The 138,330-nt window shown below is 55.6% G+C and overlaps 5 protein-coding genes and 5 non-coding genes across 21 annotated transcripts; 2 read left to right on the forward strand and 8 right to left on the reverse strand.

The window, feature by feature from the left end:
- The first annotated feature begins 8,387 nt into the window (after nucleotides 1-8,387).
- Nucleotides 8,388-38,373, forward strand: MPP1 (MAGUK p55 scaffold protein 1). Its single transcript, XM_075941244.2, has 12 exons — nucleotides 8,388-8,640; nucleotides 23,388-23,531; nucleotides 23,915-23,993; nucleotides 25,223-25,308; nucleotides 26,539-26,607; nucleotides 31,248-31,444; nucleotides 31,767-31,873; nucleotides 32,966-33,046; nucleotides 34,164-34,244; nucleotides 35,488-35,690; nucleotides 36,524-36,598; nucleotides 37,279-38,373. The coding sequence occupies exons 1-12, from the start codon at nucleotides 8,539-8,541 to the stop codon at nucleotides 37,453-37,455; spliced, it is 1,401 nt and encodes a 466-aa protein (XP_075797359.1). The 5' UTR covers nucleotides 8,388-8,538; the 3' UTR covers nucleotides 37,456-38,373.
- A 454-nt stretch (nucleotides 38,374-38,827) lies between these two features.
- Nucleotides 38,828-54,190, reverse strand: DKC1 (dyskerin pseudouridine synthase 1). The gene is made up of 15 exons (XM_075941242.2): nucleotides 54,057-54,190; nucleotides 53,694-53,752; nucleotides 50,321-50,407; nucleotides 49,397-49,488; nucleotides 47,924-48,108; nucleotides 47,491-47,555; nucleotides 46,428-46,554; nucleotides 45,802-45,932; nucleotides 44,831-44,974; nucleotides 44,099-44,219; nucleotides 42,693-42,811; nucleotides 41,620-41,723; nucleotides 41,018-41,075; nucleotides 40,229-40,384; nucleotides 38,828-39,809 (listed from the first exon to the last, which is right to left on the reverse strand). Exons 1-15 carry the CDS (start codon nucleotides 54,070-54,072, stop codon nucleotides 39,744-39,746), a joined length of 1,530 nt encoding a protein of 509 aa, XP_075797357.1. The 5' UTR covers nucleotides 54,073-54,190; the 3' UTR covers nucleotides 38,828-39,743.
- Nucleotides 41,251-41,384, reverse strand: LOC112545708 (small nucleolar RNA SNORA56). Its single transcript, XR_003089255.1, has one exon. It is a non-coding gene; the product is annotated as a small nucleolar RNA SNORA56 (small nucleolar RNA).
- On the reverse strand, nucleotides 42,247-42,322 carry LOC112545702 (small nucleolar RNA SNORD83). The gene has a single exon (XR_003089249.1). It is a non-coding gene; the product is annotated as a small nucleolar RNA SNORD83 (small nucleolar RNA).
- On the reverse strand, nucleotides 43,368-43,616 carry LOC112545703 (small nucleolar RNA SNORD17). Its single transcript, XR_003089250.3, has one exon. It is a non-coding gene; the product is annotated as a small nucleolar RNA SNORD17 (small nucleolar RNA).
- Nucleotides 45,627-45,759, reverse strand: LOC112545706 (small nucleolar RNA SNORA36 family). Its single transcript, XR_003089254.3, has one exon. It is a non-coding gene; the product is annotated as a small nucleolar RNA SNORA36 family (small nucleolar RNA).
- Nucleotides 46,042-46,117, reverse strand: LOC112545705 (small nucleolar RNA SNORD83). The gene has a single exon (XR_003089252.2). It is a non-coding gene; the product is annotated as a small nucleolar RNA SNORD83 (small nucleolar RNA).
- Nucleotides 54,191-54,767: 577 nt separating the features above from the next.
- LOC106731988 (40-kDa huntingtin-associated protein-like) lies at nucleotides 54,768-58,014 on the reverse strand. The gene has a single exon (XM_075941245.2). It carries the CDS (start codon nucleotides 57,979-57,981, stop codon nucleotides 56,971-56,973), a length of 1,011 nt encoding a protein of 336 aa, XP_075797360.1. The 5' UTR covers nucleotides 57,982-58,014; the 3' UTR covers nucleotides 54,768-56,970.
- A 9,765-nt stretch (nucleotides 58,015-67,779) lies between these two features.
- LOC102453698 (putative G protein-coupled receptor 34) lies at nucleotides 67,780-72,690 on the forward strand. The gene is made up of 2 exons (XM_006111360.4): nucleotides 67,780-67,915; nucleotides 71,561-72,690. Exon 2 carries the CDS (start codon nucleotides 71,578-71,580, stop codon nucleotides 72,592-72,594), a length of 1,017 nt encoding a protein of 338 aa, XP_006111422.1. The 5' UTR covers nucleotides 67,780-67,915; nucleotides 71,561-71,577; the 3' UTR covers nucleotides 72,595-72,690.
- Nucleotides 72,691-79,116: 6,426 nt separating this feature from the next.
- On the reverse strand, nucleotides 79,117-110,658 carry TMLHE (trimethyllysine hydroxylase, epsilon). Of its 12 annotated transcripts, none has more exons than XM_075941236.2 (10): nucleotides 110,171-110,658; nucleotides 108,493-108,597; nucleotides 105,820-105,931; nucleotides 97,522-97,706; nucleotides 94,772-94,948; nucleotides 90,372-90,651; nucleotides 88,935-89,054; nucleotides 85,902-86,138; nucleotides 83,021-83,159; nucleotides 79,117-81,849 (listed from the first exon to the last, which is right to left on the reverse strand). In XM_075941236.2, the coding sequence occupies exons 3-10, from the start codon at nucleotides 105,855-105,857 to the stop codon at nucleotides 81,718-81,720; spliced, it is 1,308 nt and encodes a 435-aa protein (XP_075797351.1). In that variant the 5' UTR covers nucleotides 105,858-105,931; nucleotides 108,493-108,597; nucleotides 110,171-110,658; the 3' UTR covers nucleotides 79,117-81,717. The 12 variants fall into 12 exon arrangements, with proteins under 12 accessions (XP_075797351.1, XP_075797352.1, XP_006111411.2 ...); XM_075941237.2 differs by lacking the exon at nucleotides 110,171-110,658 and adding an exon at nucleotides 109,772-109,920; XM_006111349.4 differs by lacking the exon at nucleotides 108,493-108,597.
- Between the last annotated feature and the right edge of the window lie 27,672 nt (nucleotides 110,659-138,330).

The raw sequence follows: 138,330 nt of genomic DNA on the forward strand, positions 1-138,330 counted from the left end.
TCCTGCACCCCGACAGCCCAGTGTCACAGCTCAGGCCTGGCCACTCACACGGGCAGATCTTTCCTCCTGAGACCCTCTTACTAGCGAGAAATCCGCACGAGCCAGCGACCAGTGAGCCAGGCAGGAGGGAACGAAGGGGCTGCCTACGCACGTCCCAACAGCCGCCCACGTGCCACTGGCGTTACGTGGGGCTGTTCCAAAGGCCACGGGAACCCGTGGAAAGGACCCCCCCCGGGTGCTGGCTCGGGCCCTGTGGACAGTTACCCGCCAGCCCCAGCTTAGGGGAATTTCCCCCCGAGCAGCGGCTGAGTCTTCTCGCAGCAGCAGCAGCCCCAAGCTCTCTCTCTGTCCGTTTTCTTGTGGCCAAGGGATCCCTCCCGGCGGAGACGAGAGCAAGAGCAGGCGCGAGGGGCAGGTGGCCCCAGCGCTGCCGGAGGAAGCCATGGCACCGCTGCGGCACACTGCTGTATTTCCAGTGCTGCTCTGCCTGACTGCCGCTGCCTCCTGCAAGCAGGCCACCGCCAAGCCTCAGCTCATCCCCTGGCCACGCAGGCAGCTCTTCCGGAGCCGGGCGCAGGGAGCCCAGGAACCCGGCCCAGGGAGCCTTCTGGCTCTGCAGGAGGAGGGGAAAGTTCGCCCCTTCGCTGCGGGAGAGAGAGGAGAGCCCGGCCAGGAAAGCCAGCGTGAGTAGTAAAAGCAGCAGCTAAAGCCGCATGAGGCAGAGCAGCAGTTCTCAGACTGGGGCGGCTCCAGGGGGTCCCTGAGCCATGCCCAGGGCTGCCCGCCCACTGATAACCCCCCGCACCCCACAGCGCAACTGTCCAGCGGCACGCAGGAGGAGCAGGGGCAGCTCCCGCCCGGGGAGGGCTAGAGAGGGGCAGCGGAAGCGGTGGAGGGGCGGGTGCGGCCTGGGGCTGAGTGGGGGGTGAGCACCACCAGGGAAAATCAGAAGCCGGCGTGGGGGTCCCCAGGTTGCTGGGGTTTGAGAGACAGGCCCGACCCCCCGCAGAGAATGGCGCCGCGGCGGCCATTGGCCACGCTCCGAGCTGCAGGCTCATTGCTCCCCGGACGGGCAGGATCCCAGCTGAGCTGCCCCCAGTTCTCAGTGTGCCCATGAGAGCAGCTGGCCCTCCCCAGCTTGGGCCCAAGAGGACCCCGCCAGGGGGACGAGAGAGGCGCTCCGGCACCACGTCCCGTCAGCGCTGGGTCACTGTGCCAAAGCCCCTGGCACCAGGGCAGGCGAGTGGCCGTGGGTGGTGGCTGCGGAACTGCCCCAGCCAGTTCCCGGTGCTAGAAGGGGCAGTGGGGTTCTGCACGTTTACCCGGCCACCCAGTGCCCTCCACTCCCACTGGAAGCAGGGCTCAGAGTTCAGGGTTGGCGCTTTGATTGCTCCCGGAGAAGGAAAAGCAATCTGCCTCCAGGGCACTGACTCTCACTTATCTGCGCCTCGGGCTGCTCCTTGCAAGGGCAAAGGGCAGGCAGAGATGAGGCGCCTGCAGAGATAAGGGCACTCTAGCACCAGGGGCCGTGGAGGAGGGTCCACAGCAGCAGGAGGAAGAGAAACTGGATCAGACTCTTCATGTTTCAGCATAAGTGCCAGATATTGGATCTTTTCTAAATCTACTTTTATGAAAAATCTCAACTGCTTGGGTCAGCACCAGCCCCTCCAAGTCGCTGTTCAAAACTCCTCGGAGAAAACCCCAACATGTAACCAGCAGTATTAGGGTCTGTCTACATGGGAATACTCAGGAAAGTGAATCTGAATTAACTAAAGGTGTAGATAAGTGAAACTCATCCAGCTCCTGTGTTGACACTCTCGGTCAGGATTCAGGAGCCCGTCAGTCCATTTCGCTTCACTCACACAATTCAATCCCACCGCAGCAAGGCCGTGTCCATGCTGAACGACAGGCTCTTAATGACGTTTAACTCACCGACTTCAGACGTTAATTTGAATCAACTTTCCTGGGTGTCCCCAGGCAGACGAGTCTCCGGGGCGGTTCCAGGCTTTCTGAAGGCCCGTCAGGCTGTTTCAGCTTCCCCCAGACCTGCCTCTCAGGTCCAAACCCTAGCGAGACGGGACCCCCCGGCTCCTCTTCTCTCGCCAGCCTTGGCGCTTCCCCTCGGCAACGGGGGCCGGGGGTAACCAGCCCCACTCCGGCAGAGTTTGCCTGGCCCCTTCTGTGCTCCCTTGGTTGTGCTGTGGCTGTCAGCCTAGGACGTGATCCTCCAAACAGTCTCAGACAAAAACCCAGAGGTGCCTTTTGCTGCCCCTCCTACTGGGGCACGGTGTCTACCTGGGAGTCTCACCCGTCCCCTCACAGGCGCTCGGGTTTGGCTGTCTCCCCTGCGGGCAGGCACCTGGCCTCCTGCCCTGGAGCGGCAGCTCCGCTGTCAGGCTCCCCAGAAGGGGATGTTTCAAGGCCTCCGCCAGCCCTAATTGGATTCAGACATCCCAACGTGACCTGAGGTAACCCCTTCTCAGCTTAGAGGCGCATGCTCCGGTTAATCCCTGGCCTTCCAGGAGCCTCTTGCAGGCGTCACTGCGCTCAGCCCGGGGTCCCGGTTCATGTGACGCCGGCCCAGCAGCCTGCCAAGAGCAGACACATGCATCAGCATGCCAGGAGGACGTGTCCGCAGGCTCTGCTGTACAGAACCGTCGGGCATGGGCAGGCAAACGGCTGGCAGGCCTCGGGCGGGCACTACCAGCTGGTCTGCACTGAGACTGGTGACCAAGGGATGCAAGGTGCCCTGGGCCTACCCCGAAGTCCCTGAGGCGCAGTCAGGCGCCGTCTTCCCTTGCTCTGGGGCTCGGGAGAGACCAGGTGGGTGAGGAGCCGGCTGGGCCCTGGGGAGGCAGCAGCGACTCACCCCCGGGTGCTCTACGGGCTCTGAGGCAGACAGCAATGGCCCCTACCTTCCCCGGGACACCCTGCAGCCGGTTCGGTTCCACCGCGCCCCTTTCGCTGACGAGAACGTGCCCCTCTGCAGGAGTCCGCAGGTCCTGGCTGGCAGACTACACGGATGACCTCTGGATCCATGTCCGGGAGTCCTTCCCCCGGGTAGCTCTGTACGCCTTCCCCCTGGCCTTGGGGTTCATGCTCCTCCTCTGCTGCATCACGTAAGTGTGCGCCTGCTTCGGAGCACAGGCCGCTGCCCCGCTGCGTCCCCAGCCCAGAGCCCTGCATGGCCACTTCCTTCCTTTGCCAAGGCTGAAGGCCTGGCTCCGAAGGCGGCGTAGCCGCAGCGCAGCGGAGAAGTAAGGGCAGCAAGACTGAATCATGGCGGCTGCGGCTGGGGCTGCCTGCCTGGGGAGGGGCATAAACAACTCCCGACACCCCAAAGGGGAGCCAAGCCAGCACCGCTGAGAACCACTGCCCAGAGCTCATCCCCAAGGGCAGGAGACAGCTTTCAGGGGCCAGTCTGAGACTGGAATGAACCCCAGGGACCGCGGCCGAAGTTCAGCTCCTTGGCCTGCCTCGCTAACGGAAATGCATCGCTCTCCTCCCCCGCCGTAGCAAGACACCCCGGGGAGAGGCTGGGAATAAACCGCAGGGGCCAGGGGCCAGGCACGCAGCTGGATGTGCCACACTAGGCGCTCGGGAAGGAGGGTGAGGTAACTACTCAGAGCATCCATGGCTGATGCGGCCCCGCCCCCGCTCCCTCTCTTCGGAGCCTGTGTCCCGGGAGACGCTTTGACGGGGGTGGGTGGGAACAATTCGTTTCCTTTCTTTGAAAAAGCGTTTGCAGGAGCCCGAGCACTGTGCCCTGCTGTGGGGGAAGCCCTGAGCAGCCTCCTTCCATTGCGGGTGTGTGGCCGGAGGCTGCTCCCCGGGGCCTGGCGCCACCTCTGAGAGGTGTGTGGTTCCAGTAACCCTGGGCAGGCCTTCGCTTCCGGGTCCCACAGCCAGAAGCAGGGTCCCCTCGGGCAGGAGAAGGGTGTAGCCACAGCACGTCGCCCCTTCATCACCGTCATTCCGCCTCCCAACCCCTTCCCCGGTCAGTCCTTCGCTGAGCGACCTGCCGCTCCTCTGCTCTCCCAGGGTTCTTTTGGACTGAGGAGACCAGACGCGCTTCCGCAGACGTGCCCATGTCCTCTCCGGCCTGCGAGGAGACGCCAGCCGGGCCCAGATGCTCACGGCCCAGCCGGAGGAAGCCTCCCCAGGAAGTTCGAGGGCTGCATGTTCCACAGACAGAGCCCTCTGTGCTGTCACTACCACTGCAGGGCTTTATTTGAATGAAGAACTTTCTCCCAACAGCCACATTGAATTCCGTATTTCCAAATAACTCCTAGGGCTTGTCTACCTGGTGTGGCAGACCAAAGGCAGCGGGTGAGGAGTTCGGTCCTAGTGGGGGCCAGGAGGTGGGCGGGCGGGTGTGCAGGAGGAGTTTGGTGGCGGGCAGGCACACGGGTAGTTGGGTGTGTAGGTTCATGTTCCCTCAATAGGCTGCCAGAGACAGCTTCTCAGCCAGGTCAGACAGGCACCTGGGACTCCTTCAGAGACTAGGGTTGCCAGATGGTTTAACCAAAATACCAAACCCCCTCCCCCCCCAAAAAAAAACAGTTGAGGAAAAAAAGGGGGAGAGACCAAAGTTGTTGAGAAAAAAAAAGGCTCCAACAGTTACTAAGCAAAAAAATAAACAAATCAAACCCTCACAAAAAAAGCCAGCATAGCCCCTTTAAGGCTTTTGGGGTTTTTCTTACTCTGTGCAGGAAGAGAGCTCCCCTGTGGAACCAGGTAAGTAGGGAGCAGGAGGGACTTGGGGGGGCTGGGAGGGGCCAGGGGGCTGGGCCCGGTTGCTGAGTGTCACAGGGTTGCCAGGTGTTTGGTATTTTCACCTCCTGGCAGGGGAAAAAAAATCAGAAGATGCTGGACATTTTAGGTGTCTGATTTTTGTACTGTCCCTATGCTGGCGTAGACCCGCCCTACGCTGACAGGAGGGGCTGTCGGTCAGAACGCCACCTCGCCACGCAAAGGCAGCTGAAATGTTCTAGCTGCATCTCCACTGGGACTGAGAACAGCCTGGCTCTGGCAGTCCAGGGGGTGGAGACCTGAGGTGACATCAATGGAACGTGTAAGGCCAGGCCTGAAATAATGTTCAAGTGAATTAGTGAGATCGCATTAAGCCCGTGTGGATGCTTTTCTTCAGAATTAAAGTGACCTGAACAGTTTAATTCTTAACTGACATCAAGTTTCATTAAGTCACTTCAGGGAATTAAACTAAACTGAATTCAGGTCATTCTCATTCTGAGTAAAAGCATCCACACGGGTTTAATGTGACTTGTGTTGCCCAGGGGTCTTTCAGTGCAAAGGTCTCAGTAACTTTGCTCCATGCAAGGATGCGTCAGGAAAGAAATCAGGGAAGTCGTGGGCGTCCGACTGATAGATGGCACGCGCAGGACAGCACGAGTGCTTCCACTTACAGCTACGCTTTACTTAGCACGGGCACGTCTGCAGCAGGTAAGCAGAACACCCCACACTCAAGTGCTGGAGTTGGCTGGTGCTCCATGCCACAGCGGCGGCTTTCCAATGGCAAAGCGTCCATCTGCTGGTGGGACAAGATGTGTCCAGAGGGAGAGGCCCAGAAGTGCCCCCCCCCCACACACACACTTTTCTTCCCTGTTTTCATGAGCAGGCCAATAACAGGTCCTACTTCCGGGTTCTCTTCTGATCCTCCATCAGCAGATGTGTGTGGGCATGGTTTGCAGGCCCTGTCGGACACACCCCTGGGCACAGAGACAAGCTCCTCCCTTCTGACTGCATCTCAGCAATTTCCACGTCAGGAAGGGTGTAGGGTCAGGCTGCCCTTTCTGTGGCACCCAAACCCCCTCCCCTCCTGATCTGGTCATGCTGCAGCCTAGGCCCATGTGCAGCCTGTTAGCTTGGCTACTGTTATGTAATGACTTGTCAGCTCATCTTCCTGTGGGACCCTTACCAGCCCATAGATCTGCAAAGCCTGCCCTGCCATGTCCCATTCCCTGATGGGCGCCTCTGGCTTCTCTCCAGCTCGACGTGGCTCTGCCCTGTAAGAAAGAGGGTTTCTTGCCACCCGTGGCTCACAGGCACTGCTCAGGAGCCCCACAAAAGAGCTTACAGAATCTTTGCTCCATTCGTTTACAAGGTGCCTTTGTAATGGGATAAGCCCTTCCCGGCTGCAGTTCTGAGTCGTGGTACGGGTCCCTCCCGAGCAGGCTGCGCTGTGACGTGAGGGACTTGTACCAGCCGGGGTCCCGGCCAACGCCAAGGTCTCCTTGCACTAGACACTGCGCAAACACCGTGAGCTCTCTGGGACATCTGCTGTCTCCTGCTATCTGAGCAGACAAAACAGGACGGGTGGGAGGGGAAGGATTTGCACAAGGTCAGTGGAGGGCTGAGAAGAGAAGCGAGGTCTCTGACTCTCCAGCCAACTCCTGTTCTCCTGGATCAAACGCCTCTCAGCACTGGCAAGGTGGCACCCCCGACGGGAGAGTCAGGAAAGCCCCTGGGCCCGCAGGGGGATGGGGCAAGCAGAGGTTTGCTGACCGGGCCTCTAGAGACGGGTGTGAATCAACCCCCCAGATCCGAACAGCTCGACTTCAGGGAAGCGGGGCTCAGCATGCGGACCTGGCTGGGCTGTGGGGCGGGCAGATCTCAAGTCCTGTCCACGCTGGGTCTCGTGTTGCAGTCTACGGCCCTGTAGCCGTGTGCCCACATGCCTGGCAGGGCGGAGCAGGGGCTTGTTTTGTTGGGCTGCCATGCGGGGACCATTGGGACTCTGTTCAGAGGCTGGCGGCTTTTTCATTTAGTGCTGGGCAAACATTTTCAGACTAAACTTTTTTCATCAAAAAAATGCAGGTTTGGGTCCATGGAAACATTTCACAAATTGGCAGCGAAGTTCCCAGCTGCTCTGGAGGGAACTCCCAAGAAGACTGAAGTGCCCATTCGGACACTTCCCCAGTCCGGACAAATGGCATTTCAACCTCTCCTCCATTTCAAAAAGCTTTTACATTCTCAAAAATGAAATGAAATGTTTAATTTGACCCCCAGGGATTGGGGGGGGGGGGGACTGGGAGAGTGCGGGTGTGGGGGATGGGAGAGTGGGGATGGGGGGGACTGGGAGAGCACGGGAAGGCGGGGGGCGCACGGCTGGCTGGGGGCAGGGAAGAGGAAGGCGGGGGGGGCGCGCGGCTGGCTGGGGGCGGGGAAGAGGAAGGGGGGGGGCGCGCGGCTGGCTGGGGGCGGGGAAGAGGAAGGCGGGGGGGTGCGCGGCTGGCTGGGGGGAGGGAAGAGGAAGGCAGGGGGGCGCACGGCTGGCTGGGGGCAGGGAAGAGGAAGGCGGGGGGGCGCACGGCTGGCTGGGGGCAGGGAAGAGGAAGGCGGGGGGCGCACGGCTGGCTGGGGGCAGGGAAGAGGAAGGCAGGGGGGCGCGCGGCTGGCTGGGGGCAGGGAAGAGGAAGGCGGGGGGGCGCACGGCTGGCTGGGGGCAGGGAAGAGGAAGGCGGGGGGGCGCACGGCTGGCTGGGGGCAGGGAAGAGGAAGGCGGGGGGCGCACGGCTGGCTGGGGGCAGGGAAGAGGAAGGCGGGGGGGTGCACGGCTGGCTGGGGGCAGGGAAGAGGAAGGCGGGGGGGCACACGGCTGGCTGGGGGCGGGGAAGAGGAAGGCGGGGGGGGGCGCGCGGCTGGCTGGGAAGTGGGGGGGCGCACGGCTGGCTGGGGGCGGGGTGGAAGGGGGGGGGGCGCACGGCTGGGGGAGAAGCGGGGGGGCGCACGGCTGGGAGGGAAGGGGGGGGGCGCACGGCTGGCTGGGGGCGGGAATTGGAAGGCGGGGGGGGGGGCGCACGGCTGGGGGAGAAGCGGGGGGGCGCACGGCTGGCTGGGGGCGGGGAAGAGGAAGGCGGGGGGGCGCACGGCTGGGGGAGAAGCGGGGGGGCGCACGGCTGGCTGGGGGCGGGGAAGAGGAAGGCGGGGGGGCGCACGGCTGGGGGAGAAGCGGGGGGGCGCACGGCTGGCTGGGGGCGGGGAAGAGTAAGGCGGGGGGGCGCACGGCTGGGGGAGAAGCGGGGGGGGCGCACGGCTGGGGGAGAAGCGGGGGGGGCGCACGGCTGGCTGGGGGCGGGGAAGAGGAAGGCGGGGGGGGGCGCACGGCTGGGAGGGAAGCGGGGGGGGGCGCACGGCTGGCTGGGGGCGGGGAAGAGGAAGGCGGGGGGGCGCACGGCTGGGGGAGAAGCGGGGGGGGCGCACGGCTGGGGGAGAAGCGGGGGGGGCGCACGGCTGGCTGGGGGCGGGGAAGAGGAAGGCGGGGGGGCGCACGGCTGGGGGAGAAGCGGGGCCTCCCCATCAGCCTCTCTCCGCCCTGCCGGGCTCTCCGGGCCCCGGGGGCGCGGCTCTCCGGCGGGGCGGGGCGGGGGAGTGACCGAGCCCGGCGCCTGCCCCTGCGCTGCCCGGCGCGTCCTTCTTGCGCGGTTCCGCAGCCCGCGCCGGACCGAGCCGCTGCAGCGCCCCCGGCCCGGGGACTGGAGCCGGCCAAGCCCCCGCCCGGCCGGCTGCAGCGAGCCCGACATGACGCTCAAGTCCAGCCGGGGCGCCAGCGTGGGCAGCATGCGGACCGCGCTCTCCGACCTGTACCTGGAGCACCTGCTGCAGAGCCGGCCCAAGGCCGAGGTGAGGGGCGCGGCAGCCGGACTCACGGGGCAGGGCGCTGGGTACAAGGCGACTGGTGCCGGGGGCTCGGGGCCCGCTCACCAGGCCGGGGGGGGTAGAAGTTGCCGTAAAGCGCCCCCCCCGCCCAATGCTGAAGCCCCTGCCCAGGGAAGGGGCAGTTGCAAAGCTTGTTTTGGACACAGACTGGGGGGCACCCCCCACAGCACCTTTGGGCCCCTCCCTGCTGGAGGGCGCATGCTGAGCTCGGCCTCCGGCTCAGGGCAGGCTGTGCCCCCCAGTGCTGGGAGAGGGGCCCAGCAGAGGAGCCCTGTGGCATGTGCCCTGAACAGCACCCGCCAGAGAAGGGGGGGGAGCCAAGAGCAGCAGCAGAACACGAGGTGGGTGCCACGACCCACAGCCTCCTGCAAGCGGCTGCCCTGCCTGCTGCGTGCAGAGCTCGGCCCTTCCCCCAGGCTAAGGTCCCCGGGAGCTTCCTGCCTGCAAAGGTGGCCCCAGGGGGACGCTAACAGCTCCCTGTGGCGCTTCTGGTGCTCGTTAACGCCGCTGGTGCCTGCGGGCTGGGATGCTGGTGCTGCTGGGGGCTGGCTTTGCAATGCACCGAGGCCAACACTGTCAGTGCCTGGCTATTTATCACAGTGCCAGCCCAAGCAGCCCTCAGCGGTGGGCACCTGCCCTTAGATGTCTAGTTCTGAGTCGCTAGCTCCTGCCTTCCCTGGGCGGAACTGACGTGCCGAGCGGTTTGGGGTACAGGTGTGGCATGGCACCGGTCCCCCCCACGGCTGGCGAAGCAGGGCCAACTAGAGCCTGGCCCTGGGGCTCACAGTGGCTCTGCACCACTCCGTTTCTCCATCTGCACCAGGGGGGAAGGGTCCCACTCCTGGTGTGCTCTGAGATCCATGCTGGAAGGTGTTTACTGCAGCATCTCTCGGTTCTTGTTCTCGCCCCGCGCAGCCTTGCAGCCTTTTCTGAGAGCCACACACAAGGGTTGAGGCTGGCTATGGCAGCCACTGCTCTGCACAGCTCCAAAGAGATCAGCTGTTAGCGCTCCACTTTGCTTGGATCCCAGCCCCGGCAGAGCCCAGGGCCCGTCTCTCGTGTGAATCCGGAGCGACTCCCGTGAAGACAGCAGCATTAGAGTGGTGTGAAACTAGAGTGGGTGGCATCAGGGTTAGAGGCAGGGGTGCCGTGGCTGGGAGTGGGGGGGTGGTGCTCTGTGTTACTCCCATGTTACCTGCCTGGCTGATGTGGGGGCAGCGTTGATCAGTTCTGGAGAGGGACAGGTGCCATGGAGGGAGGTGGCATTCACTGGCCCTCGGTCTCGGAGTGGGGTTGGGGGGCAGCTGGCCCCGAATCTGTCGGGAATGGCCCTGTTCTGTTTCTTGCTGAGCGTTTCGTGGGCGGCTCTCCTCTCCTCTCCTCTCCTCTCCTGGAGGGCAGGCAGCGGGAGGGGCATGTCAAGCTGGCTTGGAAGAGGATTTGCCGTTTTGGGGTTGCCGAGCGGGAGGAGGGGGCTGCAGCTCCAGGCAAAGACGAGGCTCTTTCTTGTTTTTGCTGCAAAGTGCAGCTGGTCTGAACTGGAGCTGCCTGTCACATGAGCTGCTGTAGCTGCTGAGCAGCCTCCACACGCAGGTCCCCGCGCCAGGCTGGAGGAGACGTGGCAATGGGCTTCAGCCACGGGAACAGGCCACTGCGTGGCAGTGGGGTGGGGAAGGGAGCCTCTGCAGCGGCCGCATGCCCAGCGGTCAGTCGGGGAAGCCTGTGCACTCCATGGAGCCATGAGTCTATCCCGTGAGGCGCTCGCCTGTTTGGCCCAGCAGTGCCCGGGGAGGGGGGTCACTCGCCAGCTGCACACTTGAGCAATGAGGCTTCTGGTTTTAAACTCACAGAAGCAGGGAGGAAACTGGAGACCAGACTGAAACTTTATCCTTAACCCACCCTGTTGTGCAATAAGCCATCCCCTCCCCCCTGAGTGAGTCAGTGAGCTTTCCGCCAGAGCCCTGGAGTCTCTGGCTGGAGGGTGGGTTTGGTGTGTCACTCTTCACGGTTCCTGCCCCCGGCTCACTGCCCCAGATCCCACAGCCGGCTCCACCGGGGTGCCGTGGCCTCAGACTGCAGTGGCGCTGCGACTGGACCCGCTCGGAGTCTGCGCCCCCGGGTTTCCTCTTGGTGCCCTGCTCTGCATCCGCGGGTCTGTACCCTTAGGAGCCGCAGATGCCATATGGGGATGCAGGGAGCGAGGCATAAGCAGTGGGGCTGGTGGGGAGCTGGGGGGCACGGGGCTGCTCTGTTTTCCTAAAGGTCTCCTGGTGCGTCAAGGCATTTGGGACAGGCCTTGGCCCAGAGCCTGCAAGGAGCCAGCTGTTTCTGAGTCCAGGAGGGACGTTGAAATACGCGTATTCCTGTGAACCGGAATTCTGAAAATCCGTTGGAGCTGAGCAGGACGCTTTGCTTGAGGAAATCCAAGCTCCCAAGTGGCGTTTTGAACCCGGTTTGGGCCTTTCTGGGTAGGAGCAAATTGCAATGAAAAGCCATTTTGAAACGGGAGATGAAATGTTCTGCTCTCACAAATTCATAATGGGCAGGTTCAGCCTCCTTATGATGCTTTTTGTGTGGAACGTGCGCTGAATAGTCGCCGCGGGCTCCGTGCTGTGTCCCAGCCCTCCGGACGGGTGGCGAAGGAGGAGGGTCCCCGGCCCCTGGCCCTGCTGCTTAACCCTTTACTGTGCTGGGCACATGGGTGGGGTCTCCAGGGCTTCCCTGGCTCCTTGCTGCCTCCTTTTCTCTCTCCAGCTGTGGGTGGGCACTGCAGCCGGGTGCTCTTCCCTCCTCTCGGCCCATTGAGACACAGAGCCTCTCCCAGTCCGTCAAAGCCCCCTGGCTGCAGGTACCACATTGGAAGGGGCCTGTGCCCCCAAGGAGCCCTGGTGATCAGTAACCAGCTGGGGAGCTTGAGCTGTCTCTGTGCACAGCTAGCAGGCCCAGGGGAGAGTAGCTGGGTTGTGCTGTTGTGAATGGCTTGCTTACGGCTTGGGAGGGGGAAGACAGCCTGTGCCCTTAACTGAGCTAGTGAGGCTGGGCGGGTCCCCGGGCCCTCTTGGGGCTGGCACTGGGGCTCTGGCCTTGCCCTCCCTCCCGGGTGGTGGATGGATTCTGGGAGGAGCGGCTGTGATGGAGCCAGGCGGTCGCTCGCTGTTCCTTGGGTCGCTGTACCAGCCCGAGAGCCCCGGGGAGCTAGGCAGCCTGGGTTTCCCATGGGAGTCCTGGCTTCCAGCCAAAGCTGACCACGCGGAGGCAGGTGGCTCCATCCCCTTTCGGGCATGCAGGGAGCAGAGCGGCTCCAGCTGATCTTTGGACAAGGTGAATGATCGAAGTGCTGGGAAGTTCATGGTTGATAGCCTAGCGGTGGGGGCCTCCTTTGCTATGCTGGGGCTGCTTGTGCCTCTCCTCCCCCAGGACTCGTGTGCCCTGGGGGGGAGGGTGGCTGGGCCTTTCCAAGGAGTCTCCTCTCGCCAGCCCATTTTACAGATGGGGGCTGGATTCAGACACTCCAGAGCTTGATCATCTGACTGCTCTGCCTTGCTCCCAGTGGGGTGCTGGGCAGTGTTCCATGTGCAGAGGAAACTTTATTGTGTGTGCCAATGTGCACCACCAACAGGAACACACGTTAGCAGCGGCGCTCTTCTAATCAGCTGGATGGCATTGGAATCTCTTAGTGGCTGCCCGGGTGCCCAGCTGGCAGGGAACCCTGGTGCTGGGGCTGGGTTGGTACCTTGGGGGTGGAATGGATACAATTAGAGAACACTAGGGCTGGAAGGGCCCTCGAGAGGTCGAGTCCAGTCCCTGCCCTCATGGCAGGACCCTGCACCATTTACCATTCCTGACAGATGTTTATCTAACCTGCTCTTAAATATCCCCAGAGATGGGGATTCCACAACCTCCCCGGGCAATTGATTCCAGTGTTTCACCAGCCTGACTGGCAGGAAGTTTTTCCTGATGCCCAACCTCAACCTCCCTTGCTGCAGTTTAAGCCCCTTGCGTCTTGTCCTCCTTAGCTTCTGAGGACAGACCAATTTTTCTCCCTCTTTCTTGTGACACCCTTTTAGATGCCTGAAAACCGCTCTCCTGTCCCCTCTGTCTTCTCCTTTCCAAACTAAACGAGCCCAATTCCTTCAGCCTCCCCTCCTAGCTCCTGTTCTCTAGACCTTGAATCATTCTCGTTGCTCTTCTCTGCACCCTCTCCAGTTTCTCCACATCTTTCCTGGAATGCGGGGCCCAGAACTGGACACAGTCCTCCAACTGAGACCTGCCCAGCGCAGAGCAGAGCGGAAGGACGACTCCTCGTGTCTTGCTCCTGTGAATGCTGCCCAGAATCACATTTGCTTTTTTTTGCAACAGCATCACACTGTGGCTGGTATTTAGCTTGTGGTCCTCTAGGACCCCTAGACCCCTTTCTGCAGGACCCCCCTACCCAGCCGCTGCCCATTCTGGATGTGCTGCACCCTCCATCCCTTGGCACGTGTGGCCCTCGCAGGCCTGTCTGCAAAGCCCCACGAAGGCCGGGTGTGCAGAGCAGCAGCACTGTGCCCGAGAACTGAGCCTGGATCTTCAAAGCGGCACCAGGTGCCCTGGGCTCTGGCCTGAGCTGGGTCCCAGTGCACCAAGTGCAGCACCACCCCTTGCCATGGCTGCCCGGGTTCTGCTGGGCCAGCATTCGGGCTGTACTTTTGCTGCCACTGGCCCCTCGCAGGGCGCCCGGCCAGCACCCTCCGAGGCAGTGGAGAGCCCTGCATGAGCAGCCGGCTCTGCCAGACCCTCGTGGCCCCGGCTCTGAGGATCAACAGGCCACACAAGGCCCTGCTGTGGAGCTCTGGCTTTGCAGGAGGTTTGCTCTGACCAGGCTGTGGCACATCCCCTTAGCCAGGCCTGGCCCAGCCCCGCTGCCTGGCCCCTTTGTCCAAGCCAGCTCGGAATGGAGGCTTTTCGGTCTTGTTCTTGGGAAGCTCACGGTCGCCCGTTGCCTTGCTGCGGCCTGGAGATGCTGCTTGGCGGGATGGAAATGCTGCGTTTACCCACCCGCGTGGAAACGAAGCCAGCACGGGATCGGGTTCCTGACTGCACCAGCCCTTTCAAACTTCCCCTTTTCTGGTGTACGCGGAGCGCAGCCCTGGACCCGCTTTGCTGCTGTGGTCGCTGCTGCCGCCTGACTGCGTCCGGCCAGCCCCAACTGAGGTCCCTTTTCCAACCCTTTCTCCAGGAGCCAGGGCTAGCAGTGTACTTGGCTGCCACTGTCATGTAGTCCTGGGGCTCCGGTAGCTGGGGCCTCGCTGAGTCCTGCCAGACTCAGACAGCTGAGAGCTTTGCGTTGCCAGTCCCTGTAACCCTCCGCGCCTCGTGCTTTCCCCTCTGCTGCGGCGTCTGCTGGGGACCCGCCTTGATTGAACCCAGGTAGAACACCAAGGCCGGCGCCTGTTTAACCCCAAGGGGCTGGCCCTGGCTGTGTGTGGGGCTGTTAGCCCAGCTGCCCGCAGCAGAGCAGCTGGCTCTCCTGTCCCTCTTTCTTCTCCCCTGCGCTTTGCTTTTCCCAGAGTCGTTTCAGCAGGGCGGGTGGGGGGACGGAGGAGAGGTTGGGAGCAGGTGTGCGGAGCTCCTCCTCCATGAGCTGCCTCTGCCCCCGGCTGCCCACTCCTGCCTGGGCTCGTGCTGGTCCTGTCGTGCCGCCCCCAGGGGCGATGGTGCGAGTACAGTCTGCCTGCCTGCTCGTGCGAGACTCCCTCTAACTTCTAGGGCCGTCCTTTGGGGGAAGAGCCAGTCTTGCGTGAGCAGCGGCTGCTGCTGGGGAGTCCAGGCAGCCTCAGCAAACTGGCCCCGTGGCTAATTACCCTCGTCGTTAAAGATGTTCCCATATTTCCAGCCTGCTTTGCCTCACGTCCTGCCACTGGGCCCTGCTTGCGAGACGGGTGAGCCCATGTTCAAACGTCTGTGCCCGGGCCGGGATCCAGCCCTGTCACCTTCTCGTAAGCTAAATCGATTGAGCCCCTCGACTCGCTGTCTCCTCCTTTGCTTGTTCTCTGACCCTGGCAACCGCTCAGTCTCCTTGGCCCCAGATCCAGATGTGGGTGTCCCAGGGCCGAGGACCGAGATAAAAGAGCCTCCCCCCTCCTGCTCAGGATTCCCCTGGGGATGCTTCCAGGCTGGCATCTGCCCTTCTGGCCACCCTGTCACAGCAATAGTCCCCCTGGCCCCCCATCTCTGTCGCTGCTTCCTGGGAGAGTCCCTGCCCCGTCCCAGGATTGCCTGCTTTGTGCAGCTGCAGCCGTTGGCACTGAGCCGTGTCCAGGGCCGCGTTGGTGGCTTGGGCTGACGGACTGCCTGGGCAAAAGGCTGTGTAGCGCGGCAGCCAGTGAGCGCCCCAGCTGCTAGGCTGCTGAGCAGCTACTGGGCAGGGCATGTCGCCCATTACGCAGCTGGAAGCAAAGGTCGGAGCGGGGGGAGGGGAGTCCTAGGCTGCCCCCAGCCGGATCCGCTGACGGGAATGTGCTGAGCCGGGTGCTGGAATCCTGCTGAGTCAGTCGCCCCGCGATAAAGGGGAAGCCCTGCTGACTCGGCTCCCTGGAGACACTTTGAACTCTGGCTGGGCGCAGGGAGCCTGCTGGAGACCGGGAGCCGCCTGCCTCAGAACAGCTCCCTTCCCTGCCCAGAGCTTCCTCATGGGTCCTCCTGCTCTCCCGCCCTGTCTGCTCCCTGGGCCCAGGCGCATCTCGGTGTGTTCTGTCTCCCCGGCCTGCGTTGCGGACCTGGCCCCTCATCCGCCTGGGGCTTGTCGCTCAGCCACGTGCTGCACCTGGCTGGGGTGGCAGCCGCATCTCTGGCCAGACGGATTTAACACGTCGGGCAGGAGCAACCCGCCCGGCTCTTGAATTTCTAGGCAAAGGTTTTGGGGCTTTCTGAGCTGTCCCTGCCCAGCTCTGCTGCTGCCCTGCACCCCTGGCTGCTGCTCTACCACCGCACCCTCGTGATTTACAGCACCGCCTGCTATTGCAGTGACGGCTTGTGCCCCTGGGAACTCCGCATGGCTCTGCTGGCGCGCCAGCGACCTCCGGCACCGCGCCAGCGACCTCCGGCACCGCGCCAGCGACCTCCGGCACCGCGCCAGTGCATCTCAGTCCTGGAGCATCTCTCCCACGCCCAGCCCCCCGATGCCAGCCCTGGGCACCTCACCCAGCTCTGCCACTGCAGCGGCCAAACCCCACTGCCCCAAATCGTCAGGCTCCTGTAAGAGTGTAACCGGGCAACCGACAGGCTGACGCTTATCGGTTACCGGCACCAGCGACACTCCTCGTAGGGCTGCCGGGAGCCATGGCAGTAAAATCACAAGAGTTGGCAACTTTGCAACACGCCTCAGACCTGACCCACAGATTTCCCCCCCTGCCAGCCCAATCCTAGAACCCAGCCCGGCTCCACAGCGTCCCTCAGACCTGCCCCCCCCCGCCCATCCCAATCCTAGAACCCAGCCCGGCTCCACAGCGTCCCTCAGACCTGCCCCCCCCCGCCCATCCCAATCCTAGAACCCAGCCCGGCTCCACAGCGTCCCTCAGACCTGCCCCCCCGCCCATCCCAATCCTAGAACCCAGCCCGGCTCCACAGTGTCCCTCAGACCTGCCCCCCCCGCCCATCCCAATCCTAGAACCCAGCCCGGCTCCACAGCTTCCCTCAGACCTGCCCCCCCCGCCCATCCCAATCCTAGAACCCAGCCCGGCTCCACAGCGTCCCTCAGACCTGCCCCTCCCCCGCCCATCCCAATCCTAGAACCCAGCCCGGCTCCACAGCGTCCCTCAGACCTGCCCCCCCCCCCGCCCATCCCAATCCTAGAACCCAGCCCGGCTCCACAGCGTCCCTCAGACCTGCCCCCCCCCCCGCCCATCCCAATCCTAGAACCCAGCCCGGCTCCACAGCGTCCCTCAGACCTGCCCCCCCGCCCATCCCAATCCTAGAACCCAGCCCGGCTCCACAGCGTCCCTCAGACCTGCCCCCCCGCCCATCCCAATCCTAGAACCCAGCCCGGCTCCACAGCGTCCCTCAGACCTGCCCCCCCCGCCCATCCCAATCCTAGAACCCAGCCCGGCTCCACAGCGTCCCTCAGACCTGACCCCCCCCCCGCCCATCCCAATCCTAGAACCCAGCCCGGCTCCACAGCGTCCCTCAGACCTGCCCCCCCCCCCCCATCCCAATCCTAGAACCCAGCCCGGCTCCACAGCGTCCCTCAGACCTGCCCCCCCCCGCCCATCCCAATCCTAGAACCCAGCCCGGCTCCACAGCGTCCCTCAGACCTGCCCCCCCCCCCCTGCCCATCCCAATCCTAGAACCCAGCCCGGCTCCACAGCGTCCCTCAGACCTGCCCCCCCCCCCCTGCCCATCCCAATCCTAGAACCCAGCCCGGCTCCACAGCGTCCCTCAGACCTGCCCCCCCCGCCCATCCCAATCCTAGAACCCAGCCCGGCTCCACAGCGTCCCTCAGACCTGCCCCCCCCCGCCCATCCCAATCCTAGAACCCAGCCCGGCTCCACAGCGTCCCTCAGACCTGCCCCCCCCCCCGCCCATCCCAATCCTAGAACCCAGCCCGGCTCCACAGCGTCCCTCAGACCTGCCCCCCCCGCCCCCTGCCCATCCCAATCCTAGAACCCAGCCCGGCTCCACAGCGTCCCTCAGACCTGCCCCCCCCCGCCCATCCCAATCCTAGAACCCAGCCCGGCTCCACAGCGTCCCTCAGACCTGCCCCCCCGCCCCCTGCCCATCCCAATCCTAGAACCCAGCCCGGCTCCACAGCGTCCCTCAGACCTGCCCCCCCCCCGCCAGCCCAATCCTAGAACCCAGCCCGGCTCCACAGCGTCCCTCAGACCTGCCCCCCCCCCCCCGCCAGCCCAATCCTAGAACCCAGCCCGGCTCCACAGCGTCCCTCAGACCTGCCCCCCCCCCCCGCCCATCCCAATCCTAGAACCCAGCCCGGCTCCACAGCGTCCCTCAGACCTGCCCCCCCCCCCGCCCATCCCAATCCTAGAACCCAGCCCGGCTCCACAGCGTCCCTCAGACCTGCCCCCCCTCCCCCGCCCATCCCAATCCTAGAACCCAGCCCGGCTCCACAGCGTCCCTCAGACCTGCCCCCCCCCCCCTGCCCATCCCAATCCTAGAACCCAGCCCGGCTCCACAGCGTCCCTCAGACCTGACCCCCCCCCGCCCATCCCAATCCTAGAACCCAGCCCGGCTCCACAGCGTCCCTCAGACCTGCCCCCCCCCCCCTGCCCATCCCAATCCTAGAACCCAGCCCGGCTCCACAGCGTCCCTCAGACCTGACCCCCTCCCCCCCCGCCAGCCCAATCCTAGAACCCAGCCCGGCTCCACAGCGTCCCTCAGACCTGCCCCCCCCCCGCCCATCCCAATCCTAGAACCCAGCCCGGCTCCACAGCGTCCCTCAGACCTGCCCCCCCCGTCCCCTGCCCATCCCAATCCTAGAACCCAGCCCGGCTCCACAGCGTCCCTCAGACCTGACCCCCCCCCCCGCCCATCCCAATCCTAGAACCCAGCCCGGCTCCACAGCGTCCCTCAGACCTGCCCCCCCCCCCGCCAGCCCAATCCTAGAACCCAGCCCGGCTCCACAGCGTCCCTCAGACCTGCCCCCCCCCCCTGCCCATCCCAATCCTAGAACCCAGCCCGGCTCCACAGCGTCCCTCAGACCTGCCCCCCCCCCCCGCCAGCCCAATCCTAGAACCCAGCCCGGCTCCACAGCGTCCCTCAGACCTGCCCCCCCCCGCCCATCCCAATCCTAGAACCCAGCCCGGCTCCACAGCGTCCCTCAGACCTGCCCTCCCGCCCATCCCAATCCTAGAACCCAGCCCGGCTCCACAGCGTCCCTCAGACCTGCCCCCCCCCCCGCCAGCCCAATCCTAGAACCCAGCCCGGCTCCACAGCGTCCCTCAGACCTGCCCCCCCCCCCCCGCCAGCCCAATCCTAGAACCCAGCCCGGCTCCACAGCGTCCCTCAGACCTGCCCCCCCCCCCGCCCATCCCAATCCTAGAACCCAGCCCGGCTCCACAGCGTCCCTCAGACCTGCCCTCCCGCCCATCCCAATCCTAGAACCCAGCCCGGCTCCACAGCGTCCCTCAGACCTGCCCCCCCCCCCCCCCCGCCAGCCCAATCCTAGAACCCAGCCCGGCTCCACAGCGTCCCTCAGACCTGACCCCCCCCCGCCCATCCCAATCCTAGAACCCAGCCCGGCTCCACAGCCTCCCTCAGACCTGCCCCCCCCCGCCCATCCCAATCCTAGAACCCAGCCCGGCTCCACAGCGTCCCTCAGACCTGCCCTCCCGCCCATCCCAATCCTAGAACCCAGCCCGGCTCCACAGCGTCCCTCAGACCTGCCCCCCCCCCCCCGCCAGCCCAATCCTAGAACCCAGCCCGGCTCCACAGCGTCCCTCAGACCTGACCCCCCCCCGCCCATCCCAATCCTAGAACCCAGCCCGGCTCCACAGCGTCCCTCAGACCTGCCCCCCCCCCCCCGCCCATCCCAATCCTAGAACCCAGCCCGGCTCCACAGCGTCCCTCAGACCTGCCCCCCCCCCCCCATCCCAATCCTAGAACCCAGCCCGGCTCCACAGCGTCCCTCAGACCGGCCCTCCCCCCCCCGCCCATCCCAATCCTAGAACCCAGCCCGGCTCCACAGCGTCCCTCAGACCTGACCCCCCCCCCCCCGCCAGCCCAATCCTAGAACCCAGCCCGGCTCCACAGCGTCCCTCAGACCTGCCCTCCCGCCCATCCCAATCCTAGAACCCAGCCCGGCTCCACAGCGTCCCTCAGACCTGCCCTCCCGCCCATCCCAATCCTAGAACCCAGCCCGGCTCCACAGCGTCCCTCAGACCTGCCCCCCCGCCCATCCCAATCCTAGAACCCAGCCCGGCTCCACAGCGTCCCTCAGACCTGCCCCCCCGCCCATCCCAATCCTAGAACCCAGCCCGGCTCCACAGCGTCCCTCAGACCGGCCCTGTGGCCTCCATCTCTGTGGAGCTCTGAGCCGCCCACTCAGCTCTACCAGGGCTCCTTAGGGCTGCCGCAGCCCCTGGCCCCTCTCTGGCTGCACTTGCTGAATTGTGTGCGGGGCGGGGGCGGCTGCTCGTGACGACAGGGAGCTGCACGCAGCAGACTCTGCCGTCTCTGAGTGCATGGCTGGGCCCAGGCCGCGTGGCGCGCAGTTGCCAGTAGCAGTGCCGCTTCGAGTGTGTCTCGCGGGCAGGAGGCCTCGTGGGGATTGGTTAGAAAATGCTTCTGGTGGCTGGCGAATGAAAGAAGCGACACGAGTGAGCCCAGCAATGGCGTCGTGATGCTGCTGTAAGCCGCCTCTACCCTATATCTGCAGCCTTCTCCGTGGCCTGTGTCTACCCCGAAGGGAGAGGAAGGAGGGTGCTGGCCAGGGCTCAGATAAGCTGCAGAGGAATCCAAGGTCAGCTTCAAAAGTCAAGGCAACTAGAGACCAAGACGTTCCCAGCAGCGTCTGAGCCGGTTTCCTGAGCGGGCCTTGCAGCTGAGGTTGAGCAGAGCAGGGCTGGCGGCTGCGGCAGTGCATGGCTACGGGATGAGGCACGTGGTGAGCTCTGCCTAGCCCAGTCCCAGAGGGCGTGCTGGGAGGTGGAGAGGTTCTGTATGTGCACTGGCACGGTGCTTGTCTCTCCTCCCCGGCTGGCCCATGGAGGAAGAGGAGAGTCTACGGCTGCTGTACTGAGGCGGGTTACTCCTGTACTCGAGCAGCAGCGGCTTGTGCTCTTAGCACTGCAGGGTTTGAGTTCAAATCCTGCCCATTGCCCCGTGGGTCTGGGTCCTGGCTGCTCCAGGGACGCCTGCTGGCCTCTTGGGGAGAGCACACCGGGCCTGCTCTCCCCACTGCTGTATGCTTGTTGGGGTGCGGTGAGAGCCAGTGTCTGTGCCCAGACAGTCGTTTCTTGCCTCGAGCCCAGGGCTGGGCCTGCCGGAGGGATGACCCAGGGCTGTTCGTTCAGTGGGCGGTGGGGCCAGCTCTGCTCCTGTCGCCCGCTGGCTGCCATCTCGGTGAGGGGCTGGGCCCTGCCGCTGCTCCTGAAGCAGTCAGAGCGGAGGCTGGCTGCGGCGTGCCGCGGGGGAGACGGGACGAGCTCACCCCCGGGCAGGGCTGTTGCAGGGATTCGCGTGGCAGTAGAGGGGGCTGGAGCTGAGGGGGCTGGGCATTGCAAGGCTCTGAGGTGCCGCTGGCGCTGGGCACTGTGTGCCTAGCTATTTCCCGGCGTCCCTGGCTGTGCTGGCCAAGGCCTAAGGCGTCACTGCCTTGAGTGTGGTGAGCTGGGGCCCGGTTTTCCGGGGAGGAGGCTGGGCCCCAGGCTGAGTGAGTCTCTGGAGCTCCCCATGCTGCTGGCACTGGGCTTTGGGAAGGGTCCTGGGACTGAGACCCGGCCAGCCACGGGAGTGAGAATTTCCATCTTTCCAATTTCCTGCTGCAGTCGCCTCCCTCCCTCCAACAGCCGGCTCGTTGGTAGTGCCCGGCACGTTGTTGTACTTAAAAGAAGTACTCGGGATCTTTTTCAGAGGGATAAGGCAACACGCCACATTAATTGAACAGCCACAGATCAATCCATACTTATCATATGCATATGACACATCACACTCATGCACTCTCTCTCACACACACACACTCACACACACACACCACACTCATGCACTCTCTCTCACACACACACATCACACTCATGCACTCACACACACACACACACACACATCACACTCATGCACTCTCTCTCACACACACACACACCACACTCATGCACTCTCTCACACACACACACACATCACACTCATGCACTCTCACACACACACACACTCACACACACACATCACACTCATGCACTCTCTCTCACACACACACACACCACACTCATGCACACACACACACACATCACACTCATGCACTCTCTCTCACACACACACATCACACTCATGCACACACACACACACACATCACACTCCATCTTGTTACCAATAGTTGCCACCCTAACGGCACTGGCCAGGTGAGTTAGATGGGGGAGGGGAGGGGTGGAGCCGGGCTTCTGCCGATCCGGATCGATGCTCCCATTTTGACAAGATGAAAACCTGGGGTCCCTCTACAAGATGCCTCCTATTTATCCCTCTCATGCAGCCAATTAGTCATCACCTGGCCTTTCTTGATGCTGCTTCAAAGAGAGTTCTTCCAAGGGCAGCACTTGCTGCTGGACTCCCAAGGCGTCTGTCTGTCCAGTCTTCTTAATGAGCTCACTTTGCAGGTATTGTCTTAGATCTGGCTCCCAGACCTTCTCCGCCCTGGCAACTGCTGCTGGAGGCGCTCCCCTTCCATTCTCCATTCACACCTCATTCATTTCAACAGGGCAGTCAAGGAAAGGGGAGACCTCAAAAGACATTTTTTTCTTACAAGATCTAGATATCTCAATACAAAGTTCCAGGAGAAATGTTCCAGAGATTCTATAAGACACTTAACAAAGATAGATCGAAAAGGACAAGATCTTAATAATATCACAGGGATTTATCCACAACGGCGGGGAAATCCAATGCTGGGGCGAGGGGCTTGAGCGCTCCCCTCCTGCGCTGCCAGGACAGGCCCCGTCTCTGCTCAGCACTTTCAGCACCTGCACCTGGGGCATCCCTGGGTCACAGCCAGGGTGGGGCCACGAGGCCTGGAGCTGTGGGAGGCCAGGGGGAGCCTGGCCAGCAGCCCCAAAAGGCCACGGTTAAGAAGGTTTGGTCCTGCCACGCAGCAGGACCCAGACGGGGTCCGTTTGCAAAAGCTGGCCCAATGGGAGCTAGTCCGGGCGGTTTCCATGGTTCCCCCGAGCCGGGTGTCAGCTCTGTAATCGCTGATGTGCTGCCTCCAGCTAGTCCTCTTGCCAGCGGCCATTGAGAAGGTTGTGCAGATGTCCCAGCTGGTACCCTGTCGTGGTTGGGACAGTGGGAGCTGCAGGCAGTTCTGGGACTTGTGAGGTGGGTGACCGGCCATGCTCCCTTGGAGGACCCTGATGGAGTGAGTCTTGGCAGGGAGCTCTCGCTCTGTGGCTCTGGGATGGAGTTGCTGCGTCTGTGGGGTGAGAGAGCTGTGATTTGTGTCAACGATCCATCGCTTTTATCCAGGAACGTGGGTTTGTAATCTGCTGCTGCACCATCATGTATCCAGGGAACACTGCAGCTCCCGTGACCTTTCATTTTTCCTCTCTCAGCTGTGGCCAGGCCGGCAGTGCTGCTTGCACGCTGGACTTGTGGGTCACACTCGTCTCTCAGGCCGGCACATGTCCATTGTTTCCTTTTCTTTCTTTTTATTCTCCTGTCTCTCTGGGACCCAGGCCCCACTGCTGGCTGGGCCGGGCCGAGCTCCACTGATGTTACTCGGCTGGCTATCAGGGATCACCGTGGAGGGACACGAGGCCCAGCTGCTTGCAAGAGCTGGGAGTGCAGGGCAGTGATGTGCGCCAGCCCCAGCTCCCCGGTGGCTCCCTGACCAGCTCTGCTCACGGGCGGGGCCTCGGTAGCGTGGGCAGAACGTGCCCTTGAGGCTGGTGGGCTCGGTAGGACCCTGCAGCAGCCCCCAGGATCGTGCCGGGCCGATACACTGGGGAGTCCCAGCCAGCCCGTCGCCTCGTGCAGGGCCTCCAGGGCTGCCCCTCACCGTGGTCTGTGCGTTGCCCCGACAGGCTGTGGCGTATCCATCGAACGCGGTGACCGAGGACATCTACACCAATGGCTCAGCCATGCCCGGCACGCCAGCTGCTGGGAATGCCCGTGAGGTGCGCAAGATCCGGCTGGTTCAGTTCGAGAGGGTCACCGAGGAACCGATGGTGAGCTGGCAAGCGCTTGGCAACCCTAACGGCTCCCGGGGGTCGGGGCGTGTCCCGGGGGAGCGACTGACCAGCCCAGCTCTGTGGAGGGGGACTTGAACTTCGGTTTTGCAGACGTCAGCTAGACCCATGTCTTCCCCTCGGTGCTGCTTGGCCTCTGCCTGCCCCGCGAGGACCCTGCGGGAGCGAGCGGCACAGGCTGTAATGGGCACAGGAGGAAGCTGCATCAGCTGTCGATTTATTCTGCCGAGAGGAAATGAACCCGGCTGGGACTGAGCCAGGAGAGGACTCTGCCACAGGCCGGCCAGGGAGGAGTCACCTGGAGGAGAGAGGGCCTCGCCCGAGAGATGTCCTAGTCAGTCACTGATTTTCCTTTTTTCCAGGGAATCACGCTGAAGCTGAATGAGAAGCAGAGCTGCATGGTGGCCAGGATCCTCCATGGAGGCATGATACATAGGCAAGGTAACCACAAACGGCAGGAATCTGCCAGCATCACTGGCTAAGATCTGGACACAAAAGGGTCCGAGACTTTAGCCCTTTGCTTCCACCTCCTGCCGGGGAGGGCATGTCCGTTCCATCTCGGGCTGGGAACGTCAGTGCGAATGGGGTCAACGGCTCCATGCTGCCGGAGTATTTTCCCTTGGATTTCTATCGTCAGGTCCCTTCCTTCACCGCTTGCGCCCGCTCTCTGCTCCTGCTGCAGTAATGCCTTGGCACTTCCAGGGAGTTCTCTGCTGGGAAAGGGGGAGGGGAGATGGGGCAGGAGCAGCTGCTGAGCGCATCCCCGCAAACGGAGACAGAAGTTATTTGCGTTCCTCTTCCTTGTCCCGCCATGTGGCTCAGGTCCCACAGACTTTGAGGGAAACTTGGCTCCATGGCTAAAATGCACAAACAAGGCAGAATTTCTGTCCCTGTGTCCTGCAAACACAAAGAAGTTGCCAAAGTAAATGAACTTGCAGGATTTCCTTTTTGTTTTTAATTCTGGCACGTGCAGATGACATGGTGCTCTGCTCCCCTCGTGTATGTTTCACACGGTGCCTGCATGCAAAATGGGTGTCCCATACGTACAACAGGAGCGCCCTTTGTAAGCCCGGGGTCTGTGTAGAGAACAAGAGCCTGGTCCTGGCCTCAGCCTAGCATACGGCAAAGCCAGCTCAGCGATGTCACTGGTGCGGTGGCTTGAGATCAGGATCCAGCCTTGGCTGTCTGTGCAGACTTCTCGAAGGAGCACGCTTCAGGCAGAGCATGTTTGTTCAGCTCCACAGCGAGGGTACCGTTCCGCTGTAAGCCCCATCCTGGCTAACGCTGGGGATACCGCCACAGTAGGCTGTTTCCCTGCCAGCCAAGCTAAGAATGATGCCAGGTCGGCGGCTGTAGGAAGGGCTTTCGGTTTTGAGAAATGGTAAGACCCAGACTGAGGCGTGTTTGGAGGCAAGGAAGCTCTGTTCCCCTCGTGTGTGTGTTTCACGTGCTTATGTGCATGCACGCGCACTGACACGCTGACTCCCTGCTGGAAACTGGAGCAATCTGGATGTCAAGTGGCAAGAGATCCATGCATTGGGGGTGCAAAAGCCATTCGGCCGGAGGGTTCTTAGAGGCCTGGGAGCCGGCTGCGGGGTCGTGCTCCGGGACTCTGGGGGTTGTATTTTGCCTGCTTGTGCATTTCATGGGTTTTCTCCCATTGCTGGCAGGCTCCCTTCACGTGGGCGATGAGATCATAGAAATCAATGGGCAAAGTGCGAGCAACCACTCAGTTGAGCAGCTGCAGAAGATGCTGGTAGGTATCTGGGAGGCTGCTCCTGAGGGACGACCCCGTGTTGCCTGCTTTGATTGGCGTCATTATTAATATGCAAATGAGGGCAGGCATTGCAGCACCTCTGGGGACCTCACGGGAAGCCGGGCCACTTCTCAAAGGCGAGAGACCTGGACAGGCCTGTGTGTGCAGGGCCCGTGGCAGGGCTCCGGGGCCGAGTTGCCTTTTTCATTTAAAATTGCCCCAGACCCTCTCCTGCCAAGTCAGGCTCCGGTTTCCAGCAGCTGCGGCCTCCGGCACCGTTCAGTAGGTGCTGCCCTGCCTCCGGGAGGGGCCTGTCTTTGCACCCCCCCCCCCAGGCAGCCCTGCCCAGTCTCTCCCCCCAGAGCCCCCCAGCAGCCCTGCCCGGTGTGTGTCCCCGGGGCCCCCCGGCAGCCCTGCCCGGTCTCTCCCCCCAGAGCCCCCCAGCAGCCCTGCCCGGTGTGTGTCCCCGGGGCCCCCCCGGCAGCCCTGCCCAGTCTCTCCCCCCGGAGCCCCCCAGCAGCCCTGCCCGGTGTGTGTCCCCGGGGCCCCCCCGGCAGCCCTGCCCAGTCTCTCCCCCCGGAGCCCCCCAGCAGCCCTGCCCGGTGTGTGTCCCCGGGGCCCCCCGGCAGCCCTGCCCGGTCTCTCCCCCCAGAGCCCCCCAGCAGCCCTGCCCGGTGTGTGTCCCCGGGGCCCCCCGGCAGCCCTGCCCAGTCTCTCCCCCCGGAGCCCCCCAGCAGCCCTGCCCGGTGTGTGTCCCCGGGGCCCCCCGGCAGCCCTGCCCGGTCTCTCCCCCCAGAGCCCCCCAGCAGCCCTGCCCGGTGTGTGTCCCCGGGGCCCCCCGGCAGCCCTGCCCGGTGTGTGTCCCCGGGCCCCTAGCTCCTGACCCGGCCCAGCGGGCGCTGTGACAAGGCTCTGCAGGCTCTTGCCTTCCCTGCCTCGCTAGGAGCTGCTGCTGTGTTTTGTCGCTGCTGCGCCCCCTGGTGGGCACAAGGCAGATCTGCAGCAGCACTTCAGCAGAAGCTTTTTTCTGGGCAAAAAAAGAAAAACCTGCTCGGCTGAGTGGCTGGGTGCGTGTGCCGTGGTGCCCAATCCCCCCGGGGGTACCTCTTGTTTTGCCACCCTCTGTAGGTTCCCCTTAGCCCGGTTAATGACACGCTGAGGCCTCGGGCTGCTTTCTGGGTTGGTCCAGAACCACATTGTCCAACTCCTCTCTCTCCCCTTTGCCCCTAGAGAGAAGCCAAGGGCACGGTCTCAATAAAAGTCATCCCCAACCAGCAAAGCCGCCTCCCTGCTCTCCAGGTAGGTGCAGCTGCCGGCTTGCAGTGGCCCTGCGGCCACAGCTGGTGAGAAGTGGGCCAGGTGTGGGGCTGACCTGTCCCCAAGGGGCTGGCGTGAGCGTTGAGCTGCCCTGGGCTGGGGGCTGAACTGCACGGACCCCGCGGAGGGAAGCTAGAGCTGGTCTCGTTTAGGGCGGAGTTTACTGGCGCACGGGGAAGGAGGGAGGGGCGCCCGGCCCAGGGGGGCGCGACTGGCCCTGTGGCGAGCAGGGAGAGGTGGCGACACAGGCCTCAGCCCTGCAGACGAGATGGCCAGGTTGGTACGTAGCCCACGCTGACCCCGTGGCTCCCTGGCTCTGTCCCAGGCTAGGCACATCAGCGGGAAGCCTGCTGCAGTCTCAGGAGCATCTGTGGAACGCTGCCCGACCCCTGGAGCCTGCACTCGGAAAAGGAGACAGGAGGCTTACGGCCCCTGTGGCGGGGCAGGGGGCTGAGTGCCTGTGTCCGGGGGGGCCGGGGGGCTTACTACCCCAGTGGCGGGGCAGGGGGGCAAGGGGCTTAGTGCCTCATGTTGGGGGGGCAGGCGGCTTACTGCCCCTGTGTCGGCGGGCTGGGGGGCTTGGTGCCCGTGTCGGAGGGAGGGGCCTGGGGCCTTGGTGCCGTGTTGGGTGGGGGCAGGGGGCTCCTGAGCCTGCAGCCGGCGGCCGGGTTGCTTAGCTGGAGGTGAGAGGGATGGGCTGCCCATGCTCCGGGTTCGTGGCAACCAGTGGCCAGGCTGGGCCCAGGGCTCCTGCCACTGCAGGCCACAGATGCCGGCATGGAAGGAAACTGGAGGGGAAAGCAGAGCGAAGGAGCCAGCCCTTGGCTCTGCCACCGCGCCGCCATTGCCGTAGTGTGACGGCGCATCGGGGTCCCCCGCCTCCTGCACCCCCGTAGTGGCACGAACAGACTCCCCCAGCCAGTAGAACAGGGGGAGTTTATTGCTTCTCCAGGATACAGCACAGCACAGATGGAATCTGGTTCCAGGGCAGGCCTAGGATGCCTCAGACCCCCTTGAGATGGGGGAGCCTGGGCCCCTAAATCCCAGCCCGTTGCCTAGGCTGCTTCCTCCATGATCCCAGCCAGAAACCTCCCTAACTCCCTCACTTCCAGCCCTGCCCCCAGCCAGGGCTCCACTCCCCTTCTCCCCATTGTTCTGCTCCCTGGGGGGTAGCTGGTCAGACAGGTTGGGAGCCCCCTTGCATAGTGACTCATCCCCTGCCCTGCTGGGCCGTGCTGCAGCCAGCAGCCAGTGGGGGTCACCCACAGCCCACCGCCCAGCACAGCAACCGGCAAGGTACCCCCACTACGTCTCACATAGCAACAGAGACACTAGTGCCGCTGTCCTGCTCTAGCACAGGCGTTCGCCAGGCCTGGCCCTGCCTCTGCCGTCGCCTTGAGGGGCTGGCAAGAGCTGACAGCTCGAGTTTCAGGAGCCGCCGTGTCTCACAGCTATGGGAGTGTTTACTGAGTGTGATCTCAGAGTTCAAGTCCCGTGTCTCTGGGGCCGGGCAGCTCTCGCACGTGGCACCAGTCAGAGGCCTGAGAGCAGCCATGCAGGCTAGCAGCCTGTCTCGTCACCGGTGGCAACAGTGTCCCTCCCAGCCCTGCTCGGGGTGGCCCCAGGTGCCATAGGGCTGGTGGGCCGTGCACCCGGAGACTGGCTGTGGGAAAGGGGGGCAGCGTGAGTGCCAGGCCTGACCAGCAGCGGGGTGAGAGCCCCAGGCTGTGAGGCTGCACGGTTGGGGTCTGCGCTGCTCGTCCCACGCGGAAGGGGCTGGAACGGGAAGGGGAATTGGTCCAGCAGCGGCTGCCATGGTTACTGTTCCGTTGAAGGCTCCGCTCTGCCTCCTCCCTGCCCGGAGATGGAGACGCCCCCCTTAACATAAGAACATAAGAACGGCCGTACTTGGTCAGACCAAAGGTCCATCTAGCCCAGTATCCTGTCTGCAGACAGTGGCCAGCAGCAGATACCCCAGAGAGGGTGGACCGAAGACAATGATCAAGCGATTTGTCTCCTGCCATCCCTCTCCAGCCTCTGAAAAACAGAGGCCAGGGACACCATTTTATCCCCTGGCTAATAGCCTTTTATGGACCTAACCTCCATGATATTATCTAGCTTCTCTTTAAACTCTGTTATAGTCCTAGCCTTCACAGCCTCCTCTGGCAAGGAGTTCCACAGGTTGACTACACGCTGTGTGAAGAACTTTCTTTTATTAGTTCTAAACCTGCTACCCATTAACTTCATTTGGTATCCTCTAGTTCTTCTATTATGGGAACTAATAAATAACTTTTCTTTATCAGCCCTCTCCACATCACTCATGATTTTATAGACCTCTATCATATCCCCCCTCAGTCTCCTCTTTTCTAAACTGAAAAGTCCCAGTCGCTTTAACCTCTCCTCATATGGGACCCGTTCCAAACCCCTAATCATTTTAGTTGCCCTTTTCTGAACCCTTTCCAAGGCCAAAATAGCTTTTTTGAGATGAGGAGACCACATCTGTACACAGTATTCAAGATGTGTTCGTACCATAGTTTTATACAGAGGCAGTAAGATATTCTGGGTCTTATTTTCTATCCCTTTCCTAATAATTCCTAGCATCCTATTTGCCTTTTTGACCGCCGCTGCACTCTGTGTGGAAGTTTTCAGAGAACTGTCCACGATAACTCCAAGATCTCTTTCCTGATTTATCGTAGCCAAATTAGCCCCCATCATACTGTATGTGTAGTTGGGGTTATTTTTCCCGATGTGCATTACTTTACACTTATCCACATTAAATTTCATTTGCCATTTTGTTGCCCAATCACTCAGTTTGGTGAGATCTTCTTGGAGTCCCTCACAGTCTGCTTCTGTCTTGACGATCCTAAACAGTTTGGTATCATCTGCAAACTTTACCACCTCACTGCTTACCCCTTTCTCCAGATCATTTATGAATAAGTTGAACAGGATTGGTCCCAGGACTGACCCTTGGGGGACACCACTAGTTACCCCTCTCCAATCTGAAAATTTATCATTTATTCCTACCCTTTGTTTCCTGTCTTTTAACCAGTTCTCAATCCAAGAAAGGACCTTCCCTCTTATCCCATGGCCATGTAATTTACACAAGAGCCTTTGGTGAGGGACCTTGTCAAAGGCTTTCTGAAAATCCAAGTATACTATATCTACTGGATCCCCCTTGTCCGCATGTTTGTTAACCCCTTCAAAGAACTCCAATAGATTAGTAAGACAGGATTTCCCTTTACAGAAACCACATTGACTTTTGTCCAACAAATTATGTTCTACATGCTTCCAATTTTATTCTTTACTATTGTTTCGACTAATTTGCCCGGTACTGAGGTTAGACTTACCGGTCTGTAATTGCCAGGATTGCCTCTAGAGCCCTTTTTAAATATTGGTGTCACGTTGGCTACCTTCCAGTCATTAGGTACGGAAGCCGATTTAAAGGATAGGTTACAAACCACAGATAATAGCTCAGCAATTTCCCATTTGAGTTCTTTTAGAACCCTTGGATGAATGCCATCCGGTCCTGGAGATTTTTTAACATTAAGTTTTTCTATTAATTAAGTTTTCCTCTAATGACACTTCACTCCGGGACAGTTCCTCAGATTCATCACCCACAAAGGATGGTGCAGATTCGGGAATCTCCCCAACGTCCTCAGCCGTGAAGACTGAAGCAAAGAAATCATTTAGTTTCTCGGCAATGGCTTTATCATCCTTGATTGCTCCTTTTATAGCTCGATCATCTAGGGGACCCACAGGTTTTTTAGCAGGCTTCCTGCTTCTAATGTACTTAAACGTTTTGTTGTTCCTTTTTGAGTTTTTGGCTAGCTGTTCCTCAAAATCTTTTTTTGCTTTTCTCATTACATTTTTATACTTGATTTGACAGTGTTTATGTTCCTTTCTATTTATCTCACTAGGATTGGACTTCCACTTCTTAAAAGATACCTTTTTGTCCCTCACTGCTTCTTTTACATGGTGGTTAAGCCACGGTGACTCTTTTTTAGGTCTCTTGCTATGTTTTTTAATTTGGGGTATACATTTAAGTTGGGCCTCTATTATGGTGTCTTTAAAAAGTTTCCATGCAGCTTGCAGGGATTTGGCTCTAGTCACTGTGCCTTTTAATTTCTGTTTAACTAACCTCCTCATTTTTGTGGTAATTCCCCTTTTTGAAAGTAAATGCCAGGGTGCTGGACTGCTGAGGTGTTCTTCCCACCACAGGAATGTTCAATGTTATTATATTATGGTCACTATTCCCACACTATTCACACACTATTCTTGTGTCCTGAGCTCTGGCAGCGCCTGCCTGACGTGCTCTCTGAGCTCCCTGGGAGTCCCGCCCTTCCCTGCCCGAGGACAGGCCGCCAGGGCCAGGCGCAGCGCTCGGTCTCGGGTGGCGCTCACCCCTGGGTGGTGAGGGGAGTGTGGACGGGAGCTAACTCGAGGTGCCCCCAGGCGCTGTGCTCTGGCATCTCCGGCTCCTCCAGCTGCAGGCAGGGTCTGAAAGGGGTCAGGGGCGGAGGGAGCTGAGGTCTGGGCCAGTTAATCTCTTGCCCCAGCTTGTTGGGTCGCTGCTGGGGACGGCCCGGGAGCCGGGGTTGGCTGACCCGGGTCCTCTTCCCCAGATGTTCATGAGGGCCCAGTTTGACTATGACCCCAAGGCCGACAGCCTGATCCCCTGCAAGGAGGCGGGCCTGAAGTTCAAGACTGGGGACATCATCCAGATCATCAACAAGGACGACAGCAACTGGTGGCAGGGCCGGGTGGAAGGGTCCTCGCTGGAGTCGGCAGGACTGATCCCCTCCCCCGAGCTGCAGGAATGGTGCGTGGCAGAGCTGCAGGTGGAAGCCGCGAGAGGATGGGGGGTGCCCAGCAGCAGGCTCTGTGGGCTTCCCCGGGGGTGGCCCCCTCCCAGCACCCGTGGGGGTGGGACTCGATCAGGCTGCCAGGGGTGGAGAGCTCGGCAGAGGGGCCCCAGTGACCCATGGCTCTAGCCCTGCGAGGCCCTGATCACCTTGCTGAGGGTGCTGGGTCTGGCAAGGAGACCCCCCCGGGCCCTTGGGAAATGCTGCTGCTCCAGGGGTCGCTGGGTTTGGAGCTAGACCTGACCCGATCAGCCCCCTCTCGTGTGGTCCCCACTGCAGGCGGGTGGCCAGTGCGAGCCAGGCCGGCCAGAGGGAGGCCCAGAGCTGCAGCCCCTTTGGGAAGAAGAAGAAGTGCAAAGACAAGTACCTGGCCAAGCACAGCTCAAGTAAGCAGCCCCCACAGCTATCGCCCCCGCGCAGCCTCCTGGGGCGGGGCTGGTGGGGCCGTGTATGTCGCAGCCCGGGGCCGGGGCCGTGAGCCCACGTCCTCTGCAGTGGGCTCCCCGGGCCTGTGGGAACTGCCTCCTTGGGATCACTTAGCCCCCGCTCCCTGGCACTGCACTCTGGGAGCTTCTGATTGGGACTCCCCCCGCCCCCCGCGAGCCTGGGGAAAGGTTCTTGCCCAGCGCCAGCTCTCGTCCTCCCAGGAACAGCCGCCTCCGGTGCACGTCATCCGGTGAATGGCCCTTGATTTCCCCTCGGAGGCCCCCGCCTGCCGGCTTTGTCTGGGGAGTGCCGAGGCGTAAGGGGGCGCACGGGAGGGAAGGGGATGTCTTGCTTTTATCCTCCATGAGCTCAGCCCAGCCAGCCCCGCTCTGTTGTAGGGGTGAGGTTTTAATGCCCAGGACCTGAAACTGACTAACAAGCCAGGGCCACCGAGGCCCCAGAGACCTGTGTGAGCCTCAAGTCTGCAGACGCGTGGGCAGAGGATGGGATCCGCTGCCCGTGTCACCGCGGCTGCCCTCTGAAAGCCCCGGGTAACTCGCACCTCGGACGGCGCCCTGGGAGCATGGCTGGGTTCTGTGGTGCCAGGGCCAAGGTGACGAGCTCCAGGCTGCTTGGAAGGGAGGGAGCCTGCCAAACCAAACAGGGAGAAGGTTGTTTGGAGCGTTTCATTTCCTCTTTCTTTGGTTTCAAACATTAGCTGAATGGTGACGCCACGTGGGAAGGAAGAGTCAGGGTGTTTATGGGACTTACAAGAAATCCCCATTTTTTCAACTGAGGCTAGTCACTGAATTTGGAAATAGCTTGGTGCCTCTCCTGCCCAACAGGCAAGTCGTGGCCCGGGTGTGCCTCAGTTTCCCCATGTTTGCAGGGGGCTAACCTGAGGCCTGCTGATGGAAAGTGCGAGTTGTGGGCGGCAATGCAGTTCTGTCTCGATGGCCGTACGTCCCAGCGGCCCTGGGCAGGGATGTGCCTGGACCTTGCGTTCGGACTGGCTCTGATGTGCTCTTGGTCTGGTTCCCCTTCTCCCCCAGTTTTTGACCAGCTGGACGTGGTTTCGTATGAGGAGGTGGTGAGGCTGCCAGCCTTCAAGAGGAGGACCCTAGTGCTGATAGGTATGGCCCTGCCCCTATTCCGGCATTGACCCTCAGCCTGACTCTGGCCTGCTCGGTTCCTCCTGGAACACGGGGCTGATCCCGCACAATGGCAGTGTTTCCAGTGGCCGGACTGGACTTTGGATCAAGCCCTGGATCCTTAAAACAACGTTTTGTTTAAACCTAAGAGTGGGAATCCAGCCTGGGGCTGAGCTTGCACGGACGGCGCAGACCCCTTGGTCTGAGACTCGGGGCACATGTACGTGGGGGCAGTAGGAACGTTGTTCTAACGAGCATTCAAAGTGGGTTCGTTAAACCACATCAGACCCTGTGTGGGCTCTCTGGGGTGCGTCTACACAAGTGTTATTTTGGAATGTGAGGTTATTCCGCAGCCGTGTCTCCGCTGCCAGCCTTCATTTCGAAATCCCGGCGAGCCGGAGGGCTTCTTCCGACTCCGGCAACCCTCTCTGCAGGAGGAGGAAGTGGGGGGGAGTGCTCTTCCTTCCACGGCCCGCAGTGGAGACCGCCGGAAGCCGCTAGGCTATTTCCACTTCAGCTGTGCAATTCACATAGCTGACGTTGCGCGGCTTATTCCGGCTCGAGCCCTGCTGTGTAGACGGGCCCTTGCAGAGTTAGTGGCCTTACTTGGGTCCATCTTGCGTCATTTCAAACCAAATGTAATTAAGGCCCCTTGAATGCGAAACGAAAGTCCACGGAGGGATTTGATGTGGTTGAATTAATTCCTTTGGGTAATTTGGGTTCATGTTGGTGAGGACACTACGGTCTAGACCCTGAACGGTGCCTAACTCTGGTTGGTCTCACGGGGCGTTAGGCACCAAGGAGGATGTGGACCTCGGGGCCGAGGCTCTGCCTGGCCCAGTCCATGAGGAAGCCAGGGGCTGGCTCTGGGACTGGACACGCGCTGCCCCGCCTCAGGCTGCCCCGACAGACCGGGGGCTCCCGAGTCTGGTGCGTTCCACGGGGGCGACGCTCTGGCCTGAGCAGCCATTACCCTATTGCTCCTGGGGGTGGCTCAGCCTGCTCCATCCCTCCCGCCATCTGCCGTCCTGGGATCCCCTCCCCGTCCCCAGCACAGGAGCAGCCTCTCGGGGGCACTGACCGCTCTCGTCCTGCACAGGTGCCAGCGGGGTGGGCCGCAGCCACATTAAGAACGCCCTGCTCAGCAAGAGCCCAGAGAGGTTCGGGTATCCGGCTCCGTGTAAGTAGTCCCCCGCCCCGTGCTGCCGGCCCTGGCTCCGCAGCCAGGAAGAGCCCTAGGAAGGCTGCCCGGGTCTGAGCCGGCAGGCGGCCGAGGTGCAGAAAAGCTGCTTGTGGGAATGTCCAGAGGCTTCTCCAGCTGCCCCCAAGCCTGGCACATGGGGTCTGAGCCGCCGGCTTTTGTGGGGGAGGAGCCAAAACCCAGCCCTGGCTGCACAGCGTGACGCTGTAGGCCATTCCTAGCCCAGACCCTCGTCCGTGTGCGCGGGAGAGCCCGGGGGGGGGGCGGGGATGTGAGCGAGCGCCTGTGGAGGGACTAGAGAGAGCCCGGGGGGGGGGATGTGAGCGGGCGCCTGTGGAGGGACTCGGGGGAGCCCGGGGGGGGGGGGAGACGTGAGCGGGCGCCTGTGGAGGGACCCGGGGGAGCCCGGGGGGGGAGACGTGAGCGGGCGCCTGTGGAGGGACTCGGGGGAGCATCGGGCACCCCAGGCGCCGCCCGCAAACGCCGCAGCCCCGTGCGCTCGTAGGTGCGGGGGCACATGTGCTGCGCGCGTGGCCCTTGGCTCCAGCCACTGGGGCCTTGGAGACCTGCCCGCTGGGCTGCTTTGCTCGGGTCCGTGTCGCTGTTGCCACCACTGAGCCCTGGGACGTGCTGGGATCAGGGGCCCTTTGTGTTTCCCAGCAAGATGGCAGCTTGCCGGTCTCGGGGGGCCTCTCCTTGCCATGGGGGAGGCCAGCGCGGCTGCTGAGAACGGGGCCAGGCCCGTGGCAAAGGCCGGGTGGGGGAGGCGCTTTCATTGGGTTACTCTTGGCTGCTTGGAGTCTAGAAGGAGAGGGGCCAGCAGCCTCAGCTGCTAGGGCAGCGTTTCCTGGGCTTGGAGGGCACCATCCACGTGAGCCCTGGGCTGCACCCGCGCCGGCCTGGTAGGTCGTGCGGGGCCTCCCGTGGCCGCCTGTGAGCTTTCACTGCCCCACGGGGGCCTCCCGTGGCCGCCTGTGGGCCCCCCGTGCCGCCTGCGTCCAGTGAGCTTGGCTGGGCAAGGGACGCACCAGCTTTGCGGTGCTAATGGCTGGGGCCGGGCCTTGGCACAGGCAGGATGCTCCCCCCCCCCCCCCCCGAGGAAAAGGCAGGACAGGCAGCAGAGCCGATCTGTGGCCAGGCTCTTCCAAGCAGCGTGAACGCCCCTGGCCCCGTGGAGCCCCATGGCCTTCTGCTCAGCGGAGTCCTGGCTCTCCTGCCGCAGACACCACGCGCCCCATGAGGAAGAGCGAGGCGCCGGGGCAGGACTATCACTTTGTCTCCACCGAGGAGATGACCAGGGACATCGCCGCCAACGCCTTCCTGGAGTTCGGCAGCTACCAGGGGAACATATTTGGCACCAAGTTTGAAACGGTGCATCAGATCCACCAGCTGGAGAAAGTCGCCATCCTGGACATTGAACCCCAGGTGAGGGCGGCGGGAACTCGGGGCGTTGAGCTGGACAGAGCACCGAGGGGGGCCAGCCTTGCACCCCGTCCTCCTACCCACGCCTACAGCTGGACAGGCAGAGCACTGGGGCCCGTCGCTCACGGGCAGCTTAGCAGCTGGGGCCCCGGGGCCTAGACGGCGAGAGGGCCGGGCGCTTGGCCAGGAAAGTGGGGGTCTGAGGGCGGGAAATGACCCCACGGATGAGACCACTGAGGTGCGCCCCTGCCAGCCACGGCCCTCAGCGAAGCCCCTGCTGAGCCCCCGCCCTGCCACGCAGGCAGCCGGGACAGAGAAGCCAGTGGCAAAGATGCCCCGGGATTGGCAAACCCCTCTCCAGGGCAGGCGAGTCGGTGGCTTCGCGTAGCCATGTTGGGGCAGAGGCGCAAACCTCTCCCCTCAGCCAGCGCTGCCCAGCCCGGCCCGTAGCGGCGAAGGGCATTCGGTGGGTGCCTGAGGCTGGTCCTGTGGGCCGAGAGGGTCCATGGAGGTGGCCAGTGGCTGGCCTCGAGGCATTGCCATTTCCGATAAGCCCTGTCTCGGTAGCGGAGCAGCGGCTGTGCCCCGGCAGCTCCTGGGACGGCTGCAGTCAGGAGTGACTTGACACTGTCAGGCCCTGAGCCTCTCTGTGGCCAGCGGGGGCTGTGACGTGGCCCTGGTGCCGCCTGGGTGTGATGTTCAGGGCTCCTGGCCTCCAGCGGGGACTCAGCAGCTTGTGGAAGGCAGGTGGGGCCAGGCCCCCTGCTCCTCAGAGCTGTGCTGCCAGGGCTGCTGGGTGACGGCACCTGTTTCCTCCTCCCTGCCCCCACCCGCAGACCCTGAAGATTGTTCGCACGGCAGAACTGGCGCCGTTCATCGTCTTCATCGCGCCGCCGGACCAGGCCGATCAGGTGAGAGCTCGGTGGAGGGGCCCAGCTGGCTCCAGCACCGCTACCCCTGCGCACCCGCAGCAGGTGCCAGTGTGGAGCAAGGCTGGGCTGAGCTGCATGTTTATCTTGCTTTGGCCGTCACGGGGAGGGGTGAGAGCCAGACCTCACAGCAGGGCCCCAGCTGCTGATTCCCTCAGGCTGCCGCAGCCCAGCCTTGCCCCAGTGAGCTCATGGGGCTGGGAAACAGGCGAGCCGTGAGGCAGGCTGGGCTGGAGGAGCTATGGGCGCTGCACCGGGGGCCCCCAGCTCCCCGGAGGGGGGGACAGAGAATTCTGCTGGGGCTGTGAACAGAGCTGAGCACCCCAGCCGCCCGGAGCCTGCTCTGCTCGCTGCACAAACCAGAGGGGAAGGGCTTCCCACAGCTCACGTGGCTGCCCGGCAGCCGGCCTCCGGGCTCTGCTCCAGAGGGAGGCTGAGGAAGAGTTTGCCTCCCCAGGGAACTGCCTGGGGCTAACCTCCTTGCTGAGGGGGACTCCACAGCCAGGAAGGGGGGGGCTGCCTTTCTCCACCATGGCCTAGGGCTGTAGGGAAGAGGCACAGCTGGTCCCAAGTGCCCTGGGGGTGCTCACCGGTATAACACTGCCTGGGCCAGTGCAGGGTGCTCTCCAACCCGCCTCCTGGGCTTCTCCCCTGTGTTGCAGTCGGAGGCCTTGCAGCAGCTGCACAAGGAGTCGGAGAGCATCCGCAGCCGCTACGCACACTACTTCGACCTCGCCCTGGTCAACAACGGCGTGGAGGAGAGCCTCAAGCTGCTCCAAGAAGCCTTTGACCAGGCCTGCAGCTCCCCCCAATGGGTGCCTGTCTCCTGGGTCTACTGAGCCCGTGTCTAGCCCTGGCAGCCCCCCACACCCCCATCCTGCAGCATGGGATGGTGGGAAACTACTTGACAGCTTGACCCCCCCCGCCTCTTCCTGTTCCCCTTCTCTGGGTACAGGCTCGTGTGTGTAGGGTAAGAATGCAGGGAGCTCCAAGCCCAGGCCCCATGCATCAGGTGGTGCCTTCTCCCTGGCATGGCAGAGGGAGAAATCCTTTTTTTCTAGGGTCTGCCCCCTTGTTACACTTGGGCCATCTGGCACCCTCCTGGCCATGGGGCTGAGGGAGAAGAGGGGCCTGCTGAAAGGAACCCTGCAAGGACCCCCATGAGCTCCCCCCACCCCCCGCTTTAGCCAGCTGCAGAATGCAGCACTTGCCAGCTACTAGGCTTCAGCTGCAACACCCCTGCGGCCCAGAGGCAGGCTGGCTCTCCCACTGCTGTTGCTTCAGGCTCAGTGCTACCCCAAGGGTTTTCTCAAGCCGAAGGACTGTTTCCTAACTGAACTGGTCACCCCGGGGCTGGATGGGGCATTCCTGAGTGGCTGGTGGAGTTGTCACTTCGCCCCTTGGAGCCAGTCACCTCCCCCTTGCATGCCATAGCATCTATGCAGAGCGCATCTAGGCACATTTACTGTGTCCACCCTTCCAACGGTGGGGCTGCCCGTGCTCACAAGTAGCTGGCCAAGGCCTGTCCCAGGTGGCCTCCAGCTACATGCAGCACTGGTTCTTCAACCCATAATCCACATCTAGCACAGGACTGTATGTGCATGTTTCAGTAGCAGGGAGGGAGGGGGAATGAGGGAACATGGCTGAAGTCTTGTGCAATTTTTAAGGATGCCAAAAAACCTGACAATGTGCAATAGGGACCTTTGTTCTAGTCCACTGCAGGGAAACACCATGTAGCAATAAAAATATCAAACCAGTGCCTTGGTTTTATGGTGCTCACTGCAACGGCCATTCAGGGCCCTGCTGCCCTAGCAGCTGGCTGAACAGCAGCCAGGCACTCTCTTCCCTGGAGACACCCCCTCACAGCCCTGCATGAGGCCCCTGCACAACACAGCAGGACAGTGCCAATCTGGCCTCAGCAGTGCAGCAAATCCCTGCAGGCTACACACCCAGCCAAGCAAGGTCTTCACCCAGGACAGGAGTCCTCTTGCCCCCCCCCAGAAGTCAGCCCTTTCCCTACAGAGGGGTGGGCTGGTCACACCCAGGGACTCAGGAAAGAGACTTGCCCCAAAAAAACTCCAACTGACTCCAGTGTTAGCAGCTTGTCCAAGTGGCTCGTCGTCCGTGCCTGCTAGAAACCACAGCAGCAGCCACCTCCAGGAAAGGCAGCACACGAGCAGGAAGCCAGGGTCGCCCCTGCACAGCACCGACTCACCGCTCGAAAATAGTTTATTTTTTTATATAAAAAGTAAATAATCAACTTCTCCCTCCCCCCAGCAGCGCTCAGCACCCCTGCATCTCCTAGCAGGGGCAGGGGAAAGAGCCAACACCCAGTTGTCAGTTTAGGCCTTTCCTGCCTATTGCATTTGCAGAGCGCAGAGCAGCCTGGCCCCTCCCTCGGAGGGTCACACGCAGCTGGAGCCAGCCATGCCTCCAGGGTCACACTGCTGCTAGCTCCAGCCCTGGGGAAGGAAGCTGAGGCAGTGGTGGAAAGGGGGTTGGTTAAACAGCAAGTGGAGCCTTGGGCCCAGACTAAAACAAAATGGGAGAACCCTCATGCTCAAATGCTGAGTCTACCCAGCGAATGGAAACCAGAACCGGGAACACCTGCCCGCTGGGGGAGAGGCCAGGCCCTGGCCAGCCGGGTCTCAAGCCAAGAACAACAACTTTAAAAGAGCTAAGGGCTTGTTCAGACCCCACAGGCCACACCAAGAGGGCAAGTGGCCCAGGCCACTTCCTTGAGCTGCAAGAACACTGTGACTGTCAGAGTAAGGCTCCTGGACCCTTGGCCAGGGAAAGGCTGGCAGATGTAGCTGGACTCAGTGGGGGCTAGGAGGGCCTATGTTAGCAGAAGCTTCTGGTTCCGAGAACCTTTTCTATGCCCTGAGGCACCCAGCTTAGCAGCGCAGTCAGGGGTCATGTGCACTCTCCTTCCAGCGACCCTTAAAACAGGGTGAGGAGGGGCCCAGGTGAGCTGGCTGAGCCACACAAACAAGCTTCCCTTGGCAGCAGCAGGCCCGAGGCCTCGCCCGCTCCCTGCACTGGCTGCATGCCTGCACTGGGGGGGATAGCTGCAGTCTCCTGTTATGGCCGCTCCGGCTTCCATCTGGCTGGAGGGATCAGCTGGTTACTCGGAGCTCTCCTCAGCTTCCTTCTGTTTCTTCTTTTTCTTCTTCTTCTTGGTGTCACTGGCCTGCAGGGAAGATGTTGCTCAGGAAGAGGGGTCGGGATGGTGTCACTGCTCAGTGTGACACCTCTCGCCAGGACTAATGAAGTCTTAGCTACCTCCAGGGGCTCACTCCACCATGCTGCCCCTTCCCCAGCTGAGGTGCCCCAAGCCAAGCTGGGTAGGTACCAACAGGCCCCCGGTCCAAGGCAGACGTGTCACTCCCTGCCAGGCAGCTGAGATCATTCCTAGCCAATTAAACCAGGGGAGTCTGACAACACCCCCTCCCACACCCTGCCCGGGAGTCCCAGGCCAGACAATGGTGCCAGCTGAGGCTGCCGGGAGAGCAACAAGCTACATGGACAAACTGAGAAGGACTTGGAATATGTAAGTATCACCAGGAGGGGTGTGAAGGGATGCAGTGCAGCTGCACTTCCAGGACCTACCACTTCCATTAGCTCCTCTCCACTCCCAGCGGCAGCTTCTTTGGCCTTCTTCTCTTTCTTCTTCTTCTTCTTCTCCTTCCTGCTCTGCTCCTCTGATTGCGTGGGGGACGGAGCCACTGCTGCCTCTTCGCTCTCACTCTCCATCTCTCGCTTCCTCTGGGAAGAGCAAAGCTGGCGTCAGACCAGCTCCCTGAGCCCAAGAGCAGCCTGTCATGAGTGCAGATGACAGACCCACACAACTTGGAGACCCCATTCTAGCGAGCCCTATTCCTGGTAGTGCTCTCCAGCTCCTCACCACTCATGTGAAGAGAGACCCGAGCCTCTGGAACCTGGCTATGCTCTTTGGATAGCTTTGCCAGGCCTCCAGAAGTTCCTTCCTTTGGCATCATTTCATGTAGGGCTCCAGCCTCTGCTGTGTCATCTGGCCAGAGTCAGGTCCAAGGTTGGCCCCAGGCAAAGCCGTCCCTGGTAAGAGGCCCATGCTGCCTGGGCTTCTTCAGCTGGGCTGAAATGCTTAAATCAGGATGGGGCTGGGGTCCATGGCCTCTGGAATTCCAGCAGCGCAGCCCTGGGCTCTTGTCCCTCAACGGCTCCAAGCCCAGCAGTGTAACTAGCCCCATGGGCGACTATGGATTTCAGGAGAATCACTCTGCTGGACAAATCTAAGGAGACTCCATGTTGACTCTGCCTCCCCCCAAAGCAACACGAAGCATAGTTCACAGGCTGCCTGCCAAGCAGCAATAGGCAGGTGAGCAATGGATCTCACATGAAGGAGCCAACAGTACTTACTTTTGGTGCCCTCTCGGCCACTGCTGCTGGGGCTTCGGTCTCTTTCTTTACAGCAGCGCTGAAAGGAGGAACACTCCTGAGTCAAGCGTGCGCTGCCAACCAACCCTGCACACTCAGAGTGGTTATCTTCCCTCCCAGGTGCTTGCCGCAAACCAACCTACATTCCTCAGCCTCTTGCTGCGACCCACATGACACTCCACAGGACAGCTCCCCCTGCGCTGCCCAGCACCGGGTGCTGTATGGAAAGCCTGCAGCCAGCATCAGCAGCTAACTGTGCTGGACAAAGGCAGAGCCTTCCGCTTAATTTGGCAGACTGACTCCCTCTAGAGCCACAGGTATCAAGCTAGAAAGGGATAACTGTCTGCTCCCTGGGATGGCTCTTCCTCCAGGGCAGTGCTCCTAGGGAAGGTGAATAAGGTGCAGTATTGCCCAACTGTCACACTCGTAACACGCGATACGCAACCCCCAGGACACATCTTCTGTTCGAAGTCAGCAAGAGACCTCAAGGAAGTGGCCTCCTAAGACAGCAGAGCAGACTGGATGCATGCAGTTCATCCCTCCGCCCTGCCACTCAAGCACATCTCTAGAGCACTGGGCATTACCTGTAGTCCACATATTCCTTCTTCCAGGAATCTGGCGTGCTGTCATTGGGCTTGCCATGCTTGTTCAGCAGGCCCTGCTGGATCATCATCTTCTTTTGACTTGCCTGGTTTGGGGGGAGAGAGAGAGATAAGGCCACATTCTAGCTTCAAAGCCCCACACTCATCTCTAGTGGGAGGAGTCCCCTGAAACCATCACCAGGTAAGAGAGAAATGTGTTCTCAAGAAGTCTCCGACCGCTCCGGGCACATTATTCCTTGGCTGGTGTCATTTTGCTATTTGCCACTCTGCTTAAGGGTTATTCCAGAAGAGATGAATTTACTCCCCACCCCACTTTGCTTGTAAAAGCATCAATGCATGAGAAGGAACTGCAAGCAAAGTGGAGCACATCTCCTGTTGCAGATCCAGCTCTGCATAAGGCAACTGGGGAAATGGACTTATGGGAGTGGCATTGCGGCTGCTCCTGGAGCCCTTTTCAGCAGGCTTTCGGACCGCAACGCAGCCGTGATGCACTAGGTATAATGGTATTTTGTATCTCAATGGCGCCTTCCACTAGTGCACTTGGAGCATTCTTAGACTCTAAGTCAGCCTCTCAAGAGGGGGGCATGAGCATGTCCTAGGCCCTCCACAAGCCATCAGTACTGGGTGATAGATGTCAGTCATCTTTGCACACAGTGCTAGTGCCATCTGGTTGACATCATTTGGCTTTTCCTGGAAGGGTTAACAGTGCAGACTAACATCAGTCACATCCTGGCTTAGCCTGGTCAAGATCCAGTCTACAGCGCCAACTGGGTCCAGACTTTTAACCAGCTGAGACAGCCCAGGCCTGGACAAGGCTACAGCTGTGCAGACGTAGCCCGAAGAGCCCAACAGCCTCACAGCAGGAACAAAGCTGCTCAAGCCTCTTCCATTTTTCTGGCACCAGAGGGCTTACACAAACTGTCCCTACCATTTCCAGACTATCTGGAAGCCTTTATCTGGGACCTGCAGCTTCGTAAGAGGCTGCTTCGAACCCAGTTTCTCAACAGCTGAATGCCATTTCCAACACCACACAGCCTCCCAACCCTCCATCTCACCTTGGGACCAAGACCCCACTTGCGGGGGTAAGTGTCTCTTTCCATGATCACCCTCTTGATCTTTGCCACGATGCCATGGTCACAGGTGGAAATCACTGCAGTGGTCATCAAGGCAACAGCTGCAGCAATGGACAATGACGGGAGTGAGCATTCCGGGATAAAGAGCAAGTCTCCTCAGCTTAGTGTGACAGTGGCGCAGAGACGGGTACCAGAGGAGACTCCCAAGACGGACGTCCTAAAGGTTGCCCAACTCCAACTGGGAGCAGGTTTCCACTTGTAACCCACTGCCTGCCAGATTGTGAAAGTGCAATCCAGGGTCCTCTAGATCAGAAAGTGAGCATTTCCTGCCTCAGCTGAAAGCTCAGATCTCCTAGCCAAGATTGTAGCAGGCCCCTCAGCCCCTATGTAGCTCCGTCCCCATAAAAGCACCGGACTGTCCGCAGGTTCACAGACTAGCCAGAAGCGAACCGAGCACTACGCAGTGGTACCGGGACAGACACGCGAGGCAAACACACAGGTGTGCACCCAGTCTGGGTGGCACCTCTGGACTTCTAGCCACACAATGCTTTGCTGTATCTGTTATGAAAAGGCATCAGGACAGACCCATTCAGTCAGCATCCATGAGGCTTCGTTTCTTTATCTAGATTTGTTAGGAGAGTTCGCAGGCAACGGTATGTGATCAGAGAGCATCTCTCGTCTCGGTTGAGATGGAGCCCCCATGCAGAGGGTCTCCACCTCTGCTGGCTCTGTCCTGCTCCTGCAGACAGCCAGCCAGCCCCTCCAGCAGCCCCCAGTAGAACACTGAAAGACTGGAGGGTACTTGGAGGCTGCACAGCACCAAGACCCTAAAACAGGAATCTAGGCGCTGCAGGGAGGACAATGCAGCAGCACTCAGAGAATGGATAAACTTCTTCATCACTTCACATACCATGCGCCTGAGCACCCAGGGCATAGGAAAAGGGTGAATGGAAGTCAATTAAGAACCCCAATATGTTCACTAGGTTGTGCGTTTTCATGGCGGGATAGAGCTAGGCTTGGAAGGATGAGACTTTTACCGCTAAATATTGATACATGTCAATTCCACTGTATACAAACGGATAAAAAACATTTCTGATCCCTTTCCTTGCCTAAGAACTCTGATCATGTTACAGAGCAATAAAGTCTGTTTCTGTAACAGCCTCCAGAGTTATAAATAGGCCATTGTTTCTCAGCCATGCTCTTCTCATGCTACAGGGAACAGGTCACTGTTCTATAGAGACCACCCGCCAGCTTTTCCTCCCACCGTAAACAGGCCACCCCCCATCCATGAAATGCTCAAGCCTACCCATATTTGTTATAAGCTTCTGAAGATGCTGTAGTGTGTGCTGGCTTTAGTGCAAGGAGGAAGAACATTGACCTCTTCTTACCCATGCAGATGGCCTCTCCTTTAGTGGTGATGACGACAATCTCCTGATTGATCTCAATGCCATCTTCATACCGCAGAACACCAGGGAGCATGATCTTGGCACCATAGCAGATGGCATTAACCTGGAACAGCGAAAGAGAAGGGCTGAAAAATCTGGTTGAGAATGTGAAGTTACTGGGCCTTAAGGAACACCCAACATTAACTCTGCACATTTATTCAGCCACTTCAAATGCCAATTGATCAACACATGATAAAATAATATTTTCCATGTCCCTTTCGTGCCAGGACTGGGCCACTGCTCCTCAGTGCTGGCTTGCAGCACCACCTATCATTCAGTCCTGTACACTGCCTCGAGAGAGATCCTCAAGGAGGATCCGGATCAGCACCACCATGTTGTTACTCGTTGGCCAAGCTAGCGGTGAAGTCAGAGCGAAATCCTTTAGTGCATGGATTCCCAAACTGGAGGGTGCAGAAATTCGGGGGGGGGGGGGGGGGGTTTGCAAAGCAACCCAGTCCCCCCTAAGTTTTGCTACTATTTTTGTTTTTTGGCTGGTTAGTTTGTTTGGTTTTTTTAGGCTCAACAAGTTGTTGTTGCTATTTTGGGGGGAGGGGGAGTCTGTGGTTTCTCAAAAATCAAAAAGGGGGCGTGATACCGAAAAGTTTGGGAACCACTGCTTTAGTGTCACCCCCTCTGCCACCTGCAGACATTTTCCAAAGCCATTTGAGAACTCACCGCACTGTCCTTCATAACCAGCCGTTTGTGTGAAGTCAGCAGCTTCTCCAGGGGGAAGATGACCCTCCTCAGGTAACTCTCATCCTTGTTGTTGTCATACTGCCACTGGGCATCCAGCACGTCGTGCATCGTCACCATGTGATCCTGTGGAGATGCATGCTCACTACCTTAACCTCTGGCCCAGCCACCCGCTAAAGTCACACTGAGAAAATATAGCTGGAACAGTGAAGGAAAAACTGAGGAATGTTTCCAAAAGGGGGCGAGGATAAAATTGGCAAGAACCGTGACGGCGGCAGGTAAACACAATGCAAACTCCCACGTCTCTCTGCCGCTGGCCATGCGACCCTCCTGATCACAAACTATCAACTGTGCCACGCCTGTGTGGAATGTTTCACACAAACTCACTCATGACCTGACCCATAAATGAGCTTAGCTTCCCACACATGACACCAGCATGTGAAAGAATGAGCTACCTAGAGCCCCGGATCACATGCACAAACAATGCACCCTGCCAGAAACCTCAGAACGCAGGATGCAGAAGGTGCTAAGATCGTGGCTTCTAGGAAAAGTGACTGCTCCAAGAGCCTCCCCGCCATTGAGAGGGCAGAGAGCTTGTTCCACTAATGAAGTCTTTCTCCACCCTCAGGTGTGTCCACACCCATGCTGGAAAGTCCACTGAGGCTCCTCTCCCAGTCCCAGCACAGCGGCATCCCAGGAGGTTTCCTACATGAGATACCTTGAACTGCCCAAAGCCAGAGTGCACCAAGAAAGCAGTTGAGCTCTCAACATGTGGTTGTTTTGTGGGCTGTGACGGAAGTGGCAGAAAGCAAAGCTTCCCATCATCTTGACATGACTCCAGCCACTCACTGTCCCAAAGTTTAATTACCAGAACAGGGGGGCAGCCCTGCACTGAACTCAACACTCTGGGTATAGATCACTAACAGCAAGGGCCTTCCAAAATAGCCTCCTACCTTCTCTCCCATGATCCCTGAGCGCACCCGCCGGAGCTCTTGCATCTGGCCTCCAACCCCCAGCAGCAGGCCCAGGTGGACACACAGCGTCCGGATGTAGGTGCCAGCTTCACAACTCACCCAGAAGATGCCTGAAATGCAATACAGGGAGGGGGGAGACGAGGTACCATAATTTAACACATTTGCCCACAGGAATTCAAGCGAGCCCTGTGACTGACACCATGTTCAGTGCCTCCTGTGAGCCATCAGTTCTGGGTGATAGATGTAAGTCATCTTCGCACAGAGTGCTAATGCCATCTACTTCGCATCATTTGGCTCTTCCTGGAACAGGCGCTTAGCAACTTTTAGCATGAGGGAAAGAGGCAAGACAATTTCAGCTCTTGCTGAGGGCAGGGACTGGCAGGATCAGAGCCTCTCTCCAGACTGGGAAGAAGCTCATCCTGCATGCAAGTGACAGACTGGAGCGATTGTGTCATCAGCAGACACCACAATAATGAGGCATCCATCACATTGCCTCATGAACATCAGCATATTTTAAAACAGGCCCATCATGTGTCTGCACATGACTGCCTCTGCCCCCTCTAGTGCTGTGCAGTGCTACCAGTGTGTCTATAAAGGTGTTTTACCTAATCTCCTCTCGGGGTCATATTCTACCAGCTTGCTCTCGTAGATGGTTCGGACTCTCAGCTGCCTCTTAACGGCTGCAATGAGGGGAGGTCGCTGAAACAGGGCACCGGTCAGAGTTTCTATTGCCTGGGGGAGAAGAAGATGACGACGACTGGCAGCCATTACCTTTACACAGTCCACACCATCCCATCAGCACATCTAGACACAAGAGCCTGCTGCTGGTGGGGAAATCATTTCCCTCTTGCACATCCCATGATCATACTGCATTACAGCAAGATCGTCTGAGCCACTTGCACGTAGCTCTAGATAGGAATAATTTCCCAGCTACCAATGGGGCAGAGAAGAGGTATATTAGGCTACTTTACAAGGCAGCACCATGTGATCAGACAACTTTCTTCACCTTGGCTGACACAGCCCCTATGAAGAGGGGCTCCGCCCTGCTCCCACAGAGCTGGCCAGACACCAGTGGCTCCTAGCAGCACACTGAAAGGCTGGCGGGTATTTGGAGGCTGCACAGCATGGGGACCCTGGAACAGGAATCTACATGCTGCAGGAAGGGCAGTGCAACACGACTGAGAATGGATTTACCCTCACTTCACAACCTCAGCATGCCTGCTAGGGGGAGACTTAAGACACTGGGCTTTTTAAAATGTGCAATCGCAGCCCTGCAAAAGGTATCTAAACAGCTCAAGGACCGAGGTCTGTGATCTCGAGGGAGACTTGCAATTGGTATGGACAATCCTACCATACACGGACAGCAAACACAGTGAACCAGTGTGAATGACATATCTGATTAAGTAACATGATGTCATGCAGCAGAATGGGCAGTTTACTCTTTTACCGCTACTGCAGCGAAATCCTCAAGGGCTCTTTAAGAATGCCCCACTCCAAGTATCCAATGCACACTGATGACAACACAGCAGGACACTAATGTGCAGTGCTCGCCAGCCGCGCGGTTCAGCACGATGCGCATGCGCAGACCACGCTGCGGCACCGTACTGGGCTATGATCTACTCGCAACTGTCGAGCCCTGCTAACGTGGGCTCAGGCATGCAGACTTACCCTGGAAAGCTGAATCTCGCTTTCAATAGCATTGTGCAGCCGAACAATTCCCACATACTCTTTGCCTGAAAGAACGACAGAAGAGTAGTCAGGAGCGGCCACTTGCATTTTACTGTTCCCACCATGGTGGTATTTGCCCTGAACAACCGGAGCAACCACTTGTGTGTCAATCAGAACGTGCTGTGACCTGATCAGCTAAAAAGGGTGACAGTGCAGAGATCAGGAAACCAGTGATTTGCTTCTAGACACTAGTCTGAGGTCAGGCTCTCCAGTTCATCCCACCCTTGTATTTGGCCACAGTGGACAGCAACCTTGGCTGCTTTAGAGGCCTGGAAGGACTGCAACTGGAAGTCCCTGCTCATCCTTACAATGCTGTCAAGTCTTCCAGCTGGCCACTTAAGAGGAACCAATCCCAATGCAGTAAGTGACATGCCTGCACTCTGTTGCGACTTAACCAGCCGTGTAGCTCGCTCGATGCACACAATCAGACACCCCGTCACCTTGGGGTCAAGGGTCCCACTGTGCCCTGTCTTCTCAACCCGGAGGATGCGTCGGATCCAGGCAACCACCTCATGGGAGGAAGGGTTGGATGGCTTGTCAAGATTAATGAAACCTGTCCTAGAACACAGTACACAGAACATGAGACTCACCAATACCACTTGATATCCTGGTTGTATTATTTTACCAAAGGCACCTGGCTTCTAAAAAGATGTTCTACAGCCAATAAAAACGACATCCTACCTATCTCTCTCAGAGAACTGGAAGGGAGGGACCTTGAGAGGTCATAGAGTCCCGCCCCTGCCCTCAGACAGGACCACGTACCATCCCTGACAGATTTGCCCCAGATCCCTAAATGGCCCCTCAAGGAGTGAACGCACAATCCTGGGTTTAGCAGGCCAATGCTCAAACCACTGAGCTATCCCTCCCCATCCAACATTGTCAAGGATAGAGCTCCTCATATGTGGTAGAGATATGAATGACTAGTTGACTATCCAATTAACAAGTGCTTAGTCGACTAGTTGCTTCCCCCAGGCCTTCCTGCCTAAATCAGAGAGGCAGCAAGGTGGGGGGAGAGGAAGGGGTACTTCAAAGAGGCAGTGCCACATGGAGCCTGGGGCCAGACCCTGGGCTCCACACAATGCTGCTGCTTTGAAACGTCTAGTGTCAGGCTCCTTGCAGCATTTCAAAGCAGCAGCACCCTGTGGAGCCCAGGATCAGCAGGGATGTCCCCAGGTGACTCCAGGCAACACGCATGCAGCCTGACACTGGGGTACCCATGGCGTTTTTGTGCCTGAAGTGTAGCAACAGCTCTAAAGTGTACACTGTTGCTACACTTCAGAGGCAGAGGCACCGTATCGACTAATCAAAGTTGATACAAATTGCATCGATTATTCGATTAGTCAGTTACTTGAAATTTAACATCCCTGATACATTTTCAGAAGTGCTGAGCTATCAACAGCTCTCACTGAGGTCTACAGAAGCTGTGACCCGCTCAGCACTTAAAACAGGACTTTTATTTAGCAACTTAAATTTAACTCATTTTTTTAAAAAAAGTCTTGGCCTTACTGCATCAAACACTACCAGAGAAAACCCCACCAGCCTGGCAAAACATCTCCACTAATGCTTTCACAGTGGAAGGGCATGTGTTTCTCTTCAGCAACACCCACGGTACCATGACAGGAAGTGAACAATGCTGGGGAGGGCAAGGTGTAGTGTTTGCTGACACTATCTACCCCCAAAAGAATCTATCTAGAACAAATTAAAGCATACAAGTCTGCTAAGCAAATTTAAAAAGGAATTTTCAATAGCCAACAACAGTGAAGAAAATGTAACTGTTTCCAGACCTACTTAAGATGGGAGAGTATAAACCATGACAGAAATTACGACTCTCAGCAACAAAACGTACCTAACATATTCAGCAATGTCTCTCTTCAGGGGATTGCAGCCAGAGGGGAGAGGTGTGTAGTGAGTTGTCCTCACATTTAGCTTGTCAAAGTTCTACAAAATCCAAACAGAATGTACAGCAAATAAAAAATATCCAAGTCTTATAGAAACATCTCATTCTACCAGGAATTTTTGATCACCATGGAGATCTGCAATCACATAATTATCATTTTAACTAGGCCAGAGTAACTAAAAATGCCTCTCCCAAAGTGGCAGAGCGCTAGAAACCAAGACCTGTAGTAGCCACAAGAATGCTTTCCACAGCAAGAAAGCCAAGCCTGCACAAAGAAGCTTAAAAACTCTGCTGAACAGAGCTTTGCAAAACAGAGCAAATCCAAGGAGTCTGTGTACAGCACCAGACTTACGCCAACATTATCCCTGTGCAGAAAAAAAGAAATGAGAGAAAATACTATTGGGATGGTTATAAGGCAGCCCCAAGCTCATATGCAGCCAAATCAGGCACACAATGAGCACAAGGGCTTTTCAACCTTTGGGTCACAGAGCCTGGTTTCTAAGCAGGCTATTTTCTTTGTAGGCAGGCTAAGGGGCACGTGTGACACAAGTAGTACAGTAAAATTCCAGTGGTCTGGCATCCAATGGCCCGGCACCATCTGGAACCTGGAAGTGCTCCGGGCAGCCAGACAATTGGAGCTGCTCTGCCCCGGCTTTCCCGAGTCAGCCGCTGGTCAGTTTCAGCAGCGGCTGACTTGGGGACGCCTGGGGCAGAGCAGCTGGGGTGCTGCCGGGTTGGTCCCGTAGCGCTGCCCCTCGGCATATCTGATAAGCTGGCACACCCTGGGTCCTAAAGGTGCCGGATTACTGGAAGTTTACTGTAGTGTGTTTGTATCTACACATGTGCACAAACACAATCCTGTAATCCTCTTACCTTCAGCAGCAAGGGCCACTGAGACGTGTCCAGCTGAGCCACTCGGGATTCAGGTTTGATGAAAAATTCTTCTGTGTGCTGTATCTCCTGGGAAGAGAAATCACAGATCAGAGAAATGGAGCTGACATGCAAAGCATCTTTAATCTCTCTCTTACAAGTTATTGCGAGCATATCTTACATAATTCCCTTCAATGACAGCTACTCCAAAGCAACATAACCACAGCACCATCAACTTGTTGCAAAACGATCATTGTCTAGAAAGGTTATTGCTGCAACAGCAGGTAAAACTAAAAAGTTTGACATAATGGAACATGGCCCCTCAGAACTCCATGGGAAGGAAAAGTACTAAGGATGGCTACACATTTGAATGCAGAATACTTATCCCAGTCTGCTCCCTTCTTTCATGTAAACGCTAGTGAAGTTTCAGTTCCATACCCCTGGGACTGTGCCATTATCAACACCACAGAAAGGAGGCCATTCTCCAAAACACTATGGGGGCTGAATCTCTTTCAACACATTATAAAAAAAGCAAAAGCTAAACTAAGATTATGTCTGCACTAGAACTTTTATCAATCAGAGGTGTAAAAGGAAGCATACCCAAGCCAGCATAAGTTTCACCAATGGAAGCACAGGTGTGGACAGCTGTACCTCGGTAGGAGCTTCTCTCCTACCAACATAGCAACTGCTGTTCACTGGAAGTGGTTTAATTACGTTCCCACTGGCATACAGCAGTTACATGGGAGACCGTACAGCAGCACAGCTGCAGTGGTATAGTCATGCCACTGTAAGGCTTGCAAAGCAGAGACAGTCTTAGTTAAGGAACTTCTCCAATTAAAAACAAAAAAAAAAAGACATGGGTAATCACACGTGTCTTAATGAATGCACACAATTTGAAAGGAAAAAATGCTAGACGTTTCTCTAGAGTTCTAGAGAAGAACAAATGGGGTGGAAAAAAAGCCTAAATTCCAATTTAGGACAGCTTTTCTTAAAAAAAAAAAAAACACACCTCATTCTAAGCACATGGTTCTCTGCCTCCTTACTACCAGCTAAACCTGTAGTCAGTTGTAGCACAAATGTCATTCCATTGGATCTTAAACAGCTATTTTAGCCTCAAGAGATTTACATGAATTAACTGCTAATATCTGTTTAGTAGACAGACATTCACAGCCCCCCCCACCCCCTCCAGTTTTATTTGTCTATGCACTTAGCGAGTCATTGGACCAAGGAGAGGTGCTGATTCAGGACAAAGACTCTTCATTCTCCGACATAACACTATCCCACCTCAAGTCCTTGTATCCCCATGGACAGCATACACCAAAACCAAGGCAAGAAACAACACTACCCTGCCTTCTGTCCTGCTCCTTCTTTCCCCTCCATCCTCCAAATGAAGGCCTAAAATGGCAACCATTTAGGTTACTGTAGCTACATTTACACTACAGCCCAGATGGATGCGCTGAGATTGATAAACTGGTGATCAATTTAGTAGGTCTAGTGAAGACCTGACAAATCAATCGCAGATCACCATTCTAATTCACCCTGTTACTTTACCTGGAAAAGAAGAGTAAGGGAAGCGGATGGGAGAGTTTCTCTTGTCAGCCCCCCATAGAGAAGACCTCAAGGTAACTGGAACTAAGGTATGCGGACTCCAACTGGTAGCTAGAATTGCATAGCTTAAGTCAACTTTCTGTTGTAGTGTGAATAACATTGTTAAAATGAATTTAAGTAATTGTGTAAACGTGAAGAGAGAAGGCTCCCTGCATGTATGGCAGTCCTGGGCAAAATCTGGCCCACGAAGCCACCAGATTCAACCTGCAGAGGCAGCAGGGAGCCCCTGGCAGGCTCCCTTTCTTGCCCCATGCAGAAACAAGGCTGCAGGGCTCCATTTAAAGTTTTAAGAACCGCCCTGCCCTCAGTATATTTCCATTGGCTGGTTTCTAGCAGAAACCAGCCAATGCGAGCTGCTTGTTAGAACAACAGGCAGCTAAGAAGAGTCACGCCCCCTCTCCTAGACCCAGTTCTCCATGAAGCACATGGCCAGGCAGGCAGGCTGGCTGGCTAACATTGTAAGCTCTGCAGGTAGGCAGGCTACTTTGGCAGCTGACAAGTCTCTCAGCCATACCCTGCTTCTGGCACCCTAGCCCTTTCCTGCCCCAACTCTCTCCCCTCTCCCCCAACATACCCAAGCCTTCTGCCCCCCTCTTACACCCATACCCCCTCCCATATCTGGCACCCAACTCCCTCCCAGACTCCAGTCTCCCTCCTGCATCCCAGACCCTTACCCCAAGCGCCCTTCTGCACCCAACCTCCATCCCAGACCCCACATCTCCATTAATACTATGGAAGAATGTGGCCCTCAACCACTTTCCACAATTTTGGGAAGGGCCTCCCTTCAAAAATTATTGCCCACCCCTAGGCTACGTCTAGACTGGCATGATTTTCCGCAAAAGCTTTTAACAGAAAAGTTTTTCCATTAAAAGCATTTGCGGAAAAGAGCGTCTAGATTGGCACAGACACTTTTGCACAAAAGTACTTTTTGCAGAAAAGCGTCCGTGCCAATCTAGACGCGGTTTTGCGAAGGCGAAAATGGCAATTGGGGCTATCGGGGCTTTTTTGCGCAAAATAGTTTTTAGCTGTCTACACTGGCCGTCCTACGCAAAAGCATTTGCACAAGAGGGCTTTTTCCCGAGCGGGAGCAGCATAGTATTTGCGCAAGAACACTGACAAACTTACATTAGATCGTCAGTGTTCTTGCGCAAATTCAAGTGACCAGTGTAGACAGTTGTCAAGTTTTTCTGCGGAAAAACTTGCCAGTGTAGATGCAGCCCTAGTGTACAGGGCGGCAGGTGGCTCCCTGGGAGCTGATGCACATGGGGAGATGGCTGTTAAGCCGGCTTCCCATGCATATAAGGAGCCTGCATGTAACCATGCGCATTAATTGATGAGCCCAGGCTTATTGGTTAACTGTGCGCATAGATACACTTTTACATCCCTTATTAAAACGGTTAGGGCTTTTCTTCAGTACATGTGCTCTATTTATTGCATCCTTCAGATATGCTAAATCAGTCTCTAAGCACTCTCCCTTCGGCTGGGGCACTGCACCAGGATGAGGAGAGCATCAGCCCCCTCCCCTCGCACCTCAATGCATGGAAGACACCACGTGGCATGCTGACTTCAGCTAAGGCCGCGCAGCTGGAGCGGGCAATTGTGGAGCGGCCGCGGCCGCAGGGCGAGAGTCCAGACATGGCCCGAGACACGGTTCTAACCCCCCCCCCCAAAGCGGCCGCCCGGCCCGTCAGGCCGACGCCCGAGCCAGGCTGCAGGCCAGCGGGGGGAGGGGCGCCACGAGGAGCCCGCCGGCCCCGCGGAGACTCACCGCGACATCGGCGTCCGCCAGAGACTTCTCCTTCCTCCGCTTGTGCCGCCGCGCGCCCCCTGCGCGGGACAGAGCGGGGGGGTCAGCCCGGGGCGCCGCGCGGCCCCCCCCCGCGGCCCCCGCGGCCCCGAGCCACCCCCCCGCGGCCCCCGCCCCCGCGGCCCCGAGCCCCCCCCCGCGGCTCCCGTCCCCCCCTGAGCCACCCCCCCGCGGCCGGGCCCCCCCCCCCCCCCCCCCCCCCCCGCGGCCCCCGTCCCCCCGAGCCCCCCCCGCAGTCCCCGCCACCCCCGGGGCCCAGAGCCACCGCCCAACGGCCGGGCCCCCGCGGCCCCGACACAGGCCCAGGCCCCACGTGCCCCTCACCTTCCCCGTCCGCCATCTTCGCCGCTCGCCCCGCCAGCCGCGTGCAGCCGCCACCGCGCGCGCAGAGAGACTGGCGGGCCGCCCCCGTCCCGAGATGCACCGCGCGCGGGCCCGGCCCCGTCACGTGCTCAGGCGCCCGGAGGGGGAGGAGCTGCCGGCCCGCCACGTGACGAATCGGGCCGGGCCCGCGTGAGGCTCAGCCCGCCCCACGTGACCCGTGCCGCATGACCCCCCCGCCAGGATCCAGGCGCCCGGAAGCTGTTACAGCTGCGGGCAGCCGGCCCCGCAGAGGCGCACCCCGCCTTCCCGGGGCTCCGACCGCTGGGCCGGGCCCCTGTGCCGTGTAAACGCGGTGCCGAGGGGTTTGCCTTCCACAGAGGCCCGCTAGCATGGCAGGGCCCCCACCCAGCGGGAGGGATCCAGCCAGGAAAGCCCTTCCAAACCGCTTCCAGGCTTGCATGACTGTCTTAGGACTAAGCTTGTTTTGTCCCCTCTTTGCTGGACACATTCCTCGTTCAGTGGGTGAGTCTTCCACAACGGCAGGGCAGCTGCAACATTGTTCTTGCCCAATTTTATCTGAAAGGTGTAAGATACAGGAGTAGCTCTCTAACATTTGTATCCCTGGTATCGTGCTCTCTGGTACTGCACTTTGTTGCAAGGCTTGAGACTAACACAAACTCAGCTTCAAGACAAAGGAAACTCCATTCTGAGTTCCAGTAGAAAGATGCTTCATTAGTCATACCTCAGCGCATGTGCCCATTTCAAAACATTAATGTAAAGTTCACTCTTATATGCAAAAATCAGTTTACAGGTGCACGTAAAGCAACACACACACAAAATACCCATCCATTTCCAGCACTTTACAGGGACATTGTCTCCACTTCCTACTACGGGAAAGGCTTGAAGTATTTTTTTAAGTAGCTTCCAAACAGCCTCACTTTTATTCACACAAAAGACCAGGCACGCCACATAGTTTGAAGTCCAGAAGGTTCAATTTGTGTAAGAATTCAGTGTGCAAAAAGAACAAAACATTGTTAAAGAGAAAGCACAACTAAAGTTGATCCTCTGCTGGAAAACATTCTTTCCAGAAGATGGCCAGCAACATGCTCTTCTCAGGGCAGTTGTTAGAGCTATTCTGCATTTTTCATCATGAAAATGCCATACAAACATTATACTTGCACCAGAGATTTGTAAAATGGGAATGCAAATACAAGTAGGAAAGCACACCTACAAAGAATAAACGATTTGTTCAAGACTAGAGTTAATAGTGTGGAACCAGCTTCCAGGCCCAGATTTAGTTCATTAGATCACAGACCGGGTCTACCATCCAATTTTTAATTCTCTTCATCATTAAAATAGAAAAGTTAAGAGTTAAAAACTAATTGTGCTTTACAGAGATCAGTTTTGCCCTCCCCTAGAATGCACACCTTAGCAAGTGTTGCAAAAGCATATCCGAGGACCAAAGTTACGGGTAAGTGTTCCCCCTACACCCATACATTCCTTTTAAACTGCTGTAACAGGCCTGATAAATAGCAAGATAGCATATGTAGCCAATGCCAAAATTAAACACATTCCACACCCACCTTTACTTACTTGTTGAATGAAACCAACAAAGTAGTGAGGCTAATGAGCTACAAGCAGGGACTCCTCCCCACATTTCCTAGGTTGTGGCTGGTGACACATTGAACAGTAATCAGTTTAAGACTATAATATTTACTGAATTATAGTTTAAAGAATGACAAGGCTTCAGGATAGATAGTTTTCTAGAGACACCAATGTATCTACAGCATTATATTAACAGAGCAAGAGCTTGGACGGAGAGCCAGGTAGTCAGAAAATACAAATCTCAGACAACAGAAACACTGAAACAGAACCCGGACCAGAAGGGACATAATACAATTTTAGCTTCTCATTTAGTTTTTAAATGGAAAGAATTATGAGCACTTTAAACAGAAATGGTATTTTTGCTCACATACCTAAAACTACTCTAATTTTTAAACAGATACAGAAAAAATGCACTAATCATTACATCTACAAATGTGAGACTTTTAAACTAGAAGGCTGAATCCTGGCATTTGGGGACTGTTTGGAAAATGAGTGCCATTTGCAGTCTCTTAATAAAATATGGCAAGAGTCCTGCCTCTTACGAACTTGAGCTGTGATAGCGCACAGTTTCTAATGGATCAGGTCATCTCCTGCAATAGGTATATTGAATCTGTGAGTGAGAGGAGTATGGGAGAAGTGCTGGGGCTGAAAAAGGACATTTCTCTATAACCAGAAGTAGTACATAGGAAGTGTTGGCATATCCACATTCCTCAGCCTCAAAGGGAAAATAGTCTCAAGTGGCACTACATAATTCTTGCCTATATGCTGATGGTCACAGGGAGATAGGTGAACTCTGGCTGCACAGTGGTGACAGGCCAAAATGGAACAACCCTGTGTATGGCTGCTGTGGGAAGCAGAACACCATGGTGGATGAAATGAGTCATGCTGGTAGTGATGCTGAGTAGGGCTCAGACTCTGGCTAGCAACAGAAAGGTACGACCACTTCCCTGGGGAACCAGGTGGGCTAATCTCTGGATGATTGCTGTAGGTGTATGAAGTTAATTTCTCTGGTGATGTTTGGTGAGTGTTTTGGGCTATATGAGGGAAATAGCAACAGATCAGTGAAGGTGCAGTTAGTCTGTGGAGATGGCAGACAATACAGAGATGCCATAGTGATGGCAGCTGAAGGTGGGCAAAGCCTATCCCGCTGGTGATGCTACTTGGGGACTCAGGAGTCCCACTGAGGCAAAAGCGGGTGGGTGGGGCAGGCCTCTCTTTCAGGTGGGAAACAGACTCCCTATGGAAGTGGCAGCAAGCAAGTGAAGCCAGTCTGGATGTGTGTGTGGGGGGAGGAAGTGGGGGGACGGACTCAGGACCCCTGACCAGCAGGACTGATCATCTCTTGCAGCACTAGATGGAGCAGGTGGTTCTGCTCAGGGCTGAGCAGCGGCCAGAGCTCAGCTTGCAACACCTTGAGCGCCTCCAGGTCCTTCTCCTGACAGGCCATGACAGCGGACTGCAGTAGGAGGAAGAGGCCCGGAGGCAAGTACCCCGCCTGGGGGAGCTGCCCGGCCCCCGCCCCGCTCTCGAAGGCCTCCCAACAGTACTTCTCGAGGGTCTGGGCATGCTCCGGCAGTAGCTTGGGTGGCGGTGGCTGGAGCAGCAGCAGCAGCAGCACCCGCGACACCTCGCAGCGCACCAACACCTCCAGGAACGCGCCGCTGGGAGGGCTGGGCCCAGCCTGGGCCAGCAGCTGCGCCTGGGTGAGCACAGCCAGGGCCCCGTCGTAGTCGCGGCTGAGCAGCAAGCAGGAGGCCAGCTCGCCCAGGCAGCGCAGGGCCTCCAGGGGCAGCTGGGCGGCCGCCAGCAGCTCGGCGGCGCGCTGGAACTGCGGGGCGGCCTGGCCGGGCTGCTCCATGTCCCGCAGCGCCGCGCCCAGCTCCAGGCACAGCCCGGCCGCCAGCGCCGGCTGCCCCAGCTCCAGGTGCAGGCGCGCGGCGAAGGCGAAGCAGCTGTGCGCGGCCTGCAGGTGCTCGGCGAAGCCGCCGCTCAGGCCCAGGCGCTGCCGCAGGTCCCGCTCCTGGCGCAGGAAGAGGCGCGCGGCCTCGCTCAGCGCCTGCGCCTCGCCGGGCGCGTGGAAGAGGCTCTGGGCGCAGCGCGCCACGGCCAGCTGGCACCAGGCGGCGTAGGGCAGCGCGTCCTGGGCCCGCAGCTCGCGCGCCAGCGCCGCGAACTGCTCCGCCGCCTCCGACACGTTCGGCTTCCGCAGGAAGCGCCGCCGCAGCTTGGCCGACACCAGCCGGTAGCGCGCCAGGAAGTCCCCGTCCCAGCCGGGGCCGCCCGCCGCCGGGCCCGCGCCCGAGCCGCCCGCCGCCGCCATGCCGCCGGAAGTCGCCCCGGAAGTGACGCCGCAGCCAGAGCGGAAGGGGCGGGGCCCTGCAGGGAAAGGCCGGCTGGGCGCCGAAAGCAGGGGGCGCTAGAGCGCGGCGCGCGGTACGGCCAGTGCTGCAGCCCCGCTCCCCAGCACGAGCGCCTCCTACCGCCGCGCCCAGGCACCGCACCCTGCCCCCCAGCGCCTCCTACCGCCGCGCCCAGGCACCGCACCCTGCCCCCCAGCGCCTCCTACCGCCGCACCCAAGCACCCGCACCCTGCCCCTGCCCCCCAGCGCCTCCTACCGCCGCGCCCAGGCACCGCACCCTGCCCCTGCCCCCCAGCGCCTCCTACCGCCGCGCCCAGGCACCCGCACCCTGCCCCTGCCCCCCAGCGCCTCCTACCGCCGCGCCCAGGCACCCGCACCCTGCCCCTGCCCCCCAGCGCCTCCTACCGCCGCGCCCAGGCACCGCACCCTGCCCCTGCCCCCCAGCGCCTCCTACCGCCGCACCCAGGCACCCGCACCCTGCCCCTGCCCCCCAGCGCCTCCTACCGCCGCACCCAGGCACCTCCACAACACCCTTGGCACCCCAGCACCTGCACCCAAGCATCTGCTAACCCTCCACCCTCTGCACCCCAGCACCCACTCCTCTGTGTGGCTCAGCCTACCCAGATCCAGCCCGGCTCTGCAGGAGACTGAGCGTGCTGTAGTGTAAGATTCTGAAACCTGTGTGATGTGCATTTCTCTAAAGAGATGTTGTGGTGGGAAATGCTGATTTTATGACTCAGCCATTCTGTGATAGATAATGGCAAGTGCAAAGTGGTCTGGGTTGGTAACAAAGCAGAATGTAGACTGAGTCCGCCGCCCACACCAAATAGATCACAAGAATCTAAGGAGCTTAGGTCTCCCTGCAGTTTACTCTGGCGCCGCAGTGCTGCAGCCCTAGAGCCGCACAAGATCTGCTATCCCCAGTCACTAGCCCGTTAATCGAGAACAGATGGGCAGAAGCAGAAACTGGAGGCTTCTCTTTGGCAGGGATACGTACACATGCAAAGATGGGAGCGAGACCTCGCCATGCGGAAAACCAGTGCTAAGGAGGCCAGTTGAGCCAGGGCGGAGTGCAGCCACAGTGCCCAGCGTGGGCAGGCGGTGCGGGTTGCCTTGCTTTTCTTCCTGGAACAGGCCCTGCAGTGTTCCCTTGTGAGCCAGGGCCCAGGGGAGAGAGCAGTGCTTGGAGGAGCAAAAGGTGCCGCCAGGGTCATGTTCCCCTCCATGGCTCATCCTTTAAAAGGGGGGAGGGGTAGCTCAGTGGTTTGAGCATTAGCCTGCTAAACCCAGGGTTGTGACTTCAATCCTTGTGGAGGCCGTTTAGGGATTTGGGGCAAAAATTCATCAGGGATGGTACTTGGTCCTGCTGTGAAGGCAGGGGACTGGACTCAATGACCTTTCAAGGTCCCTTCCAGTTCTAGGAGATAGGCATCTCCATTAATTTAATCCTATGTGGGGAGTCTGTTGGCAACAGACTCAGTGGGTCCCCTACTGGGGTTAGACTCAACAGTGCCAGCTGCTGTGACTGACTGGGAGGAGGCAGCGGCAGGCCTCTCTCTCTGTGGTCTTTGTCATGTGGGAACATGTCCTGTCTGACTTTTGCATCGTCTCCACTGGCACTAGAGATGGCAAGTGGGCACTGGAGAGGGGTGTTGGTGCTGGCAGGTGGTTGGTTGGTACCGGGGAACCTGGGCCAGGCTGGATTTCTCAAACAGACGTTGGACCACACCTGGTTGCAGAAGCACTTGGTACCTAGTTAGGTCATTGCTCTGAAGAGGGGCAAAGTGCCTCCTGCATGAAAAGGAATTTCAGTCAATTGTCTCTCTCCTTAGCTTTAGGGTTGAAATCCCTACAAATCGGGCACGTGACAGTCACCCAGGCACTTCAGACAACCGTCCTGGAATCACTTACTGGCCTGTGTTCATGGCATCCCTGGGAGTGGAGCATGCCCCGGAGTCTGGGCCGGCTAGCCCCACAGAGCAGGAGCTTGCAGTATTCTAGCTGTGAACTGCCTTATGCTCCCTCCTTACCCCTATTTACAATTTAGTGACAGGAAGAGGCCATTGCTGAACATTCCCGTGAGCGCCACAGACAGAAGGAAGGAACCGGGAGACAACGTGTCAGCTATGCCTATACACCACTCCATGGAGCCTGGCGGACACCTCTAGGGGAAACTCATCCCAGAGTGGCGCATGCAACATGCACACCCCTCTGCTGGAACGAGCAGGCCTGTGGCCCTCAGAGCCTAACAAAAATACAGGTTGAACCTCTGGACTGGACTCCCTGGGCTGGCAGGACCACAGATGTTGCTAGACGAGAGAGCCCAGCCTCAGAGGTTGAGAGCGGCTGGGAGCAAAGCCACTTTGGTTGGTGGCTGGGGCAGTGACCTGGGGCAGTGACCTGGGAGCAGCTGTCGCCGCTGTGGTGCTTAGAGCAGGGGAACCCCTGAAGCAGCTGTCCTGCCGCACATGGGGCTGGGGACCCTCGAGAGCAGCTTCCACCTCAGCACACAAAGCTGGAGCCAGGGAACCCTGGGAACAGCTGCTGCCCCATGCGGGACAGGGAGCAGAGCCCCACGAGTGAGCTGGGGCAGCAGACCCAAGCAGGTGTGCGGGAGGTCAGGTGTCTGGGTTCTCCTGGGGCAACTGCCAGGAGGGGAGAGCTGGGAGAGCCCGGATGCCTGACCTCCCTGGTCTGGCAAATTCTCTTGTTTGGGTTCCAAGAGCCCGTGGTCCGGCAAGTTCTCTGCCAGGCCCGCGAGTGCTGGACAAGGGAGGTTCAACCTGTATGGCTACAGCTACACTATACGTTTTCTTAGAAAAAATATGCTAATGAGGGACTCATTTGCACGAGTCACGATCTCATTTGCATATTTTCTGCTGATCCATTTTTGCGCAAAAACAAGCAGTGTGGACATTTTCTTTTTGTGCAAATGCCCCTTTTCTCGCAAGATCCTTATGCCCCAGAAAAGGCGGCTCACCGATGTTGTGGGGAAGGGGGTTTGCACAAAAAGAAAACATCCCCACGGCTTGTTTTTGCGCAAAAACCCCAGCACAAAAATGGAGCGGCAGAAAATAAGCAAATGAGATCTCGACTCATGCAAATGAGTCCCTCATTAGCATATTTTTTGCGGAGAAACCTCGCAGTGTAGCCCTAGCGTGTATGTATAGCCGCAGGAGCTTCTGTGGGCAAAAGCCACTTCTTCAGATGAGATGATCTTGAGCGATGATCCCGTGATACGATCTATATTGGTTAGTCTCTATGATGCCATTGGACCACTCGTTTTTAAAGCTACTAACACTGTTACCCCTCTGAGACTAGGCTGGAATGGCCATGAGCAACCACGCCCCGAAGAATCAGCCATTTTCCCAGGCCCCAGGGAGCAGCCAGGCAGAGTCTGTCCCAAACCTTTCTTAGTCATAAACCTGCCTTCTGTTTATCATCTCCAGGGGCCAGCTGCTCAGGCACCAGGACTGCTCAGGGCTGGGGGTTCTGCTCCAGCAGGATTAACGGCAGCCCAGCCTGAGTGTGACTGATGAGCTGGGGAGCTGGGAGCAACGGGGAGGCGAGGTAGTTAGCACAACAAAAGGCTCGTGGGCAAAGAGAACTGAGGCTCGGTCAGGGTCTCCAGTCCGGTCAAATGACAGGAAATGGAAGGTGGGCTAAGGCCGGGTGTGCGCACTGGGTACCAGAGCTCTGCCCCCAGACTTCCTCAGCTTGTGTTCCCAAAGACTAGACGTGCGGCTATGAGCAAGTGCGCTTTTCCTGGGCCATGACACACGCTAACGCCACCTAGTTTTGAGGGACTAAAAACAGAAACATACAAAGAGTGCAACTGAGAGAAGGGATGGGGGAGCGTTTATAACATTCAAACTTGCACCCACAGCCGTCAGGACACTCAAAGTTAGGGGCATGCCATGCATTGGACAGCCAGATAGCTGCCTTTCCTCCCAAGGCCCCGTCCCTCCCCGGAGCGCAGAGCTGCCCCCGCCCCCGCCCCCGCAGTGCCCAGGGACCCAGCGGGAGTGGCTGACATTGCAGGCCCTCGGATAGCTTCCGCGGCCCAGAGTTCAGAGCGGTGAAGGGCATTTCTGTGCCAGCGCAGGGATCAGGCCTCCCGCATGGTCAGACTTGCTCAGAGGGTTAGCTCAGTGGGTTTTCCTTTAGCCTGAAGAGCAGGAGCCAGAGCGGATGCCACCTGGTGACGAGTGGTCTGCTGTTTGCAGAGAGGCAGGCACGACAGGATGCAACTGTGGGTACCCTAAGATAGAGGGTGGCACTGGTCGAGCACTCCAGTAACCCTAGTGCAGAGACAGCGCAGCGTTGGACGCCAGCCCCACACAGTCGGGGTCTGGCATTGTTAGCCACACGGGCAGCAGGCCAGGGCTGCGGACACTGTCCTGGAGTGCAGACAAGGTCGAGATCAGAGCCTTTCAGGGAGCTGGGGCGCTTGGGTCTGTCCCCCGTTCGGGGTCTGAGCTGTTCTCAAGAGCATGGGAATCCGGCACCGTGACCTTTGCTCCCACGAGTGGCCCCACAGTCATCGGCAAGCGGAAAGGGGCTAAAAGCAGAGGCTGATTGTCCTTTCCAGAGCACGCACGCTGAGCTGGCAGAGCGGCTGGGGTTTCCTATTGCTGCCGTAGGGTAGGGGCTGACTCACTCTTCAGAGCCACAATCCCCATACCTCAGTCTCCGGCTTACGCTTCCTGCCCTGCACACCTCACGTACCCGCTGCAGCATCTGTTCTCCGAACTGTCAGGCATCAGCTGGAGGGGGCCAGCAGCACCCATCACACAGAGGCAAGGCCTGCTGGGAGGATTGGTGGGGATCACTGAAGCAGCACAACAGAGATGCAGCATGTTAGCAGGAGCCAACCTGGACTTTGCTCAAAGCGGAGGGGCTCTGGGGAGCAGGTCGACCTTCCACATCCTGATGGTGAGGGGAGGGAGGCAGCCTAGACAGTGCTGGTGTTAGCCCATTGGGACCCTAAGCAGGATCCCCCAATTACCGTACTAGTAATTAATAGGGGGGCCCTTGAGGTGCTCAGGGCCCTGCTTAGCGCTCGTGCTGGCTCTGGCTTACAGCTCTGCCAGCTGCTCCTACTCCTTCCAATTTCACTTGTGTTTGTGTTCATGGAGTGACCCTCCCTGCCACTGGTTTCTTTTTGAAAACAGATTGCAAGAGCTGTCACTGCTGCCTGCCTTCCCCTCTCCCTCCCCAGGTAGAGACCCTCAGCCCAGCTTTGTCTGGCGGCTGATGCTCGTGGGTCAGGCAGGACTTGCAGAGGGCCTGGTGCAAGAGCAAAGTGCTCTGCACTAGTCGTGGGAGGCTGTGCTGTCCAGTGGCTACAGTAGAGAGCTGAGAATTGAGGGCTGGATTTAATTCTCCATGACTCAGCACAAATGGTAGCACTATGTATTCCCTTTGCACTGGTGTCGGTGACTATAAGATGGAGACGTATGAGATCCACGGGTTCTGCTGCAGACTTGCTGGTGACTCTCCCTCACGGTGTCTGTCCCTCCAACTCCAAGAGACAGCGCTGCAGAGGAAGGCCCAGGGGAGTTTCATTCCTTGCTGTCTCCAGGTTCCTGGGGCAGGTGAGAGACGGAGCCTGTGGGAGGCATGTTGATTTTCTCTGCCTCCGCCTCTGCCCTTGCTTTCGCTTCCCTTCCCGGTACAGCGATAAGCATCTGCGTGGGTCACGAGCTAGAATCTGCAAAGTGGAAATTGTATGAAGGGGAATTTGCTTATTTTCATATTAAATTTCCTCCTGAGTCTGCAGGGTTCCAGGGCGTCACTAGCTCAGGAGGCTAGCTGAGACTCAGGGGCAGCAGGGTTAAAAGAAGCCACAAGAAATACTTCACACGTGGAACTCCTCGCCAGAGGATGTTGTGAAGACCAGGACTTTAACACAGTTCAAAAAAGAGCTAGATAGATTCATGGAGGACAGGTCCATCAGTGGCTAATAGGTGGGATGGACAGGGAAGCAATTTCATGCTGTGAGTGTCCCTGGTCTCCGTTGGCCAGAAGCTGGGAGCGGACAGCAGGGGCTGGCTCACTCAATGATTGTTCTATTCACTCCTTTTGAAGCACCTGGCATTGGCCCCTGTCGGCAGGCAGGATACTTGCCGAGGTGGATCACTGGTCTGACCCCGTGTGATCTTTTTTATGTTCTTATGTCAAAAATAATGCTAATCAAATATTTACCACAGAGACTCCCGAAGAGAACCCCTCCCGAGCGTGACGCTGTGAGAGAAGGCCTCCTAGGATGTGTGTTGTACCAGTGTCCCGGTCACCACTCGGCCATTGTGGAGCAGTGTCACTGGGACAGCGTCCCACGAGCACGCTGCTCCCTTCCCTCCAGCGCACTCCCGCTGGTTCCCTTGGCCGGCGCAGGCCCAGAGTCCAGGGCTGCTTGTCTGTGAGTTCGCCTCTCACCAGAGCTGTCTCATCCATAAGATGGTTCTGGGTGGTCTCCCTGGGCCCCATGCTTTGGGAGCCCCCATGAAGACCACCCTAACCATCCTACAGACAGGATGGCCCACACTGACGTTAGCCTGAGGGGTTACCTGGGAGGCCTGGTGCACTGCCGCCATGCCACGCCAGGCCTCCGGTAATGCCCTGCGTCAGTCTCTCCAGAAGTGGAGAAGGGGGGCTTTGGGCAAGAGGTGCCATGGGGGCAGGAGAGGGCATGGCAGGGGTGGGAAGAGGAGTGCGGGGCAGAGCAGGGGCAGGGCTTGGGGGTAGGAGTGGAGTGGGGGTGGGGCAGGAAGAGAGGGTTGCCTCAGGCCCACACCTCCTGGAGACAGCCCTGTGAGGGAGTGGAGAAGGCACCTTGCTGGATCTTTCAGGCTCTTGCTACTCGCTCCCACTTGCTTGCTCCGGCTGCTGTTGTTTGTCGTGCCACCGTTCGCTCTGTGCCATCACCATCTGTTGCCACCTGCCACTGTGACCAGTCTCTCGAGGGCCCACCCAGCTCTGTGGGGGAACCTCGCAGCTAGTGCAGGCTGGGCTGCCTCTTCCACAGAAGCACCATCCCTCCCTCGAGAGGTCTAAGCGCTTAGACCTGGCTATCAGGGACGTCAGCTCTAGCCGCCATTGAACAAACGACTCTATGGGGCCTAAGCAGCTCTGCCTTTAAATAGGGGAGAGGGCAGGACAAAACAGTGCAGAGCCACACCACCGCGCAAAACCCCTCTCCGGCACCTCTCTCCCCCCGGGATCCGGCATGCAAACTTGGGAAGTTACATTTTGATTAATTGCTTAATCAAATAGTTGATGCAATTTGCATTGACTTCAATTAGCCAATAAGGACGCCTCCGCCTTTGAAGTGTAGCAGCAGCCCCAGGGCTGTTGCTACACTTCAAAGACAAAAGTGCTGCAGGGAGCACGGGGCTAGTGGGAGACTGGCTCTGTGCTCCCTACAGCGTTTCAAAGAGGCAGCACTGCATGGAGCCCGGGGTCAGTAGGGGAGTCCCCCACTGGTCCCATGCTCCCCACGGCGTTTCAAAGCAGCAGTGCCGCATGGAGCCCAGGGTCAGTAGGGGAGTCCTCCGCTGGCCCCGTGCTCCCCATGGCGTTTCAAGGAGGCAGTGCTGTATGGAGCCTGGGATCAGTAGGGGTATGTCTACACTACCCTGCTAGTTCGAACTAGCGGGGGTAATGTAGTCATCCGCAGTTGCAAATGAAGCCCGGGATTTGAATTTCCCGGGCTTCATTTGCATGAAGCCGGCCGGCGCCATTTTTAAATGCCGGCTAGTTCGGACCCCGTGCCGCACGGCTACACACGGCATGGACTAGCTAGTTCGGATTAGGCTTCTAATCCGAACTAGCTGTACACCTCGTTCCACGACTTGTCCTTCTCATCCTTAACGTAACCCTCCTGCTTGCAGAGTGCAGTGCGGTACAAGGTGGCCAGGACTTAATTTGCAATGAAAGAGCTGCCAAGGCTCAAGCAAGATTTCTACATTCATCCCTGATGCGGCAAGCCCAGAGGTCCCTGGGCTATGGCAGCCGTGCCTAGGAGTCCTTGCCGGGGCTCAGTTGTGCAGCACTTCAAAGACTAACAAGATGGTTTCTTAGGTGATGAGCCCACTTCCTCAGATCGTATTCTGAAAGCGAATTGGCATGGCCGTTATATAACAGAGGGATACAATGAAAAAAGGAAAGCAATTACAAACTGCCAAATCAGCTCCGTAGAAAAGAGGGTGGGGGGGTGACAAGGAAGGAGGAAATTGCCTCCTGTAAGAGTCAATTAAGTGGCTAATCGGGGTCACTAGAATATCAGAAAGGTGGGGAGCCCATCTTTGTAATGTGTAAGATAATTGTCATCACAATTAAGGCCCATTTGCAATGTATCAAACGTTCGCACACACAAAAGTTCTGAGGTCTCCCTCTGGAATCTGGTGCTAAAGGCTCTTTGCTGTAAGGGGCATGTAGCACTGAGGGTGACCCCCCAGTCCGGACAGGCGAAGCACGTCCCTTCTGCCCTCTGCTCACAGTCAGAGCAACATTTCACCACCCCTTGGAAAGTGATCTGTGAGCTGCCGCCAGCCCAAACGGGCGACACCGCTCTGTCTGCGGGAGACCCCGGCTGGGCAGGCGGTTCACGTGACTACCATTCGGTCCGGAAGTCTTTCAGTGGCTCATTGCCAGCTGCCCGCAGAGCGTTTGTTCGAGCCTCCTTACAAATCATCATTTGAAATGATCAGCTTGGCCAACATCACTGACACGACTGTGCAGCCATTGTCATAAGCCAGCTGTGTGCGGCAGCTGGTCCGGATTCATTCTTTTCAAAGCTGTCTTGCTTTTTCAGGACCACGTGTGTTCTTAGATGCTGTGTCTGTTTCCAAGTGGGAATTCATCTCAGTTCCAGTTCATTATTCTCAACTGAATAATGTCGGGCGTTGATCTGAAATAGCACAGTGCACGCCTACACTGCCAGCCTGTATTTGGAAATAACAGCGAGCTGGAGGACTTCTTCCTCCGCCGCCTGTAACATTCATTTCACGAGGCGAAGGGAAGTCGGAGAGGGAGCGCTCTTCCTTCCACTTCCTGCTGTGTAGACAGCCCCACAAGCCGAGTTAAGCTATTTCAGCTTCAGCCGTGCCGTTGCCATAGCTGGAGTTGTGTAGCTTAATTTGACTTTAGCCCTGAGGTGTAGACGTACCCTAGCAGGAGTGGGGAGATGGGGAAATCTGGGGGAGAGGGGGGTGGGAGAGGCAGATCTCAGAATAATGAGCAGTCACTGCATAGAGCCGGGCCGGGGTGGGAGGGGGAATCAGCAGGCGGCTCCCATCGCACGGTTGGTGCCCATTCTGGGAGCAGGACTGGACCAGGCTGTGACAAGATGTCCATGGGATGCTAGAGCAGGCTGCCCCACAGCGGCACCAGCAGAAAAAAGGGCCCCTCTTGTGAAGCGCGAGGCACCTCTCCCTTCCTTGGCGAGCAGTGCACCAGCGAGGCCCTGCATGCCAGTGTGCGGTTAGCAGCCCCAGCGAATCAGGGGAGTGGTGGCGAGCGGGGCCGTCGTTCCTGAGCACTAGTCTGCAGCACAGGAGCCAGTCGGCGATACCCCAGCCAGCTCCGTGCACTTGTTTTGTCAGTTTCTCTCTAAAAAAACTGGTTTCAATTCTGATCTGTGTGCTCAGCAGCCCTCCCACCCCGTTCGTTTGGAGACTGTCAAGCTGCCAATTACGTTTTGGGTCTCTCAAGCCACATCCCATTGCTAAAACCCCAGTAAGCAGCAACCAAACCAGGTAGAGAGCGGAGGGCCGGCGACCAAAGCAGGCGTCACTGTCAGGAAATTCTACCCCTACCAGGGTTTAAAGGGCATGAGCTCAGAGCAGAAACCCCCAGTCGCAGCGAGCAGGGGACCTGAGAGGAGCTGCTGAGGTAGGTGACGCTGTCCTGTCCTTTTCTGTCTTCATGGTGACTCTTGGGGTGAGCTGAGTCATTTTAGGGTTTCAGGCACGGCTGGCTTCTCAGAGGCGGGTTAGTGGGTACAGATGACCTTTCCCTCTATAATTCATTGAAACAGAATTTTCTCAGGTAGGTCAGGAGAAAAATGAAAAAAAGGAGAAATAGAAAGAGCTGGGGCCAGATGCTTGTCTCACCCTGTGCACTGACGCTCACAGCACGGTCCTGGCGTACTTGGTACGCTCTCACAGCGACACGCAGAGAGCCCCTCCGGACACCATGCAGCTGGTGGCACACAGATGCTCCCAGCCGCACAGGCACAGGCACGCTCACATCCACCGCACAGAGAGGGCTAGGGCCCGAAGATCGAGTCCAGGCCCCGCCCTCACGGCCGGACCAAGTATTATCTGGACAAGAAGGGGGCAAACTGCAGCCCATGGGCCACAGCCAGAGCCCATTGGGCCCTTCAGTCCTGCCCCTGGGCTCCCCAACTCCTGGGCAACACGGTGAGCAGGAAAGGCTAGCTCCCCTCCCAGGCAGCCTCAGAGCTCCAGTCGGGGCGGGCCAGGCCTGGCTGTTTGGGGAGGCACAGCCTCTCCAACCCAACCCGCCATACAATTTCCCTACCTGCTGTGGCCCTCAGGCCAAAAAGTGTCCCATCCTGATCTAGAGCATCCCTGACAGGTGTGTCCCCCACCTGCTCTTGAATCTCTCCGGGGCGGAGATTCCACAACCCCCCAGGAAACTTAGTCCAGTGTCTGACCCCCCTGGCAGCAGGACTTTTTCCTAATGTCCAACCCAAACCTCCCCTACTGCAGCTTAAGCCCCTTGCATTGTCCTAGCATCAGAGGTTAAGAAGAATAATTTACCTCCCTCCTTCTTGCAACAGCCTTTACGTACTTGAAAACTGCTCTCGTTCCTTCCCAGCCCTTCTCCAGACTAAACAAACCCACTTTTTTCAACCTTCCCTCATAGCTCCTGCTTTCTAGACCTTCAATCGTTTTTGTTCTTCTCTGGGCTTTCTCCAATTTGCCCTCATCTTCCCTGAAATGCGGTGCCCAGAACTGGACACAATACTCCCGCTGAGGCCTAATTAGCACAGAGTAGAGCGGAAGAATGACTCCTCGTGTCTGGCTCACAACACTCCTGGCCAATGCATCCCAGAGCGATGGTTGGTCTTTTTGACTGTTGACTCATATCTAGCTTGTGGTCCACTGTGACCGCTGGATCCCTTCCCCCAGCGCTAGACTCTCAGTTCCCATTTTGCACATGTGCAACTGCTTGTTCCTGCACATCGCATGTTCCTAGGGATTTGCACAAAGGCCCCTCCTCTGCGACACACTGGCCCAGGCTCACAGCAGCTCTGTGCAGCATGGTAGAAACTCCGCGACTAACTCAAGTGATCTAAGAGCCTGAGCTTTTAAACTACTTAAACATGGCAGCGGGGAATTCAGACAGGCCCGTGTCCCTGGCACTATTTGTGCAGGGAGAGGGTTGGAGGTTTTAGCGCTTTGGAGGGTGGAGGAGAGAGAGAGAGGGGTGTGTGTGTGTGTGTGTGTGTGTGTGTGTGTGCGCGCGCGCGCCTTCCCCAATATTGGACGTCTAGAAGAAGATGCATATTCCCCTCTCCCCCGCCCTTGTCACTGCAGTGGGAGGTGACGTGGCGCTTGACAGGAAGGGGTTGGACTCGAGTTCCCCACTTCCACAAGCCCCGGCATTTGCTGCTCTCCCCGGCAGTCACAGCCAAGCCCGTTCCTGGAAAGCTCCTGCCAAGCTGCGGCCAGGCGGTTTCTGTGTCAACAGCCCATTGGCGCTGGCGGGGCAGCTGTCTGACTGCTGGCTCAGGGAGACCTCACATATTGGCCACAGCAGGCTCCTGTTCTGAAGCTTTTCCTCGTAACCCTAAGGGCCAGAAATGTTCTTTTAAATTAAATCTCAGACTCCATGGGGTGCAGGTCACCGGCAGGGCATCTCAGGGTTCACAGGCTGCCCTCCATACACGTGCATGCAGACAGGCTCCCGAGCATGCTCACGTCTCCAGTGCCTGTACAGTTACACCAGACTGAACACCCAACAATGCTATAAGAGCACGTACAGGTACACAACATGCACACTCCCCTGGATGCACTCCTTTTCACACATGCTCCCTTTCACAGCAGGGGTGAGCCGTGTGCACTGCATCCCCTAGCCAACAAGAGGAGTTTTATTTCCCCTCTCAAGGGCTCACAGGTTCAGGTCTGAACAGCATCTGAGAGCAGGGAACATAACATAAGAACATGGGAACAGCCATACTAGGTCAGAGGGACCCTCCACTGGGTCCATGGTCCAGCTAGCCCAGTGGCCAATGCCAGATACCCCAGAGGGAGAGAACAGAACAGGCAATCATCACCTGATCCCTCCCCTGTCATCCATTTCCAGCCTCTGACAAACAGGCTAGGGACACCCACCATTCCTACCCATCCTGGATAATAGCCATTGATGGATCTAACCTCCATGAATGTATCGGATTCTTATCTGAACCCTGTTGAAGTCCTAGTTTTCACAACATCCCCTGGCAAGGAGTTCCACAGGTTGACTGGGTGCTGCATGAAGAAAATTTTCCTTTTGTTTGTTTTAAACCTGCTGCCCATTAATTTAATTTGGTGACCCCTAGTTCTTATACTGTGGGAATAAGTAAATAACTTTTCCTTATTCACTTTTTCCACATCAGTCCTAATTTGATAGACCTCTATCATATCCTCCTTAGTCTCCACTTTTCTAAGATGAAAACTCCCAGGCTTTTTAATCTCTCTTCACATGGGACCCGTTCCAAACCCCCTAAACTCTCTGAAAACTCTGGCATGCTACAGCTGGCAGCCCTGAGGAACGGTCCCCCAGCATGAGCCCAGCCAGTGCAGTGGCCTTGGTGCACGTTGATGCAGTGAGATCAGTGCTGTGCATTGTCCCTTTTGTAGCTCCCGTCAGTGGCTCCGAGTTACACTGCTGCACAGATGCGGCAGCGTGACTCCGCTGGACTTCCTGCAACACACCAAGGGCCACAGCAAACGCACAGGAAGCAAAGGCCAGAGAGGAAAGTGGGGTTTCAGCTGGAGCTGAGAGCTGAGCTAAGACAACAGAAAGACACAGGGAGGCGAATGCGATGGCAAGATTATGGAGCAGGTGGCAGGCGAGAGCCAGTCCAGGCAGCATGTTCTAGGGAAAAGGCTCCATGTTCAGGGTGCAGCTGCAGGGGCTGGCTTGGCCTTCCCTGGGGTAAAATGGGGAACACAACCCTTCTGTCTGCTCACTTGCTGTCTGCCTGAGCGAGGTGGCACTTTGCTGCTGGCGTAGGCATGTGCACTCTGAGGGCTGAGGGGTTCACCATGGGCTGGCTGGCTGCCCCGCCCTGCCCCCCAAGGCCTCGGCCCTTCTGGGAGCACAAAGCGGCCTGTCCCTCCGCCCTTGCCCTGTCAGCTTCCCTGGGGAGGGCTAATGATACTCTCCGCTAACCACTCTGTGCACCTGCTGGATCTGCTGCCTCCTCGTCCCAGCACTGGGCTCCCGTGTCCTCGGGCAGCGTCCGAGTCACACACATTCTAACACCCCTAATCCAAACAACCCCACATCCCCTTGTCTCCCCAGGCCCTTGCAGCGCGACGATGGGCATGTCTTTTCCCACCAGCGCGGCGTTCACGGCCTCTCAGTCAAACAGCTCCCACTGTGAGATCCAAGATGGCTTCCTGGCAGTGACCCTCCCCGTGATGTACTCCCTCATCTTCATCAGCGGGCTGCTCAGCAACATGCTGGCCCTCTGGGTGTTCTGGTGCCACACGCAGAGGAGCACCTCCATCACGGTGTACATGAGGAACCTGGCTCTGTCGGACCTCCTGCTCTCCCTCTGCCTGCCCTTCCGGGTGGCCTATCAAAACCAGAGTGGCCCTTTGATCCTCTGCACCATTGTCGGGGCTTTCTTCTACCTCAACATGTACGTCAGCATCATGTTCCTCAGCCTGATCAGCCTGGACCGCTACCTGAAGATCATTCGGCCTCTCCGGCAGTTTAAGATCCACACGGTGCCTTGCAGCACCCTCGCTGCCAGGGTGGTTTGGCTGGCCTATGCTGTTTTCACGCTGCCTTTCTTTTTCGAGACTAGGGGAGCAGGGGCCTGTGCCGACAAGTGCTTCCACTTCAGGAGCAAACGCCCACTGGGGGCAGCTCTCAACTTGGTCGCCGTGGCCACCTTCTTCATTCACCTGCTGCTCTTCCTCTATTTCTATGGCAAGATCTCGGCCAAGCTGCAGAAAGTGTCTTCAGGGAAAGCCCAGCAGCAGGGCAGAAGGCCAGGGAGTAGGGCCATCACAAGAACCGTTGTGGTCCTGGCCATCTTCAGCGTGTGCTTTGCCCCCTACCACGCTGTGCGTGTGCCGTACGTCCTGGCCCAGCTGGACGTCATCTCCAGCACGCAGTGGAAGCAGGCTCTCCACCTCGCCAATGAGCTTGTCCTCTGTATCTCGGCCCTGAACAGCTGCCTGGACCCCGTGATTTTCTTCTTCTTCTCCAGCAGCTTCAGGAGAGCCGTGCACGGCACCATCCACGGCAAGCTGAAGAGAGTTGTTCTGAGGAACCAGGGGGCCTTAAACCACAGTAAATCCATCACAGAGCCAGGGCTGGAGTAAAGCACTTTGGGGCCGTGGGCACCAGGAGCGTGGCCTGCCCACATCTCCTTACACGGGACAGAGCCCATAAACAGTCAGCTCCCGTCACCATTACCTGGCTAGCGAGGGCAGGCCGAAGCCTGAGCCTCTTGCAGCAGCCCCCCACGTACTATGGCCTGGGCTTGGGGGCCCAGCTTGGCCAGCCCTGGGCGGGAGGACGGACGAGGCAAAGGATACCAAGGTGAGCTGCCCAGCCAACCTTACAGTGGCAGAGAGCGGAGTCCCGGAGGTACAGGCACTGTCTCCTCTCCCTCCTCATGCAGAATGCGCCGCTGCGGACACACTGTGTTTGGCTCCGTACGGCCCCACGACCCTCGTCTGCTGTCTGGCCCAGCGAGCGGCACCCCAAGTGTTTGGGTGCTCTATGCAGCCGCGCATGCTGTGTGCTTAAGGATGGCCCTGAGAGGAGAGGGAAACGATGTGACTCCTAGGTCACAAGAGCACCCTACTGTGCATCAGGGGACATAGACGGGACAGCAACCCGGCTTGTAAAGACATCCCTTCCCACGCACAGGGAAATCCAGCAAGAGCACCAGGTGCAGCAGGAACTGGCTGTGGGTGAACACCTCCGGTCCGGTGGGGGGCCGCGGGCGGGCCAGGGGCCAATGCTGTAATTTGAAATAGACAAGTTGATCTGTCTCTGTCTGGTGCCAGTGTCTGTTACGGCAGGTTAATCTCCCATTTCTGGACAGCTCCTGCCACAAACCTTTCACATTTTCTATGGTCAGTTGTGTGCACCACGTCCATTCCCTGCCAGGTGTCCGTAGGCTAGCGGCTCACAGCCAGGCTCTGGGAGGGGCATGGGCTCCAGCTCCTGTGACACGTTGTACCAGGGAAGCGCTTGAGGGTGAAGTTCTCAAAACCAAGACAATGACAGACTCAGGTCCCTCAGCCCCTGCCACTATTTACAGTGACATTTAAAGGTAACTTGCAAAAGAAAAGCAAACTCCGGTTTCTCCCCGGTCGGTTTCTTTACGATGGGCGAGAAAGCGCCACGGTTCCCTCACCTGCAAAGAGCAGGATATTGCTCTACCTTTTCTCTTGTTTACAATGCATAAGAAATTCTGGTCTATCTTTTCCTAAAAGCCTCTGCCTATGGAGCCCCACTTCTCCCCTGCTGGTCACAAGAGGGAGTGTTGTCTGGCAGCCAAAGCAGGGGGCCAGGAGTCCTGGGTTGTATCTGTGGCTCTGCTACCGCTGTGCTATGTGACCTTGAGCATGTCCCTTAGCCTGCGTGTTAGTTCCCCACAGATCGTAGTTACCTACAGCAGAGTGGGAGGGGCGTGTGGCTCAGTGTATTAATGTAGCACAATTAATGCCATGTCGGGTCACACCAATCGCGCAGGGTAGTGGAATCAAGGCCATGGAAGAGATGCAGCACCCAGCCTGGGTTTGTGTTGCTGTCGAATGGACTCCTGTTGAGAAAACCTTTGTGAGTGCAGGGGTGCACCTACTGCAGGTGTTGGGATGGGTGGGCCTACAGCCTCCGCAGCCAATGGGAGGCACCACTGAATTCTGGAGGCAGCCAAGGACAAAGCAGGGCTCCAGCCAGGGACGAGCAGCAGAGAACGCTGGACGGTGCCCAGTGCGCCCCACAAGTGTCTGAGTCAACGCAACTCTGCTTTTGGCTGGGATTGGGTGAGGGCATCGGGCACCCCCATCCTGCTGCCTTCTGCCAGGCCTTGCTCCATGGGCCTGGCCTGTGCCAGGAGGTTGACAAGGAGGCCTTGGGACTTGCAGGGGATGGGGAAAGCAGCCTAGGGAGAAGGGAGCCAGGCTCCCTTGGGGCAGGAGGGGGCAGGAATCGGGCCGCGCGTGGCCCCGTGGTCCCTGGTGGGCACGGAGCCGCTGAGGTGCGCAGACCGGCACTCTGGGACTCCTGGCCCGATCAGGTGGGGGCAGGACACAAGGCCAGGGAGGGGATGGCAGGAAGCTCAAGCGTGTGCAGATGTTCTCAGGGGTACTTCAGAGGTGGCCTAGCTGGATGGCTGGGTCAGGACAGCTGGGAGAGCTGTCACGGCAGGGGCCGGGGCCCAGCTCTAATGGGCCGGGCGGAGCAGCACTCTCCCACACCCCTCTTGGGAGAAGCAAGAGCAGCAGAGGTCCAAGCTGTCCTCACCTCTAGGCCCACACCCCCAGGGACAGGCAGCCTGGGGGCTGGCTGAATGCCATGGGCTCCACCCAGTCCCTCCGAGCGCAATGCAGGTCCCCAGGCCTAGCGCCATGCCAGGGCCATCAGCTGATGTCCTACGAGGCTCCAGCACCTGCCTGCAAAGCATGGGAGCATGGGCTCCCTGAGGCAATCCTCCCCCTGGGAAGGGAACCCAGAGACTGGCTGCCAAGCACAGCGGCCGGGTCGTAGAGCAGGTCCTAGTAAAAGACACGACGAGTCCCGTCAAGTGGAGAGAAAAGCTGCCAATCATCAGAGTCCTCGGTGGCGGCGGAGGGAGGCAGGCGCCTGTGGGCTCCATGCCACACCCAGGCTGTACTGGAATCACAGGCAAAGGGACACTGTGTGAGATGCCGCGCACCCCATGGACTCCAAGAGAGGACGCTCACTTCAAAGCAGCAGCTGCCCCGCACCGTATCCTGTTTCCTGTACTATAAGTGCACGGGGCTGCGGTGCAACGTGACGAGAGGCAGGACAGCTCAGCCCTACACTGCTACTTTCTCGGTGCTGATGCTTTCACCTTCTGTCCAAAGAGGGCTCCATAGCAGCTGGGGCAGCTTTCTCCCCCCAGGAGCATCCAAGGCTACGTCTACACCAGTGCGATCTTGCGCCAGCGATATGCAAATGAGGCTAAGCGTGGCATATCGCCGAGCCTCATTTGCATATCTAATGAGCCACCATTTTTGCGGACGAGGCTATCGCGCCAGAAGGAGCTGTCTGCACTGCCCCTTCTTGCGCAAGAAAAACCCTCTTGTGCAATGCCGTTATTCCCGAAAATAATCAGCGTAGCAGCATTGCACAAGAGGGGTTTTCTTGCGCAAGAAGGGGCAGTGTAGACACTCCTTCTGGCGCGATAGCCTCGTCCGCAAAAATGGTGGCTCAGATATGCAAATGAGGCTCAGCGATATTCCATGCTTATGCTCATTTGCATATCTCTGGCACAAGATTGCGCCAGTGTAGACTTAGCCCAAGTGTTTTGCTAGTGCTAGTGCAGATTGTGGCTGAGACAGCTGGGCCCAATCACACAGAGCCCCGCTCGGCGCTGGGTAAACAGGCCAGGGGCGCGCTGGTGTGACGAGAGCAGCAGTGGCTGGTGGGTCTGCCCACGCTCAGCCCAAGAGGGACTGGAGTTGGGAGGAGCACTGGAATGCACATCCTGGGCCCCAGCATCACAAAGGTGAGATGGGCCCGGCTTGGCTTCCACCCCCCAGGCACATGCCTGAAAGTGCTGCAGGACCTCGAGGAAGGGCTGGAGCAGCCACCCAGCACAGGGGATGGGCAAGTTGCCTAGGAGCAGACAGTAACAGCTCCACTGCCAGCTGCTGTGGGCCCAGGCACCACGGTGGGGCACCTGCCCCCAGACAGGAGGCAGAGAGGCCTTGGTGCACAGTTCTCCCACTACCTCCCCAGCCTGCCCCCTCAGTACCCCTCCTGCCCAGGCTGTCACCCCCTCCCTTCACAGTCAGCTCCCACCAGACTGGACTTCCACTAGGCTCAGGGCCAGCTTCCTGCCCACTCCAGTCTGCTGGTGCCAACCAGGCAGCATGGCAGAGGCGGCGACCCACAGAGCACAGCAAGTTTCCAGCACGCAAGGCCACAGAGAAGCGAGGCTGGGGAAGCAGAGACGAGTGGTTACGAATCACACAAAATCATCACCCACGTTCTAGGGACTGGCCGTAACTAGCAAGTTCTCCTCCCTCGCCCCAAGTTCTGCCCGCCTCGTCAGCTGTGCCTGGCCGTTGCTTTTCACGAAGCAAACCTGCTGGCAGTTCGTCCGCCCCTCGGCCCCTCCGCTGCAGCCAGCATGGCTCCAAACGCTTTCTCTGCTTGGAACCTGGACGCTCCTGCTGGTTTGGCTGCTCCGAGCTCTCCTGCACCAGCCCCATTAGCGATTAGCCTTTTGCTCAGAGCACCCGCGAGCGCCCACTGAGCCAGCTCTTCCCCCCATTGCCACCAGCCCGAGAAGCGTCTCTCGCCCCCTGCTGGGCAGGAGCAGGAAGGTCACCTTTTGGCACCCTGCTTTAGGGCTCAGGCCTAGAGACCAGCACCACTGTAGGTTCAGAACCCCTCACCCAGAGCCCCCTGCGCTGCTTATGGCCCGTGCCAAAGGGCTAGTCGGCCGGCACAACAGGTGCTGGATCACAAGCGCCTTGGCAGACCAGGCCCTGCTGTCACCGCAACGTGAAGCCAGAGACGCAAGGGCCTTTGGCCAACTCCGCAGCTGTTCCTCTGGCAGGGGCAGACAGACACCCGGACGCACACTGGACAGTCCCCATGTCACAGTCCCCAGTATCACCGCCTGGCCTGCTGCAGAGCACCCTGTGCAAGTCTCGGCCCGCCAGCTCTGCCCCAGGACAGTCTCACACTTCCCTCCCTCCAGACGGGGCAGCGCCCTGAGAAGCTCAGATCTCAGAGCAGCGCCTTCCATCCCGCTCTGAGGGCGGAGGGGGGGTAACCAGTGGCCAGCCACGCTGTGTGTGTTCCGAACAGCGGCATTACAAAGGAATCACATCCAGCGCAGGACTAGCGGACCTGGCAGTCACCCATCCTCCTCCTGTACTTCCAGCCCTGCTTGTGGTCAGTCTCACGTCAGGTCTTGGACTGAAGCGTGAGTGACCCCCCTCCCTGCCCAGGGTTGAGATGTTTGAACAGCCATGTGAACCAAAGAGCACCCATCCGCGTGCTGTTCCCAGGGGTGCATTTGAGAGCGAGCTGCATTATTCCAGTTCTGCGACTTGCATTCTAGCCCCCAGCAACTCTAGGGGTGGGCAAAATCAGGCCTGGGGGCTGCACCCAGCCAGCCAAGCATCTCTCTCCAGCTTGCCCAGCTGATCCGCAGAGGTGCATACTTACAGCTGGCAGTGTGCGTTTAGCTGCCCCTCCTCGCACTTTGCTCCGTCCTGCAGCAGAGCTGCTCCCAGGATTCTCCTGCCAGCTGCAGAGCAGGGGGTCGGGAGTGCATGAGCCAGGGGGCCCTGCCCCTGTATCCCATCTCTGCAAAGCAGGGCTCAGGGACAGACACACAGCAGAGCTGCTCCAGTGTGAATCCCACGGAGTAATCAGACTGGCATGTTGTCACCACAGGCCCTGAGGAGTGCATGCCTCAAGAGACAGGGCCCTGTTTCTAAGATTTCAGTGCTTGTGCGTGTGCTCGCGCTCTCACACTTCCCCCTCCCATGCCCCACCTCTGGAGAGACCACAGAGCAGGGCAGCTTTCCTGGCCTGAGACACAGCATGTGGCTTCTCCCAGAAACTCACCCAGCACACACAGACTGTCATTCTTGCATCCACCCACACTGCCTGTGCGCCACACAACTGTCACATGCACTGTCAAAATCCGTGTGTCACACACACAGCTTCTCACACTCTCTTGCTTCCAGCCTCCCCCTTCTGGGGGGGCCTGGAGCCAGCCCATGACCACGTAACAGAAGTAATGAAGTGGCCACCCCTGTGAAAATTATTGCCCACCCCTGCTCTAGTTCCTGCATCCCCCACTGAGCCAGGGATACAACCGCTGGCCAGCCCATAACCATGCCGCGTAACCTCTATCAGTCTGATACAGCAATCGGAATATCCCAGGCACCCTCAGCATGTCACATCCCAAGGAATAATCAGACTGAACCGCTGCACGTGTCTCCCCTTCTGCTAGCTGTACCGGGAGTACATGTAGGGTAGGTCCTGCTCAATGAAAAGGGATCACAACTCTGTGCCTCGGGATACGTTTTTACACGGCACAGCTATGGCAGGATACTGGAGGGATCCTGAAATAGCTACCCCGCATCTGCACAAGTCGCCCATTATTTTGAAATACCGGGCACACTATTTCTCCATCCCGGTAAGCCTCCTTGCATGAGGGATAAGGGATGGCTCGAAAGAGCATGTTATTCTGAAGTTTGGCGCTGTGTAGAAATATTTGAGGGTGCCGTGTAGATGCACCCTCAGTCAGACAGAGGAAAATTAACACTCCCCCTAAAAATGTTTTCCAAGATGTAAGTCACTCAGATTTAATATCCCTCCAGAGAAGCAAAGCCCCGAGGAAGTTTGGACTAGGGATGTAAAATATCGAAATGGCTAACCAGTCAGCATTTGTGTTGCTGTTAATCTACCCTAATCACTATCCACCCCTCCCATGCATGGGCTGGCTGGCGCAGCTCCTTTTAATTGGTTAACCACTTCAACAATAGAATTTTAATAGTTTAACTATGAACTTTTAAAACAATATTTACATCTGTAGCTTGGCCTGAGGACCGGCTGGATGCAATGGCAGGATCAGTGCCACACAGGTGAGGGATAAGCCCTGTTCACACTCAGTGTTGAAAAACAGAAGCAATTCCTATTTTATTAGCCAAAGCTGAATCTGAAAAGCTTGAGTACAAAGACAGAGTGAAGACTGTCGTGGCGAACACAGACTGTTCCAGACACAGTGTTAAGACGAATGCATAGATTTGACAGAGCGCTAATGTGCGACTCTAAGCAATACTGCTTCCTCTAATAATACCTGATTCCAGCAAGTTGCTGGGAAGAAATTCCAGGTCCCTAAGATCTGCGAAGGCTGGTGAGGAAAGTTAAACCAAATCCTCATCCCTCCACCTTTGCTGCTGGGAGGGAGGTTCAGCAAAGTTGGAAAGAGCATGCAGGAAATATCCTGTTGCAGAAGCTTATACATTCCTGGCAGCTTTCCCCACCTTGTGCCTCAAGGAGGGAAATAAACCAGCATCACGTCATCATAATGGGGAGCCACTTCTCGTGACGTAGGCAGGAAGGTTGTTTCACTCCTGGGCAGACTGGTGTGCCCTATTTCGTCTGCTGGGCCCTACCACAGCCCTGTTCCCTAGCAGAAAGGCACAGGTGTCACTCCAGTTTCTCTTTGATTACCTTGAGGCAATTTCTCCTTTGCTTTAGCCTGAGTCCTGGGTGCTGGAGCTTCCTGAGATAGCAGAGCCTTGCCTAGCAACAATGCCCCCACTGGAGAGAAGATGGAAAGTGTCACTGGACTCAGGAATTCGGGTAGCACTTTGTCATGAGCACACATCACTCCCTGGGCCGCCCACGGGAGGGTGGGCATTGAATTCCACTCCCTCCAAATGCAAAGCTGCCAGCCGAGCCTCTGGCCCAAGATTTCGATGGCAAACACCTCCCCCAGACCCTCCCGTCTCAAAACGCTCAATGCAAACAAGATCCCCCCATCTCTCTCTCTCTCTCTGGTGTTCTTGAAACCACCTGCTGCCCAGAGCAGTGTTCGGAGCCCAAGACATCATCGCAGTGAAAGAACCAGAGGCCAGCACGTGGCCCAGCCCAGGCGATATCACTCACTGAGGTGCACGAAGTGCTGTAACGTTTTCATCTGTTACATGTGAAAGGCTTTCAAAATGTGCGCCTTGCTGCAGTCCTCCTGTGTACCAAGCACCAAAGTTCTCGTTAATTGCAGGAGAATTCTATGTACAAGGCTCCAGGAGGCGGTTTTCCCTTCTGCCGTGGGGAAAAAAATAATAAAAAAAAATAATAAAAGAAACCCAGAGCTGTATCCTCTCTCAGAAATTGACAGAACCAGCCCGGTTCCTGTCCATGAGTCTAGGGAGACAACTAACCAACAGGACCCCTCTGCCCCATGCTCGCAGACGCGAATTCACAGCTAAGAGATCCCTTTTGCACATCCCCACTGGGGGCTGCAGTTACTCCCTGACAAGCCCCAATGACTGAAGTGAAGCCTTGCTCTCTAGGGGAGAGTCCCTAAAACAGACACTGTCTAGCTGCTTCACCCATGTAGGTTTGGAGGAGTTTTCTGAACCCCAGGACTAGGAGACATTCATCTGTACCTGAACTAACCAAAGACCATTGGCTTGACAGGGAAAGATGCTCACCCTGTGTTTGCAGCACATCAGACAGCGAGACTGACAAGCAAGCAAACAGGCCGAAGAGTGGAAAGTAAACGAGACCGAGAATTCTCTGGGATCTCATTGGTAACAGTAAAGGGTTGGCTCGAGAGGGTCCCCTTAAAATGGCAGACCCTCCCATGCAATCCGTGTCTTCCTGGGCCTGAAAGACATCTCAGAGCTACCTTGGATAGGAAAACATGGTGCACGACTCCAGGCCTCTTCCAGCAGCAGGCTGCCAACTTCCCAGCATGAAGCCTGCAGCCTTCAGGCAGACAGAACAAGTCTGCAAGACACACTGCAGCCGTCACTATGTTCACAGATGCTCTGGCCAGACAATGCAGCAGGCAGTGGGAACCCGGGGAGCAGCCTGCTGCTGCTCATGCCCTTGTCTCATGCTACTCTGATGAACTGCATCTTGCTGTCTCCCAGATCTCTCTCTCCTCCTCCCCCCCACAGATCTCCCTGGAGAGGTTCTGCACTACACTCACCGACAGCAGCCAGCACAGCCAGACACCGGCTCTGCCCCGGAAATGCATGCACATGGACGGGGCCAGGGAAGAGAAGAGTTGTTTAATCTCATCACCACCCCTGCTGGAGTACCCTGGTGCCTGCACCGCTTTAGGCAGGACCAAAGAAACCCTCTTCTCTCAAGCTGGGACAGGCCTAGCCAAAGCAGCTGACAACACCCAGGGAAACGTGATGGTTTTACCGCCTCATTTAAAAACCAGAAGGCACTTGATTGGAGCTTTGTCTCCCCTGGTGTAGGTGAGCATTCCCAGCAGGGACTCAGCTCCTTGGCTTCTTCCATCTCAAGCCGCATTGAAAGGCCAAGGAGTGGGCAGCAAGAGAGGTCTCCCCCTCTGCCCCACAGCTGACAATCAGGTAAAGCTCCGGTGACCACTAACTCCCGCCCTTTCGCCCAGGCACTGAGAACAGTTTGGCAGGGGGGAGTGTTTGAGGTATTTAAAGTCTCTTCGTTCTGGTGATGCACAGTTCCAGGAGCACAGCCGTTGACAGAGGTTTTGCTGACAGTCCATGCTATGCTTGTAGCCCCAGGTGGCGTGCGGTGTTTAGCACGTCATCTCTTGTCAGGTAGCACCCGCAAAGCTGGCGGTATCCCGTGAATGATTCCCGCCCGTGCAGGACACGCCAGTTATCCACAAACAGCGCCTGCACGAGAGGAGAAAAGCACGGAGAACGTGGCGTGAAGACATGCCCACGGGAGCACAGGACCTACATGGCTCATTGAAGCCTCAGATGTGGCCCTTGGGCTGCTCGATATACAGCCACCGAAATCGAGACGGAATTTCTATGTACAGGGCCGAAGCTCCCCCAAATCCCAGTCCTGGATCAAGGCACCACTGTGCTAGGTGCGGTACAAACTCAGAAAACACCTGCCTTGCCCCACGGGCTTCCCACTGAGGACGAGACGACAGAGGCCACAGACACACCGTGGAGCACAAAGAAACAACGAGACAGTCCTGGCACAGTCTATACCATTGGCTTGGGCTTCTAGCGGCCTGCTGGCAACAGGAACCTTGCTCCCTTTGCCCTTCTTCCTGCCATAATTGGGAGAGAATGCGTGGGGCTCAAACTCTGACCCCAGGGGCTGTCCTCCTAGGACACTAATCTCCCCTAGCTTGTGTAACCCCTCTCAGTGGGCTTGGACAGAGGGGTCCGCTGGGCCAGCACATGGCTGGGATCCGCACACCTGCAATACGGTCTGTGTCCATGTATTGTAATGCTAGACAAGGGCTTCAAGCACAGCCCCGCCGTGGCGTTGTAAACCCTGGCGTGGTGCCACCTTTCTTCTGCTTCGATGGCTTGGACACCATGCCCTGCTGCCAGGCCTGGGGTAGGAGCCGATTTGATTTTACAGACGGCTTTGCAGCGCAAGGCTCTGAGAACAGCCCAAGAGGCTGGAGTTGGACAGAAATGTTGGCCTCATCAGTTTCCTCAGACGCTCTCTGCAGTTTCATGTATTCCCACTAACAAGGCCTCCCTTTTTATTGACCCTCCTTCAAACATCAGGAGATCTATTTCCCCATCTGCAGCAGCCCTCCTCCCTCACCGGTGTTGGGTAAATTCCCACGATTTTTGCTGAGTTTTGCTTCATCTCCCCTCTGCTCCCCTTTCTGGTGGTAAGAATGTATGCAAAGGAGAGGGCGTAATACATCTTATCACTGAAGGGTCAGAGGGTAACTGAGGCACAGGGAACGTGTCCAAGGTATTGCGCCAAGAAAGAGGCTCATATCAGCCGACTTGATTGCTAGTTCCCTGTTCTAACAAAGTAAGTGCTCTGCCTCCCACAATGTAGGGAGCTCACCCAACCTGTAACTACCTTGCCTGGCTTCAGTTTGACCCAGAGTTCATTTTCCGGTCTCCGCAGCTGTGCAGTGAGGGTGCGGTGTGCGGCATACCAGCGATGCACAACATCGTAAGGCACTGTGTTGATGACAGCTCGGTCGTAGTTATTGTACCTGGGTCAGAACAAAACAGAGGAGACAGACACTATGGATCTATGAGCAAAACAGAGCCAGATGCTTCCACAGGAAACTTCTAGAGTCCAATGCACAAAGGACATCTTCTAAAAGGCTGCAAACAACTCCTTAAGGCAGGGCTACCCAACATGTGGCCCGTGGGCTGCATGTAGCCCGCAGCCCATTTGTCTGTGGCCTGCAGGGCGGTTTGGGTTTACGCAGGGCTCAACACGTGGCCCGCAGGTGGGACCCTTTGAATGTGGCCTCTACTGGGAACACAAGGCCTCTCCCGGGGCGGTGAGCATTGAAAGACGCAAGCGGACAGTCTGGCTGGTGAAGGTCATCCACTGCAGCGAGCCGGCAAAAGGCCCGCAACCAGAGGGAGTGTTTCTTTGTGGCTAGCAAGAAGGAACAAAATCAAAAGTAATACACGGTTAGTGACCTGTATGCCAAGGGGTGGGTGAGTATAAACTCTCAACAGAAAATCAAACCTGTTGTATCACGGTGAACCTTCAATTTCTCCTACATGCTGGAAGTGCACGTGCCATCCACTGCTTCTCTCCAATCAGCGACTAGCTCAGAGATCTCGCTGAGATTCTGGGGCTTGAACAAACTGACCAACCAGCATCCTCAGTGGGACTCAATCAGCGGAAGTCTGCTTTGGTGCTATGTAAGCTTAATGAAACGGAGGTACTGAGGCCAGGACTGAATGTTCAGGGCTCATCTAGGGTGCTGTTTGCAGTTATTCAGCAGGGGTCGGGATTTACTGCTGTGGTGTCCTCACAGGTCTCTGGCTCCGTTGTGGATGAGAACCAGAAGGCTGCTTGCATGTGTGCTCAGTGATTTGTGCACTTCAGACCCCAAGAGAGCCCCCAAAGACCACAGACCAGATACGGATCGACGGTGCCAGGCCAGGTCTATTGCCAAGCGAAGTAGAATAATAGTTGTCAATAGGCTCTACTGAACCACTATGCATATGTACCTGGTAGCAAGGGAATGACTCAATCAGTGGGACATGTCCACTGCCCCCTAAGTCATCCAAAGACTGCCCCCCCAAGACACCATTTTATATACAAGTACAACAAACCACACCTCGCTGCTGACGTATCAGGTTGCCACCCTCAGACGCTGTCAGGTTACCACCCTCTGACATTGTCAGGTTACCACCCATCACCCTGCACCTTGTGGTTTGAATAAATCATCTCTATCCAACATTCTGTCATTTTAGACCCTTTCCTGAACCTGGGTCTGTATCTGTGAGGAGTGGGTACCAAGGGCTTTTTCAATGAGCCAGCAGTACCAACCAGTACCAATTATTGGTCTGCAGCCGGTACCTAGTACCAATTAGTGTTTTGCACTCTCAGCCCTGTTTGTGCCAAGTTGTGGAGCAAGGACTGCCTCTCACTCACAGCTCAGCTTTGCTTTAGGTTTTGTGCATTGTTAGCCAGGCCTATGATGCATGGGCTTATGTTTTAGGCCTTCATCTTACTACACTGTTAAGAGGCACAAAGATGGCAAACACAACCCCAGAGCCCAAGCTGCAGCGCTTGCATTCTGACCAGAATCAGACTCAGCAAGACTTGGGCTAAGCCCCCCCCTCACTGCAGACTAGATGGACATCCAGAAAGACCCGCGAGAAGGGGCCTGACCCCGCCGGCACTGAAGTCACTAGCCTGACCTTCCTTGACCTAAGCAGTGTAGGATCAAGCTGCGCCACTTGCAGGCCCCCGGCAGAAAGGTAACTGGGCTGGGCAGTGGGCGCTGTGCTGGGGCTGGCAGCTAGTCACAATCAGAGCTCTAAGAGCTGGAGTCCCTGGCTGAAATGCACATAGCATTTGGACTTGGGGCTGCCCCAGGGATGGAGCTCGGAGAATTCCCCGCACACCTTCCCCCACTGGCAGGCACAGAACGACCGCATGCGATTGCATCAGACAGGTACAATGACTGGCATGGGGAACCACTGAAACATAAGCCAAGGGATGTGGGTGAGAATTACATAAATATCCCTACTGGAATAGGGGCTCCCACCCCTTCTGGGCAACTGTCACCATGTTTCAGATGAAACCCTTGCCTTTAGCCAGGGCCCGGCCTCCCTCCCTTTCAGCCGAGCGTGATGTGAGCCCATTACAACCAAGGCTGTTTCCAACCTAGATGCTGCTGCCGGGCAGACAGCTTGCAGCTGAGCGGGAGATGATCAAGAAGCGTACGGCCAGAGCTCCGAACAGAGGCTCATCTTTAAAACAGTGTTTCTCAAAGTGGCCCCCGGATCCACTCTGAGAAACCTGCTAACTGGCCGCTGCGGTTTGTTTATTTTCTGGCTCTGCAGCCTCGCGGCTCCGGTTTGCCGTTTGCAGCCAAGGGGAGCCGTGGGAAGTGGCATGAGCCGGGCCACCACGTCCCACGGCTCCCCTTGGCTGCAGACAGCGAACCGCAGCCAATGGGAGCTGCGAGGCTGCGGAGCCAGTAAACAAACAAACCACAGCGGCCAGTTAGCAGGTTTCAGAGGCCACTTTGAGAAACTCTGCTTTAAAAAGGTAGCGCAGAGAGACAGAAGTACCAGCTGGAACAGCCTGAAGCCCCAGCCCTGCTATATGGACCGGAGGCCAAGAGGGGCTGGAGAAAATGCAGAATAGATGCTGTAACGGAGAGCGGTTCTAAGGTCTGCACTGTACACAAGGACCAGCATGCTGGAAAACCCACACCTGCCTTTAACAGCTGCTCCCTCCCCCCATTACTGCTCACCTGATCAAATAGAGCTCCTTGTTCCAGGGGTAGATATTCAGAACTGGCCCAACGCCAATCATGTGGTTGTGGCAACCCCCCACATTCTCAATGTACTCGTGTTTCAGCGGCACCTTGCTGAGCAGCTCGAATTCTTCAGGCGCTTGCTGGAGAACCTGCTCTGCGGCGTAGAAGCCATCCACCAGCAGCGTCCTGCCTCCCGTCCCTTCGTGTTTCAGGCAGTGGAACACCTGGATCCTGCCCAGGGAAGAGAGCGCACACCACAATGGACCAGTCAGTCACGTCCTAGGGAGGTAACTACTGACATCTGGGAAAGGGGCAGCTTCCAGCTGGGACACCGGACAGGAAACTGACACGGCCCAAAAGAAAGTGGTAGATGCTGCTATTTTAGACACCGGTGTCGTACTTGTCACTCAATGGAGGACAGAGCTAAACAGTACAAAAAGGGGAGACGTATTTAACCCTAAAATATAAGTAGCTGTAAAACTCTGAACTCCAGTCTTATAACAGAAGCTACTGTACACACTTTACAGACGGGAAACTGAGGCACGGAATCTGAGTGACTTGCCCAATCACACAAGGAGACTGTGGCAGTGCAAGGAATTCCCCTCAGGTCTCCGGAGTCCCAAGCTAGTTCCTAGCAGCTGGGCCAGCCCTCCACAAAAGATTGTAAAGCGTGGCACTCCTCGGGCAAGAGAATCCACACCCCTACCACCACTAGGCATCTTCCCCATGTACTGCATGGTAAGGTAAAGTCTGACAGCAGGCAACCTGCAGCCTCACAGAGCTCCCCGGCACCATTTGTACGTGTGGACAGTTTCATCTGTTAAATTACCACCATCACTTCTGCAGCACGCTGTGCTTTCCCTGGGCGCTGTCAGGCCAACTCCAATGGACTGGCCTTGAGTTTTCGGAGACCCTGTGATGAGTACTGGTGTGTAGCGAGACAGCCAGCCAGACATGCAGCTCGTTCTCTCACCTGCAGCTTCTCTCTGTTGGGCTCTAACTATCCCCTTACACCCGCAAGCTGCAATAGACTCAAAGCTGGCTCTCCCCACACAAAGGCAAGGCTCCTAACCAATGTGGAGAGCTGCTGACAGACCAAGGGGGCTGCAGAAAGGCTGCCTGATGGCACTACGGCTTTCAAAATGAAGTAATCCTGCCTGCTCATTGGAGGATACCAGGGAGAGATGCTGCAGCAAGCCTTGGAGGCAGGGAGACAGATTTTTTTCAAAGCAAAGCAGAGAGAATCATAGAATACTAGCAGTGGAAGGGACCTTGAGAGGTCATCGAGTCCAGTCCTCTGCCCTCATGGCAGGATCTTGTACTGTCTAGAGTCTAGACCATCCCTGATAGACATTTATCTAACCTACTCTGAAATATCTCCACAGATGGAGATTCCACAACCTCCCTGGGCAATTTATTCCAGTGTTTAACCACTCTGAGTAACAACCATAGCTAACAATTAACCGTTTCTCCAGAACCCTTTACTACTCTGCGAGAAACCCAGGTATTCGCTCTTAAGGACTTTTTTCTATTTGTCTCAGTGGACTTTTCATTGGGTGGTTCCTTAACGCCCCACTGAACATACTAGAGCAGCCTAGCTCTTGGGTGAGGGCATGCCAGCATGATTGGCGCTTTACGCAAGTTCTCCCCTCCCACGTACAGAGCACATGAATAACTCACAGACTCACAGTGGATGAGGGTTGGAGGAGACCTCAGGAGGTCTTCTAGTCCAGCCCCCTGTTCAAAATTCATGTACATCCCCCGCAGCTCTGCAAGTTACTCCCTGCCACGGAGGTGCTTCATGCTGTTCCACTGCCATGACAATACATGGACTATGAAGAGGGCAGCTGTAGGTTCCTCTCTACCCTTCCTGGGGGCTGCTCTGCAGCTCACTCCTCATTATTCCTTCCCCTGCTTTCCAAGTTCCATGCAGCAGTTGCCACAAGACTGCTCCTTAACTGGGCCTTCCCCGGGTGACTCAGGAGCTGTCTCTGTAGCATTCTCAATGGCCCGCCACGAAAAGACAGACTGAAAGTGAAGCCTTGAGTCTCACAGAGCATCAAAGCTGCATCATTAACAGGATATAAAGTCTACAACACCGAGGCCAACAGGGACTATTGTGAGCAGAGTCTGGGAAGGAGCATCTAATGAGCATGTTGCAGTTCTGAACATACTGAAAATGGAGACAGGCATGAGCTTTGGAAGAGAGGACTCCAAGCAGCAGGCTGTTTAACGGATTACAGTAATATGTCACTGGAGGAAAGTAAATCCAAACTCGTTTGGTTCTTCCTCAGAGCATGGGTAAGAATGGCACAGAAGTCAGCACAACCCACATATCATGGAGAACGAATAATCAGTCACCCAAATTCAACTCATGAATTCTGGGATTCTGGAATCCATGCAGAGACACTCATTGTTAGTTTAGTAATGCTGAAGAGCACCTGGGGGTCTGGGTCTCCTGTAAATGGCCATACAGCCAAATTCGCCTTAGAAGAGCCCCAAAGTAGCATTCAAGTCACCATGGTAGCAAAATGTAGTCACCCAAGAGCCATGCCCATAAGAACGTGTGCCTGAAGAACAGGAGTCCTGTAGCACCTTAATGACTAACGTGTATTGGAGCATAAGCTCGTGGGCAAAGACCCACTTCCTCAGATGCATCTGACGAAGTGGGTCTTTGCCCACGAAAGCTTCTGCTCCAATACATCTGTTAGTCTACAAGGTGCCACAGGACTCCTTGTCACTTTTGCAGATCCAGACTAACACGGCTACCCCTCTGATATTTGCCTGAAGGAAGCTTTAGGTGAGGAAGAAAGGGGGTTTAAAAATAAAACATGCTGACAGATTCCTGAATCAAACAGGATTTCAGTGCAGCAATACCACACTGTTGAAATGGATAGTGTTTAGAGCATTGCTATGGACTAGAACCAGCCAACCCACTTACTGAAAATCCTGTTATTAGAAACTCCACTCTTGTAAATTACTTTTGCCTTTTGAGCTGCATCTGTGGGAACTCACAAAAGCACATACCCACAAGGCTCCTGGAAGTAGGTGGTGTCAGTGTGACGATCCAGAGCCAGTTTTGTGTATGCTGTGTCTCCCCGGGAGAAGTCAGAGGTGAAATACCACATTCTGCCATAGATGGTCTCCCTGGAAGAGAAAAGGCGAGTGTGCATCACGCAGAGAGGCCAGTAAACATGACTGGTCTGGTACGGATTGCTGTAGGGATCTTTCTAGCTGTTTCCATAAGTGTACCCTCCACCACCCCCAAGGGGCAGACGTTAGAAAGTGGTCATGATATCACATGCTGCCTATTGTATAATACACGTTGTAAGTGACTTCAGTTACTACCGTCTCAAGTGAAGGGGCTTCCACTACTTAAGTGTTCAGCTCCTCTCCCTCATAACAGAGCCCCAACCTGTCTCCCATGTAGCCCCTTAGCCTTTGAAGTCTCATGACCAATACCCCTCAGGCAGATGAATGGCTCTCCCCTGACAGCTGAATACCATTCCTAGAAAACCAAGACAAGCACCACTCCTGAGTCATGTGATGCACAGTCTGAAGACGCTGACCTCACACAGCACTTGCCCCTGCCCACCCACCTGCTCTGGGATTTCACAGAATCCCTGCTTGATTTCCAAGGCTCCCGAGTCCCCCCCTTCCTTCCACGCCCTGAACTGTGGGGAAGGAAGATGACCCGAAGAGGGGGAAGCACCCTGAAGATAAGCAAACTATATAGGTAGAAAGATGAAAAGCACTCAGCCCTGGATCCTCAAAGGTATTTAGGTACCTAACTGCCAGTGAAACCCAAGGGAATTAGGTGCCAGTGTATCTTTGAGGGTCCGAGTCTCAGACGCCACAGTAACGAGGCCTGTAAGTAGCTAGAAGACAAGACATTTGGGACTCTCTTGGGAGCCCACCCCTGCCGCTCCTTAACCAACATGCAGAAGAGAGGCAGTAGATCTCTGCCTTACCAGAGGAATAGGCTGCAGAAGCGGTTTGTTTAGCACCCAGGCTCACTCAGTGGGATGTTTGTTTTGCTGTACACTTAGAAGAGCTTTCCCATACTTCTCTTTCCGAGCCAGCCAGACCTTCTTTGATCTTTCCAGCTCCCAGGCCCAAGGCTGCCCTCCCCGCCTTTGTATCAAAACAGGAAGTCTCTCTCCTAGTGAAGCTCATAATCTTCCCAGTCCACCACTTCCTCAGTGCTCTGCACTACGGTGCCCCAACCCTTGCTTTCATAAGCAGATGGGGCCCATGGACAAGCCAGGTTCTATAATGCTCCATCCAGAATCCAATGGTTTGGTCACAGAACCTGCAGGTAATACTTCATCTTGGCTGGAGTTATACTCCGGGACCTAGGGTAAGCGAGGGCTACACCTTCATACTAATCTGGTCCTTGTTATGTGTGTAGCCCTTGAAGCTCCTAGAAAGTTCCACATGGACTTCCTTAGGGCACCAAGTTACCTGATCAAGCTGATCCTCTCTGCTAAGATTTCCGTGTCCTCTGTGGTCGGGGGGACGTTTTCCACAAAAGCAATGCCATACAGCAGGAAGTTCTGCAGGAATTCTTTCAGTCCCTCATTTGTCTCCAGAAAGCTCTGGCAGTCAACGGAGGGCACTTGGGCTTGCTGATAGATCTCGGCATTCCAGAGGATTCGAGGATGCATGACCTGCCGCTTTTGGCCCTCATAGCTGTTTTTCACCAGCCACTCTAACCCATACTTGGTTACGTGACCATCTGGCCCTGTAAGAAAACAAAAAGCGGGATTGCCACTGGAGCGCTGGGTGAAGAGATGTAGGCGTTTGGGATGTAGTCCTCGCTCTGCAGTTTTGTCTAGCAACCAACCGCTTCTTACTGAGGAATTAGATTTTTCTTGGACAAGTTACATAGAAAAGTCATCTTGGAGGTTACAGTGAGAAAATGAACATGTGGTACACCATTGTTAGTTCATATTTCAGTGGTTCTGGTGGCGCTTTTATTTCCACTATGAGTTCTAGTTCCCACTGAAGTTATTTTATCTTAGCCAGAGTATGGAACCCTAAGACTTTCTCCCCAAGTGTGACAAGGTGACTTGTTCAGAAGAGAATGCATCAGCTTTGCAGTCCTACCACCTGAAATCAGACCCATTAACCCACCTAGAGAGCCATGCTCTGGGAACCAGGCACTGTCTGAGTACACTGCTGAGCTCTAACAGAATACATCTACAAGCATGCCTCAGAGCAGGAGAAAAGGTAACAAGCTGTGTGGCAGAGAACAAAGGGTAGAGGATAAAGCAGGAGATCAGACCTTCACGTGAAGATGGAAATGTAAAAGAAAGGAAGTTGCTGCTCTTTTAGTGTATTCTTTGATTGTCTGCATTGTCTGTAGTTCAAACAAGAGCATTAAAAATAGCAGATGGCTGCTCATATTTTGGGGCAAAAAGGAAACAGAGCTTTAAACTCTGAGGAAATGTTTATAACTACAGCACAGGCCAGAACCACCCTCTGTTCTGCAGTCAACTGTTCACAGCTAGGTCTCTTCCCAAAACAGCACTTGATCTGAAGATAAGCCTGGACTTCCTCTGGAAACATAATAAAAATGTAAACTCTTTATCAGGATCCCCCAACACTGTCTTACCGCCAGCACAAAAATGAAAGCTAAAGGGCACCCACGGGACACTGGGAAATCTTTTCCAATGCCTTTATTGAGTTCTAATATTGACTTGGACTTTTTTTGGTAGAGGGATGAAAGGGCACCAGTTTCATTTCATGGTGATGGTTTGATTTTGTTCTATTTAAAAAATATGCTTCAAAAAGTCACCTCTGATTTTTATTTTGTACTTGTTCAAAAAAGAACGTCCAAGAGAAGAGAAAAATGATGATGTTTACTTTGTGCACTGACTACGCACAAAGTGGTGTCAAGCTGAAACATCTCCCCATCTGAGTGGGTCTTTTGACACAAACCCGGGGAAAGCAACACTAGCTAGTGAAAAACATGCTTCTCGGCCACAGGACTCCTCTTGACCTGCTGCTCACAAACAGGGAAGAATTGGTAGAGGAACTGGAGGTAAGTGGCAACCTGGGCAGCAGTGACCATGTAATGACTGACTTCAGGATCCTGACGAAAGGAAGGAAGGAGAGCAGAATATGGATTCTGGACTTCAGAAGCAGACCTTGCTTCCCTCTGGAATCAAGGAACTGCTGGGTAGCTAATTTGAAGGAGAAAGGAGTCAGGAGAGCTGCCATCTTGAGGGTGCAGGACCTAACCATCCCAATGTGCACAAAACAGAAAAATATGGCAGGCGACCAGCTTGGCTTAACAGAGAAATCTTCAGCGAGCTTAAACACAACAAGGGAGCTTACTAGAAGTGGAGCCTGGCCAGGTGGCTGGGAAGGAGTATAAATATATTGCTCGAATATGCAGGGCTGTAATCAGGAAGGTCAAAGCATAACTGCAGTTGCAGCTAGCAAGGGGTGTGAAGGGTAACAAGAAGGGTTTCTACAAGCATGTCAGCAACAAGGAGGTGGTCAGGGAAAGTGTAGGACCCTTACTGAATGGGGAAGGCAACCTCATCAAAGATGATGTGGAAAAAGCTGAAGTATTCAAGGCTTTTTTTGCCTCACTCTTCAAAGACAAGGTCTGCTCCTAGCCTGCTGCACAGTATGGGGAGAGGGTGGGCAGCCCTCAGTGGTAAAAGAACAGGTTACAGACTATTTAGAGAAGCTGGACATGCACAAGTCCATGGGGCCAAGTGTAATGCACCGGGGGTGCTGAGAGAGACGGCTGATATGATTACAGAGCCACTGGCCATGATCCTGGACAATAGAAAAAAAGACAAAAAAAGTGCCCAGCTTTAAAAAAGGGAAGGAGAATCTGGGGAACTACAGACTTATCAGCCTCACCTCAGTCCCCGGGAAAATCATGGAGCAGGTTCTCGAAGAATCCAATGTGAAACACCTGGAGGAGAGGCAGGTGATCAGGAACAGTCAATATGGATTCACCAAGGGCAAGTCATGCCTGACCGACCTGATTGCCTGCTATGACGAGGTAACTGGCTCTGTGGAAAGCAGTGGATGTGCATGACACTAAGATGGGGGAGAAGTAGAGATGTTGGAGAGTAGGATAGGGTCCAGACCTGGAAAAATGGGAGGGATGGGCCAAAAGAAATCTTATGAGGTTCAACAAGGACAAGTGCAGGGTCCTGCACTTAGCAGAGAAGAATCCCAAGCATTGCCACAGGCTGGAGACTGACTGGCTTTGTTCTGCAGGAAAGAACCTGGGGGTTACAGTGGATGAGAAGCTGGAGATGAGTCAACAGGGCGCCCTTGCTGCCAAGAAGGCTAACGGCATATTGGGATGTAGTAGTAAGAGCACTGCCAGCAGATCCAGAGAAGTGATTATTCCCCTCTATTCGGCACCGGTGAGGCCACATCTGGAGTACTGTGTCAAGTTCTGGGTTTCCTGCTACAGAAAGGAGGTGGATGCACTGGACATAGTCCAGGGGAGGGCAACCAAAATGATTTGGGGGTTGGAGCACATGACTTCTGAGGAGAGGCTGAGGGAACTGGGCTTATTTTATCTGCAGAAGAGTGAAGGGGGGATTTGATAGCAGCCTTTAGCTACCTGAAGTGCAGTTTCAAAGAGAATGGAGCCAGGCTGTTCTCAGTGGTGGCAGACGGCAGAACGAGGAGCGATGGTCTCAAGATACAGCGGGGGAGGTCTAGCTTGGATATTAGGAAAAACTATTTCAGTAGGAAAGTGGTGATGCACTGGGATGGGTTCCCTATGGAAATGTTGGAATCTCCATCCTTAGAGTTTTTTAAGTTCCGGCTTGACAAAGCCCTGGCTAGAAGGGTTTAATTGAGGATGGTCCTGCTTAGAGCAGGGAGCAGGACTAGATAACCTCCTGAGGTCTCTTCCAATCATAATCTGCTATGAATAGGCAGGGGACTGAGATGATATGTGGGATCTGAAACTCATTTGAAATGTTTCTGAAACAGATTAGGTTTCCACTTGATACTGTCTCAAAGAAAAGAAACAGCCATTCAGTTCTCACAAACTGCGTATAACAAGGTGTCAGTGTGCACACAGAAAAGATTAGACTGTCTAAACAGAGACACTTACCTCTAGTGTTACAGTGCTATAACTCCCTGGATGGACACACTCGGAGCATCCACACTACCAAACCCATTATTTCGAACTAACAGGGTGGTTATTTTGCAATTGGTACTCCTGCTTTTCCTGGGGAATGAGCTTATTTCAAACTCGTTATTTTGGGAGTTATTTCAATTTTAGTTACTTCAAAATCATTTCTGAGTGTAGACATGCCCACTACATCGACACTGCATTCTGTCACTAAAACTCGTGTTGTTCACAGGTGTGAAGACAACCCACTGACCAACAGCACTGGTGGGGACAGATGCTCTCTCGCCGACAAAGCTACTGCTGCTTGTTGGGGGTGGTTTTATGGTGCTGAGAGGAGAGCTCTCCCCGGCCAGCAGAGAGGCTACTCCAGAGGCCTTACAGTGGCACTGCAAAGCACATAGCATAGGCAGAGCCTAAGAGTGGCTTTTTGTGATTTATGTTGCTTTGGCGGTGGTCCACTTCATAGTGATATCCCAGCGTAGCTATGCCACTGAACTGCCCCACGCATACAAGCGCCTGGTTTCAGGCCTCCATCCCACAACAACACATGAGAAACAGTTTCATGGACACACAGAGACTTTCCTTTTCAGTTAAAAGCAACATAGCCCTGGAAACACTTTAAGACAAGTGCTGACTGTAGAAAGCACTTGGGAACATGTTGCAGAATGACACTCATCAGTGTTGACCTGGGCTTAGCTGTGCCCCATCAGAACATTTAATGCAAAATCCCTCGACTTACATGTTAGAAAGAGCGTGGCCTCATCCATTCGAACAGCCTTTGGCTTGATGCAGAGATCCACACTGGCTGTGTCGAGGCTGCGCTGGTTAGTCTTGATGTTGTAGCAGGATGCTGAGCGGCAGTGATCACGCAGCCACACATAATCAAAGCGCATCAGGGTATCTGCATATCTGAGCTCTATGGAAACAGGCAAAAAGTTCCTTGGTCAAGCAAGTGAAAAGCAAGGGCCTGCCTACGCTTCAGCAGGGAGGTGTTGTCCCCACTTAGGTAGACATTCATGTAAGCGCTGGGCGAGCTAGCACACCGAAAATAGCAGGTGTACTAGATGCCCGAGTACACAGCCAGGGTTTCAGACTTGGGCGGTTAGCCCAAGCTGCTGTGGCTGCACGGCTATTGTTAGCATGCAGGCTTGGTCAGAGCTACGCACTTATGTCCACCTGAGCTGGTAACGACACTGCCAGAAGCCATGCAGATGTATCCCAAAGGCTAAGCAACCCACCCATATAAACCCAGATGCACATCTGTTGGCATTTATCCTCCACTCACTGCACACACTACCTACTTCCCAGGCGTGCTGCGACTGTCAGGCCAGTGGCATTTTAACCAGGGCCTGTGCTCTACTGAGGTCTTCTCCTCCGACACTGGTGGGAAGGAAGGCTGCAGCCTTAGCTATGCTGGCCATGTACTAAGGCAGTTACTTGTTCTTTTCCTCCCTACTCCTTGACAGGCCAGACTACTCAATTCCCTTTGTAGAAGTGCCACCCAGTAACCATCCAAGCAAGATGCTCCCTTCAGCATGGCTGACGCCATATTGCCAAGTGGCTACTCTACAGGAAGAGGCCCAGCCAAACAGGCCCATAGTAATACAATGGAAACCACCCCTGCGATGGCACTAAGCTTGACATTGAAATGTTCCTTAGGCCCACAGTATGGCAGGGCTCCCATCCATAAACACCTGAACCCTGTCTCTGCCAGCTCTGACATCTCCAAGAGGAGAGTCCTGTCCCCTCAGGTCCAGGCTGGCCTTTGAAATCCAGGTAGCCAAATCCATAGGCAGATGTGCATTCATCATCCTTTGGACCAAATCCCTCTTAAACACCAGGCACTTTCCTTTAAATACACTCTTAAGAGAGACACCTTTGGAGACAAAGGCCCCTTCACTAGCCTCCTTCTGACGACACATACAGGCAGACCCCGACTTACGCGGATCCGACTTATGTCGGATCCGCACTTACGAACGGGGCTCTCTCGCCCCGGAGCTCACAGGCAGTGGTCAGCCACCTCGAGCTTCGGGGCGAGAAAAGCTGCTCCCGGTGCCCCTGGTTTGCTGGAGACGGTCCCCAGCAGACCAGGGGCACCGGGAGCAAACCGGCAGCAACGGGGGGTCCCGCGCTTCTGAGGCTTTGCCAGAGCAAAGCCTCAGAAGCGCGGGACCCCCCGCTGCTGCGGGTTCGCTCGCGGTGCCCCTGGTCTGCTGGGGACCGTCTCCAGCAGACCAGGGACACCGCGAGCGAACCCGCAGCAACGGGGGGTCCCGCGCTTCTGAGGCTTTGCTCTGGCAAAGCCTCAGAAGCGCGGGGATCCCGCCGCGGCTGCCGGTTTGCTCCCGGTGCCCCTGGTCTGCTGGGGACCATCTCCAGCAAACCAGGGGCACCGGGAGCAAAGAGGTCGGGTGCCAGAGCAAAGCCTCAGAGGCGAGGCACCTCCCTGCTGCCGCTTTACTCCCTGTGTCCCTGGTCTGCTGGGGGGGGCGCAGCTAGTGTGCCCCCCCCAGCAGACCAGGCTTTTGTTGTGAACCCTGGGGCAGAGCTGCTGGGGCGCTGCCGGTTGGTCCCGCAGCGCCGCTCTGGGCACTACTGGACCAACCCGGCAGCACCCCAACTGCTCTGCCCCAGGCGTCCTGATTCAGCCGCTGCTGGTCAGTTTCAGCAGCGGCTGAATCAGGACTCCTGGGGCAGAGCAGCTGGGGTGCCGCTGGGTTGGTCCAGTAGCGTCGAGGAGCGGTGCTACTGGAGCAACCCAGCAGCACCCCAGCTGCTCTGCCCCAGAAGTCCCCAAGTCAGCCGTTGCTGAAACTGACCAGCGTTGACTACAGGAAGCCCGAGGCACAGTTGCTCTGCCCCGGGCTTCCTGGAATCAGCTGCTGATCAGTTTCAGCAGCAGCTGACTTGGGGTTCTTAAGTTGAATCTGCATGTAAGTCGGAACTGGCGGTCAGTTTCAGCAGCAGCTGAATCTGGACGCCAGTTCCGACTTACATACAGATTCAACTTAAGAACAAACCTACAGTCCCTATCTTGTACGTAACCCGGGGACTGCCTGTACAGCAGAAGTTAGCTAAGAGGCATCAGGCATCGTTTAAACTCTGGAGCGAACAGGGGTTATTAATTGGTCTGCGAGCTTCCTTGCTCGTCTGTTTCTTTGTCGGATAAAGGGGTGAAGTAACTTGCTCAAAGCACTCAGCAAGTCAAGGCTGAGATGGATTAGAACTCAGGAATTTCCTGCTTCACCATTAGGAGGAGAGGGTTTGGGTCTCATCTGTCCCTGAAAAAACCAACCCACCCCCCAAGCCATATAGTCAGAGGGCTGCGGTCTGACGCTACTCTCACTCACACCAGTGAAAATCAAGAGTGACTTTACTGAAGGAGTAACACCACTCTAAAGCACGCTCCAAAAAAGCTGCCTCCCACCCCACACATGCTGAGACATGGGCACACATGAACACACATGCACACATTGTCTCTCTCTTTACCTAAATGATCACCATGTAATTGCCAGGCACAGCTGAGAGACGCAGGAGCTGTATGATGCCAACGGGATACATCAGGGAGGCTCTTTCTAGAACAGGGCTGTCGTGATATCTGGGGTCCACTGCCGCTCTTCAGCAGGGACTGAGTGCTGGAGAAAAGATGGGTCAACCTACGCAGGCACCACATGCTGCAGAGATTCAACAGGAAGGAGAGAGACCAATGTTACTGTGGCTGGTTTTGTGTTACTATTTATCTTTTTTCCAGGGGTGAGCAACCTTTATGCTACAAACAGATAGTAAACACAGGGCCAACCCCAAATAGTGTATAATCTATCTTACTCACAAGATACAACAGCTAGATGAAAGACAAGCATGGGGAGGTGAAAGTAACAGTCATAGGAGGAAGTTTAGGTGAAGCCTGGCAGTGTCCCAACAGTAGCACAGAGTTGTTTCATGTTACATAGAATCTACCATGCTCTCTAGCTCACACCAGCAAGCGACCTATGCCAATGACCCAGCCATCATCAACTGGACAGTGAAAAGAATTTAATATGCTTCAGGTTTTTAATGAGTACTTTTTTTAAAATGAGGTGCTTTATTGCTGAAGGCAGCCCTTGACTTTCAGCTTAATGATGAACAGCACTCGGGACGTTTCTGACTTGACGTACTGCATGGGTTTCAACATTACAGCGCTCAGTCTTGCAATGGAGTGGATTGCAGTCCTGGGCTGGATGTTTTGATTTCTGACACAATTCTCAGGAACCAATTGTGTTGTAAATTCCAGGACTATGTCTCTATTCTCTCCATTACCGCACAGCCATCCATATTTCTAAGCTTAAATCAGAACTCATCCAGCTGTTTTGTGGCAGCCGGTATCCACATCTGTTCCATTATAACACTGACAGGGCGCCCATCACAATGATACCTGGGCACTCTTTACCCTGCTGTCAATCAAGCTTGAGACCAATAAAATTAAAACACAGGAATGTTTGGAAAATATAACTGCATCCAGCAGGAGATGGAGAATCTAGAAAGCGATTTCTGTATGTTTCATTTTGAGTCTCGGTTTCTGTGTTTTCTTCCTCATTTTATCAGTCAGAAAAGGTGGATTTCCCCAGCTCTGCTCTGATTCACCACCTCTCTCTAGGCTTCTGAGAACCAAGCATGGTCTCTTTTCCAGCATTGCTACTCACGGCTCTACTTATTCATGGGGAGCTCTAGTGCTAGGAAGAGCAGTAGCAGCCAGATAGAGGCAGCAAGTTTCCAAAGCTTAGCTGCTCAAAACTATTTAGGTACTTAATTTTCATTGGGGTTTGATGCCTTGATAATCTTTGAGGCTCTTGACCCAAACCCCTAAAATCTGGTAAGTAGACGACAGAAACTCTGTCTTTCCAGTAAACAGAGGGACCTTTATAAAAGGGAAGCTGATTGAAATTAGACATAACAGATGTCTAAGGTTAGCATACCAGTAAAATTATTAACTGAACTCAGTACATAAATCATTCATGCATAACAGGAAACACCAATCAGGAGGTTGCTAATTCTGACCATTTCTAAGACCTAATAATCCCTCGTAAGCAGACAGTTTTGTTAATCATCTGCTTTCATCTGAATATCAAAGTGTTTTGGCTCAATGCATCAGGGAGGGTTGGGCACCACCATTCCTAGTGCCAAAGTTCACATTTTACAGCTGGAGAAACTGAAGCATAAGCAGGTCAGGAGCCCTTTGAAGCCAACTCCCTTGCTCTGTCCATCTGACAATGCTCCCTCCTACATGAAGCCAGCGACCCAGACAGGACTAAAACAAATAAGTACCCAACATTCCAAGAGCCCAATGCCACAGGATGAATACTAGTGCATGGCACGCTTGGGTACAAATCTATCCTGCAATTTGCTTTCGTGCACTAGGCATCCGCACGGACCCTGCTGACATGCACTAAGTGTGCACATGGGAGGAGATCACTGGGCACTAGGGGACTTTCAGTGAGTGACAGCATGGTCACACAGCAGGCTACTACAGAGCAGACTGACACCCCAGGTTGCTGAAAATGAAGAGTCTGTTTCTACGCGCTCTGAGAATGCAATGGCTACACAGTGAGTTACCTACACCTCATTCTAGTCCCTAATTATTCACTTCACAGAGCCACACACTTCCCCGGTGTGCTCAAGAGAAACGGGGTGGAAAGGCAAGCCACAGTGCTGCAGCTCAGGAATAAGCGGCCCTGGCAACGTTAGCCGAGGAAAGATAACAGCCTGCTTTTTATTAGGTCTTGCTCACCAGCAAGTGTCGATGAACTTTGTACTTCTAAGATCATCAACCCTAACAAAAGGATTAGCCAAATCCGGTGAAAACCTTTACAATAGTGAAACAGCAAACAAGTTTTCCAAAGGTCTTACCTTGAGCTCAGCAGCTGACGGTGTGACATTTATACAATTTACAAATCTGAACTGTGTCACATACTATTGTTCGCAGTGAATCAGACTGTATCCTTGAGACACCCACATTGGCCTTAAAACAAAATCTAGAGACCCTTTGCTCCATAGATATGTTTTGCATCCAACAGGGCTAACAAAAGCAACTTGACCCAAGAATTTGATGGTTTTAGATTACAAATCGATAGTTCTTTAGATGAGATACAAACGGCTATACTTATTGTCAGTTGAAACCAGAAACTTCCTCACCAAGGTAAGGATAAAGTATCTCTTGCTTTGATATCAAAATATTAAGTAAATAAGATCAAATTGTATCAAGTTCTGAAACACTCTGCAAAGACTACACAAACTTTCATGTTTGATGAGCTATAAACTATAGTCTGTTGGTCAAAAGACTAAACTTTACCTAATAACTTCATTGAAATTCAATTGGTAGGTTAAGAAAAAGCCCAGTCTAGCCCAGCTCCATGTATATGGAATTTCATGACGATCCCTCCCTTCATACTATACATTAAAGAGCACAGCAGTTCATTTCAACTTTTAGAAGACCCACGAATGTAGCTGAAAGAAAACCACAGGATCTAACTCTATCCATTTCTATACAAAGAACACACAAGAGAAAGATTTCTGCTACGAACCTGTTTAGGAAATGGCCTCTGCCCCTGGGTGCTTGAACTGTAGTTCTCTCTCCCCCCAGAGATTTCCAGAGAATAAAAACCTTCCTTGGGTGAATGATCTGCTTATCAAATCCAATCAGAATCCTACTGTGATCCTGCTCCCGAGGCAGGAGGCAGCGACTACAGTCAGAGATTCTGTGTGTTTCATTCAAGTCTCAGTTATGGATATAATACTAAAAATAATTTGAGATGATGAAACCAAAAATCCACATCCCAGAGAACATTCACATTTATCATGGGTAACAGTTTAATGAATCTTGCCTGAAAGCAGGAAGTTAGACCAGTCCTCACTAAAATTACCCATTTAGACAGCTAGATTTTCTCGTATTCAGCTTACCTTTGCACTGTCGGCCTTTAAGCCACCCACATTACAGAAGATCTAGTTATCAATGCAGAGAAGTGCAATGGCTTGAGGTGTCAAGACAAAGTAACTTAAGACTCAATAACAAGTGGAGAAGTGTAAGAAGCAACTAAACCATCTCAGCAAGAATCCAAATGATCAGAGGAATTTGAGAGGGAAGAGATATATTGCATGACCAAGCCATCCCTCTAGTGGAGCAGGATAGAATTGAACACAGAAAAATTAAAGATGTTTTATACTATTCATCCAAAAGGCCAAGAGTAACAGGTGAGAGGAAAAAATAGAAACATGTCAATAGACTCTCAACCCAAGACAAAGGGAATGGGGGTGGAAGAGAGAGTGTACTGGAGAAGGGAACACAAATGGGTAGAACATTTAAACATCCAGACAACACTGCTTATTTAGGTTTTAAGGAACTCCCCCCTCCCCATAGTACAGCCTTCTGGAGAAAAAGAAAATAAATAAGTTTGCTGTTGTAGGAAGTGTGGGGACTATAGATGTAAGAAGCAGAATAGCATCGCTACAGATGATACAGGAGGCACTTAGTGAAATCAGATGGCTTTCAGTTAATTTAACAAAGTGCTTTTAGTTTCCATTGCAAAGACAGAAAAATAAAGGGCAAAGGAAGTTGATTAAAATGCTTGTATCCTAACTAATACACTTTTTTTGGTTAGAGTATCATAGGACTCTGTGGTCTCTGTCCTGTTCTTAGTGAGCAGGTCACCACCATCTCACAAAACCCCATGTTATACTTGGCACCACTTGGGAAAGATGGTTCCGTATTCCAGTGCTGCTAATCCAGTACCATTCACCAACAATTATATGTACTCGTAATCAATGGAGTCGCAAACTCTTGTTTTAATCTGGTTTTCAAAAAAAAGTTTTTCATAAAATGCTTAATGGCTCATATTTACTCTTCCTTTGCTTAGCCCTTCACTTTCTTACAAGCTTCCAACTACAACAAAATGTTTCGAAGTGATGACCTGTTAATGTAGGAAGTAGGACAGAATTTCAGTATTGCATCCAACCCTCACAAACATTAGCTTTTTTTTTTTTTTTTTTTTTTTTTTTTTTAAAAGCAAACTGTTCCCCAAACCAACCAGAGAAAAAAGTATCTTGTCTGTCACCGTGTAAATATTCAATGCTGGTTGCCTGGAGACAGTTGCATCTTTAATCTAGAATTTTTGTACGGTTTTAGAAAATGCAAAGAGCCATCCTGAGGTAGCCTGGCTAGAGTTAAGAAAACCTTTGTGAAGAGACTACTGAAGAGAAACTGGGAGAATGCCGATGGCTGACAAGGAAATGCCTCCTTAGGCTGGTTACCATTCAGTGCCAGAAGTACACGAGAGGGTTATTAAAACTGTATTATGCACTCAAAGTCCCAATCATAAACCAAATGAAAATAACTGATAGGTACATAAAACCCAGTAATTACAGGTGCCTGAAATGATTTGGAAACTCATAGTGCATTTACCGTGTAAATTATCAGCAGTTTTAAGGATTTATGGTGCACATGTTACAAAGCATAAGTACCAATTACAACTTCCCGTCTCAAAACCAGGAAGTAGATCACACTATTGTATCAACCTGGATTATTTTCTCTGCCAAAAACAATCTTCAGGATTTGCTGCACCACACTGCAGCAGTTGGCGGTTTTCCACAGCGGATCTCTGCTATGACAATTCCCCACTCCTCTTCTCCCCACACTTAAGATTATGTTAACACTTAAGTAGCTAATAAAAACACCAGGAGACAATGTAGACATTGCACTTAGGGTTACCAGATGGCTTCCAAAAAAACACCGGACACATTTGATCTCAGATGGGGATGAGGACCAGCTGGGAGGGGAGCAGCGCTGGCCAGGAGGAGGTCAGGGGTAGTGGGGCTGGCCAGGGGAAATGAAAGGGGATGGGGGAGGGGGGGGGCGGAGGAAGAGAACCAGCTGACGGGAAGCAGGGCTGGCCGAGTTGGGGGGAGAGAATCAGCTGGGGGGGTGGGGTGGAGGAGAACCGGCCGGGGGGAGCGGAGGGAAGTGGGGCTGGCCTGGGCACACGCAGATCCCAGGTTGCTGCCTGTCCTGCGCACAGAGATTCCATCCTGTCCTGGCACTGCTCACCTCCTCTCTGCTGCATAGTTGCGTACACCTGGCTGATAGACACACTCATGCAGTGTGAACGTGTCTACCAGCCAGGCAGTTCGTAACTACATACTGATACTTGTAATATGTCCGGTATTCATTTATATGTCCAGTATTTTCTCAATTTGTTTCCCCGACAGAAAGCTCAAATACCGGACTGTCTGGTACAAAACCGGACACCTAATTTTGCTAGATATGAAAACCGTAAGCCAAATACCCGGGGTTTAATGCTGACTGCTTGAGACAAGACTCCCCCTTCCAGTAGTAGTATTTGAATCTGCCAACTCAACTCATTTGTGTCAAGACTTTTATCCACAGGCTTATTTTAAAGCCCACAGCACACAATTCTTGCTGTAATTCTCTTTCCCAGCAAACTAACCAACTCATTTTTTATCTCTCCCTCACATGATCACATTTAGCATAGTACTTACTTCATACAGATGGTCGTTCTAATTTTGCTGGCTCTGTACTGACACTAATCAATTCTGGACTAAATGTAGGAAGGCCATGTAGACTATCCCTCCATAGATCTGGCTGACAGGAAGGTAACACACCCAGCCCGTATAAGGGGCTTGTTCTGAAAAAACAAAGTTGATCAGACAAACTGCCAAAGTCTTAAGAGTTCGGTTCCTTCCCTAACTGCTGGCACTTCTGTTCCCATAACTAGTTCGGGCTAAATAACTAGACAGCATCATCTGAGCAATTGTTGGCAGGAAGTCATGGCTTCCACTGGAAAAAAAGGTCAGGCCATCCTTTTCCCACACTTCTCTCCACCCCAGTTCATCATCCATTGAAAAGAGTCCGAGCCTCCCTTTCATATCCACCGAATATCATCCTTTCATTTTAGGGACTCTTTTGAACAGACTGTACGAACAGAAGACCTGAATAACGTACTTGTGATCTAAACAACAAGGGATGATGCTGGAGTAAATCTCAGTTTACACAGACAAAGTTTATCCACACCCCCTAAGCAATCATTTGGCTGACAGTCTGGAAAATATTAGTGGTCTAAGAAGGATTAAAAGCTCATCAAAAAGTCCTGTATTAATTAAATTTGTGAATGATCTCCTTTGGGGAGAATTGAATGTTACCCTTGTTCTGCCACATCTCTCATGTTATAGCAACCTCAGATGATGAGGGTCTAGACACTGGCTAGAGTCACCCTGAATATGGATTTTGGACTAGAATCATGGACTAAATTCTATGCAGCTACAAGATCACCATCTCTATTAGGTAACGGAACTGAACTCACATCTGTATGCATACCGCTCCTAACCAATACTCGCCCTCTTTTCTTTTTTAAAAAAAGAGTTAACATGAATTGGCCATAAGCTTGTGTTTGGAATAAGGTCTGAAACATTCACTGACCTGGAAGATGATGTGTCTAATCCTTTGGGACTTTGACAGAGATATCTGGGTGGTGGCTTTAGGCTGGGCTACTTTAAGGGAACTGCGTGGCTTGGTCTTCTGAGTGACCAATAAGGTAACACAGAAGCTGCTTTATGCTGTCTGGGTGACTACAGATACTAGAATAACCACCAGCTTTGGAGACAGGCTGACCCATTCCCTTCAGTGCACCCTGAGCGACCTCAGTTGGCTCTCTTGGAGTCCTGTTTTATCACAACCAGCAAGAGCAGCTTTTTGCCAGCATAACTGTGTCTACACTAGGGCTTTTGTTGGTAGAAAATGCAGTGAAAAACCAACCCTTGGCACACATTACTATACTGGCCAAACTTCCCAGTGTATACGTAGTCAAACACTGTATGCCAGGTAATTCGAGAGTTAAGCAAGGTAAATGGGATGGGTCTTGCTGCCTCCTATTTACAGGACTGTAGGAGCGTTGAGTGCAGATTCAGTTACTGTGAAGTATGTTTATTTCACCAGCAAACAAAGCAATAGGAAAGGATGTGATTTCAAAGAGAAAAGCAGTACAGGTTTTGTTTTCAGCTGAAGTCCAAGTAGAGAGAGCTAGGGCTCAGAATCATGCAACTTGGAAAGCATGAAGCACAGAAACAGAACATTTATGGTTAAGATTTACTATACAAGCGCATAGACTTTATAAAAGCAAACAGGATTAGAAACAAGGGCATTGTAATCTGACATCAGCTTTTAAATGAGCAAACGCCGCTTTGTTAAATTGTTTCCCAATGCTTGTGAACACCTGGGCTATATCTAGACTGCAAGCCTCTTTCGAAAGAGGCTTTTTCGAAAGTATCTTTTGAAAAAGAGCGTCTAGACTGCAAGCAGTACTTTCGAAAAAGCAAGCCGCTTTTTCGAAAGAAAGCAGCGAGTGAGTCTGGATGCTCTCTTTCTAAAAAGCCCTGTTGGCATTCAAGAACGCCTTTTTTTGAAAGAGCACTTTTGAAAAAAGGCATTCTTCCTCGTGAAATGAGGTTTACCGCCGTCGAAAGAAAAGCCGCGTTCTTTCCATTTAATTTCGAAAGAACGCGGCTGCAGTCTAGACGCAGGTGATGTTTTTTCGAAAAAAACCCTGAGTCTGGACACAGCCCTGGAGCTTCATTTCAAAAACTTATACCCACATATCTGAAGTAGAACAGGATTTACCAGCATCAAAACCTGCTAGACTTCTATAGCCACTTTTCAATGGGAGCTGCTTAACAGCAAGATCTGTAGAGGAGATCTACCACCAGAAACAGAACTCAAAAGGTAAAATAGGACTGAGGGCAACTCACAATTCAGTGTCCAAAAGAGAGCTGTGAGATCTGCACATGAATCTCTGAAAATAACCCCTTTGAACCAGATGCTTCTCCACTGCTCAGAAATCTCCTGAGATTTATGCATGACCTTAAAAAAAAAGTAGATTTGTTTGCTTATCAAGGAGAAAACACTGTCAAGATGCAAGGGAAGCAGTTGATGCCCCGAGGGACTTTGACTGCCGCAGCCAGAGCTTGCAGCCCCAGTTTTATGCACTTAGCATGGGGGTGACTACAAGAGAAATACAGACAAAAGGCAGAGAGGCCTGGATTCCATCATGTCTATAAAGTTGGACATTTGAAAACAGCTTAGACAGACAGATTACTTGTATTGAACTACTCAGAAGCTAAGCAGCTCAAATCACTATCTGTAAATATATCACTCGGCCAATTGTTAATACATTTATGTGGCTCTTGCTAAACATCAAAAACTCCAGATGGGTATCTGAAAATGCCTGGAATTGTTCCTATGATTGACCCAAGCTATAAAAATTGGAACTATTAAGAAAAAGGAAGGAAGGAAGGGGTCCTGAATTTAGGGATTCTGCACAGTTAACACATGCAAAATATTTGAGAGTTCTGATACAGACACACTTGAAACCTGTAACATTAGTGAAGCAGGAAGAATGGAAAATGAGATTTACTATCTGAAAATTCAGTTGCTAAACAAATTGATGTGCTCCTACACTACTGCTAAGGTGGTAAGCATGGAAGAATGAAACAGGCACTTTTGGGGAGCCACTGTCATCTCAATGTTTGGGGAGCTGTTGGAAGTAGGCCACATCCCCCTGACTGGTGTAACACTCCCACCTCTGTATCCCTGCCATCTGCTTGTCTCTCTGCGTGCATCTGATGAAGCAAGTTGCAGCTCAGGAAAGCTTATACCACAATACAACTGCTAGTCTCTCAGGTGTGACTGGACTCCTTATTGTTTTTGCTGAAACAGACTAACACAGCTATTTCTCTTAAACCTGTCACCCACTATTATGTACTGTACTTGGAAATTAAGCCTATGTGTAAGAGAAGAATAGAGCAGCATACCAATCAGGCAGCAGAAGCAAATTATGCATCCTTGATGAGCTAGTAGTCAGGTAATCGTGCAATCAAATTAGCGAGAGAAAGGAAACCAACTAATAAAAAAAGAACCCAAATGAGGCATTAGCAAATTCTGGGTAAACTGAAGGGAAATTGCTCTACTAATAAAATACAAAAGCAAGATGCTTTAATACAATTTATTTTAGAGTTCACTAAGGTCTTGTCTCCACAGGGAAATTGACCAGAATAGCTATTATGGGGTAATTATTTCACTATAGCCATACCAAACAATTTCCCCATGTAGATCAGCCCTAAAATTTGTTTCCCCCCTTTTTGTTTCAGGAAAGTAAATTTAAACTATGCAAGACAGGTGCCTTAAAAAAAAAAAAAGAAAAAAAAAAGAGAGATAGATCTTGCCCTCTGTGGTGGTGCTGAAATTGTTTCTTCTTCCATGTGATACCATAAAATCACGAGTACAGTAAAACTCCCATGGTCCGGCATCTGATGGTGCGGCACCATCAGGAACCCGGAAGTGCTCCGGGCAGCCGGACCATTGGAGCTGCTCTGCGCCCAGCTTCCCCGATTCAGCCGCTGCTAAAACTGACCAGAGGCTGAATCGGGGAAGCAGAAGGCAGAGCAGCTGAAGTGCTGCCAGTTAGGTCCTGCAGTGCTACCCCTTGGGGCTGCGGGACCCAACCCGGCAGCACCCCAGCTGTCCCCGATTCAGCCGCTGCTGATACTGATCAGCAGCTGACTCCAGGAAGCCCGAAGCAGAGCTGCTCTGCCCCAGGTGAACATATCTGAAGATGTATCAGTCTTTTTTCTCAACAAAATATGCTCAGTTTTTTTAAACCTTTCCTTTTAGTTCAAATTTTCTAAACCTGTTATTTTTGCTGGTCTTCTCTGGATCCTCTCCAATTTGTCCGCATTCTTCCTAAAGTGTGGTACTCAGAGATAGACATAGGACTCTAGCCTCCTCAGTGCTGAGTATAGCAAGACAATTAACGTCTGTCTCTTACATATGTCACTCCTGTTAATATACACCTGAATCTTAGTCATTTTTGCAACTGCACCACATTGTTGATTCATACTGATTTTGTGATCTACTATAACCCCCAGATACTTGTCAGCATATTATTTGATTTTTCTTCCTAATGAAAGTAGCTTGCACTTGTCTTTATTGAAATTTAAATAAATTTAACACATTTGTTAAATTTAATAAACATAATACATGTCATGATATTGGCCAAATTCTCTACTTTGTCAGGACAGTTTTGATTTCTAATCCTGTCCTCCAACATGCTTGCAATCTCCCAATTTGACACCATCCACGAATTTTATAAGCATGAAGCACCACAGATGACAGACCGTGTATCTGTCATTCTGAGGAAACTCACTGTGCAGGAGTCTGGGCTTTGCAGTGGGTTGGTCCTAGATTGTGAAGCTCACTGTGGTGGAAGCACAGAAATACCAGAAACCTCAGCAAGCACTTTGAGATGGACTGTTGGAAAGTGCTACATAAGATCCTGTACAGTTTGTGTTTTGTTCAGTCCAAATTGAAAATTCACTCCCCCACTTGCCTTCCCAAACACCAACAAAGCACAGGCTCTTACGCACACATTGCATGCAGGCTGCCATGGGAGACCCTTTGGGAATGGCCAGGAGGCCCAAGGAACAGACTGCTTTCCCTGTTTAAGGTTCATGCACACGGGGGACAAGAATCTGCACAGAACAGAAGCTTCTCAGATTATAGATAATACCACCACCCTATGCACACCTCCATCCCCCCCCGCTTTCCCTTCCTGCCACCCCGATCCCTGTTCCTGCCAGCCCCCCTTCCTACTATCGCCCCCCATCCCCCCTCCTGACACCCCCACAGCCCCCCTTCCTGCTATCGCCCCCCACATCCCCCCTCCTGCTATCGCCCCCCCATCCCCCCTCCTGACACCCCCACATCCCCCCCGCCTGCTATCGCCCCCCCATCCCCCCTCCTGACACCCCCACATCCCCCCTCCTGCTATCGCCCCCCCATCCCCCCCCCACATCCCCCCTCCTGCTATTGCCCCCCCACATCCCCCTCCTGACACCCTCACATCCCCCCTCCTGACACCCCCACAGCCCCCCCTCCTGACACCCCCACAGCCCCCCTTCCTGCTATCGCCCCCCCATCCCCCCTCCTGACACCCCCACAGCCCCCCCTCCTGACACCCCCACAGCCCCCCCTCCTGACACCCCCCACAGCCCCCCCACCCCCCTCCTGCTATCGCCCCCCCATCCCCCCTCCTGACACCCCCTACAGCCCCCCTTCCTGCTATCGCCCCCCCATCCCCCCTCCTGACACCCCCCCACCCCCCACAGCCCCCCTTCCTGCTATCGCCCCCCATCCCCCCTCCTGACACCCCCTACAGCCCCCCTTCCTGCTATTGCCCCCCCATCCCCCCTCCTGACACCCCCACAGCCCCCCCCTCCACCCCGACACCCCCCCACAGCCCCCCTTCCTGCTATCGCCCCCCCATCCCCCCTCCTGACACCCCCTACAGCCCCCCTTCCTGCTATCGCCCCCCCATCCCCCCTCCTGACACCCCCACAGCCCCCCCTCCTGACACCCCCCACAGCCCCCCTTCCTGCTATCGCCCCCCCATCCCCCCTCCTGACACCCCCCCCCTACAGCCCCCCTTCCTGCTATCGCCCCCCCATCCCCCCTCCTGACACCCCCACATCCCCCCTCCTGCTATCGCCCCCCCATCCCCCCTCCTGACACCCCCCCCCACAGCCCCCCTTCCTGCTGTCGCCCCCCCCATCCCCCCTCCTGACACCCCCACAGCCCCCCCCCCCCTCCTGACACCCCCCACAGCCCCCCTTCCTGCTGTCGCCCCCCCCCATCCCCCGCACTCACCTGCCAGGCACCAGGGGCAAATGACCGTTTTGCGGGGCCCCGGGCAGCATAATTTCGCGGCCCCCCCCTTTGCCACGGCGCATGCGCGGGGCCCGGGGCGGCCGCCCCGCCCTACACCCGCCCCTGGCAGGGACCGTCCCGCGAGCGCCTCGGCCCCGCTTCCCACGGGGCCCGCCAGGGGAGGAGCCTGGGCAGCCCGGCCCGTGTCCCGGGGCCTGGAATATCCCGGGGGGGGGGCTCGGCGGGGCCGGGGGGGTTTCTCATCCCGCAGACACGCGCTGCGGCAGGGAGGCCTTTGGGAGGCAGAGCGGGTTCCAGTCTAAGAGCCCCGCGGCCCGCCAGCGCACAGACGCTTGTCGCGTGGAGCCCCCGGCATCGGGGGGACTCATCTTGACTTACTTTAACTTTCTGGATCCAGAAAGCGGCGCCTTAACCATAGAGAGCGCGACTTCCGGACAGAGCGGCGCCTTAACCATGGAGAGCGCGACTTCCGGACAGAGCGGCTCCGAACCATAGAGAGCGCGACTTCCGGACAGAGCGGCGCCTTAACCATGGAGAGCGCGACTTCCGGACAGAGCGGCTCCGAACCATAGAGAGCGCGACTTCCGGACAGAGCGGCTCCGAACCATAGAGAGCGCGACTTCCGGACAGAGCGGCGCCCTAACCATAGAGAGCGCGACTTCCGGACAGAGCGGCTCCGAACCATAGAGAGCGCGACTTCGGGACAGAGCGGCGCCTTAACCATAGAGAGCGCGACTTCCAGGCGGCCGGGAGGACTCAGGGTGCGCTGCCGCCTGTACGGAGGACAGTCCCCCTGGCGCAGGGTTGTGCTTTCTGTGCCAGGGCAGCTGTGTCACGTGCGGCGGTTAGAGGAAGCCGTGACCAGTACCGGGCTGTAGGGGTTGGGGGCCGCGCGCACTAGCCACGTGACGGGCTGGGGGACGCCCCCATGGGGCCAGGCGGGGGCGCAGCACCGAGCCGGGGGGCGGGGCCGTAACTCGCCTGGCCTGAGGGGAACAGGCGGAAATGTCACACGGACAAGGCAAAGCGCTGACGGAAACAGCCAGTCGCACAGTCGCACCGAGGCTGCGCCCAGCCCGGCAGGGTTTTGCGGAAACGCTTCTATTTCCGTTACGAGTATTTCTGTGAAAGCTCTAGATCGGCCGGGGGCTTTCGCGCCAGAGCGTCCGGGCCAGTCTAGACGCGGTTTTGCGCAAGAAAGCCCCAGTCGCCATTTTAGCCACCGGGGCGCAAAACAATCCTTCCCTGTCTGCCCTGGCCCCCTGGAGCAGGGCTCTTGCACAAAAGGGCTTTTCCCAGGCGGGAGCGTGAAAGTATGAGCACAAGAAGCACTGAAAGTGTCTTGCGCAAATTCAAGCGGCCAGTGTAGACAGCTGGCAAGTTTTTGTGCAAAATCTTGCCAGTCTAGGCGCACCCGTACAGAAGGGGAAATGTCTGCCTTGGAAGGAGCGCTGCAGAAAGGGATTTGGGGATCATAGTGGACTTTAAGCTAAATATGAGTTAACAGTGTGACACTGTGGCACCAAAAGCAAACCTCATTCCAAGATGTATTAGCAGGAGTATTGTGAGGAAGACACAAGAAATAATTCTCTGTGCTGAGTATTGTGTCTAGTTTTTGGTACCACATTTCAGGAAAGATTTGGACACATTGGAGGGAGTTCAAAGAAGAGCAAAAAAAAGATGAACAGTCTAGAAAACATGAGATGTGAGGGAAGATTGGAGGGAAAAAAACTACTTACTTGCCTTATGACAGTTTGAGGACTGTAATGTTTGGCAGGGGTGGTTCCTCCCTCTCTGGGACTGGGAGGTCACTCACCTTGCTACGTTTCTGCGTTGCTCACGGTGAGGAATTACAAGGCCGCAAGAGTCTTTAGCTTGGGCCTGTGCTCAGGCTGAGCAGCAAATTCAGTTAGAGGGCTCAGGGTGGGACAATACAAATCTGCAGCCCAGGCCTGGGTTGGACATCATTGGCTCCTGCTGATGGCTGACAGATACAGGTGTCTTGACCTAGAGAGGGAGAATGTCACCCAAGAGTTGAGGTGGCTGTGGGGGGAGGAGACACCAGCTAATATGCTGCATCCCAGCCCTAGACCCTAATAGTGGCAGAGTGGTCTGCCACAGGGTCAGGCTAACCTAAACTCAGGCAATGCTGCCGCCAGACTAGAGGCAGCTGCCCTGGGCCATTTCCCCCTTGGACAGTGTTCATTCTAATATTTTCCATCCATGTGCAGAATAAATTTGTATGTGCTCCAAGGCATGTGCCAGTGTGCACCACCAAAAGCCTAGTTGTGGGCATTCTGCTAATCAGCTGGGCAGCATTGGAATTCCTCCTGAGTAGTCATCTAAGCACACAGCTTCCAGGGAACATTGCCCTTGGGGTGTGCCTGGGTTTGTAGAGGACCCTCCAGATCATCAGGAGGTCCTGGCAACTCCTCTGTGGCCTAGTCAGCACGACTGGTGGCTTGGACAGTCCTCACCTTCTCTGGTATCTGGAGTAAGCGGGAGATGTCTAGCTGCTGCTCAACTGAGCTTCCAGGCTCCCCTTCTATACTTTCTGTCCCACCCAGTGACTCCGCCCAGCAGGGCTCAATGAGAGGTTCTTCCCCCTCTGGGTCCGTGGGACACCACTCCTCACATTGTAAAAATGGTTCAAATATTTCCTCATATTTCTCAACATATTGCAACATGAATAAGAATGCTTGTACTGGCTCAGTGCCTGGTGTGCCTGTTCTATTGACAAGAGAACTTTAGTCTCTAGCAGATATAAAACCAAATTCAGGGAGGAAAAGGGAATCATATAACGTGGAGGCATATGCAGGGTGATTTGCTTTCTCAGATGGTTGAATTTAGGGGTAAGAACAGAATTCCAGAAATGTAAAACAAAAAATCTTTGGAACTGGAACAAAAGGTAGATATTATAATACCTTAGTGAGCCAATATTTTGGATCCAGGAAGTTAAAGTAAGTCAAGATGAGTTTTCCCTAATGTAGGGGGGCTCCATGCAATCTATTTGTGACAAGCGTCTATCTGCCCACTAGAGGGCCGCATTGTCAAAGGATTTTTAGACTTGAACCCTTTCTGTCTTCAAAAGAAGTTCCTTTCGTACTGAGTGTATATGTGGGCTGCATACTACTGCCACGGAATGAGAAATCTCTTCCTCTGGATCATTCTTTCTAAGTTCCTGAGACCAGAAGTGTTCCCTTGCAGAATGGATTTCCACACAGCTCTACTAATTCACCTCCATTCCAAAACCTCCCTCCTATTCCCAGTTCTGCTAAGCCACCTCATTGCTGACCTCTTTCAGATCCAGTCCTCTTCTCCTTTGGGCTCGTCTACACTGGCCCCTTTTCCGGAAGGGGCATGTAAATTTCACCAGTCGTCGTAGGGAAATCCGCGGGGGATTTAAATATCCCCCGTGGCATTTAAATAAAAATGTCCACCGCTTTTTTCCGGCTTTTAAAAAAGCCGGAAAAGAGCGTCTACACTGGCCCCGATCCTCCGGAAAAAGTGCCCTTTTCCGGAGGGTCTTATTCCTACTTCGAAGGGCACTTTTTCCGGAGGATCGGGGCCAGTGTAGACGCTCTTTTCCGGCTTTTTTAAAAGCTGGAAAAAAGCGGCGGACATTTTTATTTAAATGCCGCGGGGGATATTTAAATCCCCCGCGGATTTCCCTACGACGACTGGTGAAATTTACATGCCCCTTCCGGAAAAGGGGCCAGTGTAGACGTAGCCCTTGAGCTGTGATATTCCAGTGCTAGAGTATTTTACCGGTACCAATTGATAATGCTTCCTATTTCAGTATCAGGTGTGTTCTGAGCAGGGATGGGAAATTGTGCCACCTGCGTTAGGTCTCTGATGTGGCTAAATGTCCATGAGAAACCAGGCTTGAAACCTCCAACCTCATTTCATGCTTTTGTGCAAAATCTTGCCAGTTTAGACATACCCATACAGAAGGGGAAATGTCTGCCTTGGAAGGAGCGCTGCAGAAAGACACCACGTGTCTTGGTGGATAATTTTGTAGATGGTTAGGTGGACATTGTGTTTCTCTTCTGTTCGCCCTTTTCAGGGAGGCAGTTCCTAAATGCCCCTCCATTCGCCCTATTCTGACAGATCTCCTTAGTACACCGGGGCAAGATGATAGATAAAGTGAGAAGGGGTGAGGTTAGCATCGTTCATTGTGATAAACACAGTGTGATATGTTAGAATATCCGAAGGCAAATGAGGCATTTTCCCTTTTGATCTTCACCTCCACCTCAGTCCTGCTCAGTAGCACCGTTCTGCATGGTGGACAGCCCAATTATCTTTATGCGCTTTGTAAGTTCTCCTCTTGATAAAGAGTTTTATATCTGCAGGACAGATACCATCGCCTAGATTCCAAATGGGAAGGTCCCCCCCACTGTGGTGTTCTGGAAAACTTCACACTGCCAGGTTTGAGCTGAAGCAATATCCTTCTTGTCTGGCAAGGGGAACACTTTGTGTCCATTGCTGCTGGCTATTGTCTTTACTTCCCCAAGGAAGGGCAGGTCTTAAGAATCAACTGTAAGGCAGGTACTCGAGAAGCCGACAGTCTCTCCCTGTCACACCCTATTTCTAGCCTTCCTTTTATAGGACAGAACATAGATTGGATGAGGTGTCTCTGGCAGCACCTGGAGGTCTCAGAGATTCTTAACCTTTCCAGAATGGTATCTATGGGTATAACAAAGACGTAATGTTGGTCTGTCTCATTGGCTGGTGATGACCCCCTTCTGGTGATGGGCAAAGGACAAGTGTTTCTGTTGATTCCATTTGGTGTTGCTGACATGTCTGCAGCCCACAGTAGGGCTAGAAAGAGGCACTCTGGAGTAGGTCCATTTGTTTATCTTGGCGAGGATGCAGGCTGACGTATTGCTCTTCTTTCCTGGGGCTACCCTCGTATAGCATGTAGCACAGTTCAGTTTTGTCACCCCCCCCCCCCCCGCACGGCATGCATACGAGGGTGTAAAAGGCTCTAGGGAGTTGGAATGCAGTATAATCAATATTTTGCTAATACTCCACTGTGAATCTTTATTTCATGGCTCTAGTTACTTGCAGTATCTTTCCCTGTGTCTAGACTAGAGGCAGGTTTGGATGAGAACTGGCTGGAGGAAGCTTACCCCAGCTGACAATGGAAGGCTTGGGAAGGCAGCGAAAGCCAGAAGATAGGGGAAGCAATCTCAGCCCTTCCAGCTGGGGGAATATGCCCGCCTATTTTCCTGAGAGCTGGCCACACGCAGAGCTGCACAGCTTCAACCAAGAGAGTGGTTTTAAATGGATGCAGGTAAAGTGGCACAACGTGTACATGCCGACTGGGCCTAAGATTCACAGCCTGACGATCCTGTTGCATCTCCATCCGCTTCTAATCTAGATAGCAGCAGTGACCCTGGACATTTTCTATCTTCATGTGTCAGGAGAAGACAAACATAATCTGCTGCATCCGGGTTCTGACCTGCAGTTAAAATTCTCCTCTCGCATGCGTGACACCAGTGCTCTCTAGATTGAGCTGGCTTCTAGTTTATTTTCAGCTGGAATTCAAGCTATTGGCTTGGATCTATGAAGGTTTTGATGGTTTAGGTCCAAATTATCTGACATACCTGTTTCTCTCCTCAGCCCCTAGATTGACAGCTAAGGGCAGCTGAGGCTACCAGACTGATAACCCCTGTATTTGTACATCTGGGGCTCATGGCAGGGTTGCATATCTGATTCCTAACACCTTTTGGTTTTGAAATCATCAGCTTTTGTTGCACTGATATTAAATAAATCTCGTGACTTGAAAATCAGAATGGTTAGCCTGCTTGGGAAGTACATTTTCAGTGCCTTGCATGTAGATACAGAAGGTAGGGGCATGAGCCATCGCTCTGAAAGCTGCTGAGAATCTGAGTCTTTCCAGTGCAAAACTGAACAGTCACAAAAGCTCTTATGTTTTAGATCTAGGGATTAGAAGCTGCATGTGGTCTCCCTTATGCTCGGGCAGAACATTACCATTCACTTTATCTGTCTATGAGTAACTCTCTGCCAACTGTGCAATTACTTTACCATGAAATAAAACTCTTTAAAAACTCACAAGACTGATTTTCAAAAGTACATGCCGTTACACAAACAAACAAAAAATGCAATTGTGCACCTAAACACAAACACCTGCAAATTAGACTTCTTTTGCACAGAAGATGGCTATTGATATATACATGTAATCTTTTGCACTCACCAATACCTGTTTTGTGTGTGCAATAGCAGTAGCTTCTATGTGTTAATGTCTGAAATTCAGGCCTTTGAATTCTACGAAAAGCTTCTGATTTCCCTGGCATCTGCCACGTATACTAAGTCTTTGAACTATTTCGACTGCTAATCCGACAGGATGTAGTAAAGTAACAGAGCGATTAGCAATGAGTTACTTTTAGGAGAAAAACCATGGCGATGTGTCATTGTGCTTTGTGTTTTTAGCATCTGTTCTTTGGGGGGGATGTGACTGGGACTTGGAGAGGAGCTGGCTGAGATCTAATGCTTCCCTAGCGCTTGATTACAGCAGAGCAGCTCCCACAGGAGATAAACAAGTTAGTCACTCGGAGTGAGCTCAGAGCCGAGGTATTTCAGCGTCCATGAGAATTTGTTGCAGCCCCTTCCTGGGATTCCAGAGGGGGAGTGCGTGTCCATGCGAATGGCTAGGAAGGAGCTAGCTACCAAACAGCCTGTGGACAACGACGGGTCCTGTGATCCTTGGATTGATCCTTTCCCCCAAACTGCTGTCCGTTGCCTAGCCCAACCACCTGCTCCTTTTCCTTGCCGTACACTTGGCTAACATCCCAGCCCTCTCTCTAGTGCTCCAGTATTTCTTGCAATTACTCTGCAGTGTTCAGGCTGAAAGGGGATCTCAGTGGATATCTTGAGGAAACAGACCTACAGGGTGGCGGTGGCTTCCCCTTAAATAGCTCTGTGGCACAATGCTAGGACATTGCAATCCAGTGGGTTTGCGCGATAGAGGGATGCTGCAGTGTCATGTTGTCCCATTGGCCCCGTAGGTATTTCAGCGTGCAGGTGAGATGCTGTGGGACCTGAAGGAGAGAATGTGAGGCTCTATGTGGGAGGCTTCTTACCCTATGACTCTTAACCTCTCCCTTTCCACCTTGACTCCACAGCTGTCCCCACTGCCTGCCTCACTCCCTTGTTAGCCGAGCCCAAGCAGCCCTCTTTCCATAGCCCAAGCACATTCATTCTGCTCCTCCCGGAGACCGACATTGTCGTAGGAGAGAGCTGCAGGGAGAGACTAACACACTTGCAGAGATCTGCTGACTAGGAAATGGTGCTGCTGGAAGCTCCTTGGGATAGGAACCAGCTTTTTGTGTTTGTACAGCACTAGCACAACAGTGCATGAGGTGATTCACATAGCCAGTAATACTGGATAACTAATGAATGCACAGTGAAAATGTTTGTTCCATAGTGACAGTGTGTAGATGTTATGCTTGCTCAGGAGATGGTCTATCTAGCACTTACCCGTTTACAATAATAATAATAATAATGATAATCATCCAGAAATGTAATTTTCCATTACATTTCATATAGTTGGCTGTACCTTCCCTTCTCACTTCTTGTTTGTCACTTGTTGTGACGTAGTGGGGGTACCTGGCTGGTTTCTATGCTGCTGGCTCTGGGGGAACCCCCACTGGCTGCCGTGGGTACCACGACCCAGCAAAACAGGATGAGTCACTATGCAAACCAGTGGCCAGACACCCCCCATGGAGAGGAACAAAGGAAGGTGGAATGCTGCCCTGGCTGGGGGGCAGGGCTGGAAGTTAGTTAGTTGGTTGCTGGCTGTCTGTGAGGATGGATGAGACAGCCTAGGGAGAGGAGCTGGAGTTTAGGGGCCCAGTCTCCCCCCAACTCAAGGGGGCCTGAGGCATCCTAGCCCAGCTCTGTGACCAGACTACATCTGTGCTGTGCTGTATCCTGGAGAGGCAATAAACTACCTCTATTCCACCGGCTGGTGCAGTCTGTTTGTGCCATTTCGGGGTGCAGGAGACGGGGGACCCCAACGCGCCGTCACACTTGTCTTCTCAGACGGTAACATTTTCAGGGCAGGGATCATGTCTTCTCAGGCCTTTGTACAGTTCCTGGCACAGATCCTGATGGGGGTGCTACCAAATAGCAGTTACTAAAAATTATCATGTAAGGACTATTCACTAGGTAGTACCAGGGAACAGTTACTACCTAGCACTTCTGCAGGGACCTGGCATTCTAGGGAGAGCATTTGAGAATTCTGGTCCTCTTCATGGCAGGGAATTCAGCCTTTTAAGGGATTCAGTGAGCAGTCCAAGCTTACGGTGCTTGTGAGAGCTGGCTCTGCATACCAACAAGAGCGTCTCTGCACCCTGACCAGACTTAGTCTGGGCAGCCCAGCCCCCAGCACCACACTTCTGTCTCCGCACGCGTGTTGGGGTCTCTCTGCGCTTGATTTTAAATCACTCTTTTGTTTCTGGGGCAGATGATTCTTCAGCCTTGGGCCGTCCTGGAGGCTAGTCTCCAAACTGAGAGGAGAGCCACATGGGGCATGTGTCTCAAGAGCCTTGGATAATCACAGAGAGAGGTTTGATGGTCTCTAGGTGCACAGCTACATGACAGTCAGGGGCCCACAGCTGGCCCAGCTCAGCTGCCTCAAGAACGTAGGGCTATAAGATGGCAGTGCAGGTGTTTGGGCTCAGGCTAGAACCTGGACTCTGAGACCCTGCAGCGGGGCAGGGCCTGAGAGCCAGGAACATCTCTTGAGCTATTTTTAGTTTTGTAGCCCAAGCCCCGTGAGTCGAGTCAGCTGAGCTGGACTGGTTTTATCACAGTGTAGATGTACCTAGGGCTGCTTAGGGCCCAAGAGCCTGCTGTGGATTCCCTAGAGAAGCTCAGGACCTGGGAACTTACTTTCTCCCCCCACCCCATAAATTACTCAAACCGAGATGGGTCACAGTTGTTTAAAAAAAGCAATAGCCCTCACAATGCATCTCTTCCCTCCCCTGGGCCGAGGAGCAATGATGGGATGTTACATCCGGCCTCTCGGACACAGAATTAGCCGCCTGCCTGGGAAAGGCACAGACGACTCTCTCTGCAGACCCTGAGTTCTGAGGTCAGCAGCACATCACTGTGTTGGTAGGAAAGCAATTCCATATCCTACAGATGCATCCTCTCCTTGGCTCGCCCCCTCTCCTGCAACTGGCCACATGAAAGACAGTTGCTGTTGTATTTCATTGTTCCTCTGCATTTGAACCCTTGATGGTCATTTGACCAATTCTGCTGGCAAAGGAAGGCTTCTGTACACTTTGCTGTGTAAGGAACATCAGTCCAGGCAGGCTGGTTAGGAAAGGCTCAGAGGGAGCAATTCGGACTGTGCCACGAGTCCATGTTTGGTCAAGGCATTCTTCCAGGGGGAAGCAGCGGGTAGTGGTTGCAGCAAGATGCCTAGGTTCTGTTTCTTGACTGGGCACCTGCCTCCTCCATTTGTAAATGGGGATAAGCGTACAGCTAACCAGAAAGCAGGGCTAGCTTTCAACGTGACAGGGAATGAAAACCCGACATTCAAAATCCTCCACAGAACAAAAAGGCTGGAAAGTTTCACTTCAGGACAATGAAATGCTTCTTTTTTTAATAACGTCAAATTGCTTTGTTTCCATATAGTAAAACCATTTAGCTTTGATAATGTCAAAACATAAAATAAAACAGTAAATATAAAGCATAAATATAATACATTCTTTTCATATTAATATAATGTAAAACCGATCGATCTAAATGGTAAAGAGAAAATGAAACATTTGCCTTATTGAACTGAGACATTTTGACATCAAAACAAAACAAGAATATCAAATGGATGCTTTTGGACTTTTTCAAAATCATCACATTCCCACACACACAGTGTTTAGATTTTGATGAAACTGCATCTTCTGGCAGAAAATTGCTCCTTTGAATTTGTTTCCAGCAGCTCTGGATCATACACGTTGTCACCCTTGCTATGAGAACACAAGCACGGCCAGACTGAGTCAGACCAACGGTCTATCCAGCTCAGTGTCCTGTCTGTCCACAGTGGCCAATGCCAGGCACCTCAGAGGGAATACGTAGCTTCGGTGAAAGGCATTCCTTAAACTCACCGTGTGTTCCATGCTACAGAGCTGGCTTGCTCTAGAGTCAGAGGAGGGCGGGGACGTGGCTTTGGGGCATATAAGTGGGGGTGGGGGATGTTGCAGCAGGGTACTCTGGGTTTGCCAGCACTTCTGGACTCAGTTCTGAAGGAGTAAGAGCTGGAGGCCATGGCCCTATTGATACAACAGTCAGTTCCTCAGCATTGTCCCCCTGTGGCAGTGTGGCCAGAGGGGAGAATTGCATAGAAAGCTGAGCTTTCCAGCTGCAGCATATGGACTCCTTTTGCCACATCCCAGTCCCTGCCCACCGACACACATTACAGATCAGCCACTGTCTACAAATGGCTCCTGACAGAGGAACAAGCGGACGCAGCGTTGCAGCTAGGGTGCTCCCCTGCACGCGTTTGCTTATGGAGTCTGTATTTTGATCTCTCTGACTGAGCATTCTCCTGTTTTCAGATACCAAGGGCTTACTTCTAAGTCAGTCCAGGCCTGGGGGGTGGGAGTCTTCCACCTTCCTCCGTGTGGGGAGCGGAGAGGCCATTGTACAACTGATGTCTGACACACTGCGGTAAATGTTCCGATGGCTCCATTAGCCGTTCTGTCTTTGTACTGCTTTGGCACAGAGCAGGCTAGAAGATTTTATACCTGGGCTGGTGCATATTCCAGGCACTTTTTCAAGGAATATAATCAAAGCAAAATCAACACAAAGATCATCCCTCGCAAAAGGAGTTGTGTAGGAGTGTACCTTAGCATCCAATCTACACCACACTGGAGGATGGAAAGGCTGCATAGCCTGTGTGGACCAGGCTTATAGGATGAGGTGGACTAAACCAGGGCAGGCCAGGGGATCTAAGGGTAGGTCAACATGAGGATAAAACACTCGCAGCTGGCTCATGCCAGCCTAACGCTCCGGCTCGCACTAAGGATGAGAGAAAAGGTCTACACTGCCCTTAAACAGCCCCTTAGCCTGAGTGCGCCGACACAAGCCAGTCATGGGTGTTTAACTGCAGTGTGGACTCCCCTGCTGTGCTACCCTGCCTGGCTTCTCAAAGACACGGGGGCCTCACCATTCACCAGGATTCCTCTGAGATGTGTCTTTCTGCATTGAGCCTGCCCCCTCCCACAGAATGCAGTGTCCCCATGGAGACCCAATTGCTTATTTATTTGTGTTCATTTTTTACAGTTAATTTCATTTTGCTCCCCCCTTTTTTGTTACTCAAAGGAAGGAAGGAAGCCCGGGCTCGGATGTTTATTCGTTCTGTCCTGGCTGATGTTCCCTTGGTCTCGCTCCAGTGGCCGATAAACTGGCAGGGAACTGGAGCGTGGAGCACAGCAGAGCCTGGGAAAGGTCGGCACCCCGCTCTCCCCCATCCTTGCGTCATGGCTCCTCTCTGATTAGCTCGGCCTGGGGGATGTGCTCTCCTGGTCCCGCTCACGTGGGACACTTCCCTGTTGCAGTGTCCTGGGGGTTGACAGCGAATGGAACCTTGGCGTCTGGGGTGCCAGAGTTCACAGAGAGATCTTTGGGCACAGGCTGTTGCATCCCTGGGGGATGCCAGCCTGCCTCCATGGAGGGGTGCCAGATTTTGGGAGCCTGGGAGGCAGGACACCTGGGTTCAATTGTCAGCTCTAGCACCTGGCAAGGTGGGCATGAGCAAACAAGGGGTGCTAAAGGTGGATGTGCACATCTAGCAGCAAAGAAATCCAGCCATGCCTTCAAGGCAGGGACTCTGGGAATCATCGGGAAGTCACGGTGGCTGTTCAGCTGGACGTGGGCTCCCAGTGTGATGCTGTGGCCAAAAGCATGAATGTGACCCTGGGACGTTTAAATGGGAATCTCTAGTAGGAGCAGAGAGGTGATTCACCCCTGTATGTGGCACTGGGGTGGCTGCTGCTGGAATCCTGTGGAGAGTTCTGGTGCCCGCTCTTCAAGAAGGATCAGAGGAGCCACAGGGATAATTAAAGGGTTAGAAAACCTGCCTCCTAGTGATAGACTCCAGGGCTACGTCTAGACTGGCATGATTTTCCGCAAATGCTTTTAACGGAAAAGTTTTCCATTAAAAGCATTTGTGGAAAAGAGCGTCTAGATTGGCACTGACGCTTTCCGTGCCAATCTAGATGCGGTTTTGCGCAAGAAAGCCCCGATCGCCATTTTCGCCATCGGGGCTTTTTTGCGCAAAACAATACCGCGTTGTCTGCACTGGCCCTCTTGCGCAAAAGGGCTTTTGCCCGAACGGGAGCAGCATAGCGTTTCCGCAAGAAGCACTGATTTCAGACAGTAGGAAGTCAGTGTTCTTGTGGAAATTCAAGTGGCCAGTGTAGACAGCTGGCAAGTTTTTCTACAAAAGCAGCTGCTTTTGCGGAAAAACTTGCCAGTCTAGATGCAGCCCAGGAGCTAAACCTCTTTGGTTTAACCAAGAGAAGGTGAATGCCTAAGTAGCTGTATGGGGAAGAGATGGTGCCTAATGGGGAGTTCGGTTTAACACAGAAAAGTATAATGCAATCCAGTGGCTGCCAATGGAAGGCAGATGATTTCGGACTGGCAATTAGGGTAGATTTTTAACTGTGGGTGAATTAACTGTTGGAACGATTTACCAAGGGTTGTAGTGGATTCTCCATTCCTGAGCATTTTTATATTGAGACATGATCTGCTCTAGGAATTACTGGGGGCAGTTTTCTGGCCTGTGCTATGCAAGCAGTCAGCCTGGATGATCACAGTGGCCTGGGAATCTGGGGCTCTAAGAACTGACCAGTGGGGTGTGATTCACATGACTGCCTGTCTCTGGAGCCAGCTGCCTCAGTTAAAGGGCCAGCACATGGGCTTAGGCACCATTTAGGGACCCCCTGGGCAAGGGGTGAATTTCACATGCGGTGCCTTGTGTGCCATGTGTAAAATGGGGGTGCTGATATCTCTTCCTTTGTAAAGTGCTTTGAGACTGAGGTGAATCTTGTAACAGTTCATTATTCATCCAGGTCTTCTCCTTAAGGGATAGTGTTCCCAGCAAGGAGCAGAAAAGGAAACAGCCCCGTCAAGGCAGGCAACTGACTATCTCCAGAGCACGACCTTCCCAAAGCCCCTCCCCTCTCTCTAGCCCCTCGCCTAGCCCTTGCCCCCACACCTATGCAAAAGGGAGGGAGCTGCATGGAGATTAACCCTCTGCCCCAGGAGAGAAGTCGTGTCTCTGCAGCCTTGTGCAGCTCAGAAACACAAACAGGCGGGAGCATCTGAAAATACGCTGCTGCTCCTGAGCTGCAGGGACAGATGTTTCCTCCGTCTTGAGCATGGCTACCGCCTGCCTGCCTGCATGGCTGAGCCACTGGCAGCGTCCTGGCGGCCAAGGAGGGTTTGAACATGGCCAGGCTATTAACAGCCACTGTGTGGGGCTGAAAACCTGCCTGTAATTCATTCTGCAGCTCTTGACTTGAGCCATTAGGTTGTAAACTCTCCGTTTCCTACAGGGTATGATGTATGTTTGACATGGCCCATAATGGGCAGATATTTATGGGGTATTGAATAGATGCCACACATGAATGAATGAGTGGAGCATAGCTCAGCTGGGCTGGAAGGGCCTTTCAATTCCTTGGCAGTGTCCAGTTGCAGAGAGACTCAGTTCCAAGGAAAATGGACGCTACAGCACTGGCTCATTCAGCCCTTTCACACCCTGCTCTTGGGCCGGGCCGGGCGCCGCGTCGTGCTGAAACAGAACTGCTCAGTAGAAGGGCAGAGACAGAGTTATTTGTGAATGGCAATGAGTCCCCTGCACGCTGTGGCTGAAGGGTAATGCCAGAGCAGAGCGTCCCAGGGACCATGCTTGTTTTCGGCTGTCGCCTTCCTCTGGAAGTTCAGCCTCGCACTCCCCTGCATCATGGGAGTTGTAGTGGAACCCTCTCCTACTGCCATGGCTACCAGCTTCCCTCTGGGGCCAGGCCCACAGGGCCTCCTTCCTGGCAGGAAGGGCTCTCAGAGCGCCTCCTCTGGGCTCCCCTTGCGCTCGGTGGCTCTGCAAACCTCACTTCACTGCTGCCCCTCTCCTCCCCTTAGTAGTGCTCCTTTGTGAGGCTGGGCCAAGGGCCTCAGCTCACCAGCCCCCTGCCGGGGCCAGCCGTTGCTTTGGGCCAAAGAGGCCAAGGCTTGACTGTCTGCACTTCTCAGCTATTAGCAGATGCCTGGCTAGAGAAGCAGGAGGGCCCAATGGGTAGGGCGCTAGTCTGGGTTCAAGGCGCTGCCCTGCCATGGCTGTGACCTTGGACAGGCCTCGGAGCATGCTCAGATTGCTCGCTGAGTGCTCCATGGATTGGGCCTTGCATGTCTAGCAGACCAGCTGGAGAGCCAACAGCATGGCTCCCTGGCCGCCAGGCAGCTCTCAGCCCGGAAGAGCAAACTGGAACAAACTCCCCCAGGAGTTCTGGCCTATCACTGGCCTCCCCGGCTTCTGCTCCAGAGGCAGGATCTGTTGCTGACTTGCTTTCTCTAGGACAAGCGACCAGGGCTGTTTATGTAGAAACCCATTGAATCCCTGCCAGGACAAGACACTCCACTGAATTTGCCTCGGCCCGTCCCCGCTGGTAGAGCACTGAGCCCGGCACAGAGACCTCCGTAGACTAGAAGAGACCAAGGCCCAGACCCTCACAGGTGGTTAGACATCCCTCCCGTTGGAGCCGCAGGAGTTAGGCACCTAAAAACCTTTGGGAGTCCCAGTCTCCATGTGCAGCAGCACACCCCTCCCTCCCTCCCGTCACAGCGACAGGCTGGAGCGCAGAGCACACGGTCCTGGGGCCTGGAGAAGTGGGGGAGGGGCCCTGCGACTGGGACATTTTACTTTACTTCACATGCATCTCAGAAGCGGTTTTCCTGCAGGAATCTCGGAACACTTTGAGCCCCTGGGTGGCTGACCCCTCCTCCTCTGCATTGCTATCCCCATTCTACAGCTCTGGAAACAGAGGTAGGGGCTTGGGCGCCAAAGTCTGCTAGCTGGTGTCACAGCAGAGTCAATGACTTACACCAGATCTGCGCCTGGCAGAGAGCAGCCTGGCACGCAGTGACTTGTCCATTGTAGAGCACAGCACCGTGCCCGGGGCCAGGCTGCCGTGCCCAGCACACTGCGCAGCAGCTGCCGCTTTGGCTGCCCACTGGCCTGGGCTGTAATTCCATGGGATAAACAGAGCTCTGATGCTGCTCATTCCCCACACTCCCTCTTCAGTCTCCACCCGGCCCTGGCTCTGCAGGGTCACTAAGTGACTTGCATTAAGGCAGAGTCTCCATCGCCGCTTGCGTCTAGCAGCCAAGCCTCTTCTCATGCTGCATCGGGACTGGGGGGCTCTTTGCAGGGAGGGTGAATCCTCAGCACCTTTTGGGGAAGGGAGATGAACCCCCGGCTCCCCCTGCAGTGCCCCTCCCAGGAGATCACAGGCCACTGCTGTCCCAGCGACTCCTCTCTCCAAACTGGCTGCTCTCGCTTCCCCCTTGCCCTCCCCCTTCCTCGCTCTCGCTGTCCATCAGCAGACAGCTGCTATTGATTTGCCTGCTTCAGCAAAACCCGGCTGTTAGCCGAGGCCACTTGCTCCCTCTTGTGCGGAGCCCTGGAAGCTCTGAGTGACACACGCGCTCCCTCCCTTTGCTCCTCCAGTCTGGTCCACCAGGGCACAGTGGCCGGGGGGCATGGGGCATGTGAAAGTGCAGCCGCGCCACCTTTGAAAACGTCCCCACGAAGGTGTGAACGGGGCTGCCATCGGGGGGACGCTCCCACCTCCTGTGCCTGCAGAGGTTCCTTTCCTGCCTTGGCCATTAGCTCCTGCTGAGCTCGACTGGCCTCCTTGACCTTTGCTCCCCTTGGGCAGCTCTGGGAAGACTGCCCTCGCGTCCCGGCTGCCTAGTCCCTGGCACCCCTTGTTAACTGGCTGCCTCTGAGTCGCCCTGCTGCGTGTCGTTCAAAGCTGGCCCAGGAGGTACCACAGCTGGGTTCAATCATGCTGAATCAACAGGGTGACGGGTTCCCCTCTAGCTGATGAGTGAAGACCAGGGTGAGTCATTCAGAGCGTTAGACCTTCGGGCAGGAAGTGCAAGGACTGAGACTAGGGTCTCACTCACGCAAAGGCCTTCCCCGAAGCTCACCCGAGGGCAGGCAGATGGGAACTCCCGACGTTCTCAGCATGGAACCGGAGGGAAGTCCAGGGCTCTGGCGTTATCTCATGTCAGACCTCAGAGCTCCCATAGATTCTTCATAGGGGATCCCAGGACTTCCATGGGGGGATCTCCCCGTTGGGGAGAACCTGGAGAATTCTCTGTGCTTGGTAGAGGGGACTCGGAAAGCTGGTAAACTCTCCACAGTGCTGGGAATTCCCTCAGCTTCTCAGAGGAGCCGTGGTGAGTCCTTTTGTCTAGGGAATCTGTAAATTCCTCAAACTGAGTCCCCAGAGAAGTTCCACAAACTCTCCTTCAGAACCCTGTGCTGGCTTCGGGAGGTGGAAAGGCCGTGGCTGGGTGACGCACGGGGACGTAGAAAGGCCGTGGCTGGGTGGCGCATGGGGACGTAGAAAGGCCATGGCTGGGTGGCGCATGGGGACGTAGAAAGGCCGTGGCTGGGTGACGCATGGGAACATAGAAAGGCCGTGGCTGGGTGGCTGGGTGACACATGGGGACGTAGAAAGGCCGTGGCTGGGTGACGCACGGGGACGTAGAAAGGCTGTGGCTGGGTGGCACATGGGGACGTAGAAAGGCCGTGGCTGGGTGACACATGGGGACGTAGAAAGGCTGTGGCTGGGTGGCGCATGGGGACGTAGAAAGGCTGTGGCTGGGTGGCACATGGGGATGTAGAAAGGCCGTGGCTGGGTGGCGCATGGGGACGTGGAAAGGCCGTGGCTGGGTGACGCACGGGGACGTAGAAAGGCCATGGCTGGGTGGCGCACGGGGACGTGGAAAGGCCATGGCTGGGTGGCGCACGGGGACGTGGAAAGGCCGTGGCTGGGTGGCGCACGGGGACGTGGAAAGGCCGTGGCTGGGTGGCGCATGGGGACGTGGAAAGGCCGTGGCTGGGTGGCGCACGGGGATGTGGAAAGGCCATGGCTGGGTGGCGCACGGGGACGTGGAAAGGCCGTGGCTGGGTGACGCATGGGGACGTAGAAAGGCCATGGCTGGGTGGCGCACGGGGACGTAGAAAGGCCATGGCTGGGTGGCGCACGGGGACGTGGAAAGGCCGTGGCTGGGTGACGCACGGGGACGTAGAAAGGCCATGGCTGGGTGGCGCACGGGGACGTGGAAAGGCCATGGCTGGGTGGCGCACGGGGACATGGAAAGGCCGTGGCTGGGTGACGCACGGGTGTGACGTAGTGGGGGTACTTGCTGGGCTGTGGTGACCCCTGCTGTCTGGAGCAAGACCCAGCAGGGAAAACCTCATTATGCAAAGGTGACTCAAAAACCTGTCTGACCTGCGGCCCCCCATGGGGAGGAACAAAGGAAGGTGGATGCTGCCCTGGCTGTGGGCAGGGCTGGAAGAGGGGGAGTTAGTTCCTGGCTGGAAGGCAGGGAAGAAGGAGCTGGGGAGGGGGCTGGGACTCCCCTATCTCAAGGGGGGCACTGAGGCCTCTTAGCCCCAGTTCCTGTAACCAGATTACATCTGTGCTGCGCTGTGCTGGAGGAACAATAAACAACCTCCATTCTACTGGCTGGTGAAGTCTGTTTATACCATTTCGGGGTGCAGGAGATGGGAAAATCCCGACGTGTCGTCACAACGGGGACGTGGAAAGGCCGTGGCTGGGTGACGCACGGGGACGTAGAAAGGCCATGGCTGGGTGACGCACGGGGACGTAGAAAGGCTGTGGCTGGGTGGCACACGGGGACGTGGAAAGGCCGTGGCTGGGTGACGCATGGGGACGTAGAAAGGCCGTGGCTGGGTGGCACATGGGGACGTGGAAAGGCTGTGGCTGGGTGACGCACGGGGACGTAGAAAGGCTGTGGCTGGGTGACGCACGGGGACATAGAAAGGCCATGGCTGGGTGACGCATGGGGACATAGAAAGGCCGTGGCTGGGTGGCGCATGGGGACGTAGAAAGGCCGTGGCTGGGTGGCACATGGGGATGTAGAAAGGCTGTGGCTGGGTGGCGCACGGGGACGTGGAAAGGCTGTGGCTGGGTGGCGCATGGAGACGTGGAAAGGCCGTGGCTGGGTGACGCATGGGGACGTAGAAAGGCCGTGGCTGGGTGGTGCACGGGGACGTGGAAAGGCCGTGGCTGGGTGACGCACGGGGACGTAGAAAGGCCGTGGTTGGGTGGCGCACGGGGACGTAGAAAGGCCGTGGCTGGGTGGCGCACGGGGACGTGGAAAGGCCGTGGCTGGGTGGCGCACGGGGACGTGGAAAGGCCGTGGCTGGGTGGCGCACGGGGACATAGAAAGGCCGTGGTTGGGTGGCGCACGGGGACGTAGAAAGGCCGTGGCTGGGTGGCGCACGGGGACGTGGAAAGGCCGTGGCTGGGTGGCGCACGGGGACGTGGAAAGGCCGTGGCTGGGTGGCGCACGGGGACATAGAAAGGCCGTGGTTGGGTGGCGCACGGGGACGTAGAAAGGCCGTGGCTGGGTGGTGCACGGGGACGTGGAAAGGCCGTGGCGCACGGGGACGTGGAAAGGCCGTGGCTGGGTGGCACATGGGGACGTAGAAAGGCCGTGGCTGGGTGGCACACGGGGACGTAGATCTGGAGCATTGAGTTTAGCCCCCCAGGCAATCCACTCATGGAATTGCATTCTGCATGGAGTACTTAGGTGCAGTCATCTCCATCGCGCCACAACATTTCCAGAACCTCCAGGCTTGAGTTCTCGGAGGGCCACTGAGAGCCCTGGTGTAACAGGGATATGGCCACATGGACAGCGGGTTAGTGGAGCTTGACACTACCTAAGCAGCCAGAAGGAGTGTTCCCAGATTCCCTGTACTGCCAAGAAGAAGCCGAGAGGAGCAAACCTGGTTCCAAACTGCCGGTAAGAAATCCCTGGCGTGTTGAGCATGCTCATGGCATTGTGCAGCCAGAGCAGAATGTCCAAGCCAGGCCAGGCGCACTGCAGCTCGCTCAGCCTTTATGTTTGAACTGTCCCCCTGCTCGAAAGATGCCTGCCCCTCTGCGCAGGTGTGTGGCTGGACTAGCGCCTTTGGGGGCGGGGCCATCTTCCCCTGAGCCGTGTGTGCAGCATTTAACACCACAGGGCCCAGGGCCTGATCGGAGCCTCCAGCTGCTTCTGCATGGCACGTAAACAGACCTGCCTGCTTCCCAGCTGTGCCAGGCTTGTCTCCAGCTCTTTGCCCCTGCCTTGTAAAGGGCCAGGAGCTGGGGCCTAGGTGATCAGACGCCCCATTTTTATAGGGGCAGTATCTCTCCTATATTGGAATCTATTACAGCCACACTCACCCTGGTTTTTCACATTTGCCATCTGGTCTCCCTGCTGGGCCTGGGGACTGCGGCTAGAGGTACTGACCAGGGCTAGCAGGGAGAGTTAGGAAGGAATCTGGAAATGCTCCAAGCAACATCCTGCCTCCAGGTGGGTCCCAGCAGAGACTGGGCAGCATCGCGGATTGAGTGCCCCAGCTCTTGCCCTGGCTGCAGTTCCAGAGACACGACGGCTCCCCTCCTCCCCTGCTCAGGCTCCTCTTTCCAGGAGGGACAGGGATGGTTCAGCCACCAAGGCCCCCGCCGCCTGCTCTGCCACACACAAGATTTGGCACCAGGCTGCACTCCTGCCCTGAGGCTGCCCAGCCAGGTCTCCCATGACCACTCCTGTTGCCTTTCTGAGAGGGGCTCTGGGCCCAGGTCTCGCCCAAGCCCCTGGCCCGTGTCCCAGGATGCCCCCTGCCGCCGGTTTCAAACTGGTCCCTGATGGCGCGAGTTACTGGAAATGGGCAGAAGCCACAACTGTTCAGGTCCAGGCTTGGAGTACCCGCAAGTTCAGGGGTGTTATCTCGGCGCGTTACCCCAGGGAGGGGACAATGGCCCGTGCTGGTGAGCTCGGACACACGATACACTTTGAGTCACAGGCCGCTGCTCTCAGAATGTGTGTCGGGCCCGGCCCCCATTGCGTTTACCAATTGCCCTGGGATGCCAGGAGTCTGCCCTCTGGGCCCTGGCTTCACACCCGCCCATTCCCAGAGAAGCCATAACCCTGAGGTCACTGTTCGAGCTGCTGAGCCACATCGCCTCCCCTCCTCCCACGCCAGCCTCCCCCTGCCGCTGCAGCTGTGCCAGGCCACATTCTTCCCAGCTCCGCGTGGGGCTGGCTCCGCATGGAAGAATGCAGCTCTCCCCAGCTGAGCCATGACCCTGCTCAGCTCGGAAGCTGAGGGGACCCTCCACAGAGCAGCCACCGAGGACTCCGCCAGCTTCTGTTGTGGGACCTGGGCTTGGGAGCAGCCCTGGCTTGTCAGTTACTCGCTTGAGCTCTCCCTGCAGGCGACTCAGCCTCGCTCCCTCCTTGGGTGGGGCACCGTGCTGATGGGCGCAGAGAAATGGAGTTTATGGGGGGCAGGGGCTTGATCTACCTCAGTTCTCTGCTTTCCTCTGGTTGTTTTCAGAAGGGCCTTGCTGACCGGTGTCCCCCTGCTCACTGCCTCCTCTCCCATTCCCCTGAACCACCTCCATACGTCAGCCACAGGCCCCAGGCAGTGGGGGACCCGCGCACGCCACATGCCGTGAATTTCTCCTGCAGCCCCAAGACTTGGCAGCGTAAGGAATGGGAATCTCTGGTACCGCCCCATGGAAGAGGGGGCTCACCACGGGCGCCCTCCCAGCTGGGCACTGAAGAGCAGGAAAGGTCTGTACCCCGCCAACCGCCACGCTGGGCTGCCTCTGTCAGACTCGGCCAGCCAGGCCACGGCGCAGTCTCTTCGCTTCCGGGGCATCATGTCTCCAACAGCTACGCCCACACAAGACAATCTTCCGCCCCTCCTGGCACCCCCGCCATCCCATGCCTCTGTCAGCACCATGGCCCCAAGGCCTCTCCCTTTGAACCAACCACAACAAAAACAGCCTCTGCCTCCTGCCATGGGCTTATGGCTTAGTCCCTCCTCTGCTGTCTGTTCTTTCCTCTCCGGGTTACCTCCCCAGAGCCTTGCCTCCACTCTGGGTGCTCTGCTCCCATCCGCCCAAAGGCCTCTGGTTTGTGGGGTGGCTTCTCTCAGGCCCATGCAAGAGTCTCCTTCATCTCTGGAGAGGGCCTGTCCCAGGCTGCAAGCTCCATTCCCAGTGGATTGTCTCACTCTCTCTCTTCCCTGGAGCTTCCAGATTTGCCCTTGCTGGGACTCACCTCCAGAGTATGCTCCAGCTTGGTGGTATCTCCATTGCACTCCATTTTCACTCCGCTGCTAGCCGCAGAGGGACTGCAGGCTCCTTCCCTCTCTATCTTGAGCTTCCGCTCTTTCTAGTCCCCCGCCGGACGTCAGCCTGGCTCAGCCTCCAGGTTCCACCAGGTGGGTTAACTGGTATCTCAGTTCCACATTGACCCTTTCATCTTCTGCAGAGGCCTGACACCCCGTTACAAGCCCTTTCTCCTCTGTCTTCTGGGGGTGGAGTCCTCACGGCAGGCTGGGATCCCTCCTCTTCCTCACCTGGGGGCAGCTTGTCCTTGCGATAAGATACACAATCGACTAGGAATGCTCCTGGGCAACATCTGCTTGGGAAAAAATCAACATGGTTTCTATAAAGGGAAATTGTGCCTCACCAAGCTGCCAGAGTTCTGGGAGGGGGTCAACGAGCATGTGAACAAGTGGGATCCAGTGGACAGTGTGCTTAGATTTCCAGAAAGCCTTTGACAAAGTCCCTCACCAAAGGCTCTTAAGCAAAGTTCGTTGTCATGGGGTAAGAGGGAAGGTCCTTTTGTGGACTGGTAACTGGTTAATAGACAGGAAACAAAGGGTAGTAATAAATGGTCAGTTTTCAGAGTGGAGAGAGGAACTAGCGGGGTCCCCCCAGAGTCTGCTCTGGGACCCATCCTATTCAACTTAATTATAAATGACCCGGAGAAAGAGGTAATCAGTGAGGTGGCAACATTCGCAGATGATACCAAACTGCTCAAGATTGTTAAGACCAAAACAGACTGTGAAGAGCTTCAAAAAGATCTCACCAAACTGAGTGATTGGGCAACAAAATGGCAAATGAAATTTAATATTGATAAATGTAAAGTAATGCACAATGGAAAAAATAATCCCAACTATACATACAATATGATGGGGACTAATTTAGCTACAGCTACTCAAGAGAGAGATCTTGGAGTCATTGTGGATAGTTCTCTACAAACATCCACTCAATATGCAGTGGCAGTCAAAAAAAAAAAAAGCAAACAGAATGTTAAGAATAATTTAAAAAGGGATAGAGAATATCTTATTGCCTCTGTATAAATCCATGACACAACCACATCTTGAACACTGTGTACAGATGTGGTTGCCTCATCTCAAATAAGATATATTGGTATCAGAAAAAGTTCAGAGAAGGGTAACAAAAATGATGAGGGGTTTGAAATGGCTGCCACCTGAAGAGATATTTTAAAAGACTGGGATTTTTCAGCTTAGAGAAGAGGAGACTAGGGGGGATATGATAAAGGTCCATAAAATCATAATTGATGTGGAAAAAGTGAATAAGGAAAAGTTATTTACTTGTTTCCACAACACAAGAACTTGGGATCATCAAACGAAATTAATAGATAGCAGGTTTAAAACAAACAAAAGAGGGTACGTCTAGACTGGCACGATTTTCCGCAAATGCTTTTAACGGAAAAGTTTTTGCGTTAAAAGCATTTGCGGAAAAGCGTCCGTAGGCAATCTAGACGCACTTTTGCGGAAAAGCGCCCCGATCGCCATTTTCGCAATCGGGGCCTTTTTTGCGCAAAACAAATCTGAGCTGTCTACACTGGCCCTTTTGCGCAAAAGGGACTTTTGCCTGAACAGGAGCAGCATAGTATTTCCGCAAGCAGCACTGATTTCAGACAGTAGGAAGTCAGTGTCTTGCGGAAATTCAAGCGGCCAGTGTAGACAGCTGGCAAGTTTTTCCGCAAAAGCAGGAGCTTTTGCGGAAAAACTTGCCAGTCTAGACACAGCCAAGAGAGTATTTCTTCATGCAACACACTGTCAACCTGTGGAACTCCTCGCCAGAGGAGGTTGTGAAGACCAGGACTTTAACAGGGTTCAAAAAAGAGCTAGATAAATCCATGGAGGTTGGGTCCATCGATGGCTGTTAGCCAGGCTGGGCAGGGAGGGTGTCCCTGGCCTCTGTTTGCTAGACGCTGGCAATGGGCGATAGGGGATGGATCACTTGATGATTCCCTCTCTGCCTTGGCCCCACACAGCTCCTGGAAGCAGCAGCATGCCTCCCCCCTCCACCCGGGGCTCCACACACTGCCCCTAGCCCAGCGACGGCTCTTCAGCTCCCTTTGCCTGGGAACTGAGGCCAGACAGCAGTGTCAGCCCCAACCCCCTCCTGCCCTCTGAGCCCCTCAATCCCAGCCTGGGGTGTGTCTCTGTACCCCAAGCCCTTCATCCCCAGCCCACCACAGAGTCTGCACCCAGCTGGAACCCTCCCTCCTACACCCCAAGCCCCTCATCCCCCGCCCTGAGCTCACACCCACCGCCGGAGCTCTCACCCTTTGCCCCAGCCAGGAGAAAATGGATGAGTGAGTGAGGGTGGGGGCAGCAAGCGATGGGTGGAAGGAGGGGAAGGGGGAGGGGGAGGCAGGGGGCTCGGTTTGTGCAAGCAGTAAGCTGGCCGGCCGGGCGTTGGCCAAGCACTGGGACGGGGCGCAGGGCAGGGCTGAGCGGGGCCAGGCCAGACTGCGAGCTGCAGTGGTTCTCTAGGAATGGCACGTGGGGTGAGGGGCCGGTGGGGGTGAGCGCCAGGCACCCCTCTGGGGCTGGCAGAGCAGACGAGGCAGGGTCGCTGCAGCCGGTGGTGTCTGACGCAGAAAGGCTGTGCGGAGATCAGGGAGGAGAGAGCACAGAGAGCAAGCGGGAGGTAGCCATCGCTGTTAGCCGACACCACAGAGCCGGCCCCTGCGTGCCCAGTGTGTCCTTAGCTGTCTCCCTGGCCCCGCCAAGCCGGGTGCTGACTCAGGTGTTGCTAATTGAAACAGCAGAGCAGGAGATTGGCAGGGAAACAGCAACGGGTCTGATGGGCACTAAACGTGCTGTTAAAGCCCCATTGAACTGAGATATTTCCTCTCTGCGCCTGCCTCTCCCAGAGCTCAGCTCTTGCTAACCGCCGGGGCCCTTTTAGAACGTGCTGGGGTGGGTGGGGAGTGGGCACAGGCCGGGCCTGACACCCGTGAGGGGCGCTCTGCAGCCAGCCAGCTATTCTCGCTACGTCAGGTCGTTCCTCCAGACACACCCTGGCTCTCGTAAAAGCCGTTCAGCACGATCCCCCGGGAAACACTGCGCTGGCGCTATGTCAGCCTGGCCTAGTGAGAGAACTGGGCCATTAATCAAGGCTCTTGTCAATACGTAAAAACAAAGAAAGCTACATCACATCATACAAAGACCATGGGGACGCAGTGCTGTCTAGTGCGCAGACAACCGGACCGGGACTCAGAAAACCTAGCAGACCTCAGTTTCTTTCCTTTTGCCGTGCCTCAGTTTCCCCATCTGTAAAGCAGGGATAATGGGACTTACTTGCTTTGTACAGTCTTTGAAGAGCTGTCTGGAAAATGCCATCTCAGAGCAAGGCTTGATTGGTCGTGCTCCAAGCCAGTTCCTCAGCCAGCTCCAGCACATCAGCACTGAGCGGCTCAGATGTGTGCAGCATGGCCTGAGCCGGCAGAGGGGATGCCAGTTCAGCTGCCTTGGCGCTGCCCTCCAGACGGAAAACAGCCTGGACTTTTACCATTCTGCTAGGGGAGTTACGAGGGCTGACACACTCCATCTCGCTTTCAGCTGTGGCCACCTGCACCTGCTGGGCATAGAACCACGGCGGTGTCTCCGTCTGTGCAGCGCTTGTTTACAGTCGCCCTGGAACTCCTGGACACTGGCTCCGGATTAGACATTTCCTGGCTCAAGGCCGGACCGAGCCCTAACCGAGAGGGGGAAGGAAGGAGCTTCCCCCCAAGGCAGATTAGTCCATCACTGCTCACAAACGGGGCTTCTTGCTCCTTCCTTGGAAGCAGCTAGGCTGGCCCATCAGAGTCCAGACACTGGACGGGGGGGCCATGGGACCCTCCCTGGCAAGTCTGCTCCAAATGGGGCCAAGGTTCTGTGACCCAGGGGAGAAGCAGGTCGGCAGGGTCTCCAGGCCCCCAGTGGGGACACGGACAGCACCCGCGCCTGCGGAGCCGACTCAGTGCAGATAGAGGTCCCCACCACGAGGAGCTGCTGGGATTGCACCAGCCCGGAAGAGTCTAGCAAGCCCCTTGCGATGGGCAGGACGGGCTTATTGAGGAGGACTTGAATGGGCTTGCAGGTTCCCTCTGGCACAAGGCCAGACTCCCGACTGCTTAAACCCGTCCATCCTGCCTGGTGCCCTCATGGCCCTGTGCCTCCATTCCCAACGGCGCCTCCCTGGCCCCCAGAGAGCGGTGAGGAGATGGGCCAGCAGCGAGGACAGGCTCTGGTGCATGCCAGGCACTGCTTGGCTGAGCCTCTGAGGGCTGTGACGGCTGGTACCTCTGCTATGCTGGTCCCATCTGGTCTGGAGTTGGACAACTCCGGTTCTGCGCCGGTACGTGCAGCTGCCCTATGGCTGCCTCCAGAAAGCCAGAGCAGCCGACTCTGTGCTGCTTAGCATGGGATGAGACCGCCACTCGGAGCCAAGCGGCACCAGAGGGCTTGCCCTGGGCACGATGGGCACTTGACCTTTCTCCACAAGTCCGGAAAGGTCTTTCGAATTTCCCAGCTGCTGCGGCTTCCCAGAGCTGTTCCAGGTACCCAAGAGGCTGGTAGTGGGATTGCAGGGAAAGCACCACTGCCCTGGCCCTGCATAGCTAGCGTGGGCTTGCTGCCCTGAACTGCTGCTAACTGCAGTTCTCCGGCTCTGGCAAGTCCCTGGCCACCAAGTTCCCAGAAGGAATCCAAGGGCAGCGTTTCTTGCAGTCGCTAGGGGCTTTTCCTGCAGCCACAGCTTCCTGGGCTGTTGGGGGGGGAGCAAAGCCGTGGCCCCTTCCTCTCCCCAGCACTCAAGGATGCACTGCCCCGGAGTCGGTGGCTGGGGCCGCTAGCAGGCAGCCGTTGAGTGGATCTCCTATGCTTGTTAATCACTTTTCACAGCAGGCCGATTAGCTAGCAGTAAAGGCATTTGAATCATTTGCATGCGGATTTGTGCATTTCCCCCCTAACGCTAATTAAGCACTTTAGAGAAAAGTGGTAGAGCGGCCACCAGCAAACGCTGCACTCGGAGGTCACCAAAAATGTTGTCCTGAGGAGAACCCCTGTCCCAGTGGGTGGGAGGGGAGAAAGGGAGGGACACGATGTTTGGTCCAGCCTCAGTGTTTCAGTGGAGAGAGCAGACGGAGGGGAGGTTTCAGCAAAGTTCCTGCCTGGTGTAAAATTGCTTAGGCAGAAGGTCCGAGACTCTGGATAAACCAATGGTGTTTAATTTATTTTTTCAAAATAAAAACCGGAAGGAAGTTAATAAATAATGCAAGATGGAGAATGCATTAATGAGCAGAGCGAGAGGGAGGAAAAGCAAGGAAGGGCCAGAGAAGAGAAAGAGCAGCACAAAGGGGAAGAGAGATTCCTGCTTGTATTGATTGTATATGATTACATTAGGCCTATCAAATATTAATACCACATCCCACGAGGGGCCTGGGGTGTGCTTTCCCTGGTGCGCCTTGCAGTGGCCAGGGGACCAGACTCCAAGTGGCCAAGGCGACCTCGTCCTGAGCTTCCCGTCCCAGCGGCTCCCGCTGGCAGCAGGAGCAGAAAGCACAACCCTTGGGCATGGGTTGAGCAGCCTGCAGGGGGAGGAGGCTCTGGGATGCAGAACAGGCCGAAAGGCAAACCCCCTTGAAGTCCCTCAGCGTGGCTGCAATGTGAGACCCACCTGCTCCCGGGGACTGCTGCATTTGTGACCAGTACTGGTTCCAGCCATGGGTCAGCATGGGCCCCGTGAGACAGTTATCGCCAACTCCACGCACTGCTGGGGGCGTGGCACTAGGACCATTGCGAGCACACAAGCGTCCACGCTTTGACTAAGGAAATCTAATAGCAGGAACGGCCCATCTCTTGCCCATGGGCCCGGGCTCTAGGAGGCAGCTTCAGAGCTAGGACCTGGTAACAGAAGCCAGCCACGGCCTTTGGATTTGGCCAGAGAGCTGCTCAGGAAGACTGAGCACGTTCCCATCTGGGCTCTTCGTCCAGGCTCATGTCTGCTGACACCTATTGCCACCGGAGCCGGGGGAGAAGATGCCTGACCCGGGGGCTGCTCTAGGACAGCAGCCAGCTCTTCAGAAGTTAACATGCGGCTCCTTGCATAGGTACCAAATCCAGGGCTGGAGCTACAGGTGCCAACTTTCCACTGGGCTGTAGGGTGCTCACTGCTCAACCCCAGCTCTGCTCTAAGCGCTGCCCCTCCACCCTTTCCCCCTAGGATCCGGCCACTCCCAACTCTCTCCACTGAGCCTGGCACACACCTGCTCCCCCCTCCCGTGTCTCCCACTGAGACAGAACTGATCCCACGGGCAGGAGGAGGAGAAGGAGGCTCTGACCGGTGGGGCTGCCCGGGGGCGGGATGTGCCAGCTGAGAGCGGTGGTGGCTGGTGACAGAGCTGTGGCTCTTGGGCAATGGCCATTGGGAAATTCTGGCTCCTTCTCAGGTCTAGGCTGGCCAGCCCTGCTCTAGGACATGTCTGGTGGGGGTGGGGAGCATGGCCTGAGATGCGCCAGGACAAGCAGCACCGGACTCTGCCCTTGGCATCACGGCCCATTGAGCCCCAGGAGCCAGAGCCTCAGGCCCTGCAGCTGCATCCCTGGGCCCCGGTTAGCCCTTTGCACTAAGGCTCCTCCTCCGCCCCCAGGGCTGTTTCAGGCTCCGTGAACCGTCCTTCTCCGGCGTAACCCCGCTCTGGTCTCCCAGGGAGCGATCCGACGACCGACGACATTCCCGATGTCGGCAAAACTCCGCAGGCCCGGTCACGACGGGCTTTGGACGCACCAGCCGGGCAGCAGGGAAGCCTCGTTCCCGCGCCCCCATCCCAGACCCGGAGCCAAGATCGCATGGCCTGGCTGAGCCAGGAATTGAATCCAAACCCCTCTGGCCCAAGCCAGGGCCCCAGGGCAGCCCCTCCCAGGCTAGCAGACTCCAGGCAGCTTGCCAGTGGGGGTGGCAGCGCAGACGGGCTCTTCTCCTCACACGCCCCAGAGCAGCTCTGCCACGACCTGGCTGGTGTTCGGCAAGGGCAGCCCGCTGCAGGGTGAGCCCCGGGGCTGTGAATGGCCCATGGGGAGGGGGGCGTCGGGGGCG

Source organism: Pelodiscus sinensis, chromosome 13 (genome assembly GCF_052426305.1).
Source record: "Pelodiscus sinensis isolate ZL-2025 chromosome 13, ASM5242630v1, whole genome shotgun sequence".
NCBI lineage: Eukaryota > Metazoa > Chordata > Testudines > Trionychidae > Pelodiscus > Pelodiscus sinensis.

What these genes read in the sequence shown, in the direction of transcription:
- MPP1 (XM_075941244.2), top strand. Translation starts at nt 8,539, where the DNA reads ATGACGCTCAAGTCCAGCCGGGGCGCCAGCGTGGGCAGCATGCGGACC. An exon ending in GAGGACCCTAGTGCTGATAG is followed by an intron (nt 33,047 to 34,163) that starts GTATGGCCCTGC and finishes CGTCCTGCACAG; the next exon opens with GTGCCAGCGGGGTGGGCCGC. An exon ending in GTTCGGGTATCCGGCTCCGT is followed by an intron (nt 34,245 to 35,487) that starts GTAAGTAGTCCC and finishes CTCCTGCCGCAG; the next exon opens with ACACCACGCGCCCCATGAGG.
- DKC1 (XM_075941242.2), bottom strand. An exon ending in GACATTGCTGAATATGTTAG is followed by an intron (nt 48,109 to 49,396) that starts GTACGTTTTGTT and finishes ACTGTGTTCTAG; the next exon opens with GACAGGTTTCATTAATCTTG. An exon ending in AGGAGAGGCCATCTGCATGG is followed by an intron (nt 42,812 to 44,098) that starts GTAAGAAGAGGT and finishes CCATTGCTGCAG; the next exon opens with CTGTTGCCTTGATGACCACT.
- LOC106731988 (XM_075941245.2), bottom strand. Translation starts at nt 57,981, where the DNA reads ATGGCGGCGGCGGGCGGCTCGGGCGCGGGCCCGGCGGCGGGCGGCCCC.
- LOC102453698 (XM_006111360.4), top strand. Translation starts at nt 71,578, where the DNA reads ATGGGCATGTCTTTTCCCACCAGCGCGGCGTTCACGGCCTCTCAGTCA.
- TMLHE (XM_075941231.2), bottom strand. Translation starts at nt 109,854, where the DNA reads ATGCGCCGTGGCAAAGGGGGGGGCCGCGAAATTATGCTGCCCGGGGCC. An exon ending in TGGCAGCCTGCATGCAATGT is followed by an intron (nt 97,707 to 108,492) that starts GTGCGTAAGAGC and finishes GAATCTCTGCAG; the next exon opens with CATGTGGTGCCTGCGTAGGT. An exon ending in TCAAACTGAAGCCAGGCAAG is followed by an intron (nt 81,850 to 83,020) that starts GTAGTTACAGGT and finishes CCTCTCGTGCAG; the next exon opens with GCGCTGTTTGTGGATAACTG.